The 121,839-nt window shown below is 41.0% G+C and overlaps 1 protein-coding gene across 1 annotated transcript; it reads right to left on the bottom strand.

The window, feature by feature from the left end:
- Positions 1-1,539: 1,539 nt before the first annotated feature.
- LOC133454488 (putative leucine-rich repeat-containing protein DDB_G0290503) lies at positions 1,540-120,328 on the bottom strand. Its single transcript, XM_061733213.1, has 24 exons — positions 120,314-120,328; positions 78,757-78,897; positions 50,952-51,068; positions 47,136-47,266; positions 33,683-33,800; positions 32,369-32,559; positions 32,218-32,269; positions 20,452-20,976; positions 18,132-18,410; positions 16,437-16,535; positions 15,508-15,672; positions 15,310-15,411; positions 14,270-14,328; positions 13,574-13,721; positions 12,765-12,869; positions 11,524-11,676; positions 10,473-10,640; positions 10,200-10,373; positions 8,058-8,147; positions 7,884-7,967; positions 6,307-6,425; positions 4,818-4,926; positions 4,295-4,458; positions 1,540-3,607 (listed from the first exon to the last, which is right to left on the bottom strand). The coding sequence occupies exons 1-24, from the start codon at positions 120,326-120,328 to the stop codon at positions 3,490-3,492; spliced, it is 3,426 nt and encodes a 1,141-aa protein (XP_061589197.1). The 3' UTR covers positions 1,540-3,489.
- Between the last annotated feature and the right edge of the window lie 1,511 nt (positions 120,329-121,839).

Genomic DNA, 121,839 nt, shown 5'->3' with positions numbered 1-121,839 from the left:
TTAACATATATAAAGTGGTCTCCCCTCACCCTGCCAGCACAGGGGAGACAAAATACCATGAAATTCTGCAGGGTCTGCTCCCCCCCCTGACAGAGTCCCCCAGTGTCACGTGACCTTTTTTTGAGCCATTCTGAATCTGCGCCTATGGTGACGTCACCCTAGGCGCTCATTTCCATAGGTTCAGCCTCCGCTGCTGAAACCACGCCCACAACCAGCTCTCTGGCTCTGGCTGGAGCGGTCTTCCTTCAGCCAGTCGGCGCCGCAGCGCCGCAGATCCAGGTTAAATCATCCAGGTTCCCGGGTGATTTGGGAGCTGGGTCCTCGGGGGTCTATCCCAGGCTGGACCAGCTTCACCCTACGAGATTTTCAGGCAAATCTGTCGGTTTGATCACCGGTAACGGGCGATGCGCCGCGGATGCGCTCCGGAGCGGATCTGTGCGCCCGCCGTGGAGTTGCGGCGCCCGTCGCGCAGAATCCGCCGGGCAGATCCGGCTGAAATTCCGCTGGTCGGTCCCCGGGAGTCCCTGCTACCAGTCCAGGCCGGTTCCTGCGGTCCCGGCCGGTGGGAACCGGTCATATTTCCCGGTTAAAGCCGCGGTGATGCGCGCTGATCCAGCAGCGCTGCTCCCGGGCGCCTGGCTTGGCTCCGGGGCCAGCATTCAGACTCCGCCGGGCAGATCCGGCTTAAATAGTGCATAAATGTTATTTATATACAACTCATATTTTGTTTTTTTAACAATAAAGTTGCCATTTGTGAAAATTCAGTATTGTATTTATTTACAGGCTCGGGCTGCTCTGGCGGAGCGAGGGTTTATCCTCCTCCCCTGCTACACGTCATTCAGGGAGCCAATCAGCACAGAGCCTCATTATCATACCCCCCCCCCCTTCCCTTAGAATGAGGCGCAGAAAAAGAGGTTAGAAGCGGTAAAACTAGTGACAGGGCCCACAGGCTGGATTTATGATTTATGTAGAAAAAACAAGCTTTAGATTGTTTTTAAGACATTCAAGGCCTGTTTAAAATATACATTAAATGCCATAATAGGTCTCCTTTAAGTTTGGTTTTAACACAGAGTATGTCCTGGTACACCTCTGGACCAGTTACCAGAAATGTAAGGTTTTGTAAAGGGTGGGGAACCCCTCCCCAACTGTACTTCTGAAAGTGTATCATTATAATTGTACTCTTTTAGTTTTGATATTTAGTATACTTAGAGACAAAAAAAAAAGAAGACAAAATTCACCTTTTTTCTGAGTCACGTAACTTTCTCATACTTGCACGTAGAACTGTAATTCAAACTTCAAAACGGAGGAAAACTTCTTTTCTCTCACCAAACCCCAAACAGTTTTTTCCTAAAATGTACACTTTTCAAGATATGAGCCCTCAAGCGAGGACTGGAAATCACTTTTTTGTCAAATCTAGAGTGAAGTTCTAATTTTTTAGAGTGAGAGAAACATTCAAAAAATGACCATAATTTTTATTTGTAACTCAAGCTCATGGCCGAACCGTAAAAGCTGGACAAATAATTTTTGGTCAAAATGTAGACATAGGTGCTGCGATTCATAAAATGTGACTTTGACAGGCGGGGTATGCACAAAATTTAAACTGTTGCGTTCAATCAATGTCCCACTTCAGATTCACATTGGAAAAGTATTTATTTGTATTTTGTTGTGAAAAATAAATACCCAAGTGTAGCAGAGCCAGGATGAATGTGAACTTAGTTACAAAAATATGCCAGTGAGTTTTTTTTCTTTAAATTTCACTACGCAGAGAAATATAATCCATAAAATACAAGTGAGGCAAAGCATGGTTTAAAGTTGAGCTACAATATCCTTTCCTGCAGAAAACTTTGATTTGAGATCTTGTTTCAAAGACAAAAACAACAAAACAGCAGCAAATGTAAACATGAAAAATAATTCAAACTGCATTGTAACCATCAGTTTTACATGATACCAACAGTTTCCTTCGAGCAAACATGTGGAAGACGGTTGGACAAACAAGGGACCGAGTTCAATCTACTCAAACATGAGAGTCGTGCTGGTTTACCTTCAGGCTAAAGTACTAACAGCTTATTTTCCATTATATAGCCTATCCATTACATAAAACTGAAATTAGCGACTGATGCTCGGTTGCTTCAGAGTTGAAGTTAATGACCAAGTTCTGTTTGTTTCTATCCAGGTTGTGTTTCCTTTAAAAACAGCTGTAACAAAGCAGCTGATACCACAACCATATAGCCATTTATTGTGAGAGCTACCTCACTCAAATTCTGCGTAATGTTGGATTTTCTGTCCCAACGTATTCTTTGTTGCAACAAATCTAATCTCTAAATCATATGCAGATACTCTGGTGACTTGTACTTAAACAGCATCAAAACCATCTTAAATACATAAAACTGATAGTTATTTAACGTTTCATTCTAAAAACCAATTCTGAAATTTAAAAAAAGCCTCCCATAAGCTATTGAAAAAATGCACAAAAAAACAATAGTTGTCAAATCACAAGAGGAAAACAAAGAACAAACACTCATAACAATATAAATAATCTCTTGCAGAAGATCCCTAAGTTATCCCACAGTTACAGATTGTTGTGTTTCATTAACCTGTAATATATCCACAACCAAATACTGAAGTGTTCCAACACAAAAAGTTTCTTCTTATAAAAAAAAAAAAAAAAAAATAAAGTAAAGAGCCTTCTAATTATGAAACAAATGGTTTAAGGCTTGAATTTCATGTACCAGCAAGTCATAAGTCCTCTTTCCACTGAGACATCAGACCCGTGCAGCTAGGGAGATGTAAAATGTTAAACCTCTAAAATACAACTATGCCTGTGTAAAGCTCACCCTAAAGGAGTTATGTATTTTGATGCAGCAGATTCACACTTCCAAGGCACCCTTATAAAATACTAAATCATAATTGTCCCCCAGTAAAATATCCCTCTCTATTTTACCACATCTTTCCACCAGATTTGTTTTTCCTCATTCAAACAAACAGGGAGCATAGAGGAACCAGGAACTGCAGTTCAGTACAGTACAGTGATATTAAAGTTGCAGTTCCCCCTGTTCACCACAGGAGGGAGACAAACTCAGCTGTATAATTTCGTCCTAATTTATTAGGACTCTTTAAGAATACGATATTGGAATTAACTTATTTTTAAAGAGAAAAAAACTGGAAAGTTAAAATTTGTACACATCGTTCAGCATGCATCATATATGCAGTGATTCATTAGTGATAAATACTTAACAAGTGTTCCTGTTTACTTCAACACAGCAACAAATTTAATCATCTTCTACTTGTTTTTTTTATTGGAACCAAGAGCCAAAACTAAACTTTTATTCTAACCTACTGGTCTGGTCCTTTCCTTTCCTTCCCTTTCTTTTCCATATAAAAAGCTGGTGGTGGCAGAATTAAGGATATAAGCTGTTCTATGCTTTTAGAGAGGATATACAAACATAGACCCATATTTTTTACTGAGAGAGCGTGAAGTCTTAAGGGGTTTTAAACTTTGGTCACATTTGTTTGTTGATGCTGCAGCTGATCTTCGTCTTCGTCGTCCACGCTCAGGTCAAGCCTCAGGTCATTCAGAGTCTGGCGGATCGTCAGGTTCTCCTTGCGCCTAGGAGATAGAGATGATGCTTTATTTATTTATTTTTTGTTATATGCTGTTAAAGTACGGAAGAGAATTAGGGCCAGGCAGGAGAAAAATAAGAATAATATTTTAGAGGAAGATTTTTTTTTTCATTATGCACTTTGAGAAAAAAGTCAAAATGTCGTGAAAAAAGTTGAAATGTCGAGATTATGGTTGAATTACAATTTCGAGAAAAAAGTCGAAATGTTGAGAAAAAAGTCGAAATGTCGAGAAAAAAAGTCAAAATGTCGAGAAAAAAAACGAAATGGCGAGAAAAAAGTCAAAATCTTGTGAATAAAGTTGAAATGTTGAGAAAAAAGGCGAAATTTCGACTTTATTCAAGGAATTTCGACTTTTTTCTTGAAATTGTATTTCAACATTATTCTCGACATTTCGACTTTTTTCTCGACATTTCAACTTTTTTCTCGAAGTGCACAATAAAAAAAAATCTTCCCCTCTCAAATATTTTTTCTCCTGCATGGCCCTAATACTCTTCCGTCGTTAAAGTAATGTTGCCTAAAATGGCCTTTCACCACTATGGAAAAGACAGAAATGAGGGACATTGTGTGTGTGTGTGTGTGTGTGCGTGCGTGCGTGCGTGCGTGTGTGCGTGCGTGCGTGCGTGCGTGCGTGCGTGCGTGCGTGCGTGCGTGCGTGCGTGCGTGCAGTCTGTACTTGTTCTGCAGGTGCTGGTCCAGCAGCTGTCTCTGCAGGCGGCTACTGGTCTCCCGCTCCTCGCCCAGCTCTCTCTGGGTGTGGCGGTGCTGCGCCTCTTTCCTGCTCGCTTCCTCTTCAACCTCATTCAGCTGGCGCTTCAGGGAGCGGATCCTCTGGTTCATCTGCAGAACCAGTCAAAAAGCTCTGCTTAGTGCACGTGATACAAACAGAAAACCGCCGTGTTTTGCTGCCTCATCAATTCTCAGTGCCTCCTTTTATTTTCATGGCACGTTGTGTCACAGCATAAATACGTCCACGTACACTTTAGACTAAAATATATTACATATTGTTTACAAACTGATTTGTTTAACAGGTTATCACACAAACATCTCATATAACATTAAAGATAACTGCAGCTGATTTTTATTTTATTTTTATGAATTGACTTATTTTCTTTTCCCAAATGTCCTCTGTCACCCGCCTGTGGAAGCTGCAAACACACTCTAAATGTTAGGAAATACACAGGGCAGGCATGCATTACCAGGTCTTTCTGTTCAGTAGCTAACCGGTGCTCCTCCTCCATCTGATCACCCAGCTCATTGATCCTCCTCTCCAGTTTACTGATGGTGCTTGTCAGAGTTGCTTTGTTCCTGTACAAAACACATGCACGTTAGCCTGACACTCACCCTAAAGCACAATCATTCCCAACTAAAGCATTATCCATTTGAATAAATAAGTGATCCAATCAACGTAAAAGATAATGCTAACACAATGATATGACGTAATAGTCCTTTAAACTCAGAACTGATGAGACGTAACCAGAAGTGATTGGATGATTTCAGCTCATCTTGTTTTCTCCCATCCGCTCAGAAACTGTGGCACACTCACCAGTATGCAGCTGTCCACGCATGGGATCCAGAGCATTTCGCATATTTGTCGGCGTTCTTTTGGGTTGACATGAAAACTGTCAGACCGGTACCGACTAAACGAGAAAGGAGTTTACGTTCCTTTCAAACTGGCATCTAATTGGATGCGTTTGTACTGCGAAGGAGGCAGAGTGTAGTGTTTTCAAATGGGTGAAGTGTGAGTTTTAAAAAGGGATTTTTTTTGCTCTTTGGCCTGCTAAAAGTAGCGATGTATGAAAAAACTGGCTGCATGACTGCATATATGCAATGTAATGTATAATTAAGCAGCCAGAAACTAATACTTTCAAAAGATTGTATATGATTGGCAACTGCTGTAATCCTTATGGTATGGTTTTGGTTAACAACAGATTTTTCTGTCATGTCACAAACTCAGAATGATATTTCTGGTTAGATCAGACTTTTCTCCAGTCTCTTTAGTCATTCAAACTCAGACATGTGACCCTGAGCCTGAAGTTGATGAAACTGATCTTTATTTTCAGAGTTTAAGTAGAATTTTGGGCATTTTTTCCCCCAAAAAATCTGACACAATCTGCAAAGGTCTTAATGAAATATTGGCCAGTTTTTATATGTTAATGTTGATTTTATTATGTAAAGCACTTTGCGCTACTGTTGTATGAAAAGTGTTATATAAATAAAGTTTGATTTAATTTGATATGTGTCGGTCAAAATAGTACACATGTGATACAAAGAAGAGACTTCACACATTTGTCCAGTTTGAGGTGCTGGAGTCAGTCAGTCACGGCTAAAGTGTCATTATTCCGCAACTTCATGTTGATCATTGATCATGAATAAGGCTGTCAAATTGATGACCTTATTCATGATCAATGATTGATGGCATTAATGACTTGTATCATCCTTTGTTATTTATAGCTGGTGTTACGTACTTCATAATGTGTTTTCATTCAACAGCTATTCCAAATATTCCAGCTCAAGTAAAACACAGTGACGACCCTGGACTTGAAGGTTCAAGAGAAAGCTTGTACTCAAATGCGATTCAATCAAATCCCAGGTGAAAAAGTGACTTCAGAAGCTGATGAAAATCACGAAGGCCTCATGTTTTGATCTCTGCTTTGCTTTGACCGTGAATATGGTCCTTTAACTCACCTCTCCTCCACCCTCAGCACATTTTCCAGTTCTTTGACTTTGCTTTCTGTCCTGGAAATGACATCTTCCTGCACTCTGGAACTCCGGAGGTCCTCCACCTCCAGACGCAGCTCACGCAGCTACACGCGTAAAAACAACACACACTTATAATATATAATTATACGAAGTGCACACGGATACATCGCCCCACCTTCCCCTCCCCCTCCAAAGGTGCACGGTTATTCCCTTGTTCTTTCTTTCGCAGACGGACACTAGGAATGGGAGATATTTTACTGTTCACGATAAACCGTCAAAAAAATTCCCCACGATAAGAATTTGTCATCTCGCGGTAAAAACGATAAATTCCCATTGAAGGAAGGAAGGAAGGAAGGAAGGAAGGAAGGAAGGAAGGAAGGAAGGAAGGAAGGAAGGAAGGAAGGAAGGAAGGAAGGAAGGAAGGAAGGAAGGAAGGAAGGAAGGAAATAAAGAAAGAGGAAGGGAAGAAGGAAGGAGAGAGCAGGAGGAAAGAAGGAAGGAAGGGAAAAAAGAAGGAAGAAAGGAAGGAAGGAAGGAAGGAAGGAAGGAAGGAAGGAAGGAAGGAAGGAAGGAAGGAAGGAAGGAAGGAAGGAAGGAAGGAAGGAAGGAAGGAAAGGGGAGAAGGAAGGGAGAGCAGGAGGAAGGAAGGGAGGAAGGGAAAAAAGAAGGAAGGAAGGAAGGAAGGAAGGAAGGAAGGAAGGAAGGAAGGAAGGAAGGAAGGAAGGAAGGAAGGAAGGAAGGGAAAAAAGAAGGAAGGAAGGAAGGAAGGAAGGAAGGAAGGAAGGAAGGAAGGAAGGAAGGAAGGAAGGAAGGAAGGAAGGAAGGAAGGAAGGAAGGAAGGAAATAAAGAAAGAGGAAGGGAAGAAGGAAGGAGAGAGCAGGAGGAAAGAAGGAAGGAAGGGAAAAAAGAAGGAAGAAAGGAAGGAAGGAAGGAAGGAAGGAAGGAAGGAAGGAAGGAAGGAAGGAAGGAAGGAAGGAAAGGGGAGAAGGAAGGGAGAGCAGGAGGAAGGAAGGGAGGAAGGGAAAAAAGAAGGAAGGAAGGAAGGAAGGAAGGAAGGAAGGAAGGAAGGAAGGAAGGAAGGAAGGAAGGAAGGAAGGAAGGAAGGAAGGACGGAAGGAAGGGAAAAAAGAAGGAAGGAAGGAAGGAAGGAAGGAAGGAAGGGGGAGAAGGAAGGGAGAGCAGGAGGAAGGAAGGGAGGAAGGGAAAAAAGAAGTAAGGAAGGAAGGAAGGAAGGAAATGAGCCTGAAAGAAAGAAAGAAAGAAAGAAAGAAAGAAAGAAAGAAAGAAAGAAAGAAAGAAAGAAAGAAAGAAAGAAAGAAAGAAAGAAAGAAAGAAAGAAAGAAAGAAAGAAAGAAAGAAAGAAAGAAAGAAAAAAGGATAAATTCCCGTTGATACGTTTTTGTGTAACAAACATGGTGGATCTGAGAGAGAGATATATTTATAGTTACAAAGGTGGAGTTGAATTGGTATTTTTTTTATCGTTATCAGGATAAATGCCAGAAATGATCGTGATACATTTTTTAGTCCATACCGCCCATCTCTAACGGACACTCAAGATTACCTGTCTCTCGACGGAAGTCTTCTCGATCTCCAGCGTGTCATTCAGGTCTTTCTCCTGAATCAGCTTCATCTGCAGTTGCTCAGTCTGACAGCAAAGCAAGAACACATCAACCACCGTCAAGTTTCAGTAGGTACAGAGTTTCTAGTGAAGCCATTCCTGCGTCCAGCACGTTACCTGCTCGATAGCTCTCTTGTGCTTGGCGACCCATCTGTGCTCGCTGTCTTGCAGCTCCTCCAGATCCGTCTCCAGGTCAATCATCTTTTCCTGAAATGCAGATTTGGAAGAAGGACAAAGATTTATTTAAAAAAAAGGCTTTATAAACACGCCTGACCTTTTCAAACAGCTTCTCATTTGAGGTCACCCCCTCCATGGTGTCAACTGTTTGTCACTTTTATTATTTAGAAATGGGAAGGATTAAGCATCCTCAGAAATGGCAACATTATGTATATTTTGGATTATGGAATTAGAGTGCTGATTGCTAAACAGGATTTGCATAATTAATACCCCATTAACCCCAAACTCTGATGGTTTGCATGACTGATTAATTCAAGTGGACATCTCTGTTGAAATCATTGGGTTTTGGATGCTGTCTGATGTGAGGGTGGAAATGTGACCTGGCATCTACCGATACCTGAAAAAAGTAACCTACTTAAAATTTGTCTCTAAAGTCTGAAGTTCAGTATTTTATATGTATTGACTCGTGAGTAAGCATCCGTGTCCCTTCAGTACTAGTAGAAGGTTCCCCTGCTCATCCGGTTATTTCACTGGACTTTCTGTTTCACATTTATATTGATCAATACTTAATTTCATGAGAAGCACTTTGAGAAGAATATATTTGTGATGCAATGTTCTGGGGAGCTCATTTACAGCTGACTTGGTGGTTTGTTCAACAAGCAGCTGCAAGAAAAAGCTCTAGGGGCCTCATCTATAAAGCTTGCTTGCGCAGAAAAAGCGCCTGAAAGTTGCGGAAGCCACCTTCTACGCAAAGCCTTGGATCTAAAAAGAAAGAACTAACCGAAAAATCTGCGTATCCCTACGGCAACCTCGACCCTCCCGTAAGAATTTACTTAAGACACGGGGAACTGGCGAGGCAGGCTGTGAGGTGGTGAAATGAAGCCAGATTCATGTCATACTCTTAATAATGTCATCACATATCACAACATATGTCAGACTTAAAATAAAATAGCGCTGATCGTGTTCCTCTGTGTGAAGCTCAGTCAGTCAGGACTCTGCTGCTGCTGCTGGAGCTGCAGCCTCCTCACACCCACCGCTTTAGGACAGAACAAATGAGGGGCGTTTAGAGGCTCCACGGACCCCTAAAGGGACTCAGATTTTTTTTCATATATAATGAGTTTTAGGCGCGCGTGAAACCTTTACGTGCGGGTGTAAGCCAATTAGGGTCCCGCGTTAAAACGACGCAGAGCCTACGGCGTAGGGTACGCGGCGACGCACACCTACGCCGTAGGCTCTGCGTTGGTGTAACGCAGAACCATAAATCAGCCTTGAGCAGCTCTGAGGGGAGATGGGAGAGGAGGAGGGGGAGCGGGACTGCTGCGGGGCTGCGGGGTCGTTCTCGTATCGCTTTCATACAGTATCTTGATAATTTGCAATTTAAGGCTGAGCATACCGTTAGTTTTTAAACTGTAAAAAGTAAGGGGGAAAAAAAACATGATTTTGAAAAGACGGGGGGTCGTGTGTCCCCCTGTTGCGCCGGGGAACTCACGGCGTTTAGCGCAGGGACGCCGTGCTGCCACTCACTCTCTTTATTTCATACTATTGATATACTTTTTCTACTTTTATTGTGACCACCAAATAACGTCGTTTTCCTGTCCTCCACTTCATCCTCAACATTTCGATCTCAGATCTCAGTGAAATTCAGGGGCACGGTGTCTCGACACGTCTAATTCATTCTGACGCCCAAACAGGCTGCAGGAAGCCACTGCGCATGCTCAGTAGGCTCATCCATAATAATTTCTGGTAAAAAGTGGGCGTGTAGAGGGCGGGATATGAGGCGGATTCAGCTGCGCATTCAGCTGATTCATAAAGCGAACATTGCATGCAAGATTGCGTGCACATGGTTTTATTGATCCGGATTTTTTTTTGCGCCCGGCATTTTCGGCTTTTGGGTGTACGTGCAATTTTAGTATGAATCCTACGCAGTCCATTTTAAATGAGGCCCCTGGATGCTTACTTTTATCATCTCTTTGCAATCTTTATATGATATGATACAGTGGACCTGCTACTGAAACTCAGCTGCAGTAACAAGAGCATTTCCCCGCAGTTGGGCAATAAAAGCATCTGAATCTGAAGTAATACCTGAGCCTGTTTGACTTGTTTAGCCAGGTCCTCTTTGGCCTGGTTTGTGCTCTGCACCTCCATGGTGAGATCGTCCACCATCCTTTCCGCCTGCTTGCACTGCAGCTGCAGCCTCTCTCTCAGCTGGATCTCCTCCTCCAGCGACCGCTCCTTATCAATCAACTTACCGGACACCTGAACACACATATGAAACAAAAAGATGTTGAAACTGATGTTGCCAACCTTTGTTATTTACAATTAGACTGCTGACAGGTGTTAAACAGGCTGTCATACCTCTCCTTGGAGTCTGCTGACAAGGGCCTGCAGCCGCATCATTTCCTGGTCCTTCTCCAGCAGAGACTCCTCCAGCTCCTCCACCCTCAGCTGGGCGTCTTCACGCAGTTTCTGCTGCAGGTGCAGCTCTGCCGTGGACTGCGTGGACGTCTGCATGGCTTCACTCAGCTGGAAATGCACAGAAACTTAATGAATGTACGTCGGCCCACACAAACACACCAATGCCTACAGCCAGAGGTGTCAAGTAACGAAGTACAAATACTTCGTTACCTTACTTAAGTAGAAATTTTGTTATCTATACTTCACTGGAGTCATTATTTTTCAGACGACTTTTTACTTTTACTCTTTACATTTTCACGCAATTATCTGTACTTTTTACTCCTTACATTTTAAAAACAGCCTCGTTACTCTATTTCATTACGGCCTTTAAATAAAAACTATCCAGTTAAATTGCTCCATCCGGATAGAGTGAATTTGGTTGTGGTTGTTTCAGATGTTCTTGTCCAGTTTTGTTCTTACATCCGTTCCCTCAGATTCCTGCAACTAAACTTGGATGTACATTCCAATAAAGGTTAGGATAAATGATAACATGCCTCTGAAGTTTGACTTTTTGCACCATTACAATACTTATAGGTAACTAGTCATCATATCTGCTGCTCTCTGAAACGCATGTTAATGCTCAATAGTACACATATATGGTTCTTTAATATATTTGCATTAGACTAAGATACATTCATTTTCAATGGCTTTTGTCTTTAATGGATTTTTTTCCCCCTTACATTACTTTTACTTTTATACTTTTAGTAGTTTTGAAACCAGTATTTTTATACTTTTACTTGAGTAAAAAACTTGAGTTGATACTTCAACTTCTACAGGAGTATTTTTAAACTCTAGTATCTATACTTCTACCTGAGTAATGAATGTGAATACTGAAGACACCTCTGCCCACAGCTGGATGGGTCGTCCAAGGGAAAACACTGAGCTCAGTTGACATTTAGCAGTTGTGTCAGCTTCAATAAGTGCTTTCATTTGTATTTGTCCACGTCAGTACCTCGGCCTCCAGCCGGAGAATGGTGGCGTTGAGCTCGGACGTCTTCTTGCCCTTGGTGTCTTTGTCGATCTCCAGCTCCTCCAGCTGGCGCTCTGCCTGCCACAGCTTCTCAGCCAGATCTTTGGCATGCTGCGTCTGCTTCTCCAAGTTTTCCTGATCAGAATACACAGAAACATGGTTCAGTCTTTACACACTATGACATTAGCATTAGGCCTGTTTTGAAAAGATCGATTCTCCGATTTTAAATCGATTCTCATATTAATTCCTAAAAATCGATTCATATGTCTAAGGATCGAAAAAAAAAAAAAATCCAATTTTTTTTTCTTTTTTTTTCATCATTAAATTACAACTTTTGGTACTTTTTTGTTTATGCCCAAAAAAGGAATATTTTGTTGGACACGAAAATAACTGGTGCCATGTTTTTGCCTTTAAATATGTTTAAAGGTATGAAAACATTAAAGTTTTCATTTATAATTGCATAAATTGTCTATATTTCTTTGCTTTATACTGTCTTGGGGTTACATTTGCATAAATGTTAAAAAACCTAATTCTCATAAATGGGAAAAAAATAAAAGTGATTTCTTTCGTCCTCTGTTTCCTCCCTGGATCTGTTTGATAATTCTGACCCACATGATGTTTCTGAAAGCAGTTCTATCAGCATTCTGGGAGCTGATTGGTCCTTACAGCATCATTATCTGCAATACTTGCTGTTGAATCTCAATATAATACTAGTAGTAATATGTTGCAGAACTAGACAGTCATATAATTCATGCAACAGCTGAAAAAACAGTTTTATTAACAGTAACCCAAATCAATATCGGATCGAATCGGATCGAATCAAAGCGTGATAATCGATTCTGAATCTTAAGAATCGGAATCGAATCGATTCTTGAAATTTGAATCGATCCCCAGCCCTAATTAGCATGTTGCTGCTGGAAAACCTAATACTGCTCCCTTTTAATTCCGCTGTGCTACACACTGCTCCTTAAATTGCTCTTGATAGCTTATAACATCTTGCGTGGCTGTTTAGCCAGCACGTTAGAACAGTGTGTTTGCGAGGAGACACAGCTTTATCGAAGCAGTGGCTAAATACTGTAGGCCGTTTTTACCATTTGGTTCACTAGTGCTTAACATTTTCAAAGTCTCTGCAACCTCAAAACTATTTTTATAGTGATATGACTTTAAAGTAGTTTCATGATGGTCGTTTGTCATGGTAGCTGCTCCAGTGTAGGTTGACGTACTTCAGCATCCTGGATCTTGTTTTTGAGCGCCTGCTGGAGGTAGTTGAAGGCGTACTCCTGAGTGTTGGCCTCCACCATCATTTCTCGGGCTTCCTTCACCTCAATCTAGGATAAAATGTCAAGAAATCATGTAAAAACTAGTGGTGGGACTCGATTAAAAAAAATGAATCTAATTAATTAGAGGCTTTGTAATTAATTGATCGCAATTAATCACATATGAATATTTGACACGAGAAGCAACATTTTTCCATTTAAATGGATTTTGGTATATGATTGAATCATTGAATTGACACATAAATGAGCTTAAACAACAAAATGGTGTTTATTTTGATAACTGGGTGTTAACATAAAGTGCAATATGAATAATTGGAATATGATTGCATTGTCCACAAGGCACAAACTTAAATTCAAGTTAGCTATATTCAAGCTTTTTCAGGACTTTTTGTAAACTTTCCATGTCTTAAACACATTCCCATCGGTTTGGGTTCCCATTGTTGTTTCTCGTGTTGTTTCTGTGCATCAGTATTACGGGTAATTTATACCGGGAACTCGTGCAATGAGAAACGTTCCGCACTGTTTGGAGTGCAAAAGTAAATTGCGATTAAATGCGTTATTTTTTTTTGTTGCGTTATTTTTCTGTAATTAATTAATCGTAATTAATGTGATAAAGTCCCAGCCCTAGTAAAAACAAATGTTTAACTCAACAATCATCATCATCATCATCATCATCATCATCATCATCATCATCATCATCATCATCATCATCATCATCATCATCATCATCATCATCATCATCATTAACACCACACCTCCATCTCTCTGTATTTCTCCCCCCTGGCCTGGCTCTCTTTGTCCATCTCTATCATCTGCTCTCTCATCCTCTTCAGCTCGTTGGTCAGCTGGGCATTCGTCCTCAGGAGGTCCTCATTGTTCACCAGCAGGCCGCGCATCTCATACCTTCACATAAAAAAACACAATCAGACTTTTACTCTGCTTGTCAGACCGTACAGATTTACATACGGACAGCAGCTCTTTTGTTGTTTTGCTCACTGTCTCGGTGAGGAAAACAACTAAAAAGGTGGAAGAATCAACTTTAAAACATGCAGCATTAAAGTGGCCGAGGTGTGAAAACATCTGAGCCAGTGAGATGTACAGGGTGCTGTGACACCACAGAGAAGAATCACCCAGCTACACCAACGTACGTGTATCATCATGCTGCATTTGCTGAAAAAAAAGCCCAAAGCCCAAACGTTCATCTATAAAGAGAAACACCATGCAGAAAGAGGGATGGAGTAGAGAGACTTGATCTGCTGAAACTGGCTACGATGAACATCCTGTGATGTTTTCTTTTGGCATTCAGATCAAAGCAGCTGACAGACAGAGTCTGAACTTACTACAGACTCTTCAAGAACTGACTCAGCATGAACGTTAAACCACAGGAGACGACAGCGTCTGGCTGGCACGAATCAGCCAAGACACTAGTAGACGACGGCATCATGACTGACCTGATCTGGTTCCTTTCCTTCTCCATCTCCACACTCTCTGCCTCCAGGAACTGATTCCGCTGCAGAGAACACACACACACACACACCATTAAATTATTTTTCTGAATCTGAAACGTCTGAACTAGAACCCCACGAATCAGCTCAAGATGGATGGAGCTGGGCATCTAACAAATAACAGCTGGTGCGTTTGTGCTGGCGACCAAGAACTCCTGGATATCAGTGGGAAAGTCCACTAAAGTGGCAAAACGAGAGGATCGTTTCATAAGTATTATCCCAGGCAGAGGTGTCAAGTAACGAAGTACAAATACTTTGTTACCTTACTTAAGTAGAAATGTTGGTTATCTATACTTCACTGGCGTAATGGACTTTCTACTTTTACTCCTTACATTTTCACGCAATTATCTGTACTTTTTACTCCTTACATTTTAAAAACAGCCTCGTTACTCTATTTCATTTCGGCCTTTAAATAAAAACTATCCAGTTAAATTGCTCCATCCGGATAGAGTGAATTTGGTTGTGGTTGTTTCAGATGTTCTTGTCCAGTTTTGTTCTTACATCCGTTCCCTCAGATTCCTGCAACTAAACTTGGATGTACATTCCAATAAAGGTTAGGATAAATGATAACACGCCTCTGAAGTTTGACTTTTTGCACCATTACAATACTTATAGGCAACTAGTCATCATATCTCCTGCTCTCTGAAACACATGTTAATGCTCAATAGTACACATATGGTTCTTTAATATATTTACATTATACTAAGATGCATTCATTTACAATGGCTTTTGTACTTAATGGCTTTTTCCCCCTTACATTACTTTTACTTTTGTACTTTTAGTAGTTTTGAAACCAGTACTTTTATACTTTTACTTGAGTAAAAAACTTGAGTTGATACTTCAACTTCTACAGGAGTATTTTTAAACTCTAGTATCTATACTTCTACCTGAGTAATGAATGTGAATACTGAAGACACCTCTGTGTCCCAGGCAGGGAAATGTGAGACATCTCCAACAAAACGACGAGTGCTGTAAATGAAGCTAACCTTCTGGCAGGCGTCCAGCTGTTTGGTCAGTTCCTCTATGAAGTCTCTTTTATTGGGCGCTCCCAGTGTAGCAGAGCGCATGCTGTAGTGGTTGGGAACCACCTGGAGGGAGGAGTTAACAGTTACATGCTGTGAAAGTGATAACAGTATTGAGATGATATATCAGTGTTTCTTATGTCTACCCGCAAATAAACGTACTGTTGTGTTGACCTCGGCCCTCCTCTTCAGAAGTGTGTCGTACGCGGAGTAACGGGGCCGGTGAGCCGTGAGGGTGGACGTGGGCATTCCCACTGGACTGGTGCTGCGACTGTTGAAGCCGTACAAGTTCATCTCTGAGGTGGCAGGTGACAGTCCACCCTGAACCTGCAGACACAAGAGAGTCATTCACCATCTATGATGAGCAGTACTGGAGTTGTAAAAAGAAATCAGGGGGGGTGGTGGATTTTATCATATGGGGACAGATAATTTGCTCTGATTACAAATGATATAATATATTACAAATAATAGCAGTGACCAAAACACCTGCAGAAATACTGCAGGAATGACATAGCAGCAGTTAAATGCAGCCTTCTGTAAGCTTTAAATATCCACTGGGCTTACATCAAATACATCAAAACACAACAATAAAAAACACTTTTCTGAACTTATCAATATGACTCTGTCCTTCACAGGATAAGTCAAATGGATCACTGCAAAAACTCAAAATCTTAACAAGATTATTTGTCTTATTTCTAGTTAAAATGTCTCATTTTAGTAAAGAAATCTCATTACACTTAAAACAAGACTCATCACTGGAAAAAATAACAATTTTCACCTGTTTCAAGTAGATTTTCACTTGAAATAAGTAGAAAAATCTGCCAGTGGAACAAGTTTTTTTTGCTTGTAATGAGAAGATAAACCTTGTCCCACTGGCAGATTTTCCTACTTATTTCAAGTGAAAATTTTACTTGAAACAGGTAAAAATAGTCAAATAAGTTATTTTTCTGGTGTTATTTTTCTGGTGATGACTGTAAATGTTGAAATAGCAGTAAAACCACATTCATTGATGAAATGACATCATCCCCCCTCAACTCCAGTACTGATGATGAGGAAAAACAGGCGAGGGGATCATTTACAACGCTGCAAACCTTAAAGTCGGACAGGCGGTACGTGGGGTTGAAGTCCGTAGTGGGCGTCATGGTGTATGGACTGTTAAACACCCTGGGAGGACTGTCAATAACGCCCGCCTGCAGACACAAACACCACCACAGCAGTATTATACTTCCAACTAATGACAAATGTGGAGAAACAAAACACACAACAAAAGCAAGCGATCTCACGGTGAACTGAAAGAAAAACTGCAGCCAAAGCCACGATGATCATTTATTTGCTTGAATTAAACTGCAAGTATAAAGAGGCGAGTTGTGCAGCCAAATGCAGCTTTATTAACCATCCTGTCAACCTAATACAATGAACACTGATGTGTCACGTTTAAACTGCGTGTCGTTTTAGTTTCACACACAAGTGTTTCAAATTAAAAAGCTTCAATCAATCAAACATATAAATGTCATTCTACCGACTCCAGATTAAACTATCACATGTGAGACATTTATTACTTTTTATTACTTTTATTACTTTTACTATTATAACAGGATGGCAGCATTATCAAGTGTGAATTAAAAACATTAAATGATAACTGATATTTGAAACGTACTACTTCATTGCTTTAGTGTTGAATGAAAGTCCTAAATAAGTAGATTTGAGATGATTGATGCAGTCGAGACTGAGACGAGAGCCGGAATAGCAGAACAGCTAATTAGAAACCTTAAATCTGTGTTTTATCCAGTAGATGGAGCTTTTCAAAAACTGAAAAGTTGAAAAAAATGTTAATCTTGTGCAGAATGTTTAAAACCTTTCACTGCGGAGGCTGAAAAATAATTTCTTGCAAAGTGATTTTAGTGAACGTTGAACGGGCGGATATAGATGCACTGATTCTTATTGTCATTAGTTTTTATTAATATGTGTTAACTATGTTATTTAGCAATGATTATTTAAACCAGTTTTATTAAATTGTCCTTATACGTTTTTAAATTAAAATCAAACTAAATCAATTGTAAAATAAGTTGAAAATGTATTTGAAATGAAAAAAAACAACATACATTTTGAAACGAGAATCGAATACAGAGGTAGAAGAGCTAAAAATCCAATATTTTGTAGCAGTGGGTACGACTGAGACCTAAAGTCAGATGTTTATTTGAATAAAAACAGCTTTGACATTTTTCTAGAATAGAGTATCTACAATTTCTACACGAAATGTCACTTTAAACTCAAACCAGCCAGACTTGTTAACATGACGGGTTTTGAGGAGTCAGATGCAGTTTTATTTATTTATTTTTTTCCAGGAGGTGGTGATGTTTAAAGGAGCGTGAGGCTCCTTTTAAGAAATGAGACTCTCTAGCGCCACCCTTCGCCACAACGGCCGTTGGGGGTACTGCAGCCAACAGTGAAGCCGGCACGGGAGAACGGGGAGAACGCACATGCAGCGTCATGTGACGTCACATCCACAGGACAGCGCGGGAAATTCCGGCCCAGAATTGCAGCACATTTTGCAGCACTCAGCCTGTTCAAGGCAACGGAGAGATACACTAGAGGGCTCATTATTTTTGGTTTGGAACGCTTCATCTGACATTATTACTAGAAAACTTAAAACGTATATGAATTTTTTTCATAAATCCTGCCTCCATCCTGCCTCATGCTCCTTTAATACCGGTCGCTTCTTGAAATTTCACCCATAAAGCCAGATCTAATTATTTTAATCAGATTTTGATTTCACACACACCCACCCTGTCAGAACCCGTGTCCCAGTCCCGGGATGTCAGAGACTCCAGGGACCCGCGGTAGTTGTTGGCTCCCACCCGGCTGGTTTCCCATCGGGACATCCTGGGGCTGACCGACCCACTGCGTCCCGGTCCATCCAGGTCCCGGCCGCTCAACCCGTTGGTTTTCAGCTCGTTGGTCAGGCACAGCTGATATTTTGGGTTCTGGCTCGTCGACACTTTGGGTGTGGAGGGATCCTCCTCTGATGGGCTGTCTGAGTGCTTGCTCGAATCCAATTCTGACTCCTGAGGGGGAAAGTGCAGAAGGCGGGATGAAATAAAACTGGACAAAACGTAAAACATGCTTCACGTGGAGGATTAAACTCCAGGCACAGACAAATGCACAAGGAGACTAAGTTGAAACGACGTAAAACACGTGTGAATGAAGAATGAATTTAGTTTTAGTCATTGTTAATCATTCACATCACAGAAAATATGAATCTATTGCATAATCAGGTTGTGGAAAGCTTAGAGAGATAGCAATAGAAAGCAAGTTAGAAAACAAAAAGAGGTACAGTTACAAATAGACATTTTCTATTTGCTGACTGTCCTAACGTTACACCTCTGAACCAGGTTAAGCTAGGCCTATCGCAGGGGTGTCAAATGTGCGGCCCGCGGGCCGCATACGGCCCGAGAGAGATTTTCATGCGGCCCGCGAGAAGTTTCCAATGCAAAAAAACGAAATGTTAATTTACTAAAAAGGAAAGCATAAATAATTGCCATGAATCGCAGCATATCCGATAATATATTTCTTCTACAAATCCATCGTTATTCCACAAAGAGATCAGTTTTCGACATTTTTCTAGAATGCATTTGCCGATTTTATTTCTTTGTAGACGGTCGTTTATTTTTATTAACTGACTACTATTATATATTTTCGCAGGAAAAATATTACTGCTAAAAAAGATGATAGAAGATATTTATTCAGAGAATTTCAGTTTTGAATACGAGGATAGTGACAAAGTAAAACAGTTTAAAAAGAAGTGCTGACTTTTTCGGCACACTGGCGTAAATATCTGCGCCAATTTTTAAAAATAAATACACTTAATTGTACTGGAAAAATCTCTAAATCACAAAGAAACACTCAGATGTAATAAGAAAGATTCTGCTTTTGATTAAATTTCCTATAAAAAAGCGAAATATAAAAAAAACATACTTGTTTCTGTTTATCTTTGTAAAATGATATTAAAAATGATATTATCTTACATAATTTGAAAAAAAAAACAGAAATTTCAAGAAACGATCCTGAAGAAATATATTTTACATAATTAGGGTGTAAACAAAGTGCATATTTCCTTTAAAATTAACTAAACTGATATTGGATTAGATAACAATAGTAAAAAAAAAAGAATTAGAAAAAAAAAAATGTTCGCACCGTTTTTGTTATTTTGAGCGTGCGGCCAGGGAGAAAAAAATTGGTCAAATCCGGCCCGCCAAGCAAAATGAGTTTGACACCCCTGGTCTATCGTGATTCCTCCAGGAGCTAACTGGATGTTCATAAATGCATTCAATGTCTTTTCTTTCTTTTAATAAATTACATGAAGGAATGGCAAACGTATACAGCTAATAAGTAATCATAAGATGCTCGGGTGATTATGCTGCAAAACCGCTGCTCCCCTCAAAATAAAATATAAACTTGGCAATAACTTGTTTTCTGTTGTAAATCTGCTTACTGTATGTGTGCTTAACACGTGGTATGGAGTCCCTACTTATTACAGGTTGTTAAATAATGACATAGATTTAAAATTGCAACTCAACTGCTTATATAAATAAAGTTAAAGAAAATCGAATAGAAATGGTTTAATCCTAATTTGTACTGCAGTCTGCTTTAGTTCAGTGTGTTCTTCTCTTTATCAAAAGTACTGTAGCTGTAAAAGAGCGAACAGATAAGATGTAAAAGGGGTAATGTTTTCCAACAGCGTTCGTCTCCTTTCTTTCAGAAATCAACATAATCACATGAAGAAAGAAACTGTTACTAAATAAAACAGAACGTGGCGGTGTTGGACAGGGAAGGGCAGGTGATGAGAAAAAAAGATTATTTAGAAGTGTGAGTGAGTGAGACCATCTCATTAGTGTGATTTAATGAAATGTGCTTTAAAACCGTCCTGTGGTTTCATGCTTTTAGGCTTTTCATGCACAGGCATGGTGAATAAATCTTGCAAAGAAATGCATGAAAATGTGATGCCATGCCGACAAACAAGATGCCCATTTTTTTGTTTTGATTCATGCAGTGACATCAAAGTGGTTGCTTCCTCTTTTTTTTTTAAATTTTGTTGTTATTTCTTACCGATCCCATCCCAGAGTCGGCCACTGAGTCTCTACCAGAGGCTGGAGTTTGGGCTTTACTCCTCGCTTCCGACTCTTTCATCTGAGTGCTGCCCTCTAGTGGACAATCAATTCTTGCAGTTATTTTACTATCTTTGGTGCTTCTTTGACTGGATTCAATCCCATCATGGTGGGTTTCTCTGCAGGAAGTCACTAAAATGCTGGGAACTGAGCTTCCATCTTGTCCTGCACTGCTCGGTGAGGATGGGCTTGACTTTGAGGAGCTGAGAGTCTCCATCGAAGCAGACTCTGGGACTGTGTCGGGTCCAGAAGAATGGCTCTTTTTCGAGCAGGAAGACACAACGTAATCTGAACCGGAGAATCTACTGATCAGGTCTTTGACGCTGCCAGCTCGTTGCAGGTTTGAACCACGGGACAGATCTACGGTCGGTTTCCTATAAGTGGCTTGATAGACCTGCTCTGCCTCCTCTTCGTTAGCAGTCAGAGGACTAAGCGGCGACTGGGTCGGAGAGGAATCAGGCGTGTGCTGAAAGAAGTGAACACAATAACAGATCCCCCAAAACACTGTTAAAGAAGGGCTTTGGGCTACAGATATACCACTTTGATAGTGCCTGATATGACATACACACGTGGACAAAATTGTTGGTACCCCTCAGTTAAAGAAGGAAAAACCCACAATTCTCACTGAAATCACTTGAAACTTACAAAAGTAACAATAAATAAAAATTTATTGAAAATTAAATAATCAAAATCAGCCATTACTTTTGAATTGTTGATTAACATAATTATTAAAAAAAACAAACTAATGAAATAGGGCTGGACAAAAATGATGGTACCCATAACTTAATATTTTGTTGCACAACCTTTTGAGGCAATCAATGCAATTAAACGATTTCTGTATTTGTCAATGAGCGTTCTGCAGCTGAATACAGAAATCGCTTAATTGCATTGATTGCCTCAAAAGGTTGTGCAACAAAATATTAAGTTATGGGTACCATCATTTTTGTCCAGACCTATTTAGTTAGTTTTTTTTTTTTAATAATTATGTTACTCAACAATTCAAAAGTAATGGCTGATTTTGATTATTTAATTTTCAATACATTTTTATTTATTGTTACTTTTGTAAGTTTCAAGTGATTTCAGTGAGAGTTGTGGGTTTTTCCTTCTTTAACTGAGGGGTACCAACAATTTTGTCCACGTGTGTACATAACTGCCATATAAATGGACCAGTTTAAGCATCTTTTTAGACTTTGACGAGGGACGGATCATTGCAGCAGAAGACTCTCGGAGACAGTGGGGGTTGTGGGGTGCTCCCTGGCAGCAGAACCGTACAAAAAGTACAAAAAGGCTCAACCCATATTAATTCACATGGCATCAGATCAGTGGCGTCAATTCAGTGGAAGCTAAGGTATGGAAAGGTTACGAGTCACAGAATTTAACTAGAGTATCAATCAACACGTCCAGCAAATAATGTCTCATTTTTAGTCAAAAAATCTCATTACACTTAAAACAAGAGTCATTACCAGAAAAATAACTTGTTATTTGACCATTTTCAAGTAAATTTTCACTTGAAATAAGTAGAAAAATCTGCCAGTGGGACAGGATTTATCTTCTCATTACAAGCAAAAAAATCTTGTTCCACTGGCAGATTTTTCTACTTATTTTAAGTGAAAATCTACTTGAAACAGGTTAAAATGGTTGTTTTTGAGTCTTGTCTTAAATATAATGAGATTTTTTTTTACTAAAAATTAGACATTTTAACTAGAAATAAGACAAATATTCTTGTTAAGATTTTGAGTTTTTGCAGTGTATAATAACTAGTGAAATCGATCATGTTGTTCTGATTTGCATTTGTAGTTATTCTATATGTATTAAGTAATAGAATAATCAATACAAAGAGACACAGAGTAATTCCATAAACGTATTTAAAAAAACAAACATTTACATTTAACCCTTGAAGCCAAGGTGTGGCGGCTGCCATACCCTGCCATACCCAATTGACGCCCCTGCATCAGATACAGACGTCAGTGACTCTGGCATCTCAGAGATGTGCAGGTTTTTGCTCAATGGTGCGATGCATTTGGCTTAAAATCTCAGACGGGTCAAAACCGATCTTGCAAGGTGCTTCTTGCCTTTTATCTGTTTAAAAATTGTATAAAACAAATAAATAAATATTGTTCAAAGGAAACTTTTGGATGCCACCATAGCTCACATTAGCCATATCAATTCAGGAGTGGCCACAGTGTCGTGCTATGTTACCACTTTTGATTTTCCTCTCCATCTCTGTCTAGAGTATGTTAATGCTGTTAACTAATGAAATGCATTCATGACATGAAGCCCTGTGTGTGTTTTCATGTGTGTTTGTGTGTGTGTGTGTGTGTGTGTGTGTGTGTGTGTGTGTGTGTGTGTGTCCCTATCCTGGTGTAAATCCCCCTTGAGAAACTGCAGCATCTGTTCATATTAAAAAATAGCCCCACACCCCTCCAAAACACACCATCTCATTTTCTCACACAGAAATAAAAAGCTGATAAACAAGATAGACAACAAAACTATGCAATTTAAAAATCCAATTAACTCACATATTTTTTTTTTTTTTAAAGACAAAAATAACTGAAAATGTCAGCATTTTTCAGGTTTGCCAACAAGCCTCTTGATTAAATCCAACTTTAATTAACAATCATGACAAGAGGTCTGATGCCACTTTGAAAATGAAGTGGCGACTGTCCAGGGGTTTAACTTTGGAGGCTTGAGGGTCCAAAGCATCGAGTGGCCTTAATCCAGGGACTCGCCTGGCCGTCTCCCCAGGGATGGAGAGCCGAGGCCGGGGTGGGAGAGGAGCCCAGGCCTGGGAGAGCTGACGGGGAGGGAGGGTGTCTGGGATCCAGGATTGTTGCTAATCACCATGGCATTAAAATGTTTACAGGTCATGGAGGGATTAGCTCCAAGCCGATAATTTTTAATGCTATTATTTTTGCCCTGAGAGCTTAGCATGCTCATTGTGGGTTCTTTGAGCCCAGTGGTACCGGAGCAGAGCAGCTCTGTCCTCACGTGCTCAACGCTGGAATGTTAGAGTGAAATCCAACATTTACCTGATTCATTTCTATCCAGCTCATACAGGGAGGCACAAGGACTTATCCAAGATCACAAAACTCATGTTAAAAGATGAGAAATGAAAGATGTTGGGTTTCTATATTTATATGATCAGTTGACAAATGACCAAAGAACAGCGGCACAACCTAAAATACCCTCTCTCTCCATTGCTTTTCATCTTCATCAGGACCTGGCATCTGTATGAGAACGCTTCCAAGGACGGAAACATGAGGACATTAAAATGAAACTTCATATAGACGGGGGAATAAAAAGTACATTTTCTTTTGCCTGAATGAATATCCAGATTTCTTCAAGGTTCTAACTCACAATCTCACACACACTCATTTCATGTGGCCTTATTACTGTAAATACATTATATCAGGGGTCGGCAACCCAAAATGTTCAAAGAGCCATATTGGACCAAAAACACAAAAAACAAATATGTCTGGAGCCGCAAAAAATGTAAAGTCTTGTATAAACCTTAGAATGAAGGCAACACATGCTGCATGTATCTAGTTATAACTGGGGGAAGATTTTTTTTTTTATTATGCACTTCGAGAAAAAAGTCGAAATGTCGAGATTAATGTTGAAGTACAATCTCAAGAAAAAAGTCAAAATTTCGAGAAAAAAGTCAAAATTTCCAGAAAAAAGTCAAAATTTCCAGAAAAAAGTTTAAATGTCGAGGAAAGTCAAAATTTCGTGAAAAAAAGTCGAAATGTTGAGAAAAAAAGACAAAATGTCGAGATTAAAAAGGAAGAAAAGAAAGGAAAAAAAGAAGAAAAGGGAAAAAAAGAAAAAAAAACGGAAAAAAAGGTCAAACATTTGAACATTTTTGAAAAAGCTCCAGGAGCCACTAGGGCGGCGCTAAAGAGCCGCATACGGCTCTAGAGCTGCGGGTTGCCGACCCCTGCATTAGACAATGGGCTGTGCAATTTCGGACCCAGATAAACAACAGCAATGCACCTTGGGAAATACCCATACATACGCTCAAGGCCTGTCTGCAGAATAAAAATTCACTGTTTATATTTCACAATTTCTTCAGCATAAAAAAAGGATTTGACCCTTTCTACGTTGCTCTGAAACTCAGTATGCAATTACATGATCAATATGTACTACAGAAAAAAACAGCTACTCATTTGACCATGGAAGAAGAAATATCCTGACTTTTAGTTCTGAAAAAACTTAGCTTATTTATGTGACGTATTTAAACAGTGAAGAGCTGACATCCTGGTTGTTTGACCCACACAGACCAGAATGTTCATCTCCTCGATGCGGTTAGATAGCATTTTCTCTTAAACTGCTGTACCTGATGATTCAAAAGGGTTTATGAAGCTTTTATAGAAATAAATAAATGAAATAAATCAGCCTTCAAACTGCAAAAGCTTGCCTGATTACACTACAGTGACTGACATCCTCAAAAGTGACGACGCCTCCTCAGAAGGAGCTCCCACTCATGACTATCAGCCGCTAATCAATCAATCACAGCTCTGCCTCATGTTCTTCTGCAGGCATCATAATCAGAAATGTAGTTTGGGGGCAGGAGGTGTTAGAATTGTTCGCAGGGCGGCTTTCCCTGCTGCACGGGCCGGTTTACTCAGAGATCACACAGAGATTAACATTGAGGCCATCTGCGCGTCAGACAAACACAACAACAGTTCCAGCTGGAAGCAGGAATTTAACCAACCTTTTATCATCCTCTGATCTCACAACATTTCAATCTTTTGATAATTATAGTGTTTAATGCCATCTCAAGGTCAAAGATGAACCAGGCCGAAGTCGCTAACACTAGACTAATCTTTTAAACCTTTTTTTCTAGCTCCATAGGATTGTTTTTACTATTTCCTGCTTCTTTTTATGACTTTCTTGTTTTTTTTTTCCTTTTCTTAATTAGAGGGGTTTGTCACAGTTCACAAAACTTAACAAAAAACAAGAATAAAAGCATTAATTCTTTATGTTTGGCAATCGTATCATCAAACTGACATAACAACACTTCCCACAGTGGCTCTGTGGATGTGTTTGTGTGTGCACTTGTGCACTTGTGCATATGTGTGGTTCACAGAGATCAAAAAATCTAATCATAATTCTGGATCACTGTACCCATTAATCCTTTTTATTCAATCTCGTCCAAACCTATTAAATTAATATCTAATCAAAATGATGTGTGATTATACAACTCAATTTCATGTCAGACGCACCACAAATAATCCGGTGAAAATGTCATGGAGCCTCTGCAAGGGCCGAGTTCAGAGATTAGCGGGGGCAAGGGGGGGCAAGGGGGGGCAAGGGGGGGCAAGCGGGGGCAAGCGGGGGCAAGCAGGGGCAAGCGGGGGCAAGCGGGGGAGCACGGGCCAAAGATGCTGACGGCCTCGACTCCACTCACACTCTTGGCCCGCTGATATCTACCACACACAGAGGTGTCTTCAGTATTCACATTCATTACTCAGGTAGAAGTATAGATACTAGAGTTTAAAAATACTCCTGTAAGTTTTTTAGTCAAGTAAAAGTATAAAAGTACTGGTTTCAAAACGACTTATAGTATAAAAGTAAAAGTAATCTAAGGGGGAAATAAGCCATTAAGGACAAAATCCATTGAAAATGAATGCAAATATATTAAAGAACCATATAAATGTACTATTGAGCATTAACATATGCAAAAAGTCAAACTTCAGAGGCATGTTATCATTTATCCTAACCTTTTGGAATGTACATCCAAGTTTAGTTGCAGGAATCTGAGGGAACGGATGTAAGAACAAAACTGGACAAGAACATCTGAAACAACCACAACCAAATTCACTCTATCCGGATGGAGCAATTTAACTGGATAGTTTTTTTTAAAGGCCCAAATGAAATAGAGTAATGAGGCTGTTTTTAAAATGTAAGGAGTAAAAAGTACAGATAATTGCGTGAAAATGTAAGGAGTAAAAGTAAAAAGTGGTCTGAAAAATAATTACTCCAGTGAAGTATAGATAACCAAAATTTCTACTTAAATAAGGTAACTAAGTATTTGTACTTCGTTACTTGACACCTCTGACCACACACAAACTTCTCTTCCTTTTGTTTCATGAATTCATTATTTTGGGCACCAGGGTTAAAAATGTTTTGTTTTTTTTAAATGCTAAAAGCCAAATTCTGTAACATCTGGCAGTCTGTGTAAAATCCAGTGTTGATATCTGACCTATTTCCCTTTAAATCAGGATTACGAACGACTTCCCTCAACTCCAGGAGAGAAGTCTCAAGGTGACAGGAGTATATTTTTGGCAAAGTCTTCCAGATCACAGCGTGGCACAAATGACAACGAGTGCCATGAACTAGCGTGATGTTTGAATGATGTTTCTGTGCTGTGCTCGGGCACAGCAATGACTAATTAGTTTTAGTTTCAAAACATAAGGCTTTAAAAAAAAACCACAACAATATAAATAACTACATGGGGTGTCACATGTCAGTGTCCTGTTAAAATCAGGACAGATGGCAATTAGTATCACTCTGACATTAATCCAGCGCGACAAACACTGGGATGGGTGTGCTCCTCCAGCACACCCTACGTGAGCGTTTGCTCCCAGTGTCAGATGTTGCAGAGCCCGGCGTGTCACAGCGCCCACGTCAACGCATGTCCATGGAGAATCACAGCAAAGCAACCTAGGCCTGTGTTGAAAAAAATCGATTTTCTGATTCTAAATCGATTCTCATATTAATTCCTAAAAATCGATTTGTATGTCTAAAGATCGATTTTTTTTGTTATTTTTTTTAATTATTTTTTATTTATTTTTTTATTTTTTTCATCATTACATTTTTGCCTGGTGAACTTTAATCCCAGTAGTTTTGTTTCTAAATTCCTAAATTAACTTTTCTTCAGAGAAAATGCTGGACATTTCAGCTTAAATTTCTAAATGTTATATTAGTTCAATGAAGTTCATATTATCTATATTTACTATAGCTTGTTTGGTTTCTTTGTTATCGGACACGGTTTGTCATGAAATACCTGAAAAATGCCGGGTGCTTCATGCCAAGCTGTGTGTCTGGTGACAGAATAAATTAGACAAGCTAAAATAATTTTTTTACTGGTTGAGCTGTTGCAATTTCTTTCTTTTTTTGCACTTTATATGGATATTGAAATGCCTATTTGAGTTATTTATTTCTTAGTTATTTCACAATAATTATTGTGAAATTATTATTTCAATAGTTATTTTACAGTCATATAATCCAGGCAACATTAACCCAAATCAATATCAAATCGGATCGGATCGAATCAAATGGTGATAATCGATTCTGAATCTTAAGAATCGGAATCGAATCGATTCTTGATATTTGAATCGATACCCAGCTCTAAAGCAACCAACGTGAACAAAACAGCAGACTATGAGGCCCTGCAAATGGAGTTGTCTGCATCCACAAACAAGCCGTTTGTAGAGCTAAGAACAATTCCAGCTCATGTATCTGGCGAGTTATTGTTTGAAAGTGTTTATTTCGATGTTCACTTACTATTTAGTCAAAAGTCTCAACATCTTAAATCAGGAAGGAGAACGTTCCCCAGGAACTGACAGACAACTCATGTGTCATTTTTCTACTTCACAAACTCATTAAAAAGAACTATTAATGAACGACAACAGTGTTATTATATCATGTGTGTGGTTGACTGACGATGTTTGTTCATGGACAGATGTTTTTGTCCTGTGTGCTTGTCATCAGGAGACGACGTGACATGCCGTAGATTTTCTGGGGCAGTTAAGGAAAAGGGGGATGGTTTTCAGAAGAAAGGATGATCACAAACAGTGAGCGCTATTCTTGTTGTATTTCGGTGCAGGAGGAGCAGCATGTTGGCAGCCGGCCTGTCTGCTGTTTGTGTTTAAGCGTCACGAGTTAAACAGTGGTGACACTTTGACAGGTTTCCCGTTATAATAAGACTCCAAACCAAGTTTCTTCCCTCATCGTTTCCTGTCACAGCTCTGTCAGTTTATTATGGGTTGCTTTTTAGGGTAGTGTGTGTTTGTGAGTGTGTGTGTGTGTGTGTGTGTGTGTGTGTGTGTGTGTGTCTTTGTTTGTATGTGTGAGTAGCTATGCATCTGTGTATGTGTGACAGAGCCAGATGAGCAGGCAGATGTTTCCTCTGTGTCTACTCCGACTGTCTGAGAAAGCCTGACAACAGCTGGACCAATGCCAGACACACGAACGCACACGCACATGCAAATGCACATGCACACGCACGTGCACAAGCACACACACGTGCACAAGCACACACACGTGCACAAGCACACACACACACACACACACACACACACACACACACACACACACACACACACACACACACACACACACACACACACACACACACACACACACACACACACACACACACACACACACACACACACACACACACACACACACACACACACAGGTACAGTGTTTTGTTGGCATGGTTGTTCAGACTGCAATGACATTTGCTTTTATTGCAGTTTCTTACGAACCAATTTCTCCTCAAAGGGCCTGATTTACTAAGATCCTAAATAAAGAGTACTAAATTGCGTGTGCACTGAAAAAGTTTGCACGTGCTGTTGTTGTGTGTTTTGCGGGTGATCAACTAAGAATGCTTGCGCAATTGATAACAGGTGCAAACCGCAGTATTTAAATGAGGTGTTGCGTGTCTTACAGTTTGCGCCATGGAGAGTCTGGATGGAAAGCAGGATAGTCGCAAGCACAAAATGAAATTTGACGAGTTGGAGTTAGAGATATTAGTGGAAGAGGCAAATAAACATATTCATGAACTACAGCAAAGAAATTTAAACATTACCAAAAGAAACGCAATATGGGAGAAAATCTGCGATAGAATAAATGCAGTTGGTAACACAAAAAGAACGGCAGATGAGGTTAAAAGAAGGTGGCAAGATATAAGGCGAAGAACTAAAGAAAAAGTGGCTTTTAATAAAACTTGTGCAACCATTTTTAAAATAGCATGCAGCAGAATAAAGACTCTCTCTCTCTGCGTATTCTTTGATTTTGGCGATGTCGCCTCCTTGCCACAATAACAGCAGCCATCGGTGCGTAATGCTGGGCAGATTAGCACCTTCCTTTCCAACGTATTAAATACAGACGCAATCACAATCCCCGCAATTACTTTCGGGCTTGGTAAATCTCATTGCGGGTGGTAAATGGACATATTTGCATTTTCCCCTCCCAGTATTTAGCGCTTTCTGGCGGGTACGCCCCATATTGATTATTCATCAGGGCAAAAGTACTAAATGAACAGCGTGTGCTATTTTGCTCATTTGAGAGGCGCAGTCCTCTTTGCACGCTGTTAGTAGATCAGCTTGCACATTGGTTTGCAGGTGATGTCAAGTTTGCACACGTTTTTACGCACGCAAACCTTTAGTAAATCAGGCCCAAAGTGTACATACTTCAGAAATCAGTATTTAAATGAAACTTTGTGAGATGATATGGGTGTTAAAATAAATTTTGATTAATATGTTCCATTAAAAAAACAACACATTTCTGCCTCAATTCAGTTCAGCTCAAGCATGCAGTGCCAAGACAAACGAGAGACTTACAGAGCAAGAAGCAGAACAAGAGCAAGTCTTGGACGGTGTTAAAAAGGTGCTTTAAACTCCATGCCTGGAGCGGGTCCCTCTGAGGTAAAAGACTGCCTATATAAAGACACGTATATAATAGCACAAACACTACAAACACCTGTAAGTAATCTTTCTCACTAAAGAGCAACAGGATTCAAATTATTACGTTAAATGCAATACAAATACAATGCACACTACAACGTGCACAGACTGTAACTACAGCAGTGATTCACCTTCGAGGGGAAAGCTACGGATGTAGTTTGTTACATTATCGAAAAAGTTTCCAATTGATATGCTGACAAAGCATATCAATAGGGTGAAATAGCACCCTGTGAGTTTTAGAAGACTCATTTCTTTTTGCTCCTGCAACAAACCCTAGCAACACACCCCAGCACACGTCAGTGCTGCTGATCCTCGTTAGGCCTCTTAAGCCATCACAACGAGGGGACCCTGCTGACACGCTCTCATACTTTAGCCTTTAGGCAACCGCCTGCTGTTTTAATTATCTTTCCATGATCTATTTGAGAAAGCAAATCTACTAAACACTCACCTTCTTAAATATTCCCCAGTTTCACTGCCACAATCCATAAAGTACCATAAAGTAGAAATGCATTTTTACAACCTTGTAAAGTACTTTAGTACTTTTTTCCCCTTTTTTAAAATTAGGGATTTTTATATCTCCTGTAAAAGATTATTTGATATACCTCTAGATACGCGAGCTATAATACATTTAAAGCAGCACAATGTAACTTTTCCACCTTAATATAATATTTCCAGAGTCATTGTGATGGAACATCAACTTCCAACAGGTTTAATGAACCTCTGTCATGGTCTGAGGGGTCTGTATCACCTTCACTGGCACTATGTAACTTTGAGGTGCATGGTAGGAACCATGGGCGGCAGGTAATGAAGGCTAGGGAAGGCTAAGCCTCCCCAAATACAATGCCAGGTATTTTGCAAAATGATATAATATGTGCGCAACATTAATAAAAAGCTGCAATATTGAATGTGTGTTGTTGCTTCAGCTCCCCTAGTGACAATGCAGTGATAATTCAGCAAGGCTTTGGTTAAAAAAAATTAAAAGTAGCCAGTCACAGCCCCCCTGGCATTATGTTGTTGTAAACATCAGCATTTTTGTCCGCCAATTACAAATGCACAGCCAGCAGCGCTCCTTTCAAAACACAATAACAAGCTCCAAGTCAAGACCAAGATGGATATACGTTCATTTTTTAAACCAAAAGAGAAACAGACACAAAACATTGCCGAAGCTGCTGCCAATGTGACAGTGAGTCGGAGGAGAGCGACTGCACCTGCAGCCACCGCGTCAGCGACCCGCCCAGTGTCTAACACCGGCTCACCTGATGGTGCAGCCGGTCATATGAGCAGCGATGACCCGGGAGGAGGAGGAGACTGCACTGCCGGTAATCCTGCTGCACCGAGTGATTTAGGGGGAAAACTATAGGTAGGCCTACTTATTTTATGTCATGATGAGTCGATTCAATTCATCCTGGTGACTGGCGCGGTGTCGCTGTACTGCAGATATTGGTCAAATTATGCTCAAATCATTGTTACGCAACTGTTTTGGGTGAAAAAAAAACCTCAACATTTTTTGGATTCCTCCCTATATACAGTATAGCTTCACCAAATATTTCAGTCACCCGCCACCTATGGTAGGAACCCTTCCACACTACTGCTAAAGCACTACCGCTTTTGTCCAAAGGAGCCGCCAAACTCAACAAAAGCTGAAAGTTACATTGTGCTGCTTTAAGCTGTAATATAAAAAAAAACAAAGAACCAGTTTGAAACAGATTCGTAAATAAAGGGAAGTGACTTTTATAAACATTGCAGATCCAGACATCTGCTTATTGACGTAAAAACGGGAGTTAAAGAAAAAAGAAAAATCACAACCTTTTATACCATATAAAAAGCAAGACCTTGTTCCTTTTTTTGTTAGACCGCAGACCAGAAACACACCCCAGAAGCCATCACCACACCGTAACTAATATATGCAACGTTCTTAAAAGCGTCTGATTATGCAATAAACTTGAATGTTCGTACAGCAGGCTAAAGAAAGGTGAGGATGTGGGTTCACATGTTTAGTTTGACTGTACCATGCTGTTCTCCTGTTCCGTCTCGTTCTTTCCCTGCATATCACTGTCTGATCTGTAAGAAAAATGTAAAATTGCATATTTAGAACACTAATGTGGGAGAATTTTTACATTTTGCATCAGGTATTCTCAAGCAGAAGGTGGGGCTGAGTACCTTTGGGGTGTTGTGAGTATCTTGTGTGTGAAGCAGGTGAGTTCTTTGGTCTCCTGCTGGTACCTCTGCAGGTCTTGGGTGAGTAGGTTGTGCAGGGCGGTCAGTGCCTGCTCCTGGAAGAGCAGCCTCTCAGATTGGACCAAACGCTCGGTGATGCGCGGCTGAAGCTCCCGACAGACGTGCGGCTGAAACTGAAACAGAACAAAACAGAAAAAACACTTTTTAATCGTCTTAAAGGGAGGCTGCTTGGAGAAACCATAGACATTCAACTGTATTCATCATGTTTTTCACACTTTAAACGTTTAGCGAGCTTTTTCACGCAAACATTTAAACAGAGCAACACACTTTGCACTTGCACTTGTGACTCAAATCGAATAAGATGAGTAGATTCATTAAAGAAGCCTTGAAATAAAACTGTGACTTTGATGCAATACGTGGCAGTGTTTACAGTTTAACAGTTTCACTATGTGAAAAAAACCCTCAACACCCGAGCAAGGTCCTTTTTTACAAAAAGCACAATCTTAGCTGATATATAAACTTTTAATAGTGATCATTAGGCCTGTGTTGAAAAAAATCGATTCTCCGATTTTAAATCGATTCTCATATTAATTCCTAAAAATCGATTCATATGTCTAACGATCGATTTAATTTTTTTTTTTTTTTTTTTTTTTTTTTTTCTCATCATTACATTACAACTTTTGGTACTTTTTTGTATATGCTCAAAAAAGGAATATTTTGTTGGACAGGAGAATAACTGGTGCCATGTTTTTGCCTTTAAATATGTTTAAAGGTATGAAAACATTAAAGTTTTCAGTTATAATTGCATAAATTGTCCAAATTCTCATAAATGGGGAAAAAATAAAACAGATTTTTTTCGTCCTCTGTTTGCTTCCCTGGATCTGTTTGGTAATTCTGACCCACATGATGTTTCTGAAAGCAGTTCTATCAGCATTCTGGGAGCTGATTGGTCCTTACAGCATCATTAGCTGCAATACTTGCTGTTGAATCTCAATATAATACTAGTATTAATATGTTGCATAACTAGACAGTCATATCATTCATGCAACAGCTGAAAAAACAGTTTTAATAACACTAACCCAAATCAATATCGGATCGAATCGGATCGTGATAATCGGTTCTGAATCTTAAGAATCGGAATCGAATCGATTCTTGATATTTGAATCGATCCCCAGCCCTACTGATCATATAGCTCATATAGCATCTTATTACAGGCTATATATTGCTCGTGTGCCTTGTGGGAAGCCTTTTTGTTGAGCTCTAAGTGTAAATCATTTTCCAACTGTGGTCACTTACGGTGGCGGTCTGCAGGAAGGAGCTTCTGTTCAGCTGTCGTTCTGCCCGTTTCTTCTTCTCCTGAAGATCAGACAGCTCAGTGGTCAGCTGCTGCTGGCGGCCTTTGATCTGACACAGTCTGACAACACAATAAATACAGATAAATGTAGTTTACTCAACGTAAGTCCCCTCCCAACTGAGGTGTCAAAGTAGAATTGAGTTTGACAGATAGAGCATTTCCTTCTTTATTGCCCTCAAGGCAATGTTTTACTGAAGATAAACTGGCAGAAACATGAGATACATACCCAGAAAGGTCTTAAACATATATGAGTTGGTGGGAGCGGGGGAAAAAAGGCCATAAAGAAACAATCAACAAGATAGTACGCTCGTGTTTTATGGACTTTTTCTGAACACAGCTTAAGAAATGCTGGATTCCGTACAAAGGACGAAACAGGACAAATTATTAAGCTCTCCCTGTGTCTTATCGCACAGATATGGCTGGAGAGCAACAATGAACAAGGAGTTTTCATTTTTCACCGCACATTTGAGCAATTTCATAAAATTTTACACTTTAAAACATCAAACCTCTCATCTTACAACCTGATCTTTTTTAAAACACTTAACTTATGGTTCTGACAGCAGGCAAGTTTTTTTTTAAGAAACACCGGTTTCTTCTTTCAACAAACAGAATGGATTAACAGCTGACAAAATAACAGTGACTATTGCTCGCCGCTAAAGTCAGCAGTAGATCAACTATTTCCAATTCAAAACCAAGACTATTAATGCAACAGGAGTCAAACTGTCATGTACAGAACTTTGCTCTTGTTTTCTGATAGATATTTAAGTGTAGCAGTAATAGCAACAAGATGCAGAGGTGTCAAGTAACAAAGTACAAATACTTTGTTACCTTACTTAAGTAGAAATTTTGGTTATCTATACTTCACTGGAGTAATTATTTATTATTATATAATTACTTTTTACTTTTACTCCTTACATTGTCACGCAATTATCTGTACTTTTTACTCCTTACATTTAATTTAAAAACAGCCTCGTTACTCTATTTCATTTCGGCCTTTAAAAAAAAACTATCCAGTTAAATTGCTCCATCCGGATAGAGTGAATTTGGTTGTGGTTGTTTCAGATGTTCTTGTCCAGTTTTGTTCTTACATCCGTTCCCTCAGATTCCTGCAACTAAACTTGGATGTACATTCCAATAAAGGTTAGGATAAATGATAACATGCCTCTGAAGTTTGACTTTTTGCACCATTACAATACTTATAGGCAACTAGTCATCATATCTCCTGCTCTCTGAAACACATGTTAATGCTCAATAGTACACATATATGCTTCTTTAATATATTTGCATTATACTAAGATACATTCATTTTCAATGGATTTTGTCCTTAATGGCTTTTTTCCCCATTACATTACTTTTACTTTTACACTTCAACTTCTACAGGAGTGTTTTTAAACTCTAGTATCTATACTTCTACCTGAGTAATGAATGTGAATACTGAAGACACCTCTGAGCAAAAGCAATGTTCATCATGGCAGTATTAGCCAAACAATCAGTCACTGTAGCAGTACTGCACTGATAGTATCATAAACGGAGGGAATAATTAAATAATAGATCCATTAAGATTATGAGTTACAACTTAAAGTATGTTGTGATGAGCGTTGTAATTATTTATCTGTCCACTGGGAGGCAGTAAACCCCTGTAATAGTGTCAAAAGAGCAGAGTCTTATTGAAAAGATGAAGAGGGAGATCATCTTTAAAGCCTTTGGTAAAAATAAAAAAACTATCAACATGTAGAAGATAATAAATCAATGGAATAAATAAATGAAGGTTCGGTTTAGGGAGTTTTAAAGTGGCTCCATCCACTCCATTTTGTAGATGTCACCGCTTTTAGGGCAAAAGTACAGCAAGACAACTAAATATTTTATTTGTGTAACTATTAAAAAACTACACAGATAGAGCAGCAAATCAAGCTCCTCGTGGCTCCGTGGGGGAAGATTTCAAATTCTTACAACATGTTTTCACTTTCAGTCTGTCACATAAGGACTGACTTCAGTCTGACTTTCAGCATAAAGGGGATCCCTTTACAATGATATTTCAATGTGCTGTTTAGCCCAGTGGGCTTCAAGATGTGAAATAGGTGACATGAGAGATGGCAAGTGCTCTCTCTTCAGACGTGAAACACAGAGGTGGGTAGTAACGAGTTACATTTACTCCGTTACATTTACTTGAGTAAGTTTTGGGAAATGTTGTACTTTTAGGAGTAATTTTGAATCACTATACTTTTTACTTTTACTTGAGTAGATTTGTGAAGAAGAAACTGTTCCTCTTACTCCGCTACATTAGGCTACGTTGAGCTGTTACTTTTCTTTTATCCCTTTTATCCTCGTACGCGTCAATCTCATGACATCACAGTGATTTTGTCACATTTACACAGACTCAAACACACACAGAATTTCTATGAGTTCATGTTTGTTCTAGTTCTGCCTGGTTAAAAAAGAAAAGTACAAAGGCTTGAAATTTTGTGCTACTTGTGTTTAATTTATTTTTTTATTCTGTTATTTTATTATTTATTTATATTTTATTTAAATTCAAGTATAAGTACTTGAATTTACTTTAAGCTTATTTTAATTTGAGCAATTTTTTATTTTTTATTAATTTTAATTTATTTTATTGATTTATTTTGCCTGAAGATGATTATTTTGTACTTTTGTCTGTTTTAATGGTTGTGTTAAAAAAATAAATCAGACGTTACTCAACAGTTATTCAGTACTTTAACTAGTTTTTTCACCAAGTACTTTTTTACTTTTACTCAAGTAATTATTTGGATGACTACTTTTTACTTCTACTTGAGTCATATTATTCTGAAGTAACAGTACTTTTACTTGAGTACAATTTTTGGCTACTCTACCCACCTCTGGTGAAACATGCGGCACAAGTGATTGTTCTGCTTAATGTGTGATTAACACAAAATAGTTTCTTATTACTTTTTTTGATGGCAACTGAAAGTGAGGAGATAGAGGGAAAAAAAAATGGCCTTGAACCCTTTTGAGGTTTGTGCAGAGACACAGTCCTCCGCTGACAGTTCATGTTACGGGTAGTGTCGGAACATAGTGATCAATTTAAATACCCTGTTTCCTCCTTCTCTGTTGTCTACAAGACACAGCAAAGAGTGAAGTGTGGTAAAGTGTTTTGCTGAGGATGTATCAACCTGGTTATTAGAGTGTAGTTATTGTGGATGACATGATAATGTTGTTTTCCTTTGATTTTGCTGAACTTGGCTTCAGCCTATCTGTAATGTCTCTAACTTGCTTCAACAGAGACGCCAAGTGTGACTGTTGTGTCTGCAAGAATGACTTTTAACAACAGTTAAGTCCTGCAGCTTTAAATTCTCTGACGTCTTACTCCAACATCCCCACAGCCTCTAAACGAGGATCCTTGCTCAAGAGATGCAGGTACACACAAGCACCTTGGCATGACAAAAAACATTACTAAAGGAGAGGCCAGGGTGGTAAAATGTGGCTGAGTGAGAACGAGTCCAAGTATAGTAATGGTTGGGAGTAGGGCTGGGCGATATGGACCAAAAGTCATATCTCGATATTTTCTTGCTAAATGGCGATACTCGATATATATCGATATTTTTTCTGTGCCATAATTGGGGTTTCCCCCAAAGCATTATAGCATAGCATCTCTGTTAGCTTCATTTTTTTCTGAGGCAAACCCTTAAAAAAACAGTCAGTTTTAATACAAAGCCTCGTGCCAAATGTCACACAGGTACCTTTATTAACAGAGGTCTGCACAATATCAAAATGTATAAAACAAATGAAATAAAAATAAACTGCCTGCATATATAGAATAAAAATGCTTCTTGAATAAAATAAAACAAATATCCCTTTCCTGCATAACAATTAAATTAAAATACACTGTGCAATTAATACAATGTAGACAGTAACAGGCAGACTTTTCCACTGAGGTTGATAGTTGTGCAAATAACAAAACATTTGTGCAAATCTCAAATAAAACCTTCAAGTCAAAATGTCACAAAATAAGCTATATCAAAATCATAAAACCCCCCCCCTTTTTTTTTTTTTTTTTTTTTAAATCAATATAAACAATATTTTCTCGTACCATATCGCGCTTGAAAATATATCGATATATATTAAAATCTCGATATATCGCCCAGCCCTAGTTGGGAGTAACAACAGTAGAATAGAATAGTTCAATAATTAGAAAAAAACAAACCAAACAAAGAATCTGGTTCATGCACATGAGCTATTTTACCACCTGTCAATCAAAACTGGTCTTAACCAATCAAATGACCTCATGTCATGACAAAGAATGTTAAGCATGTTCATGAGTGTGTGAACCACATAGTTAGACATGCATGTATATTTCTCCACATGGTATGATGCACACACACCTACACACCCACACACACACACACACACACACACACACACACACACACACACACACACACACACACACACACACACACACACACACACCTGTCCATGTGTTCTGATTAAGTGCTTATGTAGAGAAAAGTGCTAACAGGGTCCCATAATTATGTGAATGTATGTGACAAACACATTTCGCTCCATAATTGCAAGCAAGAAAATGCGTGGGTGTCTTTTATTTTTTCTTACATGAATGTATCTTATGGTGTGCAGCGTGTCACGTGTAAGTTTGGTTTATGCAGGATCTCTACTCTCTGTGTATTAATTCTTATGAATCAAATGTATTTCAAAAGTATTTATATAGTGGACAAAGGTGATGCTGCCTAGCCTCATTTAAATAAGCATGAATATTTATGTTATCTCACAGGCAGTCCAGTGCGATCCCCCTACCATCAATTAGACAGCAACAATTTCAATAAGTGATGTTGAGGAGAACAACAAACCATCATCATGCATTAGCTGCATCCCCTCTGGGTATGGCATCACTACATCGAAGTGTTACAGTTAAAACCAATCACCTATCAGTCAAGACCTGTCTTTGGAGGACCCTGACAGAAAATAAAAAAAGAAAGTGGGTAAGGGGTCTACATGCATGACTTAAGGCAGAGAAAACAATAAATAGCAGAGAGAAAGGGGAAGAAAAAGAGGAATAATGCCTTGAAGTAAAATATGGTGGTGAAAGATGGATGAACCTGAACAAAGGATACTGGTACAGAAAGAAGTACTGAAGAGAAAAGGCATGTGCAGTCTTGTTTATTAAAACAACATAACGAAAGTAAAAAACACAAAAGTAAATACCTAAAATAATTAAATACAAAGTGAAAGACAAAAACAATGAACGAACATGTATAAAAACAAAAAATAAATAAATAAAACTGCAGAAGATTTTTCAGTCCTGAAAGTGTCAAACTATAACAGAACCGACCGATTTGTTGCTGAAGTGAGATCTAATAAATCTGCACAAATACTGAAACAAGGTTAAAGTACAGGTGACTAGGCCTGTGTTGAAAAAATCGATTCTCCGATTTTAAATCGATTCTCAAATTAATTCCTAAAAATCGATTTGTATGTCTAAAGATCGATTTAAAAAAAAAAAAAAAAAAAAAAAAATGTCATCACTACATTACAACTTTTGGTACTTTTTTGTTTATGCCCAAAAAAGGAATATTTTGTTGGACACGAGAATAACTGGTGCCATGTTTTTGCCTTTAAATATGTTTAAACGTATGAAAACATTAAAGTTTTCAGTTATAATTGCATACATTGTCAATATTTCTTTGATTTATTACACTGTCTTGGGGTTACATTTGCATAAATGTTAAAAACCAAATTCTCATAAATGGGGAAAAAATAAAAGCGATTTTTCTTTCATCCTCTGTTTCCTCCCTGGATCTGTTTGGTAATTCTGACCCACACGATGTTTCTGAAAGCAGTTCTATCAGCATTCTGGGAGCTGATTGGTCCTTACAGCATCATTAGCTGCCAATACTTGCTGTTGAATCTCAATATAATACTAGTATTAATATGTTGCATAACTAGACAGTCATATAATTCATGCAACAGCTGAAAAAACAGTTTTATTAACAGTAACCCAAATCAATATCGGATCGAATCGAATCGGATCAAATCGGATCGTGATAATCGATTCTGAATCTTAAGAATCGGAATCGAATCGATTCTTGATATTTGAATCGATCCCCAGCCCTACAGGTGACTACTATCCCTTTAAACTCAAGCTTTATGTGCCATTGGAGCCACTGAAAAGCTGGTGCAGTTCAGTGTGTTGCCCGGGGAGACAAACTCCGTGTCAAACGTATTCCAAGTGAAAATTGTGCAGCACATACCTCCAAACAATAGTGCATGACGGCTTATAATTACCCTCAGTCCTGGCTAACTGTGATCGCCGACATTTAAGTTGGAAAACAGACAGATTTGTATTTGTTTAAATTAGGGTCCTGAGCTCTTCCATCCTTTTTCATCACAATTCTGATTAATATAAATAGATTTTTGATGTATGAAGAAGGAGAATAAACAGAAGAAGATAGGACGAGGGGAGTTGGCAGGGTTCTGCTGGGAGATTTCCAAACCACCAGTCTGTCCGTTAGTCATGGCAACAAGCTGAACTCTTGTTGCGTAACAAGACTTAAAACTCTGTATCACACTGTCTGGGAAAACACAGATGAAGACATTACATATAATATGACATATAACCATGGCAATGAAGCTGGGTCTGTTCCTCTGAGTTTATCCTGATTTACAGTAAGTTATTTGAGTCACCTTTTCTGTTATTATGCATCATTTATATCAGTGGTTCCCAACCTTTTTTCCTTGGAGCCCCCCCTAGTTGTGTCTAAGACCAGCGAGCCCCTCCCCCCCCAAAAAAAGAGTAAAGTGATTCGTTACAAACCTTTAATTGAAACAAATTAACATTAATTATGTTTTTTTGATACAATTCTCTTTGGTTTACCCTGTATACAATATCTATGCAATATCTGCCTGTCTACCTCACACACATTCTACCTGCTTTTTTTTCTTTCGCACTACTTTTATTTCCATCGCAATGTATATACTGTCCTGTAATTATATTTTCTTTTTTACTTTTTAGTTTTTTACCCCCTTCCCTGCATGTGTGTGTTAAGTTACTGCTGCTAACATGTGAGTTTCCCCATTGAGGGAGTAATAAAAGATTATCTTATCTTATCTCTTATACATATGACTTTGGGGTTTTTTTTCCACTTCATTTTGTGTCACCAATGTTTAAAATCCGCACAAAAAATAATTGCAAGGACATAAAAATATTTCTGAAAAACGTCTCTCAATATGAGAGGGAACATTTGTAACATTTTTCCTTTAACAACCTGTCGGAGTAGTAGTATGATTAAATGTTGAATAATTATATAATACGTTTTTAAGTTTTTATCCTGCTAAATAACTTAGTATTTTAAAATGACCAAAATATATTTCTAAGTGGGTTTATACAGACTTGGATTACTGTATTCCATTAGTTGTGTTATTATGTTTTTTTATTTATTTAACATGCGCAAATATAATTTGTACAACTGCATATCCTCAAAGCAGACAAAGTTTCGCACCCCCCCAGAGATCTCTGACGCCCCTCCAGGGGGGACGTGGCCCCCAGGTTGGGATACACTGATTTATATGATATATTCTCATTTGACTGTTGTTTTTAAATGAAGCACACCAGACTTGATTCATTGACCCTGGAAGGGTTACATTCATGTTTCAGCATTAATGTTTTCACAACGATCACTTCCCTCACAGTAGCCCCAACGGTGTCGAGATTTGGTTGTAATAATTCATGTTTCAAGTTGGCCAGCACCTTGTTGAGGATTTCCTGGTGGGCGGGGGATTATTGTCCTGTTAATTCAGCCACTTTTGGTTAAGCTTTAGCTGTCAGACAGCTAAATACTCTCTCTATAATACACTGGTGTGCCGAGTTCTGTAGCTTCTGAATGCAAATAGTCCAGTGTTTTGCCATCATGTGACTGCAACACAAGCTCAAATGATCACACCTCTACACCTCTACAAGCATAAAGTTGCCCAAGTCATAGCTAAGCTAACTGCACTGCCATGAACTTTAACATTTAACCCATCACATGACACTGACTTTGTGCTGGGACGTGCAGTCCTGAGAAGACTGGTAAACCAAGCTATTAAGTAATATTATTATAAGTATGTGTAATTATGTCTGTAATGATTTATCTCCTCTCTGTTTTTACAAACACGTGAGTGTTTCAAATAGAAGACTGCCAAAAAACCAGCTTTGACTGACACGGTTCAAGTGCTGATGACAGATGACTGCAGAGTATTTCATTAGCAGGATGTGGCTGTTCCTTACTCTCTTCATTTTTCTAAGTGTGTGGGGGGGTACTCAGATTTTCCCACCGGACTTCTGCACTTTGCCTTAGGTTTTTGTTAAATAAACAAAGACTTGATGTCATTTGTGTGTTGTTATTTCAGCGTCCTCTACTTTTTGTTCAGAGCAGGTGCTGCTGGGAGAAACTTGAGCTTGACAAACTGAGTAACTGAGTATCGCTGGATCAGAATTTATGCAAAAGGATTTGAAACAGTTGTACATCACACAGGAACTCCCTCTGTAAGTTTTATTTACCATTTAACGTGTAATACCTAAATTATATTTTATTAATCAAACTTATAAACACAAACCCCCAGTAATTCGTAGCCACACCCTCAGAGGACTGAGAACCCTTTTTGAATATATATTCTGTCATAGGGCTGGGCGATATATCGAGATTTTAATATATAATCCATATATTTTCAAATGCAATATGGTACGAGACAATATCGTTTATGTCGATTTAAAAAAAAAAAAAAAAAAAAAAAGTTATGATTTTGATATAGCTTATTTTGTGACAAATTGACTTGAATTTTATTTGAGATTTGCACAAATGTTTTGTTATTTGCACAACTGACCTCAGTGGAAAAGTCTGCCTGTTACTGTCTACATTGTATTAATTGCACAGTGTATTTTAATTTAATTGTTATGCAGGAAAGGGATATTTGTTTTATTTTATTCAAGAAGCATTTTTATTCTATATATGCAGGCAGTTTATTTTTATTTCATTTGTTTTATACATTTTGATATTGTGCAGACCTCTGTTAATAAAGGAACCTGTGTGACATTTGGCACGAGGCTTTGTATTTTTTTAAGGGTTTGCCTCAGAAAAAAATGAAGCTAACAGAGATGCTATGCTATAATGCTTTGGGGGAAACCCCAATTATGGCACAGAAAAAATATCGATATATATCGAGTATCGCCATTTAGCTAGAAAATATCGAGATATGACTTTTGGTCCATATCGCCCAGCCCTATTCTGTCATAGTAAGAATACAATTCAACTGAGTTTTAAATAGCTGTAAGTCACTGTAAAAGCAGAGTACCTAAAGAACAAAACAATTCCTGATGATTATTTTCACCTTAACACAAACACAAGAGCTGATTTGACCCCAGTAACATGTATAAATGCTTGGGCAGAGAAGCATCGAGAAAAAAGTCAGCAGTTTGACTAAGCAGCCATTTATCCTCTCTCATAAAACCTTTGTTCTGGAGTGTGATGAGAACCCATCAGCACTGGCACCGAGACCAGGCGTTGCTGAGAAATCAGAGGTTTCCTGGAATATGATCAAAGTAATGTACGCGTACAGGTGGGTGTGTGTTTGCTGCCGCACCCTGAACCCTGAGATGTGTTTTAGCTTGTTTCACCTGATTAAAAACACAAAGGGAAAAAAACGAGTTGATGTCATGAGTACAGAGATAGGGAGGACGGACCTTTCCCAGTAAAAATGGACAGTGCCTGGTGGAGTTTCTATGCTGAGCTTCTCCTTACGGGGGTTTCCACCCAATCCTCTGGAGCAGGGGTCAGCAACCCAAAATGTTGAAAGAGCCATATTGGACCAAAAACACAAAAAACAAATATGTCTGGAGCCACAAAAAAATGAAAAGTCTTGTATAAGCCTTAGAATGAAGACAACACATGCTGCATGTACTGTATCTATATTAGTTATAACTGGGGGAAGATTTTTTTTTCATTATGCACTTCAAGAAAAATGTCGAGAAAAAAGTCAAAATGTTGAGAAAGTCGAAATTTCGAGAAAAAAGTCGAAATGTCAAGAAAAAAGTTGAAATGTCGAGAAAAAAGTCGAAATGTCGAGAAAAAAGTCAAAATTTAGAGGAAAAAAGTTGAAATTTCGAGAAAAAAGTCAAAATGTTGAGAAAAAGTCGAAATTTCAAGAAAAAAGTTGAAATGTCAAGATTAATGTTAAAGTAAAATCTCGAGAAAAAAGTCGAAATGTCAAGAAAAAAAGTTGAAATGTCGAGAAAAAAGTTAAAATGTTGAGAAAGTCGAAACGTCGAGAAAAAAGTCGAAATGTCAAGAAAAAAGTTGAAATGTCGAGAAAAAAATCGAAATGTCGAGAAAAAAGTCAAAATTTCAAGGAAAAAAGTTGAAATTTCGAGAAAAAAGTCAAAATGTTGAGAAAAAGTCGAAATTTCAAGAAAAAAGTCGAAATGTCAAGATTAATGTTAAAGTAAAATCTCAAGAAAAAAGTCGAAATGTCAAGAAAAAAAGTTGAAATGTCGAGAAAAAAGTCGAAATATCGAGAAAAAAGTCAAAATTTCAAGGAAAAAAGTCGAGATTAAATAGGAAAGGAAAAAGGAAGAAAAAAGAGAAAAAAGAAAAAAAGGGAAAGAAGAAGAAAAAAAGAAAAAAAAGAAGAAAAAAAGGAAAAAAGAAAAAGAAGAAAAAAAGGCAAAAAGGAGGAAAAAAAGGAAAACAAAAGGTCAGACATTTTTGAAAAAGCTCCAGGAGCCACTAGGGCGGCGCTAAAGAAAGAGCCGCAGGTTGCCGACCCCTGCTCTGGAGTAAACTTATTTCAATTCTCGACCCCAGGTGGGGGCAGGAACATGGATAAAAACAGGAAGCTGTGCCTTAAATCCTCTCTCTTCACCACAACAGAACTTCAAAGTCAACTTTACTGATCTTCCAGTCTATCTCTTCCCCTACTCGTGATGGAGACCCGGGGAGAATTGGACTCGTACACATGAGGCATCGTGTCACTCTCCTTCTCTTACTGAGACCCATTGTCTTAGGTTTCAACAGAATCTGCAACAAAGGGCAGGAGTTCAGCTCAGGGTGACTTGCTGCTGGCCGCGTGGACCAGGACGACTGACCAAAGTAACGGATTGATGATCCGAGCAGTGGAAACATTTCCTGAAGCATCATGAAGCAACCAGCCACGATGTAAGATAATGAAACAGAAAATTGAAAACTGACAGTGGCCATTTGTAATGAAAAGTTGGTTCTCAAAGAGATGGATTAACAGAAGCATGTGCACATACACACACACATGCACACACACTACACAAATGCATGAAAGAACCATTCACTAGTGCTTTCTCTCTCTTTTCTCCCTCTCTCGCACACTGGTACAGGAAGGCAGGCTGGATCCTGTTGTTTTTTCCAGTGAAGCAGAACCTGCTGCCATTATGAGATACCGTGAAACTCCCACAGCCCTGTTTCAGCTCTTTGACAAAATCCCACAAACCAACACTGAGCTGCCTCCCGCCCACTCACACCCTCCAACACCACGATGCAGCAACGGCCTAATGTTACAAAGAGGACGGTCCAGTTTCAAAAGGGATTTGGCTTTAGAGGGACGCAGAAAACACTGAGTATCAAACTTTTTAATGAAAAGAACCAAGACTATCAAGCAGAGTGGAGACTTGAGAAAAGGCTGTTAAAGTTAGTACACGCTGAAGATTTTTGTGTGTGTGAAAGCCATCATATGTGAACATCCCCCATACTGTACATGATCAATTCTGACAACTTTTACAGTTTTTCTTCACTGAGTAATCTCTGAACATAAAACATGAACTATAGTTTTAGGAATTAAGTTTGAAAAACTGAGTCTTATTTTTAGGAATTATAAAACATCACTGTATATTTTCATTTGGGGGTATCTTGGTGAAAGATAGTAAAAAAAAGATATTTAGAAGCACCAGACCAAGATAAAGACATCAGTTTTGTGTAGGGATGGTAATTGAGAACCAGTTCTTGTTCAGAGACAGTTTCCAGTGTCTCAATTCCTTGGAATCCACAAACGATTCCCTTTTCCTTTCCAGTGGACGTAATCACGTAAGTTGTGTAGCTTACATACATTGTGTAGCAATGTGCGTAAGCCAGCAGTCAGTAGTAAACATGGCAGCAAAGCGATATAAACGCTCGAAAGTCTGGTTACATTTCAGTCAAAAAGACGACGACAGGGCAACTTTCAGTACTTGCCACTGTACATTTACAACTACTCTCCATAAAATCTTAATTCTCCAGAACCGTTTTGTAAGACCTGCATCTCGATGTGTCTGGGATGCTACTGCTGCTCCTTTATTTAAAAATCTACAGATTCTTACTATTTATGACATCAACAGTTACCAAACATGCATTTTTCTTTACAAGATATTTTCCTCAGAAGGAAATGTTCCTGAGCACTTTAGGTCATACTTTGCTACAAACTCTCAATTTCATTCCTACTCAACACGGCAGGCCCTCGCCCTACATCCGCCTAAATGTCTGGAATCTAGAAGCCAAATTTTGTTTAGGTTTAGAGGTGTCAAAGTCTGGAATAGTTGGTACCAGATTGCAAACAATTGTAGGTCCCTATCCATTTTCAAAAGTCGCTCAAGAGAGCATTTAATTCAACGATGTAGCCAAGAAAAGCTCTTGCTTTTCCCACTGTTAATGTTTCTTTTGCACTTCATAATCTGTGTTGCCATTTGTTCAGCATAATATTCATATTTTCATGATCATGGGATCATAGGTCTATAGTATTTTTTTATTTTCATTCATGTTCTGCATGCAATTTTTATGATGTATTATTTTTTTTTATTTTATGATTTTGTATCCTCATAACTTTATTGTTAAATGTTATTAGGTGGGGTCTACTGGCTTGCTCGCTCCTCCCTGCACAGTTTCTTTTAACTGCACTTATTTGTGTGATGTTATTTTTTATTGTATGTGCTAAATAAACTAAACTAAGTACTTCCAAGTGGATATTTCCTCAACGTGTTAGGGTAGCAGATTTGCAAAATGCCCAGTTTGATTGGATTAATATCACTGGCTGACATAATTTTATTTTTGAATGCTCAGCTTAAAATTTGAATTTCTATTAGAAAAATGTTGGACATTCTCGTGGAATTGGAACAGAAGAATTTATGTTGTATTTTGTTAATTTCTATGGAAGAATCTTTATTTTATTAAAACTTTATATTGGTGATGCTAATCAACCTTTTATTGTCCTTTTTTTTCCAAATGAGAATCGATAAGGGAATCGATAAAGAACCGACTTGTTAAGCTGAATCGAACATGGAATTGTAATTGTAAAAATCTGATCAACTCCCATCCCTAGTCTTGTGCCATGAATCCTTTCATGTTCCAGACAGATAAACAGTTATGAACTCACTGTGTTCGTATGTTGCTGAGCTCCTGCTCTGTCTGTCTCTGTAGCTGCTGGAGGTGAAAGGTCAGCTCCCGACTTAGAACGGCAAACTTCCACAGTTCTTCTCCTCCTGTGTCCTCCTCACGCAGCAAACCCTGAGATGGAGGAGGTAAAAACAGTTTCAGGTGCTGCCACTGATTTATCAACAGGGGCTGAACAAAGCATCGCAAGTCTGAGAATCATTGGATAAGGGTCTTAAAACTGCACTGGCTCTAAGTGGATCTTTTACTCCAATAATAAGTCATATACAGAATATTGTTAACATGGTAAATGAGCTTTAACAAGCTGGTTGTTTAAAGACATTTTAACACAAACAGTGGTTCTTTGTCCATGATTACTGCAGGATTAACAGTAAAGCATCTGTGATCAGAGGTGTCAAGTAACGAAGTACAAATACTTAATTACCTTACTTAAGTAGAAATTTTGGTTATCTATACTTCACTGGAGTAAATATTTTTCAGACGACTTTTTACTTTTACTCCTTACATTTTCACGCAATTATCTGTACTTTTTACTCCTTATATTTTAAAAACAGCCTCGTTACTCTATTTCATTTCGGCCTTTAAATAAAAACTATCCAGTTAAATTGCTCCATCCGGATAGAGTGAATTTGGTTGTGGTTGTTTCAGATGTTCTTGTCCAGTTTTGTTCTTACATCCGTTCCCTCAGATTCCTGCAACTAAACTTGGATGTACATTCCAATAAAGGTTAGGATAAATGATAACATGCCTCTGAAGTTTGACTTTTTGCACCATTACAATACTTATAGGCAACTAGTCATCATATCTCCTGCTCTCTGAAACACATGTTAATGCTCAATAGTACACATATATGGTTCTTTAATATATTTGCAATTTGCATTATACTAAGATTAATTCATTTTCAATGGCTTTTGTCCTTAATGGCTTTTTTCCCCCTTACATTACTTTTACTTTTATACTTTAAGTAGTTTTGAAACCAGTACTTTTATACTTTTACTTGAGTAAAAAACTTGAGTTGATACTTCAACTTCTACAGGAGTATTTTTAAACTCTAGTATCTATACTTCTACCTGAGTAATGAATGTGAATACTGAAGACACCTCTGTCTGTGATAAGGTACGATGATGAAACACACCATAAATGCTGAGCTACATTAGCTTTTTCGGCTACTTGTGCTGTATGATGCCAATGATTAAGGCTCTGGGACAGGGATTCCCGTAAGATTTTCTTATTGGCATACGTGATGAAAATGGTTTGGAGACCACTGATATTTCCTCCAGTACCACCATGAGGTTCACATGTTTTAATCTGTGATTATTGAACGTTTTCCTAAATAACTCCCAAAGAAACCTCTTAAAAGCTCTCCCCTCAGAACTCCTCCTCCCTCCCTCTGTGCCAGATACAAAATACACGTAATCCTCATGGAAAACTTATGACCATCAGCTGCTGTTTGCTAACATATTAACACAGCAAGCACAATACTTGTGTAACACAAAAACATCCCTCTGTTTATATATTGCCATTTGGATTCACCTCAGTTCTCCCTGTTATCCAGAGCGGTTACTGGGGCATGGCTGTGGACTCTTGTTTTACCAATAATAAGGCACTGTTACTAATTTAAAGGGCTAATTCTGTCCCACCATTTACATCCAATAGGAAAGGCAGATATTATAGCCAGAATACGTCAGTATACAGATGTTGAAACTGGCCAGATGTGCTGTCTGTTTTCATTGCTAGTAAATGAGACGCAGCCATATCCCTAGACCACGGGTCGGCAACCCGCGGCTCTAGAGCCGCATGCGGCTCTTTAGTGCCGCCCTAGTGGCTCCTGGAGCTTTTTCAAAAATGTTTGACCTTTTTTTTCTTTTTTATTTTTTTTTAACTTTTTTCTTCTTTTTTTTTCTTTTTTTCCTTTTTTCCCCTCCTTTTTTCTTCTTTTCTTTTTTTCTTCTTTTTTCCTTTTTTTCTTCTTTTTTTCTTCCTTTTTCCTTTCCTTTTTAATCTCGACATTTTTACTTTTTTCTGAAATTTTTTACTTTTTTCTCAACATATCGACTTTTTTCTCGAAATTTTGACTTTTTTCTCGACATTTCAACTTTTTTCTCAACATTTCCACTTTTTTATCGACATTTCCACTTTTTTAATCGAAATTTTTCCTTTTTTTCGTCATTTCGACTTTTTTCTCGACATTTCCACTTTTTTCACGAAATTTTGACTATTTCCTCGACATTTCGACTTTTTTCTCGAAATTTTTACTTTTTACTCGACATTTCGACTTTTTTCTCGAAGTGCATAATGGAAAAAAAAGAATCTTCCCCCAGTTATAACTAATATAGAAACATGCAGCACGTGTTGTCTTCATTCTAAGGCTGATACAAGTCTTTTCATTTTTTGCGGCTCCAGACATATTTGTTTTTTGTGTTTTTGGTCCAATATGGCTCTTTCAACATTTTGGATTGCAGAACCCCTGCCCTAGACTGAAGTTATTGATATAAAGACAAAACACAAAAGTAAACAATTTCAGCTCTCAACATTCTGTGCTTTCAGTTTAAAGATAATAATAAATCACATTAAGCCTGGTTGATCAGACAGGTAATTACAAATGGACTGGGAAGATGGAAAACGAAAAAAGAAAGCACATAACACCTTAAGATGGAGTTGAAAGAGGTTACATTATTGGGGTTGAGTCTGAACTTGTTAAGGTAACGTGAGTCCTTACGGAGCTGCTGTGGGCTGAAAGACAACAGACCGTCTGAGTCATGCTGGCAGAACATGAAGATCAACTTAATCCAACCCTTCATCTGTCTGTCTGTCTGTGTCCATGTGACTCAGCCCATGAGACAAATTGGCACGATAGTCATACAGCAGCCAAATTATGAGGTTTTTCTCAAGAATAATCTTTTCTTTATCTTCACGGGCTGCATTCAAACTTATAAGTATTTAAGTATCTCATCATAATCATTTAGGGAATTATTGTGACATATTTTTGGAAAATAACAAAGCCCCATGTAAAAGGAGGATCAGATTAACATGATTTATTTACCATGTAAAAAACTAAAAATTACATATATAATGTAATCTCTTATATATGGCTTAATCCTTGCGATTACGAGATTGCAAATTCCTGGCGGGAACGTTTTAGCACATTTGCATTTTCAGCTATCGTGATGATATACAGTCCCATTTACTAGCATTTCACATTTGATTTGGTTGTTCTTTAAGAAAATAAAAAGACTGGAGCTGCCTGAACATGGCCTCGGGAGAGATTAACAAATATGGAAACAAAAATGAAAGAAGAGCAGAAAAAAAAAGAAAAATACTCATAAATGAGAAAAAAAGATCTTGCCACTGGCACGAAGAGTTTTGATAAAAACGAAGGGCCGTTCAGACCGCTAGGAGGAACATAATTAAGACAACATTGAGCAATTGTCCCCAGAGCTGTGAGCTGATATTAGAATACAAATATAAACCTAAAAGAAAACGCTTATCCCAACATTACCATGGACTAAATGGCAATCTGTTATGCTTTCTCTTTTCTTTTAAACCAGACATATCGTGTTAGATTGCAGTAAAACAATTCATATTCTCTCTATGCTTCATATTTCTATGAAAATACTTCATTCTAATTAAATATCATTGATACCTCTGAAGCAGAATTTGTGATTGACGTATTATTGCAGTCATCTATTTCTTTTCTACATCTCATCTATATATTTAATCAAATTAATTGACTGTGAAATACAAAAACTGATGTGTTAGAGGAAAGTAAGTTGTTTTGTTTTTTACCCCTGCTATTTACCAGCTGTTCCTGAGTGATGGGTAACTGTAAGAAGTTAACTTTCTCTTCTATAAGCTGTCGTAGCTTGTCCAACGATCCGGGAAGATCCTCTTTATTTCCCTGAAAATCTGGAGACTTCTAGAGAACAGAAAGAAAAAACAGGGAGTATTTCATCAACCGTCATCGCAGCAAACGTTACATCATAAATGTGCTTCAGGTTTCACAACCAGCAGCTATTGCAACAATCGAGTACTCCTGAGAGTCTGTTACTGGCCCCGGACATTGGTAAAGCATCTACTTGTCAAACGTCTGGTGAGCATCTCTGAAATGGAAAATGTTCAAATCTCTATTTTTCACTCTGTCATAAATTCTGCAACTTGCAACATTTGAACATGCCAGTGTCAACTGGAATATTGTGCAAAAAGCAAATACCTAAACAGGCTCCTGATTTATCAGCAATTTGTTTCATCTATGAGTAATGTAGCCAGACAAGGTCTTTGGAAGAGAGAAAAGGTTAATCATTTAAAATGCATTACGAATATAGCATTCTTAGACCTAACTTTGTGTGTTCTAGTGTGCAGTCCAGCAGCCAACTCTGACCAAACGTAGGTGCATATATACACAGTACTGGAGTTGAGGGGGGATGAGGGGGGATGAGGGGGGATGGCATCCCCCCTGAAATAAAAACGGTCAAAATCATCCCCCCAGTAAAACTTCCATCCTGCCTTTCCATCCCTTAGTCATTTCATCAATGTATGTGGTTTTACTGCTATTTCAACATTTAGAGTCATCACCAGAAAAATAATTTATTTGACAATTTTCACCTGTTTCAAGTAAATTTTCACTTGAAAATCTGCCAGTGGGACAGGATTTATCTTCTCATTACAAGCAAAAAAATATTGTTCCACTGGCAGATTTTTCTACTTATTGAAAATCTACTTGAAACAGGTGAAAATTGTTGGTTTTTCCAGTGATGAGTCTTGTTTTAAGTGTAATGAGATTTTTTACTAAAATGAGACATTTTAACTAGAAATAAGACAAATATTCTTGTTAAGATTGTGAGTTTTTGCAGTGATCCATTTTACTTATCCTGTGAAGGACAGAGTCATATTGATAAGTTCAGAAAAGTGTTTTTATTGTTGTGTTTTGATGTATTTGATGTAAGCCCAGTGGATATTTAAAGCTTACAGAAGGCTGCATTTAACTGCTGCTATGTCATTCCTGCAGTATTTCTGCAGGTGTTTTGGTCACTGCTATTATTTGTAATATATTATATTATTTGTAATCAGCACAAATGATCTGTCCCCATATGATCAAATCCACCATCCCCCCTGATTTTTTTTTACAACTCGAGTACTGTATATACACAATATATATAACTTGTATTTTTTAGAGGAACAGTGTCCCGACAGAAGTGCTTGAGCCTCTGCTTGTGTGTGTGCGCTGGATAACTGCTGGAGTTTCTGCAGCAGTATGCTTGGCAGCAGAGCAACACATGCTAAAATGTCCAGTATAAAATTATACATATACATATACATTATTTCTCTCAAAGCAAAAGAAAAAAAAAAAAGAAAAGGAAAGATCCAGTAAAAGCCAAAGTAGAAACCTTCTTAACATTTTGAAGAAAGTTGTGTAATTACATGTGTATGTGCTTTGGAGTGTGACTTCAGCTATGCTGTATATTGTTTTAAAGAAGGCCCATTGACAGACTGGTAACATTATGTCATTATTTGTTCTTAAAAGACAAAAATCTCATTCATATATAAGGACTACAGATGGAAAGTGGGAAATTAATTTATTTCTGCCAATCGAGTTAATGCACCTACAACATGAGTGGGCAGGGTAAAATAGTGAGTGTTTGTTGTTTAATCAGAAACAATCAAATCAAGTCTTTTTAGTTTTAATCCTTCAGCAGGTGCTTTATGGAGAAGAGAAGAATCGTTCATAGATGACGGAAATAAGACGCCAAGAAAAAGTTGGAATGTATATCATTTAAGTGCAGTGTGATTTTCAGTCAACTCATCAAAGTTCTTTTCTTTTCATAAAAGGTAATTATAAAGTAAGATAGACTCTGATGAATCTGAGATGCTATAATTCTCTCCTCATTACTGCTAAATCCTGTGTCCTGGAAATTATGTTTCTATACGGCTAATTTGTTTTCCTGATTATGTTTCTAAGCAAAACATAACTGTTAAAACAAATTAGTGCTACAGAAATTCAATTTCCAAGAGAGAGAGCTCTCCAGTCAAAATGGCATGACCTCACATCAACTACTGTTTCTAATGAAATCACAAATCAATGTTAAGTGCAAAATGTAACATCGAGCTTTCTAAATGCAATTTAAAGAACAAATGTAAAGAACGACACTTGGGGATAGAAAATGACTCTCCCCGCAATGGGACCTCAGAGCAACTCAGTATGCTTTGTTATTGAAAAGAATCACTGTGGGTTTGTTAGGGAATGCTAAGGAGACACAATTTAAACACACTGACTTAAGCCAAATCTTTACCTCAAGCTACTTGTTAAAAGAGGGTAACCCCTGGAAACGACTCAGCTGCATAGACTGAAAAAAAAAACTGCTCCCAGATTTCTTTATTTTGAAAGAAACCGACAAATTTTGAACTATCTCTTTGGCAAAGTCTTTGTAATTGACTAACTTTTCATTTAGTGAAAGAATCATTTCCTCAGACAAACACACAAGTGGCCATAATTAGAAGAAAAAACTATGGACAGGAAAAATGACGGCCTGACACATACAGTATAGCGCTGCAAGAGCCTGTAGAAATTCTAGACAAAATCCTAAAAATAAATAAATAAAAATCGCATCTAATGTCGTAGGATAGTGCTAAAATATTTATATTTGAGACTAGCTAAATCAAACCTAAATGCAGTCTAATTCTCAGCACGGAAGCTTAACCACAGCAAACTGACCTTCATTGGTAACGCTACAACACAAGCTACACCCTAGATTCATATTTCCTATACATTTTCTCACTGGCAAAACAAAAATCATGTCAACTAATGCATATGAAATGAATCTGGTTAATGTAAGACTTTAGCACAAATACTTTAAAGGTCACCAAAAGACAAAAATTAACAGTCTCCGAGTTTCAGCACAACTTTTAATGAAGACCAAATCTGTGAAATGTTATTAAAAGTACTCACTGCAGGACTTGGAGGGTGGGAAGCGTTCATGACGACAGACAGACTCTAAACTAATTTCCTGCCTGAGTTCAGACCACGGGGTGTTTTTGTGTTGGTACTTGTGTGTGTGATAGTGGGTGGGCTGCTCTGCTGTGTACATGGAGACGACCCTAACGACAACCTTGTAGAGGCAGAAAGAGACGGAGGGGGAGAGAATGTGAGCTGGCCGCTTAAATCCCACCACTGTGGCCAGAGCCTGGCAGGGATTGTGTGCCTGATTGATCTGCTCACTCAAGCTCTTCTTTTCGTGTTGGTGTGAGAGTGTGTGTGTGTGTGTGTGTGTGTGTGTGTGTGTGTGTGTGTGTGTGTGTGTGTGTGTGTGTGTGTGTGTGTGTGTGTGTGAGAGAGAAACGTGAGCTGCAAAAGAAAGCAGTTTGTTCTGTTTGAGAAGTTCCACTAAACTTTCCCAACTTACCTACTGCGTTTAAATATCCACAATGTACCTCCTTAATTAAAATAAATAAATACCATGACGATAACCAAGACATTGCATTGTTTTCTCTGAATTCCCACAGAACTTTCTTGCAACAATGTTTTGTTTCCTCCTGCTGAAACCCAGTTCAGCCAGGAGTGAGGTAGGTAACATTAAACCCCACAGATTTGGTTGACGGGGAAGTACTTGAGTGCAAAAAAGCTTGAGTATACAACAACAGTGAGCAGGCCTAGGATCATCAACAAAGAAAAGTGAAAAATAGAGTACAAAAACATAAAACAAGCTATTTAATAAGTTTGCATGTTCTCCCCGTGCTTGCGTGGATTTTCTCCGGGTACTCCGGTTTCTTCCCACAGTCCAAAAACATGCTAGGTTAATTGATGATTCTAAATTGCCCGTAGGTAGCTGGGATAGTCTCCAGCAGACCCCCGTGACCCTGCAAAGGATAAAGCGGGTATAGATAATGGATGGATGGATGGATGGATATTTAATAACCACTATAGCTCTCCCTCTCTCTGGAGCCATAAGGCCACCAGGCACCGTTACACTTAACCAGAGAGATGCTCCGACAAACAGACTGTAAGACACAGAATACAATCTACACCAACATGAACAATAACAATGTTAGGAGTGCCAGAAAAATTGCAGTTTATTCTTCCAATAGGGAGAGCAAAAATCAAAAGAAAAGAAAAAAATAATTCTTCTACAGTCAAATAACAGCGATGACATACCGGACATTAGCTTAGTTGGTTGACAGATTCCCACGTCAGGGTGTGTCTTGGTGGGGCTTGATGATTTTGGCCGGTCTCCAAATCAGACACTCCTTCAGAAGGAGGTGTAAAATGAGTGTGGAGCCGCCCTGCACACCTGAGGTTCACTCTGCATTCTTGTTGACTTTGTTCCCGACTCTTGACAAACTCAGGTACCAAAACAATGAATGGTTCATCGCCATGCAAGATGCTGACACATTCATGAAACTCTTGAGAACAAAAAATGCTGGAACTAGATGACGTCATCATAGCGATGGCTTTGAATGTGTTACAACATTACATGTAGTCTAACTCAAATTTATGACATTTGACGCTTTCATCGTGTGGGGTCTCTGAATCACATCATTCAATTGTTGATTACCTAGGTTCCTAATTTTCTTTTTGCCAACTCCAGAAGGAAAATAATTTCCCTCTTCGGTCTCTCTTCAATCCAGAAGCCAGAACCGATGCAAAACACAGCTAAGTATGATTATCAACATTTCTGAACCACACCTGCACACGCCTCCAACTCTTGTGCTGGGCACCTCGTTGCTAAGTTTTGAACCACATGCTTCTCCTAAGTGTAACATAGTTGTCCTGGTGCCGGAATGAAGCCAGTAGCAAGTTAAACAGTGAGTCACACAGGATTCACATGATGTTTGAACTGTATCGAGGCCAAATCAAGATCAGGTTAGAAAGATTTCATCCTGGGTTTTCAGGTGAGCATTTCACTTCAACTCATTACCACAATGTCGCTTGTGCTTTTTAATTAATTGTTTTATTTTTTAATCTGAAATGCAAAGCCCCTTCTCCTCCATCTGTGTAGTGACTTTGTCTCTTTGTGGTCATTTTTGCATTTCTCTACTGAGGCCCGGAGGTGAGGCTCTAGAAAGATTTCCATCTCAGCAGAAGGACAACACACTTGGACAACTACAGTAACTATGGACAAGCTCACCTTCAACCAATCACAAAGGATATTTCTGGCCCGTAAGAGGAAACCAGAGCACCTGGACAAAACCTCAGAATACATCACAAACCCCACTGAAGGAAGAAAAAATAAGTTTTGTGTCCTGAAATGTCCTTGATTCTCAAAACAGTCATATCAGCTATGCACCTGTTGTTTATTGTAACTGTGAGAGAGGCGCTTGTTCACCCGGGGTCTCCCGTGTGAACCAAGCCTTAGCTAGAGAACTGGCAGGCGGGGGTTGAAGGGGCAACCCCCTCCACAAGGTGCTGAGTAGAAAGGTATAAAGACGCGAGAGCCGGAAGTCCGGGTTCAGAGTCAGCTGCGGGTCCAGTGCACGGACGCCGAGCGGGTTGATGGCTACTCTGCCTGGACTGTTCCGGCTCTCCAGTCCTTCTGTGTTAAGGTAAGAGGTACATCGCCTAGCCCCTATGTAATTGTCTGTTGCTTTGTCATTTGCGGGGGATAACTTGACACAGAGTTATCCTAGCGAAGGGCAGTTGTGTGTGAGTCTTTTTGTGTGCACTGCTTGCTTGCTAATAAATGTATTCATATCTTATAGCAAAAGCGAGTGCGTGTCTGATTCATTTTTGCACAGCCGACCGCTCTCGAGCCTAAAGTGAGATTTCTCCCAAAACACCCACTCAGAAAGGCAGAGGGCTTTCAAACCAGCAACTTCACATTGGTATAAACCACCTGATCGCCATTTTACTGGTACAGCAAAGTTATATTGTAGTTTCTTTCAGATGACACTAAAAAAGGAAAATCTCCACACAGCCCTACCACTGAGCGCGGTGCGGTGTTATTCTACAAAGCAGTAATCAGCTTTTAACGCTGAAACACCCCAAGAAGGACCTTGAAGGGAACTCCACTTCCACTGATAAGAGTGTTACTTTTCCCCCTTAAAGCATCTGAAAGGAGTGCCTCATTCTTTCCAGATGACACACCAGTGATGCCTTGTTTGGACAAATAATATCATTTAGTCATGTGGAGTTGGTTCTTTACACATAAAGTTATTATTAACATATTATAAACTTTGTCATTTTAAAAGTCTGTGTTTAAACTACAGTTTTGCCTTTTTGGATACGAAAGATAAAACATTTTATTTTACACGTTTTCTTCACGTGGAAAAACAGAGTGAAGAATTGTTCAAAGTGTGAAGCTAAACCTAAAATCGTATTATTATCTGTTATTGACCTCAGATATAGTTACAAAGTGTGAGATAGATACAGATAAGAAGGTCAGAGACCCGTGGACATGCATCGTCAGGATAACAGGTAATGTTATTACTCAGCAAACAGCTCTGTGTGTGGAAATGCTTCTCCCCCGAGCACACCTTGCTTTTGACTCACAGCGTTGGCATGTCGGCTAATGTGTTGATGTACTTTGAACCAGTAGATGCTTCAAAGTGGGAGTCAATGGCCGGAGAGACATCTTGCAGCCTTATTTGATAATCAGGACCTTTTCCTCATGATGGAAACAAGTTTTTAACTACTTGTCAAAGTGTCTTACCAATATAAAGAAGAACGATATCATTCACTGGTAGATCTCACATTGATTGAATCCAGATATATATTTAATGAAGTTTGAAGCATCTGAGTGAAGTTCACAAATGAAATGTCCTGTAAGCTACATTCCTGTTTCACCCAAAGCATTCAAACCAAAATGAAAAACTACAACATTCGGTCCAGTTCAGTTGATTTTGGGATGAGTTGTGTTGTTCCGTCACGGGTATAATCTACTCCTCCCCTCTTGTTTCAGGCGTTCTGCAGGATTTTAAACCCTGTCTCCCACTCAGCAAATGCTTCTGGGAAGTGATAAGACCCATAGGCAATACTCCATTTCATCCCAAAGGAGGTGGCAAGGGTTGAGGTCAGGGCTCTGTGGAGGCTAGTCAAGTTGTTCTACAGTAAACCGGCTCTTTTTTTAGGGCAATGTCCTTTTCTGGGATGGCCCTTCCTCAGATCAGTACATCCTGTAATCCAAACAATCATTAGTTGGGTTTTGATCCAATAAATTCCCATTCATGGTTGAAGCAACTTCAAATCCAAGTCCTCAAATCCAGACATCACAGACTGTTGATACCCTGAAATATTACCCACAGAGGCGCCATCTAAACCAGCATACACAAACACACTGATGAGGTCAGCCAGGCCAAACTGTGTAGTTCACCAGTGATGTCAATGTTTAACTGCAGGGAACTCCAAGAATCTCTGATTCAAACAAAATGATCAGATTAAATTAATATGAGAATCAAAATATTCCCATGCTTCATGGATGAAACATGTCCTATGCAAAGTACAATTTACACTTAGTATACAAAAAAACAGATACAGATACAGCATATATTGTGGCCTCGGTTTACTAAGTAAGGAACGCCCGTAGTTTAATATTTCACCGTCCCATGCAATACTAACTCAAAGACATCTGTGTCAAAGCAGAGGTCCGCTGGTCCTCATTTTAGCTCTGGCAGAACTCATTTTGGATGTAATTTCAGTAGGAACACTTTAAATGAGGATGTTTGGACAGACTACACCAGAATGAATATAACATAATATTAATTAGCATCATAGTTTAGCATATGATAAGTCAGTCAAGCCAAATAGCTAACTTTAAGGTTTTGCAGGTCTGATTAACTAGGCACTAAGGTTCAGGATCATTAAATCAGGTGTTTTTTCTAAGTTTAAGACAATGCAGGGGGAGTCACACAGCCAAGAGCAGAATTACAGGAATAAGACCTTGTGACAAACTGATATTTGCATTCTTCAGCCAGAAGAGTTTGACTTTACATGTTTTCTGGAAGAAATACCAAGGATGCAGCAATATCTGTGACGCAAAACATGGCCTTGGAAACAGCTCGTCTCCTCATAGGCTGCAGTCTGCAAACTCATTATGCCCAATTCCCTGTCAGGTCACGAAGACCTAGAATTAGATAAGCACATCATATCTTATAATTTTTACTCACAGTGGTGAGAAGCCTCGAAAGTACTCTTCAGAAAACCTATGCGTCCCCTCACGGGTGAGGTGGGTGCTGTCCAGCTCTTCTTATAGAACCAACTGCAGAGACATTGTGTCAGTAGGCCTTAGCTGTCAACTGGTGCAGGTGGCCTCTCAGATAGGGTTGCCACCTTTCAGAAATAGAAATAAGGGACACCCGATTTCAGCAGCGCAGGAGCCAAAAAAAAGCCCCAAAACTTCTAAACTGCATAAAAGTGTTTATTTTATATGAAAAAACAAAATGCTTTGATTTAAAGTTTGAAGTACTTTAATAGCATTGAACTTGCATGACTGTACAGACAGCCAACCATATTAGTAACCGAAATATCCTCCTATTCTATGTATGTCCACATCAGCCCAGATGTATAAAATATAGATACAGGTGAAGAATATGGTGTAAAAGTGAATTTATTTCAATAATTCAACTAGAAAATAGTGTAAAAGTTAATTTATTTCAATAATTCAACTAGAATATGGTGTTAAAGTTAATTTATTTCAATAATTCAACTAGAATATGGTGTAAAAATTAACTTATTTCAATAATTCAACTATAATATACAGAGCGCAGCAGGTCCTGTTGTCCCGCCACAAAGATTTTGCTGGCCTTGATGTTTCCTGTGTTTTATTTTGTTCAGTATTGTTAAATTTAGTGTTGATGTGTGTGTGACAGACGTGTGTATGGGGCGTTAATGAAAATACAGGACAAATCGCGTCCCGTATTAGTTCAATACGGGACGCAACATTTTTTTCTCAAATAAAGGACAATTCCGTATTTTACGGGACGGGTGGCAGCCCTACTCTCAGATAAACAACTCATTTGTATTTTCTTAATTTCGTCGAGAGATACTGAAAATGTGTGGATAAAAAACTATCAACTGTGTCATTTGGAGTAGACTCGGATCAACAATGGCCTCTTAGCTTTTGGTTTTGGTTTTGTTTTGGCTGCTGCTGCCGTTCAAAATGGCCACCAACCAAAGACTACATTTCCCAGAGAGCATCACAATACTGACAGGTGTAGCTGTTTTAGCTACCTGATTACAGCTGGTCTGGGTGACTGAGGACAAAGAAAAGGCCCAGTGTGAATGAAGGGGGGAAGTTGGAGATATTGTGAAAACTTGAAGGGGAAAACTCATGCTATGCATTAAATAACTACAATAAGACACTGGGTGTAGTCATACAAGACAGGAAAATAAACTTTCATTAAAGTCTAAACAATATTACTTTATTTTATTTAATCTTTTATTAAATCTTTTTTTTTAAATCTACTGTGAAATTTGTTTACTATGACACAATTTTCTTCATGTGAGTTTGTAAAGAAATTACTTGGGATGGGATATTTTTTTAATGAAAACCAGCAACACAATTAACATATATGGACAGGTGTTTCTGTATACTCCTAGACGGAATATCAATTCCACTACTGAGGGATAGAGCTTCATAAGTTATAGTGTTACGATTATGTAGACATGAACCCACCATTTACTGTTGTCTGGATTAGTTAAACTACAGCCAAAGCCACATTACACTCTGGATATACACACCAACATAAACGAACACAAGAACCAGTTTTTCTGCACCTATGAAGTTTAAAAGCGAAATACCACTGCCTGTATTAGCTTTATATCTCATTACTTCTCCAGAGCTTAACCAGGAAGCAGATGTTTTGCCATACTAACATTTCCCATGTTAAACAGAACACCTGTTTCTCAAAAAGTATTTGCACACACAAACACACAAAATTGCACATGTGTAAAAAAGGGTTGGTAAAAAAGAACATGTACTTGCCATCTAAATGTGGATCACACACCCACATGTAAGTAAGAACACACTGATACTTCGTCCCTCATGCACTTGAAATACATTGCAAGGTTCAGAATTAAGAAAACACCATGTCCCAATACATACATATACAAAAAAATGGGCGTGCAAGGATGTGTTTGCAACCTGCTGACAATAAGCTCCACCCCCCAAAAAACTCCCCTAAAAGAAATGATTAAAATGTTTCTGAGCTGTCATTTGCACAGGCAGGAACTGAGACACTTAGAATAACACAGACATGGCAGGTAGACTTAGTGACAACCAGTTTTGAAGAGAGAAGTATATTCCAGCAGGCTGGTACACGCTTACATGTATCGTACTGAGAGCATTCAGAAGACGGCATTGTTGATACACTGGAAGCAACATATGTCTTTGCCTGATCAATAGCATTTTATAGTATAGTAAAATTCTCCAGAACTGTTTTGTATGACTTGCATCTCGATCTGTCTGGGATGCTACTGCTGCTCCCTTATTTAAAAATCTACAGATCCTTACTATTTATGACATCAACAGTTACCAAATATGCATTTTTCTTTAATACATTTTTTTCCTCAGAAGGAAATGTTCCTGAGCACTTTAGGTCATACTTTGCCACTAACTCTCAATTTCATTCCTACTCAACTCGGCAGGCCCTCGCCCTACATCAGCCTAAATGTCTGGAATCTAGAAGACCATTTTTGTTTAGGTTTAGAGGTGTCAAAGTCTGGAATAGTTGGTACCATATTGCAAACAATTGTAGGTCCCTATCCATTTTCAAAAGTCGCTCAAGAGAGCATTTAATTCAACAATGTAGTCAAGAAAGCTCTTGCTTTTCCCACTGTTAATGTTCTTTTGCACTTCATATTCTGTGTTGCCATTTGTTCAGCATAATACTTATATTTTCATGATCTACAGTAATTTTTTTTTTTTTTTTTTTTTTTTTAAATTTTATGTTCATTCATGTTCTACATGCAATTTTTATGATATATTATTTATTTTTATTTTTATGATTTTGTATCCTCTATAACTATTTTGTTAAATGTTATTAGGTGGGGGCTCCTCATAAGCATACTGGCTTGCTCGCTCCTCCCTGCACACTTTCTTTTAACTGCACTTATTTGTGTAATGTTATTTTTTTATGTTATGTGCTAAATAAAACTAAACTAAACTAAACTAAAATAGTCCTATTAGGCAGCTTCTTGCAACATTTCTGAAGAGCCACTTTTATGATCATTAAATGAAACTATTATTTTGCAACCACCACAGGGTAAAACATATGTATCAGTAATGCATGGACTGCAAACTGAGAGCAGCTCTTAGCCTAAAGTCTGTAACTAATGTAATCACAGGTCATCCTTCAGTGATCCAGCGCTTTAGAGGAAGTGACACTCTGAGCTCCTACAACTTTTGTACAAGATAACGTGACACGTGCATTAACTTTCAATTTCCATTTGACTGCATTGAATATCGGAAGTGAAAGTGTTTTCACAGCTTTGGGGACTGATTTCTACCTGCAGTCACAGTAGTTCAGAACAAACCACAGGATCAAACCACAGACAATGACTAATACCAGAGCGCACAGGCGGAGTCTGCTAATGAGCTTTGAATGAGATTTTATCAACAAGCCACAACAATTATAAAACTTTCACATTTAAAAACAGTCACTGTAGTTAAAGAAAGTAGTAGTAAAGAAAAGTAGTAAAGAAAAAATCTCTCTCTCCCTCTCTCTGTGGTAAAAATGGGGAAGAATGATAATCTGATACCATGAATGACCTATCATTTCTAATGTCTGACACATTAGTAACATAATCATATTTATAAGGTCTAAAAATGTGTCAATACATCTTCAAAAACTAAACCAAAATCCAGATGCAGCTGTTTACAAATAAAATAATGAATTACTGCTTCCAAGAAGAGTTTAGAGTAGGTTGAAGACAGAGGTGTCTTCAGTATTTACATTCATTACTCAGGTAGAAGTATAGATACTAGAGTTTAAAAATACTCCTGTACAAGTTGAAGTATCAACTCAAGTTTTTTACTCAAGTAAAAGTATAAAAGTACTGGTTTCAAAACTACTTAAAGTATAAAAAGTAATGTAAGGGGGAAAAAAGCCATTAAGGACAAAAGCCATTGAAAATGAATGCATCTTAGTATAATGCAAATATATTAAAGAAGCATATATGTGTACTATTGAGCATTAACATGTGTTTCAGAGAGCAGCAGATATGATGACTAGTTGCCTATAAGTATTGTAATGGTGCAAAAAGTCAAACTTCAGAGGCATGTTATCATTTATCCTAACCTTTATTGGAATGTACATCCAAGTTTAGTTGCAGGAATCTGAGGGAACGGATGTAAGAACAAAACTGGACAAGAACATCTGAAACAACCACAACCAAATTCACTCTATCCGGATGGAGCAATTTAACTGGATAGTTTTTTTTTTAAAGGCTGAAATGAAATAGAGTAACGAGGCTGTTTTTAAAATGTAAGGAGTAAAAAGTACAGATAATTGCGTGAAAATGTAAGGAGTAAAAGTAAAAAGTCGTCTGAAAAATAATTACTCCAGTGAAGTATAGATAACCAAAATTTCTACTTAAGTAAGGTAACAAAGTATTTGTACTTCGTTACTTGACACCTCTGGTGGTGGAGGAGTTTATGGGCTAGATCTGGTGCCATAGAACCTGGGCACCCTGATTTATTTGATTCACCCATGATATCCTATCAACTTAAGTATTCTAAAGTAGCATGTGAGGCCATCTGTCTAACATCTAATGACGGCTAAAAATTGGCCAGAAATGTGACAAAAGATGAAGATTTTAAGCAAATCTACAAGAGAAGGAAGAAGAAAGGTATCATGGTGTTGTAATTGCAGAGTCTGTCAACCAAGGAAAGTTGGAGAAGAGTAGGCTAAAGTTCCTCCTTAACCAAGCCCTCCTTTGTTCGTTGATGGTTTTTCCAGCTTAATGTCAAGTAACCGTTGTATTCTTTGACCGATTGTGAATTGTATTATTAAGTGTATTTCTTTAAATCAACTGTGTTTGTGATTGTCTGTCACTCTGAAATGAAATGAAATAAACTGTATTGTGTTTATTTAGTTTAGTAATGTGCTAAGAATTTACTTCAGCGAGAGTGCCTTTAGCTCAAAAACAAGCATATCAAAGAATATTCGTCACTATGGGCTGATGTTTAGCCTTTGGCAGTCAGAAAGATTGTCTCATTGATGTGTAAGGATCTACAGAGTAGTGACGGCCTAATCATCAACCTTTATTTGAATTCGGAGAAATCATTGAGAGCAAGCCCTCATTTACAATAATGCCGAATGTACAACAACCATATAAAAAGAATAATACAATAAAAATAAAAGAGAAAAATTAAAAACAATTACAAACATGGGTAAAATGGTCAGCAATTAAGGATTTGAATTGACCAAGCTGCACAAACGTTTCCAACTTCAATGCATGTTGCAAAATGTTCCAACTAATGAAGCTCCTCAGAGCTGCGCAGCTTTTCATCCACTTGTGTTAACAAATGGTTAATTTCTCAAGGCTTTCAATGCTCAGTAGTGTAAAGAATTTACTTTCTAGAATTTACTTTCTAATTTCTTATTGACTATATAAAGCGTCATTCAAGTCCTCACAAATTTGTCTTAGTTCTTTTTCATCCTGCACTGATTTTATTTCCCGTTTTGGTTGGATCAGGGTTGCAAATAAACATAAAAGTGTTCAAATGTTTTTTCATTTTATCGAAATATCCAGTTTTTTGCAGATTTTTAAAACTAATCCATACCACCAACAAAATAGCTGCAACATATAAGACAGATATGTCAAGCATAAAATGCAGGTTTTCCTGCTTCTGATTTTATTACCATTTGTTTTATGAGTACTTTCTTTTACTTGCATCCTTTACAGTTGGACCTGAATATTAAAAAACAAGTGATGTTGAATAAAATGAATAAACAAGAAGCGAAATCTTAAAATAGATCACATTGATCATGTGATTTTATTTGATAACAATACAGGCTATGAGTCAAACCCTTATCAGAAACTGCCTGTCCTACAAATGCAACTGTCACTTCATCATTCAAGACAGCTACATCACATCCGGCGTGTTATCCAGAAAGTGTCACCTACTGATGCTAATTAACCCCAATTTAGGGATATAAAGTCTGGAAATGCTTCAATGTCAGTCCTGTATAACATTAACGCGGCATGAAACTTGGCTGCATGTTGTACAGCAAATCAATGATTACAATAACCCCCAGGTATAGAAACTTTTAAAGTCATAAGAAAATCTGTGACTCAGGGTTTGAGTCTGCTAAATACAAGGATCAACATAACCCAAAATGGCAGAAACAAACCACATTATTTTATTTGAACGACATTTCTTCAAAAGGGAAAAGAAAAATTAGCATAATCATGGCGTAAGGGACTCGTGCCAACAGCGTCACCAGTGTATGCCCTTGGAGGAAAGAGTGAGTCAGCTCGCCTGAATGTGCAGCGGGGAACTTGCTAATCCCAGCTTTCTATGATGAAATGTTGTAAAAATGCCAGGTGAAAAGTCAGGCTTCGCAATGATCCTCAACTCTTACTCACTGTGGCTCTGCCCAAGATGCTATACTGTATATTCATATGCTCCCCCTTCAGGGGAACTGCATTGAATTAAATGTTTGGTCCAGCCACACAGACAACTATTGTTCTCTCCATAGGTGTGGAACATTCTCACCTCCAAGGTCAGGTGCTTGTTCATCACCACGGTAACCCAGAGCGTGTTACTCATCCGCAGGGTGTGTTACCCCACTACGTATGTGCACATACAGCACCTTAGCAACCATAATATACAGGATCAATCGCCCAACCAGCTTCAAATCTAGTTTAGTTCAGTTTATTTTCAGTCATGACACAAAAAAAATAAATAAAAAACCAAGAATAAAAATGACATCAAGAAAACAAATACACTGTTCAAAGAAAACATTACAAAAAAGTTTCCAGTATACAAATAAACAAATAACATCAAGACCGAAAAAGGTGTAGGCTGAAGCAAAGCTTATTATTTGCCTAGCCGTAAAAAAGATTAATTAAATTAATGAAATAAAAGCAAAAAGTAAGAGAAAGACTGCCAGTAAAACAAATTGCCTCTGTGGGGATAACAAACATTCCTCAAAATATAAAAAAGATTTTTAAAATAAAAGTGCAGTCTACATGTTACCTTCATCCTTAAAAAATCAAAGCAAATGTATCCAACTTTGTTTATGAGTCGCATTGCTTTTTTTTGGAGTAAAAATGTAATTCTCTGAGGTCGTTTGTAGCCAATCCGGGACCTGTAGTTATTAATTTCAACTTCAACATTTCAGTTTAAAAATGTATTTCAAGGTACTTTATTATTATTATTAGAGGTTTTGACAATTATGGAAGACGCATATAGTAAGATAATTGTTAAACACACAGCTACACGGCATGGATGGCTGGCCCAAGAATAATAACTCTATTTATTACAAAACAGAGTGCGGGGAGGGGTTGGCTTCTGCTTGTTGCAAATTCTTTACCGATTCTCCACTTCACAACTCAAGATTTTGAGCCTTCCCAAGGATTTCTTACAATTCAATTGTATTTATAAAGCATCTAATACAATACATGTTGTCTCTAGGTGCTTCCAGAGACCCAGAACATGATTCCATCCAATAATTACATAAATAGCAGGTAAAAACTCTCCTACTGGGAGAAAAACCTTAAGCCGAGTGGCAAGAAAAACTCCCCTTTAGGAGGAAAGAAACCTTTATCAGGAACTGTAGCATAAGGGGGGACCCTCCTGCTGAAGACCAGCTGAGCAAGGAAAGGGGGGTTTGAACAGGGAGAATAAAACACAGGGAGAGGAGAGGCAAAGATATATGACGAATGGTCCAAATGATCAAATATATTAGTCGTCATTATCTGTTAACTGAGAGTTTTATGTACATATGACTGATACATGGTTAGTTGGTTCACTACAGAGACGTCCGCGGGTCAGGATGTCAGTGGATATCCACTGCAACTTATTTTCTTTTCCTCCTTTCACATGCTAAAACATCCAATGTTTTCATACAAACTTTAGAATTTGTGTTTCTTAATTTTTCAAGCAATTTTCAAGTATGAAGTAATTCTCAGTAGGGCTGGGCGATATGGACCAAAAGTCATATCTCGATATTTTCTAACTAAATGGTAATACTCGATATATATCGATATTTTTTCCGTGCCATAATTGGGGTTTCCCCCGAAGCATTATAGCATAGCATCTCTGTTAGCATCTCTGTTAGCTTCATTTTTTCTGAGGCAAACCCTTAAAAAAACAGTCAGTTTTAATACAAAGCCTCGTGCCAAATGTCACACAGGTTCCTTTATTAACAGAGGTCTGCACAATATCAAAATGTATAAAACAAATGAAATAAAAATAAACTGCCTGCATATATAGAATAAAAATGCTTCTTGAATAAAATAAAACAAATATCCCTTTCCTGCATAACAATTAAATTAAAATACACTGTGCAATTAATACAATGTAGACAGTAACAGGCAGACCTTTCCACTGAGGTTGACAGTTGTGCAAATAACAAAACATTTGTGCAAATCTCAAATAAAACATTCAAGTCGATTTGTCACAAAATTAGCTATATCAAAATCGTAAAAAAAAAAAAAAAAAAAAAAAAAAAAAATTAATAATCGATATAAACGATATTGTCTCGTACCATATCGCGCTTGAAAATATATCGATATATATTAAAATCTCGATATATCGCCCAGCCCTAATTCTCAGTCACGTAAGGATTAATAATTTACTAGAGAAGGAAAAGCACTGATCATTATAATAACTGCATCAACATGAACTAAAACTGGGTTTTTGCACACATTCAACTGAGTAGAAGGATGAGCATCCTATACTTTCTCAACAGTAAGTTGTCTTTCAAAAGTAGAACACCGACCAAACAACAACTCTCAAAGCACTGCAATTCCCAGCCAGCACCCACTTAGCCCTCCGACAAGACTTAATGAGTAATAAGCACTGGGTGACCATAGTGTTGGAGTACAGCCAAATTTCCCAGATGCCAAATTAAAGCCTGGAGGTACTGCGAAATGCAAAACAACACTCATTAAAAGTTGTAGGAAAAAACGACAGGAGTTACAAAATGCAAAAATGAACTAAGATGGATTCCAGGAAAAGCTCCATAGCAGTTTTCTCAATTCAACAGATGAATAATTAGGCTCTTAAGAGTCCATTAGTACGAGAAATTACAACATGTGGAATATGGGATTGAAATACAGTCATGATCTTTCAATCTACGAGATCAAGGTTTTGAAAAAGGGATGAAATGGGAAAAAAAGAGCAAAACATTAGATTTCTGGATAGAAATAATGTGAGGTATCTCTGGCCACACAGTCCAGAAATATGAAAGTTAAGCTGATATGCTAGTCTGAACTGTAAGTAGGAGTGAAACAGGATGGGTTAACCGTGGTATGAACTACTTTGGGACCCCTAAACACAATAAATGGAGCGTGCTTTCATTCCGGTTCAGATCACACACTTTTATCTCATCAGAACAAACTGTGCGGATATGAAATTCAACAAAGACATTTCTTTTCATCACATCATGGTCAGCCGTTGTGTTTGTGGCTGTAAAAAGTTGAAACAGATTGATACTCAGGAGGTACCAACAGGCCAGAAGCCTATAAGCCAGTTTTCTCATCATTGTGTGAATTGTATTTAAAAAAATTTAAAAAATAAGTGTGGGTTGTTGTAGAATATTTTCCCCGTGACATGTTACAACAGGGAGCTGAAACGTGTCCTCGCCTCAGTCTTAATCATTTTTCTTCTGCAGAAGTTTAAAGACACCTGAGAGCGCCATGCAGCTGAAAGGATTTCTGCTGATAAGTCAGACACTTTTGACCATCTGTTATGATGGGTAACCGTGACAACAGGAGGGCTATTAACATACGTGTGGGAGAAGCCGAGTTTCTAAAGCCCAAGGAATACCCCAAATTCAGATAGATTGACGAGGAAACATCAGGAAAGTGAGGCAGGAGTAAAACTATAGGAGCAGACAAAGGCTGTATGGGCCATTTCCTCTCAAAATTGTAGTAAGGAATTTGAGATCATTTGTACATGAAAGTGGAAGAGCTCGGAGTGCTGATTAGGGCTGGGGATCGATTCAAATATCAAGAATCGATTCGATTCCGATTCTTAAGATTCAGAATTGATTATCAGGATCCGATTCGATCCGATTCGATTCGATCCGATATTGATTTGGGTTACTGTTAATAAAACTGTTTTTTCAGCTGTTGCATGAATTATATGACTGTGTAGTTATGCAACATATTAATACTAGTATTATATTGAGATTCAACTGCAAGTATTGCAGCTAATGATGCTGTAAGGACCAATCAGCTCCCAGAATGCTGATAGAACTGCTTTCAGAAACATCTTGGGTCAGAATTACCAAACAGATCCAGGGAGGAAACAGAGGACGAAAGAAATCGCTTTTATTTTTTCCCCATTTATGAGAATTTGGTTTTTAACATTTATGCAAATGTAACCCTAAGACAGTATATAAAGCAAATAAATATAGACAATTTATGCAATTATAACTGAAAACTTTCATGTTTTCATACCTTTAAACATATTTAAAGGCAAAAACATGGCACCAGTTATTCTCGTTATTCATAACATATATTCCTTTTTTGGGCATAAACAAAAAAGTACCAAAAGTTGTAATGTAATGATGAAAATATATATATATATATATTTTTTTTTTTTTTAAATCGATCTTTAGACATATGAATCGATTTTGCGGAATTAATATGAGAATCGATTTAAAATCGGAGAATCGATCTTTTCAACACAGGCCTAGTGCTGATGAAGAAAAATCTGCATTGATGGGAGTTGAGTTGTTTTTACTTTTCCATATACAAAGGGCCCCAACAGAGAATTTCGGTGCACAAAAGGACACACCCTTAATACTTCACATCTGCTTTTATAAATTGGGACAGCTGGCAACAGTTAAAATGAAAATGCATACCTGCAGGTTTGGGTAGGATCCGTAAATACCAACGAGAGATATTGAAACAATATCAGACTTAGACCGTTAGTAGATATTCTTCTATCAGATTTGTTCTGAACTTTGTCAACAACCACAGTACAAAGACAGAGTTGGTCACCTTCACCCACCACTTCTACATTTCTCTATCCATCTTTTCTTCTCTAACAGATCAACGCAGGCGTGTCTTAACAATGGTGGTCACAGTGTTTTGGTTGATCATGATAATCCTGTTCCCGGTGCCTGACATAACCGGTTCGTGCACCCAGTCCAGTCCAGACTTTTGGGGCTGAGTAATCTTCCACACCGGGGACAATGGCTGCGTCTGAAATCACATACTTACACCCTAATGAGTATGCAAAATGAGTATGCAAGATTTTTTACTGCGTCCGAAACATTAGAACGTACTCAATAGTGTGCTCTATCCATACTCATTCCGGATAATTTTTTTAGTGTGGATTGATGGACACTAGCCGAGCAGAAACTTTCCACAATGCAATGCAGCGGCGTTTGGTTAAGTGATACCTATATGTCATAAGTATAATATTAAGTATGATAATATTAATATATAATATTAATATTATAATATTCGTATATAATAATATTATATAATGTCATCTTGTTTCAGCCAGAATAAACGGGAAAGAGTGGAGTGGACCGCTGCTACCGCTGCTACCGCTGCTACCGCTGCTACCGCTGCTACCGCTGCTACCGCTGCTACCGCTGCTACCGCTGCTACCGCTGCTACCGCTGCTACCGCTGCTACCGCTGCTACCGCTGCTACCGCTGCTGTGACAGGTTACCATGGTAACAACTCCCCCCCCTCCCAACGGCAGGAAGTGCCGTGTGCGCTCTTAATAGTACATCCAAATTAATGCACACTACTGATATTTACTCAAAAGTGTGCCGAACTTAAGTATACTTTTTAGTATGGCATTTTGGACGCACCGTATGTGTACTTGGCCTGTGGGGTCGTTGCCGTGGGGATGGCCCTGGTCGGGGTCGTTGCCGTGGGGACAGCCCTGGTCGGGGTCACTGGGGAGTCCTGCACTGCAGCCTTGGCTGTGGGTGACGCCCTGATCTGGGCCATCACCCCAGGGTGACGCCCTCATTGGTCTTTGGTGGGGGGGCTCCTGGTGTGGGTTGATCCCCAAGATATGGTTCCTCACCTCAGCGTCCAGCCAGGTAGGCTATGTATTTATTTAGGTGTGTGAATTTTTATATGTTAAATGTTCATTTTATTATGTAAAGCACTTTGCGTTACGATTGTATGAAAAGTGTTGTAAAAATAAAGGTTTGATTTGATTCAGTCATGACTCTGTCTGCTACATTTTACAACATTGCAACTTTCTATTTTTAAATCTCTATTGTACTGCAAGAACACCACAGTATAATACACATTAAAATAAAAAAATAAAAAATAACTGGATCCTAATTTAAATGGCAAGACTTTCTTTTTATTAAAAAACTAAATAAATCAATAAATTAAAGTGACTTTTTTATTCATGCATCCATCCATTATCAGTATAACTACTTTCATTTCAGTTCAATCTATTCTTCATTTGGTTCATCATTAAAGCTTTGACGCTATCATAAAGTGTGCAGGAGATTTGAAATAATAATATTTATGTCACAATTAAGCTAAATTTGTCAAACAACTCAACCAAAGAGTGATTTTCTAAGGAAACAACAGGTGAGATCGAAGCATAAGAACTCCTGCAAGAGTAATACTAGAGAGAGGTGAGCATCCTTCTGATTATCCTTTCAGACAAGTGTGATAGCATCCTCCGTTTGAATCTGTACTACAAAACGGATATTTCAACAATGCAATGCCAGATTAAGATGAAGACTGAAAGAAACATCTCAGAGTAGAGCGAGACCTGTAACGTTAAACATGGAAACATGTTTTGAAGTGTGTGTGTGTCCGTGTCCTTCAAAACACACACCCTCATTCCTTGCATGCCTGCCTTCACACTTGCAATCCTCGTGGCCACTTTACCACTGTATTGGTGAGTTGAATTTGATATAAAAAGTACCACTAAGAACTAAAATGTGAAAAACAGAGCCAGATAATCTGGTAACACCTGTAAAGAGCCACAGATGCCTTCATGTTGACACCACTGAATGATGACCGCTACCATGACGAACAGCAGAAATACTGAATTCTAGGAGACATCAATGGAAGATAAATGTTTATGATGTATAAATCTAGATCTAGAATCAGTTCAACTTCAAATCCTATGATCTCCCAGAGCACCTGAACAATAAAGGGCACAGAGAAGCCATTTCTGAAATGTTTGAGCAGTTGCTCCTCCTGTACATATAAATTCCTTTGGGCTAAAGATTGAAAGGCTCCAAATGCCATTTCAAGGTGTTGCTCATACCAGAAAACTGTGTCCGACTACAAAACATCCAACTGAGACACAAAAAATAATAGTGAAGAGTGAACAAGAATGTGCCACCCGCCCCAAAAATCCTGCCTGCCCCAACAACCCCACCCGCCCCAACAACCCCACCCATCAGCCCCACCCATCAACCAAAGGTGGTAAACACTTAACATTGTTCATTTTTAGTATTATAGTTTACATTTTTACACTACATGCTTCTGCGCTCCTTAGCGTTCATTAATCATATTATAAATTAATGAAACACCTTTTTGACTATGAAAGGTTGCATTGATGTAAAACTATCGATAACCTGGATGATTTGCACTTAGCACCTTTAACACAAAACACAATATGAGTTTATTCACCCAGTGGTTTTTATTTACACCATATACAGTAGCACTTTTATTTTGGAAAGATTATACCTCAATGTAGGCCTGTGTTGAAAAGATCGATTCTCCGATTCTAAATCGATTCTCATATTAATTCCTAAAAATCGATTCATATGTCTAAAGATCGATTAAAAAAAATATATATATATATATATTTTTTTTTTCATCATTACATTACAACTTTTGGTACTTTTTTGTTTATGCCCAAAAAAGGAATATTTTGTTGGACACAAGAATAACTGGTGCCATGTTTTTGCCTTTAAACATGTTTAAAGGTAGGAAAAGATTAAAGTTTTCAGTTATAATTGCATAAATTGTCTATATTTCTTTGCTTTATATACGGTCTTGGGGTACATTTGCATAAATGTTAAAAACCAAATACTCATAAATGGGGAAAAAATAAAAGTGATTTCTTTCGTCCTCTGTTTCCTCCCTGAATCTGTTTGATAATTCTGACCCACAATATTTCTGAAAGCAGTTCTATCAGCATTCTGGGAGGTGATTGGTCCTTACAGCATCATTAGCTGCAATACTGGCTGTTGAATCTCAATATGATACTAGTATTAATATGTTGCAGAACTACAGTCATATAATTAATGCAACAGCTGAAAAAACTGTTTTAATAACAGTAACCCAAATCAATATCGGATCGAATCGGATCAAATCAAAGCGTGATAATCGATTCTGAATCTTAAGAATCGGAATTGAATCTTGATATTTGAATCGATCCCCAGCCTTACCTCAATGAACATATGAGGGGGGCAACGTGGGAATTCAGTGCATTCAAATCCTGGCAGGGGGGAGGAATTGAACCGCAACCCTGAAAAATAAGCTGATTTTCACCAAAAGCAGATCTAATGGTTTTGAAAGACGGGATAATAACAGTTTGTCTCAGGCATGCTGCAGAACATGTAAATCACTTCTCCAAACATGAAAAGAACTGAGGAAAGCGTCATGAAGACTGGCAGCAAACACAGACATACTTTTCACCTTTTAAAAATGTCCTGACCGCTGACAGACAGACAGACAACACCCAAACAAAAGCTTTTTACACAGCCATGGAATTCCACTGCGACACACTGATAATTCACCACTCTTGTTAACATGGAAACATATGGCTGTATTTTACACTCTTATTTATTGTAAGGATAAATGGTTTCAAGATACCCTGAATATATACGATAGTCTTCAGAATATCACATTCTCATGCCGCTGTATGGTGATCTGAGTTTCTACATGCATATGTCTCCGTTCCTCGCTGGTGAGATGTTGCAACCTGTCACCGCTGTGTTGGCATTGATGTGTGTACACTGAGATCAGCATTTTACTTTTATGTCACAGCTGAATGCTAAGGTAATTGCGCTTTCGGTAAATGTGAATCTTCACCCGTGAGACACAGGCCCAAACACAGACACTCACATCGTCAGACGGGAATCCAATCTTATGAAAACTATGATATCTTTCCTCCCATCTAGATACAAAAATGCAAGACTATGCAGATGTGCACACATCACATTTATAAATACACTGTTTTACACTGACATGAGGGGGAAGTCCAGCTCTGACTCAGCTGGAAGCAGAAAAAGAGATAGCATGCATGTGAAACTCTTGTCAAACTGTCATATCATTTACAGTCGAATCTATACTAAAGCTCAACCTGAATCTAATTGTCAGCCCTAACCCATAACATAACCCCAACACAGGATGCTGGAGACATGGACACCACAGAAACCAACACAAATAAAAGTGTTCCACCCAAATTATCAAGTCAAAAGTACAAACTGCAAAACTTGTAAATAAGTGATACTTTAAGGCCTAGTCAAACTATCAGCAGGATGTTGTTTTAACTAATAAAGCTTATATGACCATTTCAGTGATGTATTGAAGGAAATGTTGTACACTATGAATATGTGTTAAATATGAATATTATGTTTGAATGTTGTCAGTCGGTTTGTGCAAGTTCTCATCAGTGCGTTAGCGGTTAGCTTGTTAGCTTGTTAGCTTCAGTCATTCAGTTCTCTAGAGTCGACGTGACCACGAAAGTCTTAAAGGACTTTTTTCTCTCACTCGTAAATGAACTCCATTTATTTATTAACAATAAGTTACTAAATCACTGCCATGGTGGAAAAATGTGAGTATAGAAACTATGATCCTTTATCATCATCCAGCTAATGAAAGATCAGTAGAGCAGGAAACATGGGTGGATTTTTTTTTTTTTTTAATGTCTATTTTTGCTATTTTTGATCTTGCGTGTGAAAGGCTGGGGTGGCAGGGAGGCCCAGACGAAACAAAAAAAAAAAAAGAAAGGAAAGAAAAACAGAAATGGAGAGAGTGAAGTGGGTGTGTGCTGAGCAAAACTGTGAGAGAGAACAGTTGTGTTTTCTCGTTGATCTGGTTGGTTAACTTCCTGGGATAGAGAGAAGGGAAAGAATGTAGTCCCATTAAAAGTTGTTATAGAGACAAACAGAGGAGATGGGGTTTGTGTTTGTTTCTGTTTGTGTGAGAGTCCCAGAAGCGGGCTGTGCGGAGATGAACAGGTTTAAACCATCATGCACGACCCACGGCAGTAATATTTAGACCTGTTGGCAGTTAAAACAAACTCTTCACCCACCACTTTTTGAAGAAAAAGACAAAAAAAAGCAACAACAGTACAGCACTGGGGGAAGCGGACACAGAGGAATAAGTACAACATGTGAGGAAAGTAGGTGAAAGTGATTAAGGGAAAAATGAACCGACTAAGAGAGGAAATGAAAAGAATAAGAAGATGCTGGAAAAAAATGAATGCAAAAGTGAATGAGTACAGAAAGCTGTGTTGGGCTAATGATTATTCCAACCTTCTTCCAGGTAACAGAGATTACCTATGAGACGTGCATGGGCACATACATGGGGCTCTGTTTTACCCTGCTAACACGACAGCTTAAGGCACTAAATCTGAAGTAAATTCTGAAAAGCATTGAAGGAAATGTCATAATAAACGTCTTACACGGATCTACATGCTGGAGATCCTCCTCTGAAGCGTTCGAATTGGTTCAGATTAACACTGAATTACTTCATCATCACTCTCTTACTCCAATTCAGGGTCTAAGGCAGGGGTATTCAACTAGATTAGGCCGGGGGACACCTCTGCAAAAGGACTGTATGGAGAGGGCCGCACTGCGTTCACGCCCAAAGCGCGAAGGCGGAAAATTTTGGGGTTTTCAAAATGTATTTTGCACTCAAAGACGAAGATTTATGTATATATAATACATTTGTGCTCACACTGCAAAAACTCAAAATCTTACCAGAAATATTTGTTCTAGTTAAAATGTCTCATTTTTAGTCAAAAAATCTCATTACACTTAAAACAAGAGTCGTTACCAGAAAAATAACTTTTTCACCTGTTTCAAGTACATTTTCACTTGAAATAAGTAGAAAAGATTTATCTTCTCATTATAAGCAAACAAATCTAAAAAACATCTCCAACAGAGATTAACATGAACAAACACTGTCCAATGAATCATTGACCAACTGAAAAGGCTACCAAGCATCTTAAACTTTTATTAATTAACAAAATGCGATATGTAAACCATGTTAGTTTCGCCGGCCGCCGACCAGAAGTGACGTTAAATGCAACAATATATAAAACGATTTAATATATATTAAAAACATTAATAACTAGGTATGAGATATGACCAGGGGCCACATTAAAACTCCTGGCTGGCCGCAAGTGGCCCGCGGGCCGCCAGTTGAATATCCCTGGTCTAAGGTCTACACTGACCATTAGTTTCAATTTTATAGCACACACTTTTACTTTGGCATCTAACCTCATTTTCAGCCTCCAACTTCATCACTCCCCTCAGATATAGGACCTACGTTGAGATATTTGGGAGTAATTGGCACAGTTTTGCCCTTATAAATACACTAACGAACTTAATGGGTGTAACTGGAATAAACTATGTAGGAGGCGTGTGAGAGCACGAACTGTTGCGGGAGTTATCTGACTGAACTAACTTGCATTCTTTTCATAACATATTTGTTGCACATTTTTTGACTTTTTCTATGGCTTTGCAGACACATGCAAGCTGTAAAAACATCTACAGACGCCATGATGTGGTCAGGTGTTATTGTTATGGTTGTTATTGATTAACTAGTGGGTGACACAGCGGCTCCACGTGGAGGTAATATGAGTGATAGTGGAAGCCTCCACCCAGCTGAAATAAAGATAACACCTTCATTCTGCTGCTGTTATCAGAGTGCAGAAAACAGTTCAACTTTCCCTCAGAAAGCGACACGTTTGGTGTTGCATGTTTCTGTGGATATTTCACACATAATTCTGTGGTAATTTGCATATTTTAGTTTTTATGGTATTTCTATTCCAAGATGTCAACTTTTAATCCTTCTCATGACAGTCCTACAATGCCCTACATTTAGTTTGTGCAATAAGTCTTCAATGACATAATTAAATGGATTCAGGCTACACTAGTCGTTTTGTATATCAATCCTAACACATTTTCTTAAAAACTCTCAGTTAATTTACTTTATTGGTTCACACATTCCACAAATTCTTCCGATCCACTCTGTTAATAATCTTATCTGAGGTTGCAGTTCAACTTTGTCCTCACTGACCTATGCAATGAAAAAAGTGCAAAGTGAAAACTATTCCTTTGTAGCTCCAGCAGAACTGTCTTCACTGTAAACGCCATTGTTTTAACCACATGTTCATAATCTACAGGAGGTAGGCTACTATTTGATTTCAATTACATTCAATCTTGCAAAGTTGATTTGCATCTATTTTCTAGCATTGTCTGAAAAGTCTACGGTGCCTTAATGAAAATTAACTGATAATACAGTTTTAAAAGTTGTGATACATTTGGATCTCTCTTTTTTTTGTGATCTGATGCAGTTTCTGCATTTTGCCTGTTGGCCCGTGTTAGGGGCAAAGGTGGGTAGAGTAGTCAAAAATTGTACTCAAGTAAAAGTACTGTTACTTCAGAATAATATGACTCAAGTAGAAGTAAAAAGAAGTCATCCAAATAATTACTTGAGTAAAAGTAAAAAAGTACTTGGTGAAAAAACTACTCAAGTACTGAGTAATTGTTGAGTAATGTCTGATTTAATTTTTTAACACAACCATTCAAACAGACAAAAGTACAAAATAATCATCGTCAGGCAAATTAAATCAATAAAATAATAAAATAAATAAAAAATAGCTTAAATTAAAATAATCTTAAAGTAAATTCAAGTGCTTTAATAAATAATAAAATAACAGAATAAACATAAATTAAGCACAAGTAGCACAAAATTTCAAGCCTTTGTACTTTTCTTTTTTAACCAGGCAGAACTAGAACAAACATGAACTCATAGAAACTCTGTGTGTGTTTGAGTCTGTGTAAATGTGACAAAACATGCAAAAACAAACATTTTTCCCAAAGAATCACTCAGTGATGTCATGAGATTGACCCGTACGGCGATAAAAGGGATAAAAGAAAAGTAACAGCTCAACGTATCCTAATGTAGCGGAGTAAGAGGAACAGTTTCTTCTTCACAAATTTACCCAAGTAAAAGTAAAAAGTATAGTGATTCAAAACTACTCCTAAAAGTACAACATTTCCCAAAACTTACTCAAGTAAATGTCACGGAGTAAATGTAACTCGTTACTACCCAGCTCTGATTAGGGGGTCAGTTCCTGTTCTTATACATTTCAGCAAGAATAAAAGTGACTTTAATCGATAACCCCTCAAGAAAACGTGCTGTGATTTCAAGAGATAGTTAAGACACAAATTTCTGACCTTTGTTCAGTGTCAACACCAGCAGTGACAAAAGCTGCAGCTGAAACAAGTGCTCAGGTAAATCCGCCGCTTACCTTATCACGCTCCCCCTCGGCGATGCACAACTGCCGACTGTCAAGCAGTCGGGTCTGTCTGACAGGAGTTTCCCTGGTGGGAGGGACCGGTACACCTGCAGCACACCGGAGCCGTGCGTAATGAGCGCGCTTACGACGCAACTGACGCAGGAGGAGTGGCCGTCACGTTGCCGGAGCGGAGGAGGGAGGAGTGGCGCGTTATGCAACAGGATGAGAGTTTAAAGTCACATTCTTTATCGGAATTCCATGAAGAAGTTTTGAGAGGCATGTCAACTCCCTCTCTCACGGTCTTTCTCTATGCGGCACCATTTTTGGAAGTGCAGTGATGTCTCTCCATCATGAAAGTAGCTCTGGAATGTTCACTGCACTGCTGGCGTTTAAAGTACTACGTTATCACATTACAGGAGATATTTATTTACCCATCTGTTCAACCATCAAATAAAACAAATAACGTCCTTATTAGACATCGAATGTTGTTCTTTGGTGATCTCAACTAACACTCAGAACCAAGCAGACTGGTGTCAACCCAGTGCTGTGTGCTATTAAAATAATAATAATAATAATAATAATAATAATAATAACTAGAAAATTTCATGAAATTTTGATATGGGCATGCCCTACCGCCCATTCGACCCCTCTTGCTGCTTTGGTTTGGGGCTGTAGTGGTTGTGTTCGGGGCGGTTCTATGTCAGTTTGAGGTGTTTACGGTTGTATTGCATTAATTCCTGTGCTCCCAATAGTTAAAAATGGGGCGCGCTTTTTGGCGTCTAGCGCCCCCCACGGTGACACTTTTGACTGAAAAAAGTAATGCTCATCGAGGCAACATGGAGACGCATCTAACGATGTATGCCATGCATGGGTGTACGTTGCGGTTCAGGCTACATGATAGACAATGACAATGGATAGGTTTTTTTTTCACCGTGATAAAAAATCCCATCCGAATGAATGGGGCCATTTGGCATGGATTTTGACATAAAATTTCCTTAAATCCCAGCTTCATGAAATTTGAGTATGTTGAAGTCCACAGCGTGCCGAGTTGGGAAACATTTGTACGATGTCTCTAGGATAACCTGTTACCTAGCAACAAGCGTCCAAAGTCAAACGGACATAAAAAAAAAAAAAAGAAAGGTCAATATCGCAAAAACTTTAAAGATTGGCATAATGAGGTTCTAGGGTCCGTTAGTGCCAATCTGGCCGAGTGTTTGAAAGTTTGAACGATGTCTCTACGATAAAGTCCGGCCGAGCAATAAGCGTCTGAATTTTCGCCTTTTTTTTTGCTTTTTGGCATCTAGCGTTGCCACGGTAACACTTTTGACTGAAAAAAGTCATGCACATTAAGGCACGATGGAGACGCATCCAACGATATATGCCATGCATGGGTGCACGTTCCGGTTCGGGCAGCATTAACAGATGTTTTATTCATATGGTCCCCCATACAAATGCATTGGTTTTTGTTGCCATGGTAACAAGCCCCATAGGATAGAATGGGACAATTTGGCTTTAATATCTCAAAAGCTGTAAACGACAGCGTAATGAGACCTCAGTATGTTGTAGTCCACATCAACCTGAGTCTTTTAACGTTGGAACCAAGTCTCTACGATACTGCGTTGCCGCGCAACAAGCATCCGAAGTTCCGTTAGCATCAAAATGAACAATGTGGAATATCTCAAAAACCGTAATAGCAAGCATGACGAGACTAAAATATGTTGCAGTACAAAGCGTCCCGGGTTGGTCAATGTTGTAATGATGTCTGTACGATAAACCGTTGCCTAGCAACAAGCGTCCAAAATAAAAGTGATTTTTTTTTTAAATTGAAAGTTAAATATCGCAAAAACCGTAATAACTAGCATGATGAAGTTGTATGGTCCTTTAAAGACTATCGGGCCGAGTGTTTCAAAGTTTGAACGATGTCTCTACGATAAAGTTCGGCCGAGCAATAAGCGCGGGAATTTTCGCCTTTTTTTTTGCTTTTTACCAACTAGCGTTGCCATGGTAACCCCTATTACTGAGAAAAGTAATACCCATCGAATCACGATGGAGACGCATCCAACGATGTATGCCATGCATGGGTGCACGTTGCGGTTCGGGCCGTATTAACGGACGAAAAAAAGTGCGGAATAATAAGAATAATAATAATAACTAGACAAAATTCCCGGGAAATTTTGAAGTGCCACGGACTACTGCCGGATGATCGCGGGGCTTATTTGCACCCATGAAGGTCAAGGACTCGATACTTAGTCATTTGACACCACCCATGACTCTCTATGTCAAACCATTCAAAAGTTATTACAGAAAATATGTAATAGGCTAATAGAACCGCTAACAAGACCGCTAACGGGATAGCTAACAGAACCGCTAAGGGAACCTCTAACGGGATCGCTAACTGAACCGCTAACGGGATCGCTAAAGGGATCGCTAACGGGACCGCTAACGGGACCGCTAACCGAGCCGCTAACGGAATCGCTAACCGAGCCGCTAACAACCGCTAACGGGACCGCTAACGGGACCGCTAAAGGGACCGCTAACGGGGCCGCTAATGGGATCGCTAACGGAACCGCTAACGGGACCGCTAACGGGATCGCTAACGTGACCGCTAACTGAGCCGCTAATGGGGTCGCAAATGGGACCGCTAACAACCGCTAACGGAACCGCTAACGGGACTGCTAACAGAACCGCTAACTGAACCGCTAACTGAACCGCTAACGGGACCGCTAACGGGACCGCTAACCGAGCCGCTAACGGAATCGCTAACCGAGCCGCTAACAACCGCTAACGGGACCGCTAATGGGATCGCTAACGGAACCGCTAACGGGACCGCTAACGGGACCGCTAACGGGACCGCTAACAGAACCGCTAACTGAACCGCTAACGGGATCGCTAACGGGACCGCTAACGGGACCGCTAACCGAGCCGCTAACGGAATCGCTAACCGAGCCGCTAACAACCGCTAACGGAACCGCTAACGGGACCGCTAACGGGACCGCTAACGGGACCGCTAACGGGGCCGCTAATGGGATCGCTAACGGAACCGCTAACGGGACCGCTAACGGGACCGCTAACGGGACCGCTAACGGGACCGCTAACCGAGCCGCTAATGGGGTCGCTAACGGGACCGCTGACAACCGCTAACGGAACCGCTAACGAGACCGCTAATGGGACCGCTAACGGGATCGCTAACGGGACCGCTAACGGGATCGCTAACGGGATCGCTAATGGGACCGCTAACAGAGCCGCTAATGGGGTCGCTAACAGGACCGCTAACAACCGCTAACGGAACCGCTAACGGGACCGCTAACAGAACCGCTAACAGAACCGCTAACAGGACCGCTAACGGGATCGCTAACAACCGCTAGCGGAACCGCTAACGGGACCGCTAATGGGATTGCTAACGGGACCGCTAACGGGGTCGCTAACTGGACTGCTAACGGGATCGCTAACGGGACCGCTAATGGGATCGCTAACGGAATCGCTAACTGAACCGCTAACGGGACCGCTAACCGAACCGCTAACGGGATCGCTAACTGAGCCGCTAACGGGATTGCTAACGGGATCGCTAACAACCGCTAACGGTATTGCTAACGGGACCGCTAACGGGGTCGCTAACTGGACCGCTAACGGGATCGCTAACTGGACCGCTAACGGGACCGCTAACGGGATCGCTAACAGGACCGCTAACAGAACCGCTAACGGGACCGCTAACACCAATAACACTACCATCCCATAATAAACACCTACCATCCCATAATAACACTAACATCCCATAATAACACTAACATCCTATAAAAACACCTGACATCCCATAATAACACTAACATCCTATAAAAACACCTGCCATCCCATAATAACACTAACATCCTATAAAAACACCTGACATCCCATAATAACACTAACATTCTATAAAAACACCTGACATCCCATAATAACACTAACATCCTATAAAAACACCTGACATCCCATAATAACACTAATATCCTATAAAAACACCTGCCATCCCATAATAACACCTATCGTGTGTGTGTGTGTGTGTGTGTGTGTGTGTGTGTGTGTGTGTGTGTGTGTGTGTGTGTGTGTGTGTGTGTGTGTGTGTGTGTGTGTGTGTGTTCATCTAAGGTTAAAAGGTCAGGGTTCAGATTTCTCCATTTTCCAGGTTATACTATGAATTCTGTACTGAGTGAGTCATGTGACCAGTTCTGGGTCAGTCTAATCAGTACAGCTGAGCTCTGGTTGCTAGGGGCAACAAGAACCTGATACAGAGGGAGCAGGAATGACTCAGCTGGATTTTCGGTTGTGACAAACCTGAAATCACTCCACTTTGCGCTCAAACCGTAGCTCTTAGCAGAAAAACGAAAACATTTTGAGAAACGGAGAACCTACCAGATTATCTAAATGTTATTTTCATACAGATATTCCTTAAAATGTGTTAGTAACGGCAATTCGAAAACAAAAATGAGATTTTTTTTAAGAAAACTTCATTTAACATGGGAGTCAATGAAGAGAGAGACAGGAACTGGCGTGTCTGTTGGCTCCCCCGTTAAAATTTTGTGCACACCACGCCTGTCAAAGTCACATTTTATGAATCACAAAACCTATGTCTATATTCTGACCAAAAATTATCTGTCTACCTTTTACGGTTTGGCCGTGACCTCGAGTTACAAATAAGAAATCATGTTTTTTTTTCAGTGTAACTACACTCTAGCAAACTGACTCCCGTGCTCTAGATTTGAAAAAAAGTGATTTCCAGTCCTCGCTTGAGGGCTCATATCTTGAAAAGTGTACATTTTAGGAAAAAACAGTTTCGGGTTTGGAGAGAGAAGAGAAGTTTTCCTCCGTTTTGAAGTTTGAATGACGTTTCTACGTGCAAGTATGAGAAAGATACGTGACTCAGAAAAAAGGTGATTTTTTTTTTTTTTTTAACTTCCTCCCACCCACAGTGTGAAATGCTGCCCCATACAAATACATGGGAAAATCTCCCCATTAGTTTGGAAATTTGGAAATGTTTTTGCACTTCGTGCAAAAACTATTCGTGCCATCGTTCTGAAAATCCACAGGACTGTAGTTAAATTCAGGGCCTACAACTTTCTAAATCGGTTCAGAATTTTTCGAGTAACGGTGTGCGAGTGGTGAGGCCCCAAAGTTCACGCAATGCGTTCCGGATGGGGCAAAAAGCGCACGTTTGTGCACGTTGCGCAAAAACGTGCACGTCAATCGCTAATAAAAGTCATACCCATCGATTCCCGATTAAGGCGCACGTTTCTACGTTTTTACTTTTCGCGTTTTCTCAAAGCTGCGGGACTAGTTACGCGCCGAAGTTTATACGGAAGAATAAATAAATAAACTAGACCAAAATTCCCGGGAAATTTTGAAGTGCCACGGACTACTGCCGGATGATCGCGGGATGCACCCATGAAGGTCAAGGACTCGATACTTGGTCATTTGACACCACCCATGACTCTCTATGTCAAACCATTCAAAAGATATTGGACTATAACGTATCGGCCAATCAGAAGAAGGGGCGGGGCTAATTTGCACCAATGAGGGTCAGGGACTCGATACTTAGTCATTTGACACCACCCATGTCTCTGTATGTCAAACCATTCAAAAGATATTGGACTTTAACGTATCAGCCAATCAGAAGAAGGGGCGTGGCTAATTTGCACCAATGAGGGTCAGGGACTCCATACTTAGTCATTTGACACCACCCATGTGTCTGTATGTCAAACCATTCAAAAGATATTGGACTTTAACGTATCAGCCAATCAGAAGAAGGGGCGTGGCTAATTTGCACCAATGAGGGTCAGGGACTCGATACTTAGTCATTTGACACCACCCATGTCTCTGTATGTCAAACCATTCAAAAGATATTGGACTTTAACGTATCAGCCAATCAGAAGAAGGGGCGGGGCTAATTTGCACCAATGAGGGTCAGGGGCTCGATACTTAGTCATTTGACACCACCCATGTCTCTGTATGTCAAACCATTCAAAAGATATTGGACTATAACGTATCGACCAATCAGAAGAAGGGGCGGGGCTAATTTGCACCAATGAGGGTCAGGGACTCGATACTTAGTCATTTGACACCACCCATGTCTCTGTATGTCAAACCATTCAAAAGATATTGGACTATAACGTATCGGCCAATCAGAAGAAGGGGCGTGGCTAATTTGCACCAATGAGGGTCAGGGACTCGATACTTAGTCATTTGACACCACCCATGTCTCTGTATGTCAAACCATTCAAAAGATATTGGACTTTAACGTATCAGCCAATCAGAAGAAGGGGCGGGGCTAATTTGCACCAATGAGTGTCAGGGGCTCGATACTTAGTCATTTGATACCACCCGTGAGTCTCTATGTCAAACCATTCAAAAGATATTGGACTATAACGTATCGGCCAATCAGAAGAAGGGGCGGGGCTAATATGTATATATAATATACAAATGTAAATATTTATATGTATAATAATAATAATATACATATATATCCCATGAACCTGTCCCCAGCAGGACTGGGGATCATGTAAGGTCAAAAGGTCAGGGTTCAGATTCCTCCATTATCCAAGGTAAAGTATTATGAAGTCTGCATTGAGTGGGTCATGTGACTAGTTCTGGGTCACATGACCCGGAAGTATGGTAGTGTATATTGTATTGGAATGACTCAGCTAGTTCTTCGGATTTGACAAGCCTCAAATAACTTCACCTTGTAATCAAACTGTAGCTCCTAGCAGAAAAACAAAGACATCGTGAGAGAGACAGAACCCGGAAGATTCTGACAATCTTAATTTTATTCAGATATTCCTTAAAATGTGTTAGTAACGGCAATTCGAAAACAAAAATGAGATTTTTTTGAAGAAAACTTTTTTTAACATTAGAGTCAATGGAGACAGAGGCAGGATTTGGCGTGACTCTTGGCTCCCCCGTTCAAATTTTGTGCACACCACGCCTGTCAAAGTCATATTATTTGAATCTCAACATCTATGTCTACATTCTGACCAAAGATTATCTTTCTAGCTTTTACGGTTCGGCCGTGAGCTCGAGTTACAAATAAAAATGATGGTCATTTTTTCAAAGTCTCTCGCACTCTGATCAATTAGAACCGCACTGAAGATTTGACAAAAAAGTGATTTCCAGTCCTCGCTTGAGGGCTCATATCTTGAAAAGTGTACATTTTAGGAAAAAACAGTCTGGGGTTTAGAGAGAGAAGAGAAGTTTTCCTCCGTTTTGAAGTTTGAATGACGTTTCTACGTGCAAGTATGAGAAAGATAGGTGACTCAGAAAAAAGGTGATTTTTTTTTTTTTTAACCTCATCCCACACACAGTGTGAAATGCTGCCCCATACAAATACATGGTCCCCATTAGTTTGGAAATTTGGAAATGTTTTTGCACTTCGTGCAAAAACTATTCGTGCCATCGTTCTGAAAATCCACAGGACTGTAGTTAAATTCAGGGCCTACAACTTTCTAAATCGGTTCATAATTTTTCGAGTAACGGTGTGCGAGTGGTGAGGCCCCAAAGTTCACGCAATGCGTTCACGATGGGGCAAAAAGCGCACGTTTGTGCACGTTGCGCAAAAACGTGCACGCCAATCGCTAATAAAAGTCATTCCCATGAAGTCCCGATTAAGTCGCACGTTTCTACGTTTTTACTTTTTGAGTTTTCTCAAAGCTGCGCAACTAGTTACGCGCCGAAGTTTATACGGAAGAATATGGAATAATAATAAATAACTAGACCAAAATTCCCGGGAAATTTTGAAGTGCCACGGACTACTGCCGGATGATCGCGGGATGCACCCATGAAGGTCAAGGACTCGATACTTGGTCATTTGACACCACCCATGACTCTCTATGTCAAACCATTCAAAAGATATTGGACTATAACGTATCGGCCAATCAGAAGAAGGGGCGTGGCTAATTTGCACCAATGAGGGTCAGGGACTCGATACTTGGTCATTTGACACCACCCATGTCTCTGTATGTCAAACCATTCAAAAGATATTGGACTATAACGTATCGGCCAATCAGAAGAAGGGGCGTGGCTAATTTGCACCAATGAGGGTCAGGGACTCCATACTTAGTCATTTGACACCACCCATGTCTCTGTATGTCAAACCATTCAAAAGATATTGGACTTTAACGTATCAGCCAATCAGAAGAAGGGGCGTGGCTAATTTGCACCAATGAGGGTCAGGGACTCGATACTTAGTCATTTGACACCACCCATGTCTCTGTATGTCAAACCATTCAAAAGATATTGGACTTTAACGTATCAGCCAATCAGAAGAAGGGGCGTGGCTAATTTGCACCAATGAGGGTCAGGGACTCGATACTTGGTCATTTGACACCACCCATGTCTCTGTATGTCAAACCATTCAAAAGATATTGGACTATAACGTATCGGCCAATCAGAAGAAGGGGCGTGGCTAATTTGCACCAATGAGGGTGAGGGACTCCATACTTAGTCATTTGACACCACCCATGTCTCTGTATGTCAAACCATTCAAAAGATATTGGACTTTAACGTATCAGCCAATCAGAAGAAGGGGCGGGGCTAATTTGCACCAATGAGGGTCAGGGACTCGATACTTAGTCATTTGACACCACCCATGTCTCTGTATGTCAAACCATTCAAAAGATATTGGACTTTAACGTATCAGCCAATCAGAAGAAGGGGCGTGGCTAATTTGCACCAATGAGGGTCAGGGACTCGATACTTAGTCATTTGACACCACCCATGTCTCTGTATGTCAAACCATTCAAAAGATATTGGACTATAACGTATCGGCCAATCAGAAGAAGGGGCGGGGCTAATATGTATATATAATATACAAATGTAAATATTTATATGTATAATAATATTAATAATATACATATATATCCCATGAACCTGTCCCCAGCAGGACTGGGGATCATGTAAGGTCAGGGTTCAGATTCCTCCATTATCCAAGGTAAAGTATTATGAAGTCTGCAATGAGTGGGTCATGTGACTAGTTCTGGGTCACATGACCCGGAAGTATGGTAGTGTATATTGTATTGGAATGACTCAGCTAGTTTTTGGGATTTGACAAGCCTCAAATAACTTCACCTTGTAATCAAACTGTAACTCCTAGCAGAAAAACAAAGACATCGTGAGAGAGACAGAACCCGGAAGATTCTGACAATCTTAATTTTATTCAGATATTCCTTAAAATGTGTTATTAACGGCAATTCGAAAACAAAAATGAGATTTTTTTGAAGAAATTTTTTTTTAACATTGCAGTGAATGGAGAGAGAGACAGGAATTGGCATGGCTCTTAGTCTCCCCGTTTAAATTTTGTGCACACCACGCCTGTCAAAGTCACATTTTAAGAATACCAAAATGTATGTCTACATTCTGACCAAAAATTATCTGTCCAGCTTTTACGGTTCGGCCGTGAGGTCGAGTTACAAATAAAAATTATGGTCATTTTTTCAGGGTTCTGCTCACTCTGATCAATTAGAACCTACACTCTAGATTTGAAAAAGGGGGTTTTTTAGTCCTCGCTTGAAGGCTCATATCTTGAAAAGTGTACATTTTAGGAAAAAACAGTCTGGGGTTTAGAGAGAGAAGAGAAGTTTTCCTCCGTTTTGAAGTTTGAATGACGTTTCTACGTGCAAGTATGAGAAAGATAGGTGACTCAGAAAAAAGGTGATTTTTTTTTTTTTTAACCTTCACCGGACATTTCACACCCACAGTGTGAAATGCTGCCCCATACAAATACATGGGAAAATCTTCCCCATTAGTTTGGAAATTTGGAAATGTTTTTGCACTTCGTGCAAAAACTATTCGTGCCATCGTTCTGAAAATCCACAGGACTGTAGTTAAATTCAGGGCCTACAACTTTCTAAATCGGTTCATAATTTTTCGAGTAACGGTGTGCGAGTGTTGAGGCCCCAAAGTTCACGCAATGCGTTCACGATGGGGCAAAAAGCGCACGTTTGTGCACGTTGCGCAAAAACGTGCACGCCAATCGCTAATAAAAGTCATTCCCATGAAGTCCCGATTAAGTCGCACGTTTCTACGTTTTTACTTTTTGAGTTTTCTCAAAGCTGCGCAACTAGTTACGCGCCGAAGTTCATACGGAAGAATATGGAATAATAATAATAACTAGACCAAAATTCCCGGGAAATTTTGAAGTGCCACGGACTACTGCCGGATGATCGCGGGATGCACCCATGAAGGTCAGGGACTCGATACTTAGTCATTTGACACCACCCATGTCTCTGTATGTCAAACCATTCAAAAGATATTGGACTTTAACGTATCAGCCAATCAGAAGAAGGGGCGTGGCTAATTTGCACCAATGAGGGTCAGGGACTCGATACTTAGTCATTTGACACCACCCATGTCTCTGTATGTCAAACCATTCAAAAGATATTGGACTTTAACGTATCAGCCAATCAGAAGAAGGGGCGTGGCTAATTTGCACCAATGAGGGTCAGGGACTCGATACTTAGTCATTTGACACCACCCATGTCTCTGTATGTCAAACCATTCAAAAGATATTGGACTTTAACGTATCAGCCAATCAGAAGAAGGGGCGGGGCTAATTTGCACCAATGAGGGTCAGGGACTCGATACTTAGTCATTTGACACCACCCATGTCTCTGTATGTCAAACCATTCAAAAGATATTGGACTTTAACGTATCAGCCAATCAGAAGAAGGGGCGTGGCTAATTTGCACCAATGAGGGTCAGGGACTCCATACTTAGTCATTTGACACCACCCATATCTCTGTATGTCAAACCATTCAAAAGATATTGGACTTTAACGTATCAGCCAATCAGAAGAAGGGGCGGGGCTAATTTGCACCAATGAGGGTCAGGGACTCGATACTTAGTCATTTGACACCACCCATGTCTCTGTATGTCAAACCATTCAAAAGATATTGGACTATAACGTATCGGCCAATCAGAAGAAGGGGCGGGGCTAATTTGCACCAATGAGGGCCAGGGACTCGATACTTAGTCATTTGACACCACCCATGTCTCTGTATGTCAAACCATTCAAAAGATATTGGACTATAACGTATCGGCCAATCACAAGAAGGGGCGGGGCTAATTTGTATATATAATATACAAATGTAAATATTTATATGTATAATAATAATAATATACATATATATCCAATGAACCTGTTCCCAGCAGGACTGGGGATCATGTAAGGTCAAAAGGTCAGGGTTCAGATTTCTCCATTATCCAGGTTATATTACATGAAGTCTGTAATGACTGTGTCATGTGACAAGGTCTGGGTCAGTCTAATCAGCACAGCTGTGCTCTGGTTGTTAGGGGCAACAAGAACCTGATACAGAGGGAGCGGGAATGACAGCTAGATTTTCGGTTGTGACAAACCTCAAATCACTCCACTTTGCGGTCAAACCGTAGCTCTTAGCAGAAAAATGAAAACATCGTGAGAGACGGAGAACCCAGAACATTCTGTCAATCTTATTTTCATTCTGATATTCCTTAAAATGTGTTAGTAACGGCAATTCGAAAACAAAAATGATATTTTTTTGAAGAAAACTTCATTTAACATGGGACTCAATGGAGAGCGAGACAGGATTTGGCGTGTCTGTTGGGCCCCCCGTTAAAATTGTGTGCACACCACGCCTGTCAAAGTCACATTTTATGAATCTCAACATCCATGTCTACATTCTGACCAAAAATTATCTTTCTAGCTTTTACGGTTTGCCCGTGAGCTCGAGTTACAAATAAAAATTATGATCATTTTTCGAAAGTCTCTCCACTCTAATGAATTCGAACCGCACTGAAGATTTGACAAAAAAGTGATTTCCAGTCCTCGCTTGAGCGCTCATATCTTGAAAAGTGTACATTTTAGGAAAAAACTGTCCGGGGTTTGGAGAGAGAAGAGAAGTTTTCCTCCGTTTTGAAGTTTGAATGACGTTTCTACGTGCAAGTATGAGAAAGATACGTGACTCGGAAAAAAGGTGATTTTTTTTTTTTTTAACCTCATCCCACACACAGTGTGAAATGCTGCCCCATACAAATACATGGTCCCCATTAGTTTGGAAATTTGGAAATGTTTTTGCACTTCGTGCAAAAACTATTCGTGCCATCGTTCTGAAAATCCACAGGACTGTAGTTAAATTCAGGGCCTACAACTTTCTAAATCGGTTCATAATTTTTCGAGTAACGGTGTGCGAGTGGTGAGGCCCCAAAGTTCACGCAATGCGTTCCGGATGGGGCAAAAAGCGCACGTTTGTGCACGTTGCGCAAAAACGTGCACGCCAATCGGTAATAAAAGTCATACCCATCGATTCCCGATAAAGGCGCACGTTTCTACGTTTTTACTTTTCGTGTTTTCTCAAAACTGTGGGACTAGTTACGCGCCGAAGTTTATACGGAAGAATATGGAATAAATAAGCCTGAGCAATAGTAAGAGTGCCTCGTGCTGCGCACGAGGCACTCCTCCTCCATTGAGCTTGCGCATCTCAATGGAGGAGGAGTGCCACGTGGCGCAGCCGTGGCACTAACTAAACAAAATTCCCGGGAAATTTTGAAGTGCCACGGACTACTGCCGGATGATCGCGGGGCTTATTTGCACCCATGAAGGTCAAGGACTCGATACTTAGTCATTTGACACCACCCATGACTCTCTATGTCAAACCATTCAAAAGTTATTACAGAAAATATGTAATAGGCTAATAGAACCGCTAACAAGACCGCTAACGGGATAGCTAACAGAACCGCTAAGGGAACCTCTAACGGGATCGCTAACTGAACCGCTAACGGGATCGCTAAAGGGATCGCTAACGGGACCGCTAACGGGACCGCTAACCGAGCCGCTAACGGAATCGCTAACCGAGCCGCTAACAACCGCTAACGGGACCGCTAACGGGACCGCTAAAGGGACCGCTAACGGGGCCGCTAATGGGATCGCTAACGGAACCGCTAACGGGACCGCTAACGGGATCGCTAACGTGACCGCTAACTGAGCCGCTAATGGGGTCGCAAATGGGACCGCTAACAACCGCTAACGGAACCGCTAACGGGACTGCTAACAGAACCGCTAACTGAACCGCTAACTGAACCGCTAACGGGACCGCTAACGGGACCGCTAACCGAGCCGCTAACGGAATCGCTAACCGAGCCGCTAACAACCGCTAACGGGACCGCTAATGGGATCGCTAACGGAACCGCTAACGGGACCGCTAACGGGACCGCTAACGGGACCGCTAACAGAACCGCTAACTGAACCGCTAACGGGATCGCTAACGGGACCGCTAACGGGACCGCTAACCGAGCCGCTAACGGAATCGCTAACCGAGCCGCTAACAACCGCTAACGGAACCGCTAACGGGACCGCTAACGGGACCGCTAACGGGACCGCTAACGGGGCCGCTAATGGGATCGCTAACGGAACCGCTAACGGGACCGCTAACGGGACCGCTAACGGGACCGCTAACGGGACCGCTAACCGAGCCGCTAATGGGGTCGCTAACGGGACCGCTGACAACCGCTAACGGAACCGCTAACGAGACCGCTAATGGGACCGCTAACGGGATCGCTAACGGGACCGCTAACGGGATCGCTAACGGGATCGCTAATGGGACCGCTAACAGAGCCGCTAATGGGGTCGCTAACAGGACCGCTAACAACCGCTAACGGAACCGCTAACGGGACCGCTAACAGAACCGCTAACAGAACCGCTAACAGGACCGCTAACGGGATCGCTAACAACCGCTAGCGGAACCGCTAACGGGACCGCTAATGGGATTGCTAACGGGACCGCTAACGGGGTCGCTAACTGGACTGCTAACGGGATCGCTAACGGGACCGCTAATGGGATCGCTAACGGAATCGCTAACTGAACCGCTAACGGGACCGCTAACCGAACCGCTAACGGGATCGCTAACTGAGCCGCTAACGGGATTGCTAACGGGATCGCTAACAACCGCTAACGGTATTGCTAACGGGACCGCTAACGGGGTCGCTAACTGGACCGCTAACGGGATCGCTAACTGGACCGCTAACGGGACCGCTAACGGGATCGCTAACAGGACCGCTAACAGAACCGCTAACGGGACCGCTAACACCAATAACACTACCATCCCATAATAAACACCTACCATCCCATAATAACACTAACATCCCATAATAACACTAACATCCTATAAAAACACCTGACATCCCATAATAACACTAACATCCTATAAAAACACCTGCCATCCCATAATAACACTAACATCCTATAAAAACACCTGACATCCCATAATAACACTAACATTCTATAAAAACACCTGACATCCCATAATAACACTAACATCCTATAAAAACACCTGACATCCCATAATAACACTAATATCCTATAAAAACACCTGCCATCCCATAATAACACCTATCGTGTGTGTGTGTGTGTGTGTGTGTGTGTGTGTGTGTGTGTGTGTGTGTGTGTGTGTGTGTGTGTGTGTGTGTGTGTGTGTGTGTGTGTGTGTGTTCATCTAAGGTTAAAAGGTCAGGGTTCAGATTTCTCCATTTTCCAGGTTATACTATGAATTCTGTACTGAGTGAGTCATGTGACCAGTTCTGGGTCAGTCTAATCAGTACAGCTGAGCTCTGGTTGCTAGGGGCAACAAGAACCTGATACAGAGGGAGCAGGAATGACTCAGCTGGATTTTCGGTTGTGACAAACCTGAAATCACTCCACTTTGCGCTCAAACCGTAGCTCTTAGCAGAAAAACGAAAACATTTTGAGAAACGGAGAACCTACCAGATTATCTAAATGTTATTTTCATACAGATATTCCTTAAAATGTGTTAGTAACGGCAATTCGAAAACAAAAATGAGATTTTTTTTAAGAAAACTTCATTTAACATGGGAGTCAATGAAGAGAGAGACAGGAACTGGCGTGTCTGTTGGCTCCCCCGTTAAAATTTTGTGCACACCACGCCTGTCAAAGTCACATTTTATGAATCACAAAACCTATGTCTATATTCTGACCAAAAATTATCTGTCTACCTTTTACGGTTTGGCCGTGACCTCGAGTTACAAATAAGAAATCATGTTTTTTTTTCAGTGTAACTACACTCTAGCAAACTGACTCCCGTGCTCTAGATTTGAAAAAAAGTGATTTCCAGTCCTCGCTTGAGGGCTCATATCTTGAAAAGTGTACATTTTAGGAAAAAACAGTTTCGGGTTTGGAGAGAGAAGAGAAGTTTTCCTCCGTTTTGAAGTTTGAATGACGTTTCTACGTGCAAGTATGAGAAAGATACGTGACTCAGAAAAAAGGTGATTTTTTTTTTTTTTTTAACTTCCTCCCACCCACAGTGTGAAATGCTGCCCCATACAAATACATGGGAAAATCTCCCCATTAGTTTGGAAATTTGGAAATGTTTTTGCACTTCGTGCAAAAACTATTCGTGCCATCGTTCTGAAAATCCACAGGACTGTAGTTAAATTCAGGGCCTACAACTTTCTAAATCGGTTCAGAATTTTTCGAGTAACGGTGTGCGAGTGGTGAGGCCCCAAAGTTCACGCAATGCGTTCCGGATGGGGCAAAAAGCGCACGTTTGTGCACGTTGCGCAAAAACGTGCACGTCAATCGCTAATAAAAGTCATACCCATCGATTCCCGATTAAGGCGCACGTTTCTACGTTTTTACTTTTCGCGTTTTCTCAAAGCTGCGGGACTAGTTACGCGCCGAAGTTTATACGGAAGAATAAATAAATAAACTAGACCAAAATTCCCGGGAAATTTTGAAGTGCCACGGACTACTGCCGGATGATCGCGGGATGCACCCATGAAGGTCAAGGACTCGATACTTGGTCATTTGACACCACCCATGACTCTCTATGTCAAACCATTCAAAAGATATTGGACTATAACGTATCGGCCAATCAGAAGAAGGGGCGGGGCTAATTTGCACCAATGAGGGTCAGGGACTCGATACTTAGTCATTTGACACCACCCATGTCTCTGTATGTCAAACCATTCAAAAGATATTGGACTTTAACGTATCAGCCAATCAGAAGAAGGGGCGTGGCTAATTTGCACCAATGAGGGTCAGGGACTCCATACTTAGTCATTTGACACCACCCATGTGTCTGTATGTCAAACCATTCAAAAGATATTGGACTTTAACGTATCAGCCAATCAGAAGAAGGGGCGTGGCTAATTTGCACCAATGAGGGTCAGGGACTCGATACTTAGTCATTTGACACCACCCATGTCTCTGTATGTCAAACCATTCAAAAGATATTGGACTTTAACGTATCAGCCAATCAGAAGAAGGGGCGGGGCTAATTTGCACCAATGAGGGTCAGGGGCTCGATACTTAGTCATTTGACACCACCCATGTCTCTGTATGTCAAACCATTCAAAAGATATTGGACTATAACGTATCGACCAATCAGAAGAAGGGGCGGGGCTAATTTGCACCAATGAGGGTCAGGGACTCGATACTTAGTCATTTGACACCACCCATGTCTCTGTATGTCAAACCATTCAAAAGATATTGGACTATAACGTATCGGCCAATCAGAAGAAGGGGCGTGGCTAATTTGCACCAATGAGGGTCAGGGACTCGATACTTAGTCATTTGACACCACCCATGTCTCTGTATGTCAAACCATTCAAAAGATATTGGACTTTAACGTATCAGCCAATCAGAAGAAGGGGCGGGGCTAATTTGCACCAATGAGTGTCAGGGGCTCGATACTTAGTCATTTGATACCACCCGTGAGTCTCTATGTCAAACCATTCAAAAGATATTGGACTATAACGTATCGGCCAATCAGAAGAAGGGGCGGGGCTAATATGTATATATAATATACAAATGTAAATATTTATATGTATAATAATAATAATATACATATATATCCCATGAACCTGTCCCCAGCAGGACTGGGGATCATGTAAGGTCAAAAGGTCAGGGTTCAGATTCCTCCATTATCCAAGGTAAAGTATTATGAAGTCTGCATTGAGTGGGTCATGTGACTAGTTCTGGGTCACATGACCCGGAAGTATGGTAGTGTATATTGTATTGGAATGACTCAGCTAGTTCTTCGGATTTGACAAGCCTCAAATAACTTCACCTTGTAATCAAACTGTAGCTCCTAGCAGAAAAACAAAGACATCGTGAGAGAGACAGAACCCGGAAGATTCTGACAATCTTAATTTTATTCAGATATTCCTTAAAATGTGTTAGTAACGGCAATTCGAAAACAAAAATGAGATTTTTTTGAAGAAAACTTTTTTTAACATTAGAGTCAATGGAGACAGAGGCAGGATTTGGCGTGACTCTTGGCTCCCCCGTTCAAATTTTGTGCACACCACGCCTGTCAAAGTCATATTATTTGAATCTCAACATCTATGTCTACATTCTGACCAAAGATTATCTTTCTAGCTTTTACGGTTCGGCCGTGAGCTCGAGTTACAAATAAAAATGATGGTCATTTTTTCAAAGTCTCTCGCACTCTGATCAATTAGAACCGCACTGAAGATTTGACAAAAAAGTGATTTCCAGTCCTCGCTTGAGGGCTCATATCTTGAAAAGTGTACATTTTAGGAAAAAACAGTCTGGGGTTTAGAGAGAGAAGAGAAGTTTTCCTCCGTTTTGAAGTTTGAATGACGTTTCTACGTGCAAGTATGAGAAAGATAGGTGACTCAGAAAAAAGGTGATTTTTTTTTTTTTTAACCTCATCCCACACACAGTGTGAAATGCTGCCCCATACAAATACATGGTCCCCATTAGTTTGGAAATTTGGAAATGTTTTTGCACTTCGTGCAAAAACTATTCGTGCCATCGTTCTGAAAATCCACAGGACTGTAGTTAAATTCAGGGCCTACAACTTTCTAAATCGGTTCATAATTTTTCGAGTAACGGTGTGCGAGTGGTGAGGCCCCAAAGTTCACGCAATGCGTTCACGATGGGGCAAAAAGCGCACGTTTGTGCACGTTGCGCAAAAACGTGCACGCCAATCGCTAATAAAAGTCATTCCCATGAAGTCCCGATTAAGTCGCACGTTTCTACGTTTTTACTTTTTGAGTTTTCTCAAAGCTGCGCAACTAGTTACGCGCCGAAGTTTATACGGAAGAATATGGAATAATAATAAATAACTAGACCAAAATTCCCGGGAAATTTTGAAGTGCCACGGACTACTGCCGGATGATCGCGGGATGCACCCATGAGGGTCAGGGACTCGATACTTTGTCATTTGACACCACCCATGTCTCTGTATGTCAAACCATTCAAAAGATATTGGACTTTAACGTATCAGCCAATCAGAAGAAGGGGCGTGGCTAATTTGCACCAATGAGGGTCAGGGACTCGATACTTAGTCATTTGACACCACCCATGTCTCTGTATGTCAAACCATTCAAAAGATATTGGACTTTAACGTATCAGCCAATCAGAAGAAGGGGCGTGGCTAGTTTGCACCAATGAGGGTCAGGGACTCGATACTTAGTCATTTGACACCACCCATGTCTCTGTATGTTAAACCATTCAAAAGATATTGGACTATAACGTATCGGCCAATCAGAAGAAGGGGCGTGGCTAATTTGCACCAATGAGGGTCAGGGACTCGATACTTAGTCATTTGACACCACCCATGTCTCTGTATGTCAAACCATTCAAAAGATATTGGACTTTAACGTATCGGCCAATCAGAAGAAGGGGCGGGGCTAATTTGCACCAATGAGGGTCAGGGACTCGATACTTAGTCATTTGACACCACCCATGTCTCTGTATGTCAAACCATTCAAAAGATATTGGACTATAACGTATCGGCCAATCAGAAGAAGGGGCGTGGCTAATTTGCACCAATGAGGGTCAGGGACTCGATACTTAGTCATTTGACACCACCCATGTCTCTGTATGTCAAACCATTCAAAAGATATTGGACTATAACGTATCGGCCAATCAGAAGAAGGGGCGTGGCTAATTTGCACCAATGAGGGTCAGGGACTCGATACTTAGTCATTTGACACCACCCATGTCTCTGTATGTCAAACCATTCAAAAGATATTGGACTTTAACGTATCAGCCAATCAGAAGAAGGGGCGGGGCTAATTTGCACCAATGAGGGTCAGGGGCTCGATACTTAGTCATTTGACACCACCCATTACTCTGTATGTCAAACCATTCAAAAGATATTGGACTATAACGTATCGGCCAATCAGAAGAAGGGGCGGGGCTAATATGTATATATAATATACAAATGTAAATATTTATATGTATAATAATAATAATATACATATATATCCCATGAACCTGTCCCCAGCAGGACTGGGGATCATGTAAGGTCAAAAGGTCAGGGTTCAGATTCCTCCATTATCCAAGGTAAAGTATTATGAAGTCTGCATTGAGTGGGTCATGTGACTAGTTCTGGGTCACATGACCCGGAAGTATGGTAGTGTATATTGTATTGGAATGACTCAGCTAGTTCTTCGGATTTGACAAGCCTCAAATAACTTCACCTTGTAATCAAACTGTAGCTCCTAGCAGAAAAACAAAGACATCGTGAGAGAGACAGAACCCGGAAGATTCTGACAATCTTAATTTTATTCAGATATTCCTTAAAATGTGTTAGTAACGGCAATTCGAAAACAAAAATGAGATTTTTTTGAAGAATCTTTTTTTTAACATTGCAGTGAATGGAGAGAGAAACAGGAATTGGCATGGCTCTTAGTCTCCCCGTTTAAATTTTGTGCACACCACGCCTGTCAAAGTCACATTTTAAGAATACCAAAATGTATGTCTACATTCTGACCAAAAATTATCTGTCCAGCTTTTACGGTTCGGCCGTGAGGTCGAGTTACAAATAAAAATTATGGTCATTTTTTCAGGGTTCTGCTCACTCTGATCAATTAAAACCTCCACTCTAGATTTGAAAAAGGGGGTTTTTTAGTCCTCGCTTGAAGGCTCATATCTTGAAAAGTGTACATTTTAGGAAAAAACAGTCCGGGGTTTAGAGAGAGAAGAGAAGTTTTCCTCCGTTTTGAAGTTTGAATGACGTTTCTACGTGCAAGTATGAGAAAGATAGGTGACTCAGAAAAAAGGTGATTTTTTTTTTTTTTTAACCTTCACCGGACATTTCACACCCACAGTGTGAAATGCTGCCCCATACAAATACATGGGAAAATCTTCCCCATTAGTTTGGAAATTTGGAAATGTTTTTGCACTTCGTGCAAAAACTATTCGTGCCATCGTTCTGAAAATCCACAGGACTGTAGTTAAATTCAGGGCCTACAACTTTCTAAATCGGTTCATAATTTTTCGAGTAACGGTGTGCGAGTGTTGAGGCCCCAAAGTTCACGCAATGCGTTCACGATGGGGCAAAAAGCGCACGTTTGTGCACGTTGCGCAAAAACGTGCACGCCAATCGCTAATAAAAGTCATTCCCATGAAGTCCCGATTAAGTCGCACGTTTCTACGTTTTTACTTTTTGAGTTTTCTCAAAGCTGCGCAACTAGTTACGCGCCGAAGTTTATACGGAAGAATATGGAATAAATAATAATAATAAACTAGACAAAATTCCCGGGAAATTTTGAAGTGCCACGGACTACTGCCGGATGATCGCGGGGCTTATTTGCACCCATGAAGGTCAAGGACTCGATACAGATTCCAATGACACCACCCATGACTCTCTATGTCAAACCATTCAAAAGTTATTACAGAAAATATAGAACCGCTAACTGAACCGCTAACGGGATCGCTAACGGGATTGCTAACGGGACCGCTAACGGGACCGCTAACCGAGCCGCTAACGGGATCGCTAACTGAGCCGCTAACAACCGCTAACGGAACCGCTAACGGGACCGCTAATGGGATCGCTAACGGGACCGCTAACGGGACCGCTAACGGGATCGCTAACGGGATCGCTAACGGGATCGCTAACGGGATCGCTAACGGGATCGCTAACGGGATCGCTAACGGGATCGCTAACGGGACCGCTAACCGAGCCGCTAATGGGATCGCTAACGGGACCGCTAACAACCGCTAACAGAACCGCTAACAGAACCGCTAACAGGATCGCTAACAACCGCTAGCGGAACCGCTAACGGGACCGCTAATGGGATTGCTAACGGGACCGCTAACGGGGTCGCTAACTGGACCGCTAACGGGATCGCTAACTGGACCGCTAACGGTACCGCTAACGGGATCGCTAACGGAATCGCTAACTGAACCGCTAACGGGACCGCTAACCGAGCCGCTAACGGGATTGCTAACCGAGCCGCTAATGGGATCGCTAACGGGACCGCTAACAACCGCTAACGGAACCGCTAACAGGACCGCTAACAGAACCGCTAACAGAACCGCTAACGGGACCGCTAACGGGATCGCTAACAACCGCTAGCGGAACCGCTAACGGGACCGCTAACGGGACCGCTAACGGGGTCGCTAACTGGACCGCTAACGGGATCGCTAACTGGACCGCTAACGGGACCGCTAACGGGATCGCTAACGGAATCGCTAACTGAACCGCTAACGGGACCGCTAACGGGATCGCTAACAACCGCTAGCGGAACCGCTAACGGGACCGCTAACGGGGTCGCTAACTGGACCGCTAACGGGACCGCTAACGGGATCGCTAACGGAATCGCTAACTGAACCGCTAACGGGACCGCTAACGGGATCGCTAACAACCGCTAGCGGAACCGCTAACTGGACCGCTAACGGGATCGCTAACTGGACCGCTAACGGGACAGCTAACGGGACCGCTAACGGGATCGCTAACGGAATCGCTAACTGAACCGCTAACGGGACCGCTAACCGAGCCGCTAACGGGATCGCTAACCAAGCCGCTAACGGGATCGCTAACGGGATCGCTAACAACCGCTAACGGGACCGCTAACGGGACCGCTAACGGGATTGCTAACGGGACCGCTAACGGGGTCGCTAACGGGGTCGCTAACTGGACCGCTAACGGGATCGCTAACTGGACCGCTAACGGGACCGCTAACGGGATCGCTAACAGGACCGCTAACAGAACCGCTAACGGGACCGCTAACACCAATAACACTACCATCCCATAATAAACACCTACCATCCCATAATAACACTAACATCCCATAATAACACTAACATCCTATAAAAACACCTGCCATCCCATAATAACACTAACATCCTATAAAAACACCTGCCATCCCATAATAACACTAACATCCTATAAAAACACCTGACATCCCATAATAACACTAACATCCTATAAAAACACCTGTCATCCCATAATAACACTAACATCCTATAAAAACACCTGACATCCCATAATAACACTAACATCCTATAAAAACACCTTACATCCCATAATAACACCTATCGTGTGTGTGTGTGTGTGTGTGTGTGTGTGTGTGTGTGTGTGTGTGTGTGTGTGTGTGTGTGTGTTCATCTAAGGTTAAAAGGTCAGGGTTCAGATTTCTCCATTTTCCAGGTTATACTATGAATTCTGTACTGAGTGAGTCATGTGACCAGTTCTGGGTCAGTCTAATCAGTCAACAGCTGAGCTCTGGTTGCTAGGGGCAACAAGAACCTGATACAGAGGGAGCGGGAATGACTCAGCTGGATTTTTGGTTGTGACAAACCTGAAATCCCTCCACTTTGCGCTCAAACCGTAGCTCTTAGCAGAAAAACGAAAACATTTTGAGAAACAGAGAACCTACCAGATTATCTAAATGTTATTTTCATACAGATATTCCTTAAAATGTGTTAGTAACGGCAATTCGAAAACAAAAATGAGATTTTTTTTAAGAAAACTTCATTTAACATGGGAGTCAATGAAGAGAGAGACAGGAATTGGCGTGTCTGTTGGCTCCTCCGTTAAAATTTTGTGCACACCACGCCTGTCAAAGTCACATTTTATGAATCACAACACCTATGTCTATATTCTGACCAAAAATTATCTGTCTACCTTTTACGGTTTGCCCGTGAGCTCGAGTTACAAATAAGAAATCATGTTTTTTTTTCAGTGTAACTACACTCTAGCAAACTGACTCCCGTGCTCTAGATTTGAAAAAAAGTGATTTCCAGTCCTCGCTTGAGGGCTCATATCTTGAAAAGTGTACATTTTAGGAAAAAACAGTCCGGGGTTTGGAGAGAGAAGAGAAGTTTTCCTCCGTTTTGAAGTTTGAATGACGTTTCTACGTCCAAGTATGAGAAAGATACGTGACTCGGAAAAAAGGTGAATTTTGTCTTTTTTTTCTCAACATTTTCCCATCCGCTTATAATGGCACCATTGAAATGCATGGGAAAATCTTCCCCATTAGTTTGGAAATTTGGAAATGTTTTTGCACTTCGTGCAAAAACTATTCGTGCCATCGTTCTGAAAATCCACAGGACTGTAGTTAAATTCAGGGCCTACAACTTTCTAAATCGGTTCAGAATTTTTCGAGTAACGGTGTGCGAGTGGTGAGGCCCCAAACTTCACGCAATGCGTTCCGGATGGGGCAAAAAGCGCACGTTTGTGCACGTTGCGCAAAAACGTGCACGCCAATCGCTAATAAAAGTCATACCCATCGATTCCCGATTAAGGCGCACGTTTCTACGTTTTTACTTTTCGCGTTTTCTCAAAGCTGTAGGAGGAGTAGCCGGACAAAGTTTTTACGGAAGAATATATAAATAATAATAAGCCTGAGCAATAGTATGAGTGCCTCGTGCTGCGCACGAGGCACTCCTCCTCCATTGAGCTTGCGCAGCTCAATGGAGGAGGCGTGCCACGTGGCGCAGCCGTGGCACTAATAAGCCTGAGCAATAGTAAGAGTGCCTCGTGCTGCGCACGAGGCACTCCTCCTCCATTGAGCTTGCGCAACTCAATGGAGGAGGAGTGCCACGTGGCGCAGCCGTGGCACTAACTAGACAAAATTCCCGGGAAATTTTGAAGTGCCACGGACTACTGCCGGATGATCGCGGGGCTTATTTGCACCCATGAAGGTCAAGGACTCGATACAGATTCCAATGACACCACCCATGACTCTCTATGTCAAACCATTCAAAAGTTATTACAGAAAATATAGAACCGCTAACTGAACCGCTAACGGGATCGCTAACAGGATCGCTAACGGGACCGCTAACGGGATCGCTAACCGAGCCGCTAACAACCGCTAACGGAACCGCTAACGGGACCGCTAATGGGATCGCTAACGGAACCGCTAACGGGACCGCTAACGGGATCGCTAACCGAGCCGCTAATGGGATCGCTAACGGGACCGCTAACAACCGCTAACAGAACCGCTAACGGGACCGCTAAAAGAACCGCTAACAGAACCGCTAACGGGATCGCTAACAACCGCTAGCGGAACCGCTAACGGGACCGCTAATGGGATTGCTAACGGGACCGCTAACGGGGTCGCTAACTGGACCGCTAACGGGATCGCTAACTGGACCGCTAACGGTACCGCTAACGGGATCGCTAACGGAATCGCTAACTGAACCGCTAACGGGACCGCTAACCGAGCCGCTAACGGGATTGCTAACCGAGCCGCTAATGGGATCGCTAACGGGACCGCTAACAACCGCTAACGGAACCGCTAACAGGACCGCTAACAGAACCGCTAACAGAACCGCTAACGGGACCGCTAACGGGATCGCTAACAACCGCTAGCGGAACCGCTAACGGGACCGCTAACGGGGTCGCTAACTGGACCGCTAACGGGATCGCTAACGGAATCGCTAACTGAACCGCTAACGGGACCGCTAACGGGATCGCTAACTGGACCGCTAACGGGACCGCTAACGGGATCGCTAACGGAATCGCTAACTGAACCGCTAACGGGACCGCTAACCGAGCCGCTAACGGGATCGCTAACCAAGCCGCTAACGGGATCGCTAACGGGATCGCTAACGGGATCGCTAACAACCGCTAACGGGACCGCTAACGGGACCGCTAACGGGGTCGCTAACTGGACCGCTAACGGGATCGCTAACTGGACCGCTAACGGGACCGCTAACGGGATCGCTAACAGGACCGCTAACAGAACCGCTAACGGGACCGCTAACACCAATAACACTACCATCCCATAATAAACACCTACCATCCCATAATAACACTAAGATCCCATAATAACACTAACATCCTATAAAAACACCTGCCATCCCATAATAACACTAACATCCTATAAAAACACCTGCCATCCCATAATAACACTAACATCCTATAAAAACACCTGACATCCCATAATAACACTAACATCCTATAAAAACACCTGTCACCCCATAATAACACTAACATCCTATAAAAACACCTGACATCCCATAATAACACTAACATCCTATAAAAACACCTGACATCCCATAATAACACCTATCGTGTGTGTGTGTGTGTGTGTGTGTGTGTGTGTGTGTGTGTGTGTGTGTGTGTGTGTGTGTGTGTGTGTGTGTGTGTGTGTGTTCATCTAAGGTTAAAAGGTCAGGGTTCAGATTTCTCCATTTTCCAGGTTATACTATGAATTCTGTACTGAGTGAGTCATGTGACCAGTTCTGGGTCAGTCTAATCAGTACAGCTGAGCTCTGGTTGCTAGGGGCAACAAGAACCTGATACAGAGGGAGCGGGAATGACTCAGCTGGATTTTCGGTTGTGACAAACCTGAAATCACTCCACTTTGCGCTCAAACCGTAGCTCTTAGCAGAAAAACGAAAACATTTTGAGAAACGGAGAACCTACCAGATTATCTAAATGTTATTTTCATACAGATATTCCTTAAAATGTGTTAGTAACGGCAATTCGAAAACAAAAATTAGATTTTTTTTAAGAAAACTTCATTTAACATGGGAGTCAATGAAGAGAGAGACAGGAACTGGCGTGTCTGTTGGCTCCCCCGTTAAAATTTTGTGCACACCACGCCTGTCAAAGTCACATTTTATGAATCACAAAACCTATGTCTATATTCTGACCAAAAATTATTTGTCTACCTTTTACGGTTTGGCCGTGACCTCGAGTTACAAATAAGAAATCATGTTTTTTTTTCAGTGTAACTACACTCTAGCAAACTGACTCCCGTGCTCTAGATTTGAAAAAAAGTGATTTCCAGTCCTCGCTTGAGGGCTCATATCTTGAAAAGTGTACATTTTAGGAAAAAACAGTTTCGGGTTTGGAGAGAGAAGAGAAGTTTTCCTCCGTTTTGAAGTTTGAATGACGTTTCTACGCGCAAGTATGAGAAAGATACGTGACTCAGAAAAAAGGTGATTTTTTTTTTTTTTTAACCTCCTCCCACCCACAGTGTGAAATGCTGCCCCATACAAATACATGGGAAAATTTCCCCATTAGTTTGGAAATTTGGAAATGTTTTTGCACTTCGTGCAAAAACTATTCGTGCCATCGTTCTGAAAATCCACAGGACTGTAGTTAAATTCAGGGCCTACAACTTTCTAAATCGGTTCAGAATTTTTCGAGTAACGGTGTGCGAGTGGTGAGGCCCCAAAGTTCACGCAATGCGTTCCGGATGGGGCAAAAAGCGCACGTTTGTGCACGTTGCGCAAAAACGTGCACGCCAATCGCTAATAAAAGTCATACCCATCGATTCCCGATTAAGGCGCACGTTTCTACGTTTTTACTTTTCGCGTTTTCTCAAAGCTGTAGGAGGAGTAGCCGGACAAAGTTTTTACGGAAGAATATATAATAATAATAAATAAGCCTGAGCAATAGTATGAGTGCCTCGTGCTGCGCACGAGGCACTCCTCCTCCATTGAGCTTGCGCATCTCAATGGAGGAGGAGTGCCACGTGGCGCAGCCGTGGCACTAATAAGCCTGAGCAATAGTATTAGTGCCTCGTGCTGCGCACGAGGCACTCCTCCTCCATTGAGCTTGCGCATCTCAATGGAGGAGGCGTGCCACGTGGCGCAGCCGTGGCACTAATAAGCCTGAGCAATAGTATTAGTGCCTCGTGCTGCGCACGAGGCACTCCTCCTCCATTGAGCTTGCGCATCTCAATGGAGGAGGCGTGCCACGTGGCGCAGCCGTGGCACTAACTAGACAAAATTCCCGGGAAATTTTGAAGTGCCACGGACTACTGCCGGATGATTGCGGGGCTTATTTGCACCTATGAAGGTCAAGGACTCGATACAGATTCCAATGACACCACCCATGACTCTCTATGTCAAACCATTCAAAAGTTATTACAGAAAATATGTAATAGGCTAATAGAACCGCTAACAAGACCGCTAACGGGACCACTAACGGGATAGCTAACAGAACCGCTAACGGAACCTCTAACAGGATCGCTAACTGAACCGCTAACGGGATCGCTAAAGGGATCGCTAACGGGACCGCTAACCGAGCCGCTAACGGAATCGCTAACCGAGGCGCTAACAACCACTAACGGAACCGCTAACGGGACCGCTAATGGGACCGCTAATGGGACCGCTAATGGGATCGCTAACGGAACCGCTAACGGGACCGCTAACGGGACCGCTAACGGGACCGCTAACGGGGTCGCTAACGGGATCGCTAACCGAGCCGCTAACGGAATCGCTAACCGAGCCGCTAACAACCGCTAACGGAACCGCTAACGGGACCGCTAATGGGACCGCTAATGGGATCGCTAACAGAACCGCTAACGGGACCGCTAACGGGACCGCTAACGGGATCGCTAATGGGACCGCTAACCGAGCCGCTAATGGGGTCGCTAACGGGACCGCTAACAACCGCTAACGGAACCGCTAACGGGACCGCTAACAGAACCGTTAACGGGACCGCTAACGGGATCGCTAACGGGATCGCTAACAACCGCTAGCGGAACCGCTAACGGGACCGCTAATGGGATTGCTAACGGGACCGCTAACGGGGTCGCTAACTGGACCGCTAACGGGATCGCTAACGGGACCGCTAACGGGATTGCTAACGGAATCGCTAACTGAACCGCTAACGGGACCGCTAACGGGACCGCTAACCGAGCCGCTAACGGGATCGCTAACCGCGCCGCTAACGGGATCGCTAACGGGATCGCTAACAACCGCTAACGGGACCGCTAACGGGATTGCTAACGGGACCGCTAACGGGGTCGCTAACTGGACCGCTAACGGGATCGCTAACTGGACCGCTAACGGGACCGCTAACGGGATCGCTAACAGGACCGCTAACAGAACCGCTAACGGGACCGCTAACACCAATAACACTATCATCCCATAATAAACACCTACCATCCCATAATAACACTAACATCCCATAATAACACTAACATCCTATAAAAACACCTGCCATCCCATAATAACACTAACATCCTATAAAAACACCTGCCATCCCATAATAACACTAACATCCTATAAAAACACCTGCCATCCCATAATAACACTAACATCCTATAAAAACACCTGACATCCCATAATAACACTAACATCCTATAAAAACACCTGCCATCCCATAATAACACCTATCGTGTGTGTGTGTGTGTGTGTGTGTGTGTGTGTGTGTGTGTGTGTGTGTGTGTGTGTGTGTGTGTGTGTGTGTGTGTGTGTGTGTGTGTGTGTTCATCTAAGGTTAAAAGGTCAGGGTTCAGATTTCTCCATTTGTACTGAGTGAGTCATGTGACCAGTTCTGGGTCAGTCTAATCAGTACAGCTGAGCTCTGGTTGCTAGGGGCAACAAGAACCTGATACAGAGGGAGCGGGAATGACTCAGCTGGATTTTCGGTTGTGACAAACCTGAAATCACTCCACTTTGCGCTCAAACCGTAGCTCTTAGCAGAAAAACGAAAACATTTTGAGAAACGGAGAACCTACCAGATTATCTAAATGTTATTTTCATACAGATATTCCTTAAAATGTGTTAGTAACGGCAATTCGAAAACAAAAATGAGATTTTTTTTAAGAAAACTTCATTTAACATGGGAGTCAATGAAGAGAGAGACAGGAACTGGCGTGTCTGTTGGCTCCCCCGTTAAAATTTTGTGCACACCACGCCTGTCAAAGTCACATTTTATGAATCACAAAACCTATGTCTATATTCTGACCAAAAATTATCTGTCTACCTTTTACGGTTTGGCCGTGACCTCGAGTTACAAATAAGAAATCATGTTTTTTTTTCAGTGTAACTACACTCTAGCAAACTGACTCCCGTGCTCTAGATTTGAAAAAAAGTGATTTCCAGTCCTCGCTTGAGGGCTCATATCTTGAAAAGTGTACATTTTAGGAAAAAACAGTTTCGGGTTTGGAGAGAGAAGAGAAGTTTTCCTCCGTTTTGAAGTTTGAATGACGTTTCTACGTGCAAGTATGAGAAAGATACGTGACTCAGAAAAAAGGTGATTTTTTTTTTTTTTTTAACTTCCTCCCACCCACAGTGTGAAATGCTGCCCCATACAAATACATGGGAAAATCTCCCCATTAGTTTGGAAATTTGGAAATGTTTTTGCACTTCGTGCAAAAACTATTCGTGCCATCGTTCTGAAAATCCACAGGACTGTAGTTAAATTCAGGGCCTACAACTTTCTAAATCGGTTCAGAATTTTTCGAGTAACGGTGTGCGAGTGGTGAGGCCCCAAAGTTCACGCAATGCGTTCCGGATGGGGCAAAAAGCGCACGTTTGTGCACGTTGCGCAAAAACGTGCACGCCAATCGCTTATAAAAGTCATACCCATCGATTCCCGATTAAGGCGCACGTTTCTACGTTTTTACTTTTCGCGTTTTCTCAAAGCTGCGGGACTAGTTACGCGCCGAAGTTTTTACGGAAGAATAAAGAATGAACTAGACAAAATTCCCGGGAAATTTTGAAGTGCCACGGACTACTGCCGGATGATCGCGGGGCTTATTTGCACCCATGAAGGTCAAGGACTCGATACTTAGTCATTTGACACCACCCATGACTCTCTATGTCAAACCATTCAAAAGTTATTACAGAAAATATGTAATAGGCTAATAGTACCGCTAACAAGACCACTAACGGGACCGCTAACGGGATAGCTAACAGAACCGCTAACGGAACCTCTAACGGGATCGCTAACTGAACCGCTAACGGGATCGCTAAAGGGATCGCTAACGGGACCGCTAACGGGACCGCTAACCGAGCCGCTAACGGAATCGCTAACCGAGCCGCTAACAACCGCTAACGGGACCGATAACGGGACCGCTAACGGGACCGCTAACGGGATCGCTAACGGAACAGCTAACGGGACCGCTAACGGGACCGCTAACGGGATCGCTAACGGGACCGCTAACCGAGCCGCTAATGGGGTCGCTAATGGGGTCGCTAACGGGACCGCTAACAACTGCTAACGGGACCGCTAACAGAACCGCTAACTGAACCGCTAACGGGATCGCTAACGGGACCGCTAACGGGACCGCTAACCGAGTCGCTAACAGAATCGCTAACCGAGCCGCTAACAACCGCTAACGGGACCTCTAACGGGATCGCTAACGGGACCGCTAACCGAGCCGCTAATGGGGTCGCTAACGGGACCGCTAACAACCGCTAACGGAACCGCTAACAGAACCGCTAACAGAGCCGCTAACGGGACCGCTAATGGGATCGCTAACAACCGCTAGCGGAACCGCTAATGGGACCGCTAACGGGACCGCTAACGGGGTCGCTAACTGGACCGCTAACGGGACTGCTAACGGGACTGCTAACGGGACCGCTAACGGGATCGCTAACGGGATCGCTAACGGGACCGCTAACCGAGCCGCTAATGGGGTCGCTAACGGGACCGCTAACAACCGCTAACGGAACCGCTAACGGGACCGCTAACAGAACCGCTAACTGAACCGCTAACGGGATCGCTAACGGGATCGCTAACGGGACCGCTAACCGAGCCGCTAACGGAATCGCTAACCGAGCCGCTAACAACCGCTAACGGAACCGCTAACGGGACCGCTAATGGGATCGCTAACGGAACCGCTAACGGGACCGCTAACGGGATCGCTAACGGGACCGCTAACCGAGCCGCTAATGGGGTCGCTAACGGGACCGCTAACAACCGCTAACGGGACCGCTAACAGAGCCGCTAACGGGACCGCTAACGGGATCGCTAACAACCGCTAGTGGAACCGCTAATGGGACCGCTAACGGGACCGCTAACGGGGTCGCTAACTGGACCGCTAACGGGATCGCTAACTGGACCGCTAACAGGACCGCTAACAGGACCGCTAACGGGATCGCTAACGTAATCGCTAACTGAACCGCTAACGGGACCGCTAACGGGACTGCTAACCGAGCCGCTAACGGGATCGCTAACCGAGCCGCTAACGGGATCGCTAACAACCGCTAACGGGACCGCTAACGGGATTGCTAACGGGACCGCTAACGGGGTCGCTAACTGGACCGCTAACGGGGTCGCTAACTGGACCGCTAACGGGATCGCTAACGGGACCGCTAACACCAATAACACTACCATCCCATAATAAACACCTACCATCCCATAATAACACTAACATCCCATAATAAACACCTACCATCCCATAATAACACTAACATCCTATAAAAACACTAACATCCCATAATAACACTAACATCCTATAAAAACACCTGCCATCCCATAATAACACTAACATCCTATAAAAACACCTGACATCCCATAATAACACTAACATTCTATAAAAACACATGACATCCCATAATAACACTAACATCCTATAAAAACACCTGCCATCCCATAATAACACTAACATCCTATAAAAACACCTGCCATCCCATAATAACACCTATCGTGTGTGTGTGTGTGTGTGTGTGTGTGTGTGTGTGTGTGTGTGTGTGTGTGTATATCTAAGGTTAAAAGGTCAGGGTTCAGATTTCTCCATTTTCCAGGTTATACTATGAAGTCTGTACTGACTGGGTCATGTGACCAGTTCTGGGTCAGCCTAATCAGTCAACAGCTGTGCTCCGGTTGCTGGGGCAACAAGAACCTGATACAGAGGGAGCGGGAATGACTCAGCTGGATTTTCGGTTGAGACAAACCTGAAATCACTCCACTTTGCGCTCAAACCGTAGCTCTTAGCAGAAAAACGAAAACATTTTGAGAAACAGAGAACCTACCAGATTATCTAAATGTTATTTTCATACAGATATTCCTTAAAATGTGTTAGTAACGGCAATTCGAAAACAAAAATGAGATTTTTTTTAAGAAAATGTTTTTTAACATGGGAGTCAATGAAGAGAGAGACAGGATTTGGCGTGTCTGTTGGCTCCCCCGTTAAAATTTTGTGCACACCACGCCTGTCAAAGTCACATTTTATGAATCACAACACCTATGTCTATATTCTGACCAAAAATTATCTGTCTACCTTTTACGGTTTGCCCGTGAGCTCGAGTTACAAATAAAATTTATGTTAATTTTTTTAATCTTTCCCCACTCTGATCAATTAGAACCGCACTGAAGATTTGACAAAAAAGTGATTTCCAGTCCTCGCTTGAGGGCTCATATCTTGAAAAGTGTACATTTTAGGAAAAAACAGTTTCGGGTTTGGAGAGAGAAGAGAAGTTTTCCTCCGTTTTAAAGTTTGAATGAGGTTTCTACGTGCAAGTATGAGAAAGATACGTGACTCAGAAAAAAGGTGAATTTGGAGTTTTTCCAACCTCCTCCCATCCCCAGTGTTACATTCTGCCCCATTCACTTACATGGGAAAATCTCCCCATTAGTTTGGAAATTTGGAAATGTTTTTGCACTTCGTGCAAAAACTATTCGTGCCATCGTTCTGAAAATCCACAGGACTGTAGTTAAATTCAGGGCCTACAACTTTCTAAATCGGTTCAGAATTTTTCGAGTAACGGTGTGCGAGTGGTGAGGCCCCAAAGTTCATGCAATGCGTTCCGGATGGGGCAAAAAGCGCACGTTTGTGCACGTTGCGCAAAAACGTGCACGCCAATCGCTAATAAAAGTCATACCACTCGATTCCCGATTAAGGCGCACGTTTCTACGTTTTTACTTTTCGCGTTTTCTCAAAGCTGCGGCACTAGTTACGCGCCAAAGTTTTTACGGAAGAATATGGAATAAGCCTGAGCAATAGTATGAGTGCCTCGTGCTGCGCACGAGGCACTCCTCCTCCATTGAGCTTGCGCATCTCAATGGAGGAGGAGTGCCACGTGGCGCAGCCGTGGCACTAACTAGACAAAATTCCCGGGAAATTTTGAAGTGCCACGGACTACTGCCGGATGATCGCGGGGCTTATTTGCACCGATGAAGGTCAAGGACTCGATACTTAGTCATTTGACACCACCCATGACTCTCTATGTCAAACCATTCAAAAGTTATTACAGAAAATATGTATTAGGCTAATAGAACCGCTAACAAGACCGCTAACGGGACCGCTAACGGGATAGCTAACAGAACCGCTAACGGAACCTCTAACGGGATCGCTAACTGAACCGCTAACGGGATCGCTAAAGGGATCGCAAACGGGACCGCTAACGGGACCGCTAACCGAGCCGCTAACGGAATCGCTAACCGAGCCGCTAACGGAACCGCTAACGGGACCGCTAACGGGACCGCTAACGGGACTGCTAACGGGACCGCTAACGGGACCGCTAACGGGATCGCTAACGGGATCGCTAACGGGACCGCTAACCGAGCCGCTAATGGGGTCGCTAACGGGACCGCTAACAACCGCTAACGGAACCGCTAACGGGACCGCTAACAGAACCGCTAACTGAACCGCTAACGGGATCGCTAACGGGATCGCTAACGGGACCGCTAATGGGACCGCTAACCGAGCCGCTAACGGAATCGCTAACCGAGCCGCTAACAACCGCTAAGGGAACCGCTAACGGGACCGCTAATGGGATCGCTAACGGAACCGCTAACGGGACCGCTAACGGGATCGCTAACGGGACCGCTAACGGGACCGCTAACCGAGCCGCTAATGGGGTCGCTAACGGGACCGCTAACGGGGTCGCTAACTGGACCGCTAACGGGATCGCTAACTGGACCGCTAACGGGACCGCTAACGGGATCGCTAACGGAATCGCTAACTGAACCGCTAACGGGACCGCTAACGGGACCGCTAACCGAGCCGCTAACGGGATCGCTAACCGAGCCGCTAACGGGATCGCTAACGGGATCGCTAATAACCGCTAACGGGACCGCTAACGGGATTGCTAACGGGACCGCTAACGGGGTCGCTAACTGGACCGCTAACTGGACCGCTAACGGGATCGCTAACTGGACCGCTAACCGAGCCGCTAATGGGGTCGCTAACGGGACCGCTAACAACCGCTAACGGAACCGCTAACGGGACCGCTAACAGAACCGCTAACTGAACCGCTAACGGGATCGCTAACGGGATCGCTAACGGGACCGCTAATGGGACCGCTAACCGAGCCGCTAACGGAATCGCTAACCGAGCCGCTAACAACCGCTAAGGGAACCGCTAACGGGACCGCTAATGGGATCGCTAACGGAACCGCTAACGGGACCGCTAACGGGATCGCTAACGGGACCGCTAACGGGACCGCTAACCGAGCCGCTAATGGGGTCGCTAACGGGACCGCTAACGGGGTCGCTAACTGGACCGCTAACGGGATCGCTAACTGGACCGCTAACGGGACCGCTAACGGGATCGCTAACGGAATCGCTAACTGAACCGCTAACGGGACCGCTAACGGGACCGCTAACCGAGCCGCTAACGGGATCGCTAACCGAGCCGCTAACGGGATCGCTAACGGGATCGCTAATAACCGCTAACGGGACCGCTAACGGGATTGCTAACGGGACCGCTAACGGGGTCGCTAACTGGACCGCTAACTGGACCGCTAACGGGATCGCTAACTGGACCGCTAACGGGATCGCTAACAGGACCGCTAACAGAACCGCTAACGGGACCGCTAACACCAATAACACTACCATCCCATAATAAACACCTACCATCCCATAATAACACTAACATCCTATAAAAACACCTGACATCCCATAATAACGCTAAAAACCTTAAAAAAACACCTGCCATCCCATAATAACACTAACATCCTATAAAAATAAAATGGGGATCATGTAAGGTCAGGGTTCAGATTCCTCCATTATCCAAGGTAAAGTATTATGAAGTCTGCATTGATGTGTCATGTGACCAGTTCTGGGTCACATGACCCGGAAGTATGGTAGTGTATATTGTATTGGAATGACTCAGCTAGTTTTTTGGATTTGACAAGCCTCAAATAACTTCACCTTGTAATCAAACTGTAGCTCCTATCAGAAAAACAAAGACATCGTGAGAGAGACAGAACCCGGAAGATTCTGACAATCTTAATTTTATTCAGATATTCCTTAAAATGTGTTAGTAACGGCAATTCGAAAACAAAAATGAGATTTTTTTTAAGAAAACTTCATTTAACATGGGAGTCAATGAAGAGACAGACAGGAATTGGCGTGTCTGTTGGCTCCACCGTTAAAATTTTGTGCACACCACGCCTGTGAAAGTCACATTTTATAAATCACAACACCTATGTCTATATTCTGACCAAAAATGATCTGTCTACCTTTTACGGTTTGGCCGTGACCTCGAGTTACAAATAAGAAATCATGTTTTTTTTTCAGTGTAACTACACTCTAGCAAACTGACTCCCGTGCTCTAGATTTGAAAAAAAGTGATTTCCAGACCTCGCTTGAGGGCTCATATCTTGAAAAGTGTACATTTTAGGAAAAAACAGTCCGGGGTTTAGAGAGAGAAGAGAAGTTTTCCTCCGTTTTGAAGTTTGAATGACGTTTCTACGTGCAAGTATGAGAAAGATACGTGACTCTGAAAAAAGGTGAATTTTGTCTTTTTTTTCTCAACATTTTCCCATCCGCTTATAATGGCGCCATTGAAATGCATGGGAAAATCTTCCCCATTAGTTTGGAAATTTGGAAATGTTTTTGCACTTCGTGCAAAAACTATTCGTGCCATCGTTCTGAAAATCCACAGGACTGTAGTTAAATTCAGGGCCTACAACTTTCTAAATCGGTTCAGAATTTTTCGAGTAACGGTGTGCGAGTGGTGAGGCCCCAAAGTTCACGCAATGCGTTCCGGATGGGGCAAAAAGCGCACGTTTGTGCACGTTGCGCAAAAACGTGCACGCCAATCGCTTATAAAAGTCATACCCATCGATTCCCGATTAAGGCGCACGTTTCTACGTTTTTACTTTTCGCGTTTTCTCAAAGCTGTGGGACTAGTTACGCGCCGAAGTTTATACGGAAGAATAAATAAATAAACAAATAAACTAGACAAAATTCCCGGGAAATTTTGAAGTGCCACGGACTACTGCCGGATGATCGCGGGGCTTATTTGCACCCATGAAGGTCAAGGACTCGATACAGATTCCAATGACACCACCCATGACTCTCTATGTCAAACCATTCAAAAGTTATTACAGAAAATATGTAATAGGCTAATAGAACCGCTAACAAAACCGCTAACGGGACCGCTAACGGGATAGCTAACAGAACCGCTAACGGAACCTCTAACGGGATCGCTAACTGAACCGCTAACGGGATCGCTAACGGGATCGCTAACGGGATCGCTAACGGGACCGCTAACGGGACCGCTAACCGAGCCGCTAACGGGATCGTTAACCGAGCCGCTAACAACCGCTAACGGAACCGCTAACGGAACCGCTAACGGAACCGCTAACGGAACCGCTAACGGGACCGCTAACGGGACCGCTAACGGGATCGCTAACGGGACCGCTAACGGGACCGCTAACGGGATCGCTAACGGGATCGCTAACGGGACCGCTAACCGAGCCGGTAATGGGATTGCTAACGGGACCGCTAACAACCGCTAACGGAACCGCTAACGGGACCGCTAACAGAACCGCTAACAGAACCGCTAACGGGACCGCTAACGGGATCGCTAACAACCGCTAGCGGAACCGCTAACGGTTCCTAATGGGATTGCTAACGGGACCGCTAACGGGGTCGCTAACTTGACCGCTAACGGGACCGCTAACTTGACCGCTAACGGGAACGCTAACGGGATCGCTAACGGAATCGCTAACTGAACCGCTAACGGGACCGCTAACCGAACCGCTAACGGGATCGCTAACCGAGCCGCTAACGGGATCGCTAACGGGATCGCTAACAACCGCTAACAGGACAACTAATGGGATTGCTAACGGGGTCGCTAACTTGACCGCTAACGGGATCGCTAACTGGACCGCTAACGGGATCGCTAACGGGATCGCTAACAGGACCACTAACAACCGCTAACGGGACCGCTAACGGGATTGCTAACGGGACCGCTAACGGGGTCGCTAACTGGACCGCTAACGGGATCGCTAACTGGACCGCTAACGGGACCGCTAACGGGATCGCTAACAGGACCGCTAACAGAACCGCTAACGGGACCGCTAACACCGATAGCACTACCATCCCATAATAAACACCTACCATCCCATAATAACACTAACATCCCATAATAACACTAACATCCTATAAAAACACCTTCCATCCCATAATAACACTAACATCCTATAAAAACACCTGACATCCCATAATAACACTAACATCCTATAAAGACACCTGACATCCCATAATAACACTAACATCCTATAAAAACACCTGACATCCCATAATAACACTAATATCCTATAAAAACACCTGCCATCCCATAATAACACCTATCGTGTGTGTGTGTGTGTGTATGTGTGTGTGTGTGTGTGTGTGTGTGTGTGTGTGTGTGTGTGTGTGTGTGTGTGTGTGTGTGTGTGTGTGTTCATCTAAGGTTAAAAGGTCAGGGTTCAGATTTCTCCATTTTCCAGGTTATACTATGAATTCTGTACTGAGTGAGTCATGTGACCATTTCTGGGTCAGTCTAATCAGTACAGCTGAGCTCTGGTTGCTAGGGGCAACAAGAACCTGATACAGAGGGAGCGGGAATGACTCAGCTGGATTTTCGGTTGTGACAAACCTGAAATCACTCCACTTTGCGCTCAAACCGTAGCTCTTAGCAGAAAAACGAAAACATTTTGAGAAACGGAGAACCTACCAGATTATCTAAATGTTATTTTCATACAGATATTCCTTAAAATGTGTTAGTAACGGCAATTCGAAAACAAAAATGAGATTTTTTTTAAGAAAACTTAATTTAACATGGGAGTCAATGAAGAGAGAGACAGGAACTGGCGTGTCTGTTGGCTCCCCCGTTAAAATTTTGTGCACACCACGCCTGTCAAAGTCACATTTTATGAATCACAAAACCTATGTCTATATTCTGACCAAAAATTATCTGTCTACCTTTTACGGTTTGGCCGTGACCTCGAGTTACAAAAAAAGTGATTTCCAGTCCTCGCTTGAGGGCTCATATCTTGAAAAGTGTACATTTTAGGAAAAAACAGTTTCGGGTTTGGAGAGAGAAGAGAAGTTTTCCTCCGTTTTGAAGTTTGAATGACGTTTCTACGTGCAAGTATGAGAAAGATACGTGACTCGGAAAAAAGGTGAATTTTGTCTTTTTTTTCTCAACATTTTCCCATCCGCTTATAATGGCGCCATTGAAATGCATGGGAAAATCTTCCCCATTAGTTTGGAAATTTGGAAATGTTTTTGCACTTCGTGCAAAAACTTTTCGTGCCATCGTTTTGAAAATCCACAGGACCGTAGTTAAATTCAGGGCCTACAACTTTCTAAATCGGTTCAGAATTTTTCGACTAACGGTGTGCGAGTGGTGAGGCCCCAAACTTCTCGCAATGCGTTCCGGATGGGGCAAAAAGCGCACGTTTGTGCACGTTGCGCAAAAACGTGCACGCCAACCGCTAATAAAAGTCATACCACTCGATTCCCGATTAAGGCGCACGTTTCTACGTTTTTACTTTTCGCGTTTTCTCAAAGCTGTGGGACTAGTTACGCGCCAAAGTTTTTACGGAAGAATAAAGAATAATAATAAGCCTGAGCAATAGTATGAGTGCCTCGTGCTGCGCACGAGGCACTCCTCCTCCATTGAGCTTGCGCAGCTCAATGGAGGAGGCGTGCCACGTGGCGCAGCCGTGGCACTAATAATAAGCCTGAGCAATAGTATGAGTGCCTCGTGCTGCGCACGAGGCACTCCTCCTCCATTGAGCTTGCGCATCTCAATGGAGGAGGAGTGCCACGTGGCGCAGCCGTGGCACTAATAAATAAGCCTGAGCAATAGTATGAGTGCCTCGTGCTGCGCACGAGGCACTCCTCCTCCATTGAGCTTGCGCATCTCAATGGAGGAGGAGTGCCACGTGGCGCAGCCGTGGCACTAATAAATAAGCCTGAGCAATAGTATGAGTGCCTCGTGCTGCGCACGAGGCACTCCTCCTCCATTGAGCTTGCGCAGCTCAATGGAGGAGGCGTGCCACGTGGCGCAGCCGTGGCACTAATAAATAAGCCTGAGCAATAGTAAGAGTGCCTCGTGCTGCGCACGAGGCACTCCTCCTCCATTGAGCTTGCGCATCTCAATGGAGGAGGAGTGCCACGTGGCGCAGCCGTGGCACTAATAAGAAAAGGGAAACCTTTTCTAGATACTAATATATCGCCTTCATTTTCATGTTTTTCCTCATTTTTTCGGCCGTGTTTTACTTTTTGGGGATTTTTTTTTTCCACATCAGTGCGGGGTCATGCTGTACACCCGCTGGTGTGCAGTGGGACTTTTGCGACTTTAGCATGCTAGCAGCATTGCCCTTTGGGCCATTCTGGACGATTGCAATATGGTCATGCCACTACTTGGCATGCCCATAATAATAATAATAATAATAATAATAATAATAATAATAATAATAATAATAATAATAATAATAACTATTTAAAAAAAGAAAAAAATTGCTAAAATGTAAGCAGGTGAAGGGGAGGAGCACACTGCTCAAAAATTAATATGTATACTGGTGAAACTAGCCAGATTTTTGGGAAGAACCAGGGGTTGGATTAAAATACAGGATATTTGTTGCCATAGTTACAGTGATAAATATTCAGTTAACAGTTGGGTTAACAATCAGTCAAATTACTGTTGTTCAGCGGTTTGAAATGGATGACAAAAAGAAGTCTCACTTGTTTAAAGGGAAAGTCCGTTTTTTACAACCTGGACCTTATTTCTGGCATTTTTTATGGTCGTATACTCACCCAGGCAAGTTTGGTGTCATTTGGAGTCCTTCGGAAGATATTAGGAGTTTTGTGCGAGCCGCTTCTCCATATAACGGTAGCGCATGGGGGCACAGCGGGACACAGATGATCTCATCTCTGTGCGCGCATCCCAGACACAGCTCTGTGTACAGCTGGAGTTCTCTACTGTTAGTTTACTGCTAGTTATTTGAAACATGTCTGAATATTTGTCAAATTCTGAGGTTGTGGACGACGACTTTGAATATGATGGACGTCCTTACCGTTTTGAGCCAGAGTATACGGCTGAAGAGCTCACTGAACGGAGGTCAGAGTGCGCGCACAGAGATGACGTCATGAGTTCAGAGGTCTTGTTTACAAACTGATTTATTTGTTACACACACAGCCCCAGATGTAGACAACAGGTCCTGGAAGCAGATTAGTCTAGATGGAAAGTGGGGTCCACGCGCACCCCCCGGATTTTTTTATGCCACCTGATTTTTTTAAATCCTTTAAATGTTTAGTTTCAGAATTTGGTCAGTGCCAAGATCAACTAATGTCTGAAAGGCTTCGTTTTCACACTTAATTGCATCTAACTCCAGACAAGAAAATTGAAATTTGAGATTGGCAAAGTAGCATATCCTATCATACATACAAGCCACAGAGACTAATAACACATTTATTTTTGCTGCAACCACCGAACAACGACCAAAGCAACCTAGCAACCACCTAGCAACCACTTTTAAGACCCTAACTACCCTAGCAACCACCCTAGCAACCACACCTAAAAGAACTTAAAACCTCCTTGGTCTAGAAGGAAAATGGGTTTCAAGGGTAACCCCTATTATTTATGTCATCTACTTTTTGTTATCATCAAAGTGTCTTCTTTCAGAATTTGTCAGGGGCCAACCTGAAATCATCTCCCAAAGGCTTTATTTTTTATCCTTGTACTGCGAACCCCGACCAGAAAACTCTAAACACCGACATAGTATGTGGTGCAACTTTTGTCCTAAACAAGTTACAGAGACAAATGAATACATTTTCCAAGCCAACTCTGATAGGCCATCACGTAGCAACCACCTTTAAGACCCTAGCAACCACCCTAGCAACCACCCTAGCAACCGCCTCTGTAAGTTGTTTAGGACAAAAGTTACACCACATTGTAGAGACAAATGAATATATTTACCCAGGCAACTCTGTTAAAATGAACACAATAAAATAATTGTTTATTACATTTGACTACACACTGACTGTTTAAAACAAAAATCGTAAATAAAAAGGCAAAAAATGTGTGTAGGATGCAGTTAACTTGTGACTAATCGTCAAATTCGCCATCACTGAGGAGATCTTCTATCTCTATTTCTTCCATTTCTAAGTCTTCATCATTCTTATACTCGTTGTCCTCTTCATCACCAGATATGTTGTTGTTGACAGCATCGGCTCCCATGTCAAGAGCCGCCTGCTCTTCCACCTCAGCTCTTTAGCCACTTTTGCACTAGTATTAGGGTCTCTTGTGGGATGTCTGGCTTCTCGTCATCTAGGAAGACATCGAAGAGCAGCCGTTCAAGTGCTTCTGTGACTGCCTTCAGACTAAAGAGAGCCTTGGCATATGATTTCCCACACATTCATGGCTGTATGGAACTTGCCAATAAGGACGACATGCCTACTGAATTCTTCCTCATATTTCCATACTATAGGACAGGCCTTCATCACCACTCCTAGGTCAAATGTGTTGATCGTGTATGGCTGTCCAACCTCCTGTCTGTCTCAAGCTCCATACTGAAATCATATGTTTCCGAGTGTCCCAGTCTTGACAGGATGGTTGTCAGCTCCAAAGACAGACGCAGTGGTGTATGAGATCCTCAAGAGGTCTGAGGCAGCAACCAAGGAGGTTGGACAGCCATACACGATCAACACATTTGACCTAGGAGTGGTGATGAAGGCCTGTCCTATAGTATGGAAATATGAGGAGGAATTCAGTAGGCATGTCGTCCTTATTGGCAAGTTCCATACAGCCATGAATTACATGGGCGGGCTCACTGGCCATAAGTGTCTTGGAGCTGGCTATGCAGAGATCCTCATTGAGGCAGGCCTCGCAACCAGTGGTTGCCTGAAACACATCCTAAGTGCGAAATCATATGCCAAGGCTCTCTTTAGTCTGAAGGCAGTCACAGAAGCACTTGAACGGCTGCTCTTCGATGTCTTCCTAGATGACGAGAAGCCAGACATCCCACATGAGACCCTAATCAACCTCATCCACTGCTGCTCTTCGGAGAACCTTGACACCACTCTGAAGGATCCCTCACTCCTAAACCTGATCGGTCAGTACCAACAATACCAAGACAAGGTACGCAGAGGACATCTGGGTAAAACAGATATCCTGATGATCCTCCTCCATCATGCCAGCAAGATCCAGCTTTCCATTTACCTGGACCATGGCTCTGGAAAGAATTGCACTTTCATAAATATCACAGAACTGGCTGACACAATGGGCCCTGAGTACTGCAGCACGCTGCTGGGATTCTATGTCTTCACCGGGGAGGACTGTACCAGCGCCTTCAAAGGCAAGGGAAAGGTAAATCCCCTTAAGAAGCTACAGCAGAATCCAAAACTCCAGAGTGCCTTCACACAGCTTGGTGAAGACTGGCTCGTCACAGATGAGCTGCAAAATGAGATGGAAAAATTCACCTGCATTATGTATGGCCAACCACGAATAACATCGGTTGATGCAGCACGAGCGAAGATGCTGAGGAAGATGGTTGGTAGCGAGAAGGTCCTGGACTCTAGGTCGAAAGTAGACCTCGAACGCCTGCCTCCTCCCAAAGCCTGTCTCATCCCCCATCTTCAACGGGCTAACTACAGGGTGGCATGCTATAAGAGAGCAGCCGAGGCAATAATGGAAAGCCCAAAAGCATATGACCCGGGCATGGGCTGGGAGAAAACAGACGAAGAGGTACTGGAACCCATATGGACAATGGGACCCATCCTCCCTCCTACTCTTGTCGAGTTACTGGCTCAAAGAGCTGAGGTGGAAGAGCAGGCGGCTCTTGACATGGGAGCCGATGCTGTCAACAACAACATATCTGGTGATGAAGAGGACAACGAGTATAGGAATGATGAAGACTTAGAAATGGAAGAAATAGAGATAGAAGATCTCCTCAGTGATGGCGAA

Source organism: Cololabis saira, chromosome 11 (genome assembly GCF_033807715.1).
Source record: "Cololabis saira isolate AMF1-May2022 chromosome 11, fColSai1.1, whole genome shotgun sequence".
NCBI lineage: Eukaryota > Metazoa > Chordata > Actinopteri > Beloniformes > Belonidae > Cololabis > Cololabis saira.
The sequence above is the reverse complement of the archived record's forward strand: the minus strand, read 5'-3'. Positions and strand labels throughout refer to the sequence as shown.

Excerpts from the sequence above, each read along its gene's own strand:
- LOC133454488 (XM_061733213.1), bottom strand. Across the intron at positions 18,411-20,451 it reads CCGACTCTGGGATGGGATCG|GAGTCAGAATTGGATTCGAG; the intron begins GTAAGAAATAAC and ends TTTCCCCCTCAG. Across the intron at positions 3,608-4,294 it reads GACCAGCACCTGCAGAACAA|GCGCAAGGAGAACCTGACGA; the intron begins GTACAGACTGCA and ends TCTATCTCCTAG.